This window comes from Sphaerodactylus townsendi, linkage group LG02, assembly GCF_021028975.2.
Source record: "Sphaerodactylus townsendi isolate TG3544 linkage group LG02, MPM_Stown_v2.3, whole genome shotgun sequence".
NCBI lineage: Eukaryota > Metazoa > Chordata > Lepidosauria > Squamata > Sphaerodactylidae > Sphaerodactylus > Sphaerodactylus townsendi.
In genome coordinates, this window is record NC_059426.1 from 174,876,618 (window position 1) to 175,015,926 (window position 139,309).

At 60.4% G+C, this 139,309-nt stretch overlaps 2 protein-coding genes across 2 annotated transcripts; one reads left to right on the plus strand and one right to left on the minus strand.

The window, feature by feature from the left end:
* Window positions 1-2,337: 2,337 nt before the first annotated feature.
* Window positions 2,338-30,399, plus strand: ATG14 (autophagy related 14). Its single transcript, XM_048486319.1, has 10 exons — window positions 2,338-2,547; window positions 14,613-14,675; window positions 15,598-15,643; window positions 17,738-17,819; window positions 19,255-19,492; window positions 20,581-20,810; window positions 22,963-23,080; window positions 25,357-25,447; window positions 25,549-25,634; window positions 26,918-30,399. The coding sequence occupies exons 1-10, from the start codon at window positions 2,384-2,386 to the stop codon at window positions 27,222-27,224; spliced, it is 1,425 nt and encodes a 474-aa protein (XP_048342276.1). The 5' UTR covers window positions 2,338-2,383; the 3' UTR covers window positions 27,225-30,399.
* Window positions 30,400-37,566: 7,167 nt separating this feature from the next.
* Window positions 37,567-75,720, minus strand: FBXO34 (F-box protein 34). The gene is given in 6 exon segments (XM_048486529.1): window positions 37,567-40,281; window positions 42,071-42,287; window positions 71,565-71,643; window positions 72,801-72,811; window positions 74,728-74,731; window positions 75,709-75,720. Coding segments are annotated over 2 exon segments (2,160 nt in total). The 5' UTR covers window positions 42,154-42,287; window positions 71,565-71,643; window positions 72,801-72,811; window positions 74,728-74,731; window positions 75,709-75,720; the 3' UTR covers window positions 37,567-38,204.
* Between the last annotated feature and the right edge of the window lie 63,589 nt (window positions 75,721-139,309).

Below are 139,309 nucleotides of genomic sequence, written 5' to 3' on the forward strand. Positions count from 1 at the left end.
AACCAGTTGGGTGAACCATCTTCACATGCTTCAAACCCCTAGGTCAGTGTTCACTGTTGCCCTTTCACTCATGAGCAAGTATCTGCTGGTTCTTGCAAAATAGCAAACGCAGCGGTTCCAGTAGCACCCAGACACTGATTTCCTGAGAGCAACCACAAAATGTATTTTTAACTATGAATATATCTCAACTGTGATCTTGCAACAAGCATATCTTTATAATTTTTATATCACCTTGATCCAGCCTCTTCCCCGCCGAGAGAGGCTGGGCTGGGAGACCCGGGCTCAACCCCCCGCAACTCTCTCAGCAAGGTCTGGATTGGGGAGGTTGGACCTACCTCGCAAGGTTGTTGTGGGGATGGGAAAAGCTCCCAATCTTGATCCTCCTTGATCTGAGATTGCAAATGCCTTAGCAAACCAGGTGCTCGGGAGCAGCAGCAGCAGAAGGCCATTGCTTTCACATCCTGCAGGTGAGCTCCCAAAGGCACCTGGTGGGCCACTGCGAGTAGCAGAGAGCTGGACTAGATGGACTCTGGTCTGATCCAGCAGACTCGATGTTCTTATGTTCACACAATAGTTCCACTAGCAGCAATAGCCAGTAGCCATCACTAGCAATATGTGTTTGCACGTTTTGTTTTTATTTTTGGCCGTCTCAGTTGCTGTTAAAAAAAATACATGCATGGATAATATTACAGATTGTTTTTCTTAAATGATTGTATAAAAGGCTGACAGCACAATCTGCACGCAACGATAAAAACGTGCGCAAAGGTTGTTGCGGTCTTGTGGCTCTCGGACAGCTGAGGTATGTTCTGTGTGGCTCTTATTTTAGCAAGTTTAGTAACCCCAATATATACATTATTATTAGATATAGTATTGTTACCGCGATTTGCCAGGTAACAATAAGTGATTTCAGCTCAGCAACTTAATGAGGTGCAGGAAGCTGATGTTCTTCAAGCAGGGAGGTTCTTTATTGGCAAGTGATTTCCTGGCACAGCTCAGCAAAAAGGACCCCCACATGGCTGTGCATCAGCCCCTTTTATACATTTCCCCAGTAACCCAGAAAGGGGGTGTAGGGCAGTCCCACCCCCATAGTGCAAAAACCAGGAAGGGGGTGGTCTCCTTCCATCTAATACAGAGAAAATATCCTAGAACACCAAAGGGAGAAAACAATCCCTTTGTACATGCTGATGAGATCAAATCCCAGAAGAAAAGCTTGCACCTTCTTGCCTGAAGTGGTTCCTTGGGAGTGTTAGACAGAGACAAGTTTAAATGCTCCAATGAATTCTTGGATCCTGAAAGTAAGGATGTGAACAGTCCAATGAGCTTCTGGATCCTGAGAGTAAAACTTAAAACAGTCCAATAGCAAAACAGGGTGACATCCTTTGTTAGTCAAAAGGCCCTTTTGTTGGTGAAGATGGGATTACCTGGGTGTTGGTCCAAATTGAATTCCAGGACTAACTTCCTTGTCCCTTAATATCAGACCTTTCTGGCCACTGCTTTGGCCATCAGACACAAATTTAAAAAATAACATTTCTAAACTTAAACGTTAGGGAAACCTTAAAGGATAAACACATGTACTTATACTTATGGGCAAGACTTTACAGATACATATTGGCACGGCTTTCTTAAATCTAACAATAACAAATCCTTAAACTAACTGAAGAACCTAACTAAACTAACATCCTAAACTGCAGGATTCAACTTAAAAGGGGGCATTTATTACATCCTAGAAAGGCATAAACAAGAGGGAAACCGTATAGCATTGGCACAAACATACATATGTGTTCTCTGTGAACCTTATGGGGACTTCTGAACTACACAAGTCTCCACATCCGGACAGGGAGCCAGTGTAGCCAGGCAACCTGACTTCAGGAAAATATTTCTTTATTTTCCTGTGGCGGTAACAGTATTACTATATACAGTAATGGGGAATTTGCTTGATTGTGGTCACTTTTCATTAGATACCCCACTTTTTATTAGATGCATCTTATTGTAAACAAGGTTATGTCATTAAATAATCTTATTTACAATCTCATTTATTTTAAAAATATTATTTATTTCATGAAATAATCTAATTTAAAACAAATAAATACGCGACTTTAAAAAAATCTGGGGAATGAATTGGAATATCCAGTCCGCGCCTGGAAGTTGGCTACCACCCGCCTTCAGGCGCGTCACTCAGTCAGCCCTCAAAGAGGCCCTTCCTGACTAGACTCTCGCCTGGGCGTGGCCTGTGACGCACCGCGCCACGGCCCCGCCCCTCCTCTGCGGCTGAAGCCCCGCCCCCCTCCCTGCCTCTGTTTTTAGCTGCCGCCGTTTCCCGTCATGCCCCGGCTTGAAAACAAAGTCCCACGTGACCGCCGGCCGCCGCGAGCCCGTCGGCAACATGGCGGCTCCCAGGGGCGGCGGCGCTGGCGAGGCCGGCGCGGAGGGCCTGTACGTGGCCGTGGAGCGCTGCCCGCTCTGCAACACCGCCCGCCGCCGCCTCACCTGCGCCAAGTGCGTCCGCCAGGGGGACTTCGTCTTCTTCGACGGCCGCGACTCCGAGCGGTAGGTGGCTGGCCGGGGGGGGCTTCCCCCGCCCGAGCACTCTGCGTATGCTCAGAGGCGCTCTGCTGAGACGTTCCTTCCCTGCCCCCAAGACCAGCTTTTGAAGCAGCCCCTTCCCCGCCGAGAGAGGCTGGGCTGGGAGACCCGGGCTCAAGCCCCCGCAACTCTCTCAGCAAGGTCTGGATCGGGGAGATTGGACCTACCTCGCAAGGTTGTTGTGGGGATGGGAAAAGCCCATATGCTTCTTCTCAGCTGAGCCGAAGAAAGGGGTATTAGGTGCTAAGGACTCCTTCGCTGAGATGGTGTTCCCAGATTCTTAGAGATGACAAACAGCTATGAGTTCTTTTCCTCAGATTCACTCTGGAGTGGGAATTTGGGCTTCTTCTGTGCCTACATCACACGGTTGTTGTGGGGAAAGGACGAACCTGTGTGCTTCTGTTCAGCTGAGTCAAAGAAAAGGGTATTAGGTATTAAGGACTGCTTCGCTAGGACACTGTTCCCAGATTCCTAGAGAGGGGAAACAACTATGATTGAGAGATCATCTTTTCCTCAGATTCACTTCAGAGGGGGAGCTCAGGCTTCCTGTTTGCCCCCGTCTACCTCACAGGGCTGTTGTAGGGAAAGGGAAAACCTATATGCTTTTTCTCATCTGAGTCAAAGAATAGTGTATTAGGAGGAGGAAGAAGAAGAGGAGGAGGAAGAGTTTGGATTTATATCCCCCCTTTCTCCTGTAAAGAGACTCAAAGGGGCTCACAATTTCCTTTCCCTCCCCCCTAACAAACACCCTGTGAGGTAGATGGGGCTGAGAGAGCTCCGAAGAACTGTGACTAGCTCAAGGTCACCCAGTAGGAGTGTGGAAACACATCTGTTTCACCAGATAAGCCTCTGCCACTCAAGTGGAGGAGTGGGGAATCAAACCCAGTTCTCCAGATTAGAATCCACCTGCTCTTAACCACTACACCCTGCTGGCTCTCTTACAATTCAAAACATAGCCATACAAAAATGAAGCTATTGAAAAGTTACTTAACATGAGTGGAATAAGCATGTTATACAACAGAAGGAGACTATAATTAGCTGATATGATAAAAAAACCCCTTAAAGTTTGTATAAAAAGGTGTGTTTTAGCCAGGTGCCTAAAAGAAAGTAGGTGCCAGGCAGGCTTCAGAAGGGAGCGTGTTCCAGGTGCCATTGCAGAAGATGTGCCGTCTCTGGTTGCCACCTGCTCACCTCTGAAGTTCAGGGCACAGAGAACAGGGCTTGAGAGGTTGATCCTAGCTGGATGGTGTGAGAAGACGGTCCTTCAGGTATCCTGACTTCAAGTGAATTTAGGACATTTGAGGTAAGAATCAGTGCTTTGAATTGTTCCCTGGAATAGATGGGTAATAGTGGCTTTTCTTGTAGCAGTATGGGGATTTGAACCGGGGTGTTCCAGATCCTAGTAACACTCTGGTTCCTAAACTGACATATGACAGGCTACAGGTTCTGAACACAAGTTTTAGGCTTAAGAGAAAGAAAGATTGGCAGGGTTATTTGGTATATTGTCAAAGACTTTCACAGCCGGTGTCAACTAGCTGTATTGGGTTTTCTGGGCTGTGCAGTTGTGGGCTGGTACTTTTTGCTCCTAAAGTTTTGCCCTCATCTGTGGCTGGCATGTCATGATAACAAGTCTTTGTTATAAGTATAATATGTGTCCAAATCCATAAACAATACAAGAGTACCACAAGGTATCTGAAATACAGACCCTAGTAATGATGATAAAAATCCGGTGCGGTGCAAAGCAAAGATCCTGTGTCATACAATGAAAGTCCACTAAGCTAAGATGTGTACCGGTCTCGTATAAGCTTCAGGGCTGGTGGAACATACATTCCGTATGTCTGCACTCCCACAGGACATTTTGCAGCAACCAGAGTTTTGAGAGACTGCAGTCCTTGACAGTTTCAAATTGCACTCCAGTTGGAGGGGGGTTTTTTGTCAGCGTTAACACTAAGATTTTTACACCAGCAGCTAACGTTCTGAAGTAGCCCTCCAACTGGGGGCTTCACACCACAGGAACCAGTTGCCACGCTGGTCAAGCGTAGGTAGGGGAGCAAGAAAGAACTGGACGATGGCTGCCTTCAAATGAAACCCCAACACAGAATGGAAGCCTCTTCTGTCAATCTAGGACAGTGGTGGCACTCAGAGCCCTCTCTGTGGGCACGTGCAAACAGAGTGCCCTTCCCCCCCCCCCCCCCATCTAGGCTGGCCTGGGCCGCTGGGCTCCATTATTACCATTATTACCATTAAGTCCAAGTTTTGGGGAAGCAGTGTAGGTAACCTGTTAAGCGCTGTTAAACCCCACTGATTTTCATGCAAAGAACAAAAGCGCAATCCTTTACCTGGGAGTAAGCTCAGTTGCTGGCAATGGGGCTTGCTTCTGAGTAAACCCTCCTAGGGTCGTGATTCACCCGTTGGAAGAGATGCACGGTTGCTTCAAAGCAAAGCCACCGACTACCACCAAGCTTACTCCTGAGTAACTCACACCTTGGAGCCAACCGTTTGTTCTAAACTAAAACCTCAGCATTCAGGTTAAATTGCCATGTTGGCACTTTGCAATAAATAAGTGGGTTTTGGGTTGCAGTTTGGGCACTCGGTGTCAAAAAGGTTTGCCATCACTGATCTAGGAAGACGGCACACGCCCAGTCAGTTCTTTACCCTGATCTGCGACGTTCCCGCTCCCACTGAGAAACAGATATCCAAAGCAGCTGCTTTGCCTTACGCAAGGAAACGAATCTTTGCTGTAGTTTGATAAACAAGCCTCCCCTCCCCAGCTGCAAAAAAATAATAATTAAAGTACTAAAGAACCGCTACAGACCTAGGATAAACCCTTCAGCAGCATTGTCCACCTCTGGTGCACCAGATGTTCATGGACTACGATTCCCATCAGCCCCTGCCAACATGGCCAGTCCATGAACATCAGGGGCACCAGAGGTGGACCCCCCTGACCTAGAGCATCCACTTAAATGAAGCTTGGCATTCTCAACAGCTGACTTCAATTTTTCCAATAGGAAAAAGGGGAAGATCCTCAAACAACATGTGTAATATTACATGTTTATATAAGGAGCAGCAGTTGCGTAGTGGGTAAGAGCAGTGGGTAAGAGCAGGTGCACTCTGATCTGGAGGAACCGGGTTTGATTCCCAGCTCTGCCGCTTGAGTTGTGGAGGCTTATCTGGGGGAATTCAGATTAGCCTGTGCACTCCCACATACGCCAGCTGGGTGACCTTGGGCTAGTCACAGCTTCTCGGAACTCTCTCAGCCCCACCCACCTCACAGGGTGGCTCAATGGTAGAGCATCCACTTGGCAGACGGAAAGTACCAGGTTCAATCCCCATCATCTCCAGTTAGAAAGGCGTAGTAGGTGACGTGAAAGACCCTTTTCTACCTTAGGCGCTGGAGAGCAGCTGCCGATTTGAGTAGACAGTATTGACCTTTAAGGACTGATGGCCTGATTTGTCTAGGGCAGCTTCATGTGCTTTCTGGATATTCCTCTGGATAGGGGCCGTGGCTCAGTGGTAGAACCATCTGCTTGGCATTCAGAAGTTCCCAGGTTCGATCCCTGGCATGTCCAGGTGAAAGGACCAGGTAGTAGAATAATGCACTTTCAATCCATTTTCAATGCACTTTGCAGCTGGATTTTACTGTGCGGAATAGCAAAACCCACTTGCAAACAACTGTGCAAGTGGATTGAAAGTGCATTATTCTGCATGTGCGGAAGGGGCCTCTGCCTGAGATCCTGGTGAGCGGCTGCCAGCCTGAGTAGGCAATACTGACCCCGAGGAACTGATGATCTGATTCAGCGTAAGGTGGCTTCACCTGTGATGTGGTCTTGTGCCACTTAGTAAGTAGCATAACATAAATGAAACAATCGCACATGCCTTAGTTCTTCATTCACAGAACTCCGCAGCACTGTGACTAGCCCAAGGTCACCCAGCCGGCACGTTTTGGAGTGCACAAGCTAATCTGTTTCACCAGATAAGCCTCCACAGCTCGAGTGGCAGAGCGAGGAATCAAACCCAGTTCTCCAGATTAGAGTGCACCTGCTCTTAACCACTACACCACGCTGGCTCTCTCCACTTGCTCCTAACCACTACACCACACTAACTCCTAAGAATATGGAAGTTCCCTTTACTCACCATGGCTAGTAACTACTAATGGACTTGTCTGTGATTATGTACCTTCTGAAAGCTATCTATGCTCCTAGCTGTCACTGCCTGCACTGACAGAGAATTCCACAATTAACATACTCATCAAGTAAAAAAGTATTTCCTTCTTCCTGTCTTGGAACATCCTTGCATTGAGCAAGACCCATCGGGTTCATTCCGGTGTTTTTCCACACTCCTCCAGTGACTGATAGTGACACTGCAAGACCTTGGAAGACCAAGGGTTGCTGCTCGGCCGGCTGCCTGAGATCCTTGTAACCGGAGCTGTTTACTTAAGAAGCGAGAGTGTTGTTCCCTTTAATGGAGCTTGCTGCCAAGTTGTTGTGCGTGGAGAAGAAGAGTTGGATTTCTCTCCCGTAAGGAGACTCAGGGTGGCCGACAAACTCCTTTCCCTTCCTCTCCCCACAACAGACACCTTGTGAGGTCGGTGGGGCTGAGAGAGTTCTGTGAGAACTGTGTCTAGCCCAAGGTCACCCAGCAGGAGTGTGGAAACACATCTGGTTCACCAGATAAGCCTCTGCCACTCAGGTGGAGGAGTGGGGACTCAAACCCGGTTCTCCAGATTAGAATCCACCTGCTCTTAACCGCTGCACCACGCTGGATTGCAGCCGTAATATTTTCATATGTTTACAGTTTATAGCAGAGAGCCAATGTGGTTTCGTGGTTAAGGTGTTGGATTAGGATCTGGGAAACCCAGGTTTGAATCTCCACAGTGCTAAGGCAGTGGCAAACCACCTCTGAACACTTATTGCCTTGGAAACCCTGCGGGTTACCATATATCAACTGTGACTTGACAGGAGACTAACCTTTCAGGATTCTTTATCCTGGAGGGCCCAAATAAGGGGAAAATTTTCCAGCGCAGCTCGTCTGTCCAGTGGGCTACTCAGATTTTTCTTTGGTAAAGGAGGCCTACTGATTCCTCCAATTCTCAAAGCGTTTCAGAGTAAAGTGCTGGCACAAGTACTGTACGGAGCAGAAATTTGGGGTTGGGACACCGCCACAGTAGGAAAACTGGAAACGGCCCAAAATATCTTTCTGAGAAAGATTTTGGCCCTGCCACCCTCCACCCCGCCCCGTGGCTCCGAATGGAAGTAGGGCTACCACCCATCAGGACAAGAATCCATGTAAGAATACTTTTGTACTATAAAACCCTGGCAACTCTAAAGCCCAACCAATTAGTAAATCTGAGTTACAGACACATGATGAGAACAAATAGGTGGGAGGATCAAATTTCTCCCATACTAGCTCTTTGCGAAATTCCCGACCTGGAAACTATTCATATATGGGACGTTAGCAAAATTAGTGACTGGCTCTATAGTAAAGATGCTCTACAAGACAGCCAACTCACTGCCATCCAGAAATACTCCCCATGGTTCTCTCGAGTTAAAAAGAACAAATGTTATGCACAATATCTTACAAATCTCAAGGAAGCAAACCTAAGAAAACCATTCACTTCCCTGAGATATCAGACGTTTAAATCAGAACATTTACTGGGGAGATTTGCTAAAATACCAAGAGAGCTACAAGTGTGCAGATGTAGCTTAAATCAGAGTGAGAACATAATACGCTACACACTTCATTGCCCATTTTATTCTGCTATCCGTAACAAATATATCAATGATATCCTGTCAGGCCTGACAGGCAGCGAGGAGGAGGAAGTCTGCTTTCTGATGGCTGATGTGTATGCTGAGGTTACATCCAAAGTAGCGATATGTATGTTTCTAGCAGCAAAAATCAGAGAAAGTTCAACTGATGTTCAAACCACAAAAGCTAAGTTGTAATAAAGTGGTTAAAAATTAATAAAATTACAATCCTGTTATAACTAAATTTATGATCTTCCGCTTAACGTTCTATAACTGCATTGCTTCTGTACTCTAATGCTTGAAAAACTCTCACAACATGTTTTATACTTTTTGTAAACTGTGGGGAGGAGTTTTGTGTGTCTGGCCTAAGGCTAATAAACACTGATTGATTTGATTTGACTTGACAGGAAAAAAAGTTTAAAGTAGCTAGACACCCTGTGGCTGACCAAAGTCACCAAACGAGGCCATCTACAGATGGGCAGAGAGACAAATGTGATTATGGGAAATTAGCGAGAGAGGGAGAGTTGGCATCATGGGTGAAGTGGTGGTCTAGGATATGGGACAATTGAGGTCAGATGCAATCTCTTCCAGGGAAGCTCGCTGGACAACCTCGGCTGCATCCCAATCTCTCAGCCTAGCCTACCTCACTAAATTGTTGTGAGGAGAAGAAGAGTTGGGTTTATATCCCCCTTTCTCTCCTGTAAGGAGACTCAGCTGGCGTGTGTTGGAGTGCACAAGCTAATCTAGTTCCCCAGATAAGCCTCCACAGCTCAAGTGGCAGAGCGGGGAATCAAACCCAGTTCTCCAGATTAGAGTGCACCTGCTCTTAACCACTACACCACGCTGGCTCAGAATAAACGACAAAGTGAAGAGGAGAAGAATGGGATAAGCTCTGCTGAGTCCCAGTTAGGGAGAAAAGTACAATATAAATTTTAAAAAGAAACCGAAAGAAAAGTCATCCTGATGAGAACTAAATATGCCCTGAAGGTGCAGAATGTTGAGGGAGCTGAGTGTCAGTCAAAGGGAAGCTGGGGGGTTCAGTGGGATTTCTGGTGTCCTCCCCCCGGCTGCAAATCTAGCAGAAGCCTCCGTTGTCGTTGCTGACTCTAAACTTCACAGTTCTTTCGTACTGCTTAATAATAGGATCGAAGGGCGTCATCGTCATTGAATGCCTCCTGAGTCACACATCTGTTTCCTGCTGGATTACTGCCCTCCTTGTGTGTGTTTAAGGAGTTTGAGCTTGGCTAACGTGTAATTAACAGCCACGAATCCAGGCGTGTCAGGAATTCGCACAGGCAGTGCAAACAGGCTCGACCTCGTGCCCTTCATCTGTGGCACGTATTTTGGTATTGCCGGGCAGCCGTGGGAGGAGGGGAGAGGGTTACTGTGGAGGCTTATCTGGTGAACTAGTGAACTAGATTAGCTTGTGTACTCCAACACACACCAGCTAGGTGACCTTGGGCTAGTCACAGCTTCTCGGAGCTCTCTCAGCCCCACCCACCTCACAGGGTGTTTGTTGGGGGGGGAGGGAAAGGAGATGGCAGTGGCCCACCAGGTGCCTTTGGGAGCTCACATGCAGGATGTGAAATCAACGGCCTTCTGCTGCTGCTGCTCCCGAGCACCTGGTCTGCTAAGGCATTTGCAATCTCAGATCAAAGAGGATCAAGATTGGTAGCCAAAGATCGACTTCTCCTCCATAAATCTGTCCAAGCCCCTTTTAAAGCTATCCAGGTTAGTGGCCATCACCACCTCCTGCGGCTGCGTATTCCAAACACCAATCACACGTTGCGTGAAGAAGTGTTTCCTTTTATTAGTCCTTTATTAGTCAGACTTCATATACTGTATACTGTTTCCTCCGGAGGTCCAACAATAAGACAAAGAGCCTGATGTCGCTTCCGGGCCATGAAGAGTCACTTCAGTGCCCAAGGGTAGTAGCCACTGAGAGCCGCTCCATGAATCTAGCCCCCTTTCAAAGCTGTCTGGGCCGGGGGCATCCCTACATCTTCTGTTCGACAGCCAGTTCCACATTCGAATCGTTTGTTGTGGAAAGAAGTATTTCCTTTTGTCTGTCTTGAGCCTCCTGCCGGTCAGCCTCATTTGGTGCTCTTGAATCCTCGGATGTCCTTGAGTTCTCTGTTGTCAACTAATTCTAAGCAATAAATTTGATTTAGTGCTTTCAGATTTAACAGCATTACGTTACGGCGTCCGTCCAGTGAGGTACCGAAAATAGCCAACCTTTAAAAATCCTTTATAACATCAGTCAACCTAGGACCTAGATACCTTTATCAGGATCCCAGTTCTCATATGCGTGACCTATCTTTAAACAATATTGGGTTGATTTCCCTGTCTTTTATATGAAAAGGAACAAAACGTCAATCATTTTCTTTGTTCCGTGCATAATACCTGATCCAGTATACACAAGTAGAACCAGTTATTTGGGTTTGAGAAATGTTGCTGTATTTCTGAGCAACATCCCAGAGTTATTTTAATTATCAGTAGTTTGCTGGAACTTAGTGGTAAGCAAGGTTTAGAATGACAGGCTAGTATCTGGGACATCCAAGTTTAAATCCCCACTTTACAATAGAAGCTCCCTGGGTGATCTTAGTCCAGTCCTATGCTTTCAGCCCAGCCTACCTCAAAGCGTTGCATATGCTGCATTGAAGGAGGAGGAGTTCGGATTTATATCTCTCCTGTAAGGAGACTCAAAGGGGCTTACAATCGCCTTTCCCTTCCTGTCCCCGTCCCCCCACAACAAACACTCTGAGAGAACTCTGGAGAACTGTGACTAGCCCAAGGTCACCCAGCTGGCATGTGTTGGCATTCTGGAGCACAAGGAAAAAGGGAGCCAATCCCCCCCAAAAAAAATACTTGCCAAATTGACAAGGAAGAACACAATGTGATCTTAAATTTCTGTTATATTAGTACTTAACCAGAGTAATACAATAATACATTTATAAACAATCATTAATTCTGTCATACAAAATGCGTACTTTGCATCAGATTCATTCATAAGTAACCGGAACCTTTCATGAATGATTTCAGTTAAACGCCACAAAGGGCTAAGGAAAACACAGTTCGTCTGGGACAAAATATGGGATTTATGCGTCTTAGTTGATAGTTCCATGGGAATGTCAACTCAATGCATGGCAGCTGTGAAAAAGGCAAACTCTATGCTGGGGATCATTAGAAAAGGAATTGAGAATAAAACTGCAAAGATTGTCATGCCCTTATATAAAGCAGTGGTGCGACCGCACTTGGAGTACTGTGTCCAGTTCTGGTCGCCGCATCTCAAACAGGATATTGAGGAGATAGAAAAAGTGCAGAGAAGGGCAACAAGGATGATTGAGGGACTGGAGCACCTTCCTTATGAGGAGAGGCTGCAGCGTTTGGGACTCTTTAGTTTGGAGAGGAGACGTCTGAGGGGGGATATGATTGAAGTCTACAAAATTATGCATGGGGCAGAAAATGTTGACAGAGAGAAATGTTTCTCTCTTTCTCACCATACTAGAACCAGGGGGCATTCATTGAAAATGCTGGGGGGAAGAATTGGGACTAATAAAAGGAAACACTTCTTCACGCAACGTGTGATTGGTGTTTGGAATATGCTGCCACAGGAGGTGGTGATGGCCACTAACCTGGATAGCTTTAAAAGGGGCTTGGACAGAATTATGGAGGAGAAGTCGATTTATGGCTACCAATCTTGATCCTCCTTGATCTGAGATTGCAAATGCCTTAGCAGACCAGGTGCTCAGGAGCAGCAGCAGCAGCAGAAGGCCATTGCTTTCACCCCCTTCATGTGAGCTCCCAAAGGCACCTGGTGGGCCACTGCGAGTAGCAGAGAGCTGGACTAGATGGACTCTGGTCTGATCCAGCTGGCTTGTTCTTGTGTTCTTATGAATGGCAGCTTATGTCCTCCGGTGTGTTAATATTTCTTAAGCGGACCGACACATAGTTCTTAGCCCTCACATCCAAGTCATTAAGCAAATTGTTCGTTAGATGCTACTTGGTGTCGTGATCCCAATGTAACACCTAGTACGGAGATGTCACGCCCACAGGAAAATTTCGCAACAATTGCCGAAATGCTTAAGTATATAGTTCCAGCTGTTACATTCGTGTAAACTTGTGCAAAGTAACGCATACAAACAGTAATATGCACTGTGTTTTACAAGAGCTCATTTAATGCTCTTGTTTTTGGTGTCCAACCCAATTCTTCTAAAACACGCAGTCTTCAGCAATATACAGCAATCTTCAATGATATGCAAAACGCTATGCGCTACGAGCGTTTTCGGTTCTTCGTCAGTGCTAAAGTGCTCACATGCAATAATTTAACGCAAGTGCATTAGATGTAACCCTTTTTGGATTTATGCAATATCAAGAATCCTGAGAGGCTCTCAGGATTCTTGATATTGCATAATCCAAAAAGGGTTACATCTAATGAAAGTTTCCTGTTATAGAGAGTGATCAAAAAATGCACTTGCGTTAAACTGAAATCATTCATGAAAGGTTCCGGTTACTTATGAATGAATCTGATGCAAAGTACGCATTTTGTACGTATTATTGTATTACTCTGGTTAAGTACTAATATAACAGAAATTTAAGATCACATGTGTTCTTCCTTGTCAATTTGGCAAGTATTTTTTGGGGGGGGGATTGGCTCCCTTTTCCCTTGTGCTCCAGATTGTATTTTTTACTTGCCTTCAATTGTTATGTGTTGGCATTCACAAGCTAATCTGATTCCCCAGAGAAGCCTCCACAGCTCAAGTGGCAGGGCAGGGAATCAAACCCGGTTCCTCCAGATTAGACTGCACCTGCTCTTAACCACCACACCAGGCTGGCTGTTCATTGAGGAGAAAAGGGGGTTGAGATTAATTTTATTATTTATTTATTATATTTATATTCCGCCCTCCCCGAAGGCTCAGTGGTTTTTATTGTTATCTTTAAATTGAGAGCCAGCGTGGTGTAGTGGTTAAAAATGGTAGACTCTAATCTGGAGAACCAGGTTTTCCACCTGAGCGGTAGACTCTTGCCTGGTGAACTGGATTTGTTTCCCCACTCCTCCACTTGCAGCCTGCTGGGTGACCTTGGGCCAGCCCCTGTTCTCTCAGAACTCTCTGACCCCCACCGACCTCACAAGGTGTCTGTTGTGGAGAGAAGAAGGGAAAAGGAGTTTGTAAGTTGCCTTGAGCCTCCTTAGCAAGAGAAAAAGGTGCGGTATAAATCCGAACTCTTCCTCTTCTCTTGTTAATTTTCATCGTTTACTTACGATGTTTTATTATTTTGACCCGTGTAAGCCTCCTAGAGACTTTGGCATATTTAAATATTTTTGGCATATTTAAATATATTTGGCATATTTAAATATTCTGGCATGTGGCAAATTTAAATATTTTTAAATAAAATAAACTCTTTCCACCCTGTGCACAATTTTTATAAACCTGTTTTATGAAGACCTACCTTTGATCCCCTTAGTAACCTTCTTCATGTTTGGAGCAGCAGTGGTGTAGGAGGTTAAGAGCTCGTGTATCTAATCTGGAGGAACCGGGTTTGATTCCCCGCTCTGCCGCCTGAGCTGCAGAGGCTTATCTGGGGGATTCAGGTTAGCCTGTGCACTCCCACACACGCCAGCTGGGTGACCTTGGGCTAGTCACAGCTTCCCGGAGCTCTCTCAGCCCCACCCACCTCACAGGGTGTTTGTTGTGAAGGGGGAAGGGCGAGGAGATTGTCAGCCCCTTTGAGTCTCCTACAGGAGAGGAAGGGGGGATATAAATCCAAACTCCTCCTCCTCCTCCTCCTCCTCCTCCTCCTCCTTCTTCTTCTTCTTAATAGCTTCTCTGCGTCAGAGCAGGGGTTTGACCTTTCATGGACCGCTTTTTAAAAAAATTAGAACGCACAACTTCAGAGTGTGGTGGAGTCTCCTTCTTTGGAGGATTTTAAGGAGAGGCTGGATGTCCATCTGTCAGGAGTGCTTTGAGTGTGTGTTCCTGCATTGCAGGGGGTTGGACTTGATGGCCCTTCTTGGGGTCTCTTCCAGCTCTATGATTCTAGAAACCCCTCCCTGCTGCTGGTCAAGATCCAGTCCAGAACACTTTGCAGACCTCCTGGCAACGGGCGGCTTGCTTCAAGATCCACTGGACTGCAGCCAGCGAGCCGTAATCTACTTCCTTCTGTTCACCTTCATAGCAGGTTTCCTGAAACGACAGCCAATTTCTTTACAAGATCCAGCACTAGTGGATGAAATCAATCTTGTTTCTGGCATTTTTTTTTAACCTACAGCTTATTCTCTTCCAGGTTCTCTGAGAAAAAAGAGAGACTAAAGCACCTTAGGAACAAGCAGAGCGAATTCCAAGCCCAGTAAGTCTCTTTGTGAACATTTTTAAAAAAATCTTTTACACATATAAACATATACAGAAAAAAGAAAAGAAAAGAACCCAGGTCTAATTTCCGTTCCCCCACTATAATAATAACGATTAAAAATCTGTATTTTAAAATGGTTACGGAAATTGAGCGCTGTATTTTAAATTAGAGACCAGTACTTGTACGGTATTTTATTTATCCACTTGTTTGTTGCTATTGTTGTGAACTGCCCTGAGCCCTCCGGGGGAGGGCGGTATATAAGTGGAATAATAAATAAACAAACAAACAAACAAACAAATTTCAAGATGTCACTACATACATATATGGGGACTTCCAGCTACCTCATTATAGATCCAAACTCAAATCTAGTTTTGTGCTTATAGTTGGTATCTGCATTTCCTCTGCTTTTAGCCCTCCTTGTAGAACTATTTTAGTCCAATCCGCTGTTTTCATTTAAATCTCGAATCCTGCCATTATTTCACTCTAGGTCCTTCTTAACTTTTAAATTAATTTCAACACATGTAGACCCATAATTATTTTAACACTTGACATTTGTTAGATGCACCAAGTTGGGTTTTGTAGATCTGTTCTTCCAACAGGCACAAAGTTGGCTCTGTTCTTCCAACAGCGGCCCTTTTCCCAGGCGCTAGAGGCTATCTCTGTCAGGTGGTATTTTGGTGCCAGGGGAAAGGTCCACAGGCCCAACTCATCATTCTTGTTGACCATCTAAACCACAGGTGTCAAACTCTCGGCTCTCCAGATGTTATGAACTACAGTTCCCATCATCCCCTGCCAGCGCCATGCGAATTGTATGTCCATAGCATCTGGGGATGATGCGAATCGTAGTCCATAGCATCTGGAGGGCCGAGAGTTTGACATCTATAACTAAACTTTTGTTACTTGTTTTCATTGTCCGCAGGTTGCTAAAAGCCATGGAAAGGAAATGGATAACCAGCGATCAGTTGGTGAGTTATTTTCTGGACTTCCTTGAGTCGATTCCGGTTCAGTCCCAGCTCGTGTGCGGACCTTTTGTCTGGGAATGCGAAGCTGCTTCGCTTGCGTGGTTGAAAGCCACGTGGTGGAATTCATCCAAGCAATTCATTTGTCTGACATGTTCCAGCGGTAGCATGAGAATACATGTGAAGAAGCTGCAGATAAGCATCCATGTTCCACGTGCTTATTGATCACTAGGGGTTGTTGGGTTTTTTTTGCATTATCAACTGTTATCAAAAGCTGTTGACTTATATTGTCAGAACTGAGTACATGAAAACAAGCAAACAGAGATGGAGCGAGGGGAAACTCCCCCCGCCCTAGAACGCCCTGGCCATGTCCCCTCTGCGGCCTGGTCACTCCCAGGGCATCACGCCCCACCCCGCCCTGTTGGCGCTATGCCACTGCAGGCAAACCGTTATATCCCCCAGCACAGATACTTCAGGCTCCCAACCCCCCCGTCCCTGAAGCAGAAAGGTACTGTTTCACACACACACGCGCACACACATGTTACTGCAGGGTAACAGGTTCAAAATATTTAAGCCAAAAAGCTCAAGCCGACAAAGAATAAAATCAAAGAAATATTTTATTCAGGCCAACAGACGGGCAAGCTAGAATTAGAGGAGCCTCACTAAAATGGCCGCTGTCTCTTATTTTTATAGGTTACATCAGAATAGCAGTAAAAAGAATACACCCCAAAGTTCATCATCCTCAGTCAATCATTTGCAAGGGTGGAGATCACCCCGTTACTCAAAACATTTAGGACAAACTAGTGCCCTTATTGGAAGATGTCAGTACTCTGCCTTTGACGTCTTGTGAACGTAGGCCCAACCTCCCCTTATCAGTTATTGTTTTCTACTGTCCTACTTTTCCAGACAAAGAGCCTAAACATTTAGCCATGTTCTTGCTTTGTATCAGGAAAGGGCAGACTCATGGTGCCTGTTAGGGACAAGAAGACCTCGAAAACAACTTAGTTCATAATCTCATACATTCCCATGTAGAATTGAGAACAAAGGGTATTTCATCCAGGCTTTTTGCTGATCTGGCTAGTAACAGAAGCCAGAGAGCAGACGGCCTACTTTGGTTCATTTTAATTGATCATAATTAAAGCAGAAAATCATAAAAGCAATGCAATGAGAGAATATGTCTGCATAGAAACTTAGAAGGTTTTCAAAACTTGTTCTGCGCCTACACGTTCCTCAGACAGTGAGAACTGGGATGAAAACACTGCAGCTTGCCCACACACACATGCAGCTGCAGAGATAAGGGCAGATGGGTACCAGGAAGCATTTCCAGGTCTGCTTAGAGCAGTAAGCATTCAGTAGACAGAAATATGGCAGGACCCAGGCTAAGACACTAGAGGGTCACGACACTGTCTAGAGCAGAAGTCCTCAACCTTTTTTGGACCTGTGCCATTCCGACACCACAAAATAACTGCTGCAGGAGGCAGACCCAAATGCAAAATGGCCTGCATAGGTTACCTTCGGCCACACAGTAAAGATCTTTGTGCTGTGATGACAGCTGCTGCCGAAGCAACTTTTTTTAAAAGTGTGTGCAGCCAGTCAAATCACCAGCGGCCAATCAGAAGCCTTGTGAGGCAATGGTTAAAATATCGCAATGGGCATCTGAACACCTGGGCTCAGGTCTGCCACTAGCTTGTTTCTTGGAGCCCCGGGGTAGATCAGGTGTTCTTTTTTTAAAAACAACAAAAATGGCCCATAAGACACCAGTGAGCCTCAGGCAGTGTAGTAATTGGTGGGCCAATTACTACACTGTCTCAGATTCAAGGAAATCAGATCCAAGTATGTGAATCTTACTCCTTTACATTTACCCGATCTCCCCGATTTAATTAGATTACACTACTTGTTGGACAACCCTGATCCTTCTCTCTGTATGATAGTGGCAGACTTTCTCCTGGAAATTACTAAATGCCAGTAGTTTTCCTTCCACTGAACATTTATTTCCTGTATTGTATATGCTTTTTAATCCGTTTTTATTATTGTTGTACTGTGGTCTATGCCAATAAAGGCTTGCTATCGAGTCTCAGGCAGTTTTGCTGTTCCTTTCAGAGATGGAAAATCATGTCTTGCAAGATGAGAATCGAGCAGCTGAAACAAACCATTTGCAAAGAGAACGAAGAAACGGCCAGACGTAAGTAATGTCCTAAGACTTTTCTTGCAAGCCACCTTGAGTCTTCCAGGAAAAGGCAGGGTATAAATGTAACATCATACATACATACATACATACATACATACATACATACATACATACATACATACATACATACATACATACATACATACATACATACATACATACATACAAACATACAAACAATGATAATTTTCAAATCCTTATAATGTAACGTACATACGGAAATGCTTCTCTGATCGTTCACCAAAATAAACCGTTCGGACTTACAAGTAATTGCAATGTTTGCAAAGGAATCTTAACAACTTACACATTTGTCAGTCATCCGTCATCAACCATATTTTGACTTGGGCAGTCTTTTTTTTTATTGTTTAAATAATAAAACTTAACGACGAGCACATTTTGTTACCCGGTCACACTTGGGGCCCCCACGCTTGGGCACCTCGATCCCGCTAGTGTTCGGGTTGTGTTCTGTAGAACCCTGAGGTCCCCGGAAGCAGATCGCTCCATGCTCTGACAGTTTGTGGAGGCAGGTGAGATACCTGAAGAGTAGCGTCTCCTGCTTTATCATTGTACTGTCCCATGCATTGTGGGTGAGCATGTTTCAGTGCACAGGTGTCAAACTGGTGGTGCTCCAGATGTTATGGACTACAGTTCCCATCAGGGATGATGGGAACTGTAGTCCATAACATCTGGAGCACCTCCAGTTTGACACCTATGTTTTAGTGTGTACATTTGCTTTGCAAAGGGTGGTAGGACCAGCAGACTTTTCGGGCTCACGCCATGCAGTGGGTATACCCTACAATGTGTCCCAGAATCCTTTGCAGCTCAGAGTTCTGAAGCCAGTCCATACAAGTCCCTTGGCCGACAAAGGAAAGGGATCTAAGACGGCCAGGGGGGTGGGGGTGGTCCTATTCCCACTCCACCCTGATCCATTTCAGCTGATTTGAGTCCCACCCCTCTCCTCCCAACAGCCCTCTTGGGTTCTCTCAGCCCTGCTGTGGGCCTCTTTTCTTCTTCTCTTCCTGTGGGGGAATCTGTCCGGCAGCCTCCTCAGGCCTCACTTCCTTAGGCGTGCCTCCCAGCAGCCCTGCTTTCACCGCTAGCTCCAGTGTCTCCCAGGATTGCAAGCTGTAGTGGGGACGTCTGGTGGGGGTGGCAGGATCCTCCGCTGCTTCGACTTTGCAGCTCCCCCCCACATTTACCCACATAAGCCAATTAAGAAGTTGCTTATGTTAGAAGCAGGTACCCTATTTACCTAAAAGGAATGCTAGCCACCCCCCGCCCCCCCATATGTGCTGTCAAGGAAGAGGGAGCCATCTTATATTCACATGCAGGTTATAGTCGTATACCCCAAAAATGTTGCTGGTCTCATAAGATGCTTGCGGGCTTGAATCTAGCTTCTCCCCCTCACCTCACTTTTGCCCCCCTGTAGATGCCGAGTGCCTCCTTAGAGTCAAGGACGAGAACCAGAAGCTTTACCGGCGGGCCCAGCGTCACCAGGAGAAGAAGGAGAAGATCCAGCGGCACAACCGCAAGCTGGGCGACCTGGTGGAGAAGAGGATCTGCGACTTGAGAAACCAGCACGAGCACCTGGCTTGCCTGCGGCGGTCGCACGTCCTCGAGCTCACCTCCGTCATCTTCCCGATCGAGGAGGTGAAGATCGGCGCCAGGTAGGGAACGACATAAGAACATAAGAACTAGCCTGCTGGATCAGACCAGAGTCCATCTAGTCCAGCACTCTGCTACTTGCAGTGGCCCACCAGGTGCCTTTGGGAGCTCACGTGCAGGATGTGAAAGCAAGGGCCTGCTGCTGCTGCTGCTCCTGAGCACCTGGTCTGCTAAGGCATTTGCAATCTCAGATCAAGGAGGATCAAGATTGGTAGCCAGAGATCAACTTCTCCTCCATAAATCTGTCAAAGCCCTTTTTAAAGCTATCCAGGTTAGTGGCCATCACCACCTCCTGTGGCAGCATATTCCAAACACCAATCACACGTTGCGTGAAGAAGTGTTTCCTTTTATTAGTCCTAATCCTTCCCCCCAGCAAAGCCTGTTTCTCTTTTTCCCTGGTTAGTCCTTGGATGGGAGACTGCTGAGGAAGTCGAGGGTTGTGGCAAATCACCTCTGTTCATCTCTTGCTTTAACCTGGCAGCCCAGGCTAGCCCAATCCCATCAGATCTTAGAAGCTAAGCAGGGTGGGACCTGGTTAGTACTTGGATGGGAGACCACCAAGGAAATCCAGGGGTTAAAATCAGGCCAGGTGGCCGTACACTATTAACTGAACTCGCAGTCTGAATCCTAAACCCTCTCCCATCAAGAGTAGGGGATTAGCACCCCCTTAGACCTCTTAAAAGCCAGCGTGGTGTAGTGGTTAAGAGCAGGTGTGGTGGATAAGAGCAGGCGGATTCTAATCTGGAGAACTAGGTTTGATTCCCCACTCCTCCACCTGAGTGGCAGAGGCTTATCCAGTGAACCAGATGTGTTTCTGCACTCCTACATTCCTGCTGGGCGACCTTGGGCTAGTCACAGGTCTCCCAGAACTCTCCCAGCCCATCTACCTCTGGATTGGGAAATTGTCTGTTGTGGGGAGAGGAAAGGAAAGGAGCTTGTGAGCCGCCTTGAGTCTCCTTACAGGCGAGAAAAGTAGGGTACGAATCCAAACTCTTCTTGTTCTTCTTGTACGACTCAGTGCTCACTTGGGATTGGGCTGGCCTTCCAGAGCTGTGCTTCCCTTTGCGAGAACCTCTTGCCTTTCCCTCAGGGATCCGGCGGACGTCTCCTCCGAGAGCGACGGCGCCATGACCTCTAGCACTGTCAGCAAGCTGGCAGAAGCCCGGAGAACGACCTACCTGTCTGGGCGTTGGGTCTGCGACGATCACAACGGGGACACCAGCATCGGCATCACAGGACCTTGGATGACCCTGCCCAGCAACGGCGACTATTCCGCTTACTACAACTGGGTGGAAGAGAAGAAAACCACACAGGGGCCAGGTACAATGCCAGACGCAGCTCCAAAAAGAGTAGGTAGCTGGCCAGCCTCTAGAGCAGTGGTGGCGAACCTATGGCACGGGTGCCAGAGGTGGCACTCAGAGCCCTCTCTGTGGACAAGCGTGCACAGAGTTCGTCATTATTGTTATTTTTTAATTATTATTTATTAAATTTAGTATACCGCCCTATCCCCGAAGGGCTCAGGGTGGTGTACAGATAAAACATCAGCCAAAAACATACCTATAATTAAAACAACACTCGTATCTTAGAACATCGCCCGCGCCCTTACGAAACCCTCCTAATGCGAAATAATGGGTCCTGATGGTATTAGGGCCCATGGGGGTAAAGAGGAGGGGGCAGGGGGACCCTCAGTGGCCGGTCTCTCCAAAGGCCCGGTGGAACAACTCAGTCTTACAGGCCCTGCGGAAATCCCCAAGGTCCCGCAGGGCCCGGACAGCTGGAGGGAGAGTGTTCCACCAGGCCGGCGCCAGAGCCGCGAAGGCCCTGGCTCGAGTGGAGGCCAGCCGCATCATTGAGGGGCCGGGGACCTCCAGTAAATTGCTGAGCGCAGAGGTCGAGTTGGGACATATGGGGTGTGATAATAGTGCAATTTTTAGCTGATGTTTTATCTGTACATCGCCCTGAGCCCTTCGGGGATAGGGCGGTATACTAAATTAATAATAATAATAATTATTATTATTATTTCAGGGAGATTATTAGCACTAAACCTAAGACCTAGTTTTGGGGAAGCAGTGTAGGTAACCCTGTTAAGCGCTGTTAAACCCTACTGATATTCACGGAAAGAACTAAAGCGTGACCCTTTACCTGGGAGTAAGCTCGGTTGCTGGCAATGGGGCTTGCTTCTGAGTAAACCCTCCTAGGGTCGTGATTCACCTGTTCAAAGCATCGCACAGTTGCTTCAAAGCAAAGCCACCAACTACCACCAAACTTACTCCTGAGTATTGCGTGCCTTGGAGCCAACCGTTTTTTCTAAACTAAAACCTCAGTATTCAGGTCAAATTGCCATGTTGGCACTTTGCGATAAATCAGTGGGTTTTGGGTTGCAGTTTGGGCACTCGGTCTCGAAAAGGTCCGCCATCACCGGTCTAGAGGGAGGGCATTCCACTGTAGAGAAGGACCACCCCCTAAATTGGCTGTGATTTTACCCACAAATTTGGGGTTTTTTTCCCCCTTTAACGAGCATTTCACTCTCTGGCTACAATTAAGAAACGATTAATTGAGGTTCTCGTGGGTGGTGATCTTGCCCAGTTTTGCATACTTTCCCTCTAGCCCCCGTCTCACGTCTGTGAAACGGGAATGACCAAATTGTCTTTGGTGTGGTGTTGTGGGGTTTCTGGGCTGTATGGCCGTGTGTAGTAGCATTTTCTCCCGACGTTTCGCCTGCATCTGTGGCTGGTAGAGGATCTGGTGGTAGTAAAGCAAGTGGAGTATATATACCTGTGGAATGTCCAGGGTGGGAGAAAGAACCATTTGCACTGGTTCGCAAGTGGAAAGGTTGCAGTTAACAAGTGTGATGTGCATATGTTGAGTGGAATCCACCCATTTTAGCATACGTAACAATGAAGTTGCATAATCAACCGGTGATTCCGGCCATGAAAGCCTTCGACCATAGAATTGTCTGTCAGTGGGAAAGACCTCCAGGATCCGGCCCTTGGGTGGGCTGCACCCAGCGGTGGGATCCAAAAATTTTAGTAACAGGTTCCCATGGTGGTGGGATTCAAACTGTGGTGTAGCACCAATGGGGCTGGGCGGGGCACCCATTACAGGGCGCGCGGTTGGCCATTCTGGGCGGGGCATTCCTGGCTGGGTTGGTGGCAAGGGCGCAGCCACTCGGGGCGCCTGCCCATCAAGGGAAACTAATGCATCGCAGGGCATCAGGCTGCCATGCATCGCCGGTGCACCTCCTGCTAGACTGCTTCAAGTTCTCAAGGCGCGGCTACTGCTGAGAGGAGGGGCGTGAATCTAAGGCCAAAATCACGCGGCAAAATTCACCTAAATGAGTAACCCCCTCTCGGCACACACAAATAATTAGTCACCTACTCTCGGGAACCTGTGAGAACCTGCTGGATCCCACCTCTGGCTGCACCCCTTCCCTTCTTTTGAGCTCTCTTGTTTTCCCTTCTTCCCGTTCCAGACATGGAGCATAACAATCCCGCTTACACCATCAGTGCTGCTTTGTGCTACGCCACTCAGCTGGTCAACATTCTGTCCCATTTACTTGACGTGAACCTTCCCAAGAAGCTGTACAACAGGCAAGTAGATCGGGCACCCCAGGGTAACCCGGGCCAGCGCCGGACGGTTCAGAGCTTGGGTTTCCAGATGCACAGACGCAGGTTGTAAAAAGCGTGCCACTTCCTGCCCATCCAAGAGTTTCAGAGTGTGAGGAGATGTAAACGTGGAAATGTAAATGATGAAAGGAGGCATAGGATTGCTAGCTCTGGATTGGGAAACGCCTGGTGTGACAGTTTTAAAGTTAGATTGAAATGATAGTAGGTTTGTGTGTCTTTAAAGTGAGTGCCGGATAGGAGAGAGACAGAGGGAATGGTCATAAAAGGCAGGAGAGCTTTGATTGGATTTGGTGAGGAGTGGGTTAAAGAATATAAAAAGGGGTGGAGACAGAATGTGTGAAGGGAGGAACTCTGTTTGAGAGATTGAGAGTCTGAGCTGAACACACAGAGGCTCATTCCACACAATGCACTTTCAAACTGCTTTCAGTGCTCTTTGAACCTGTGCGGAATAGCAAAATCCACTTGCAGTTGTGAAAGCGGTTTGAAAAGGCATTATTTTGCGTGTGCGGAAGGGGCCAGAGAGAGCTCTGTGGGGAAAAGAGTTCTGTGGGGAGAAAGCTTTGTGTGAAAGCACGAGATCTCACATATTTGTGTGAGGGGAATTTTGGCTGTGGTTTTTACAGGGAACTCAGAGTTAGAGTGTCAAATCTCTCTCTGAGGGAAAATCTTGTCAGGAAAAGACACGCTGAGGGTGACATAGTTCCGTTGTAAGAATGAAAAGGGTCAGAATGACTTTATGCTGACTGGAAGTTAGATGAAGTACCGTATATACTTGAGTATAAGCCGACTTTTTCAGCACATTTTTAATGCTGAAAAAGCCTCCCTCTGCTTATACTCAAGTATATATGGTAATTCCAAGATGGTGGCCGGAGCTGGGGCTGCTGTGGGGATCTGGTAAGCATGTTGCTGCTTTTTTTCTAACTCACCAGAGAGCTGTAAAAACAAGCTGTAAGGACAGCCTTCATAGCATTACAACTAGGTTGTGTGTGTGTGTGTGTGTGTGTGTGTGTGTGTGTGTGTGTGTTAAAAGAAACCTAGGCATTTCTCTCCTAAGGGTTATGGTGTGTTGCATTTTAGATGAATACAATTCTTCATACAGTAGTTTACTGCCAAAGACTGATGTTGCTGAAGACAAAGTCTTTCTTTGGAGCAAAGTTTAGGCTGGCATGGCTATGAATCCCAGATTTATTCTACGTTTGGAGGAAAACAGTGGTTCATTTGTGTTCCTAGAGTGCTGGAAAGCCGCTCATCCCTAATGCAAACTCAGTTAAGCAACTCTATCTCATCTTGCTCCCAAATCTTCTGTTTTTAGCTGCTACTGAGTCAAGTTCGAAGGCTTATACTCGAGTCAATAAGTTTCCCAGTTTTTTGTGGTAAAATTAGGTGCCTCGGCTTACATTTGGGTCGGCTTATACGCAAGTATATACAGTAGCTGGTGCCTCAGTTATATTTCATTTTAACTTTTGAAAATAACTTGTTTGGAACCTTGAAGTTACCTGCCAGTTATAAATAAAATCTTATTTTGGTTCAATGAAATATTGGTTTTCCTTAGTTCCGTGGATGCCCTCCATTTGCCTGACCTCTCGTACACACTTCCAAGAAAAGAATAGAATAAAAGGGTTTGTGGAATTTTATTCCTGGTGGCAGCATACCAAAGAAAGAGAGAGAGAAGATGGTGAAATATAGTAGGGGTAACAGCACATTTGGCAGCCTACAAAATTAAAGATACAGAGAAAGAGAAGGAGAGAAAGAGGGGGCACATCCCCCTGGATATTTGAGGGGGGGGCTTGGGGGGGGGTCCTCTGGGGCTCACAGACTCTCCTTTCCCCCTTTGCGTGACCAAGTGGAGTCCAGTTTGCTTTCTCAAAGAGAAATGTAGCAGTCGCTGTAACCTCGAGGCTAATAGCTAAACCAGTGAAGTGTCTGGAGAATGGGTGTAATCAGCATTACCTGCCTGGATCCCAGTAGGAACCAAGCAGAAGCATTCTGTACCAATTGGAATTTCCAAGCTGAGTTCAAGGGTGGGCCCATGTAGAGGGCACTACAGCAGTCTAGACTCAAGTCACCCTGCCCTGGAAATGCTGGAACCCGTATGATCAGTGAGACCACCTGGAGATGGCCCCGTTGCTTTGCTGAGGTAGTTTAATGAAACGTGCAACTTTCTTGGCCTCGTTTTCCTGTTCTTCCTCCTCCTCCTCCTCCTCCTCCTCCATCATCCTGCGTCTCAATCTGTCTTGCAGTGAGTTCTGCGGGGAGAACCTCAGCAGGCGGAAGTTCACATGGGCGGTGAAGAAGCTGAATGCCAACATTCTTTACCTTTGCTTTTCTCAGGTAGGCCATTGGCCCGTTGCTTTGGGGGGGGGGGGTTCAGAGCTGTGTGCCCCCACGCCTTGCCTGACACGCACTCTTTGTTCTTCTCCCTGCTGCGTTAGCATGTCAACTTGGACCTGCTGCACCCTCTGCACACGCTCAGGAACCTGATGTATCTGGTCAGCCCTGAGACAGAGAACTTGGGAAGGTAAGGACAGCTGGTTTCCCCTGCCCCGATCTTCTGCCCTTCCTCTGCACAGCAATGTCAGCACCATCTGCCATTCATTCTGCTTCCCTTTCCTCTTGCAAAGCCTGTTTATCTTTTTCCCTGGTTAGTCCTTGGATGGGAGACTGCCGAGGAAGTCGAGGGTTGTGACAAACCACCTCTGTTCATCTCTTGCTTTAACCTGGCAGCCCAGGCTAGCCCAAACCTATCAGATAAGAACATAAGAAGTAGCCTGCTGAATTAGACCAGAGTCCATCTAGTCCAGCTCTCTGCTACTCGCAGTGGCCCACCAGGTGCCATTGGGAGCTCACGTGCAGGATGTGAAAGCAAGGGCCTGCTGCTGCTGCTGCTTCCGAGCACCTGGTCTGCTAAGGCATTTGCAATCTCAGATCAAAGAGGATCAAGATTGGTAGCCATAAATCGACTTCTCCTCCATCAATCTGTCCAAGCCCTTTTTAAAGCTATCCAGGTTAGTGGTCATCACCACCTCCTGTGGCAGCACATTCCAAACACCAATCACACGTTGCGTGAAGAAGTGTTTCCTTTTATTAGTCCTAATTCTTCCCCCCAGCAAAGCCTGTTTCTCTTTTTCCCTGGTTAGTCCTTGGATGGGAGACTGCCGAGGAAGTCGAGGGTTGTGACAAACCACCTCTGTTCATCTCTTGCTTTAACCTGGCAGCCCAGGCTAGCCCAAGCCCATCAGATCTTAGAAGCTAAGCAGGGTGGGACCTGGTTAGTACTTGGATGGGAGACCACCCAGGAAATCCAGGGTTGCTATGCAGAGGCAGGCAATGGCAAACCACCTCCATTTGTCTCTGCCTCGAAAACCCTATGAAGCAACCATGAGTCAGCTGCAACGGGAAGGCCTCTCCTGCCACCAATGAGCTCACGTACCTGCTAGTTTTGGCCACAAAGTGCTCTGACTAACTACCCTGACTTAACTATCGGAGCAGCAGTGGCGTAGGAGGTTAAGAGCTCGTGTATCTAATCTGGAGGAACCGGGTTTGATTCCCCACTCTGCCACCTGAGCTGTGGAGGCTTATCTGGGGAATTCAGATTAGCCTGTACACTCCTACACACGCCAGCTGGGTGACCTTGGGCTAGTCACAGCTTCTTGGAGCTCTCTCAGCCCCACCTACCTCACAGGGTGTTTGTTGTGAGGAGGGAAGGGCAAGGAGATTGTAAGCCCCTTTGAGTCTCCTGCAGGAGAGAAAGGGGGGATATAAATCCATACACTTCTTCTTCTACCCTCTTTCCATTCATAGATCTGGGCCGTTTGAGATCAGTGCCGACCTGGAGGACTCCATGGAGTTTGTCGACCCCAGTGGTGCCGGCGAGACGGACGAGAGCGGCGACGAACACATCAGTGACGAAGAGACGGACCTGGGAACAGACTGGGAGAACCTGCCCAGCCCCCGCTTCTGCGACATCCCCTCCCAGACCGTGGAGATGCTGCAGAGCCAGAGCACGCAGGCCTCGCAGCCCGTCTCCAGCAGCAGCGCTGGTGGTATGATTTCCTCGGCAGCAGCCTCCGTGACCTCTTGGTTCAAGGCGTACACCGGTCACCGCTAGGAAAGGGTTAGTACCTTACGGGGGAGGGGACGCTCCCCACTGTGATCTGCCACCACTGTAGTAAAACATGGCCTGTCGATTTAAGTAGTGCCTGCAACGAAAAGGGTCAGACTTTTCAATTGTGTCAGCCCAAGAGACGCTTGTTACTTGCCCAAGCCAACTGTGATGGAGACACTTTTTACGTGCCCGCGGCGAACGTGACCGTTTTGTAAGCCTCTCTTGACATTTCGCGTCAAAAGGAGAACTCAGAGCCTCGGAATCCTCGTCCGTCTTGCCGGGGAGATTCCTGTCTGTGATTTTAATTTTTTTAGACGGTGCTTTCTAAAGAAAGAAGCGGACTCGGGGAGCGCGCGTGACCTGGCGATCGTCCGAACCTGGGCGGCGAGAGAACCACTTGCAAATGCGGTTGGACGGTCCTGCTCGCCCGTTCCCATTTGATCAGTTTCTAACAGGGTTGTTTGGATTACTTTGGGTTTTTTTAACGTCTGTCTGTCTTTCCGTGCACACAAGTTTTACAGCACAAACGCACATTTTCGGCAGCGGCGGAGTGGGCGAGAGGTGTGCATGTTTCCTATCTTTGGTTTCTAATCTGCATTGCCATAATTTTTAATACAGAAAATAATCATGGTTCATGAGAAACTTGATAGATGTTTTTTTCTCTTTTAGGAGAAAAAAAGGATCAGTAACTGCTAGCCTTTTGTTTGGGGGGGGGGGGGTTGCTGTAGTTAGTAGTTAACCATCTTTAGCGTTTAGCTACCTGGAGTTTCAAACACCTCCCTGACACCAAAGAGTCTGCACGTCGTAGGAACAGATCCCGAGCAGTCCTGTCGTTCGTGGCACGGGATTTTGCATGGAAAGGAGCTGCGATTCTTTGGCGGTTCTCCATCTGTGTGGAGCGGCCGTCGTGGGACTCGTTTTCCTCCTCCGACACCGTCCCAGTGAAGCCCGACACCTTGAAACGCGGTCAGGCAGCTTCCTAGGTGTTGTGCGCCCCGTCTCTGTCTCCGTGCGCCCCTGCTCGTTTTTGAAACGAGTGGTGCAGCGTGGGGTTTCAGCCGGGGGTCCCCTCTCGGTCCGCTCCGTTTCAGAAGATTCAAGCTTTGGCTTGCGCACGAGTCAAACGGTTTAGTTCCAGGGCTTCCCGATTCCACGACGGCTGAGAAAGGCACTTCCGGTTCCCCCCATCACGACGTGTTCAGCGCCGGCACTGCCTGTTGAAATCCACACGCCTGGCACGTGGAAAAGCGAGGCAGAGAGGAACAGTTCATGCAGTTCAGACCCAGGCACACGAGCACGAGTGGATAGATTGCACCCTGACTTAGTTTGGAACGGGGGCGGGGGGGATTGGGGAGGAAAGGGCAGGTTCCGGCCGTGTCACCAGCTGCTGATGGTGCAAGCCATTCAGGAGTCCCCACTGGGTTGCAGCCGAGTGGAAAGACCCCCCCCCCCCTGAATCTTGAAGAGCAACAACATTCCATTCTGTTCCCAGGAAGAGGAGCAACTACGTGGATCCTCCTGTCTTACGTCTGATGATTTTCCCCCTGGCGGAAGCCAGTCGCTGCACATCTGTGGCTGGCAGGCTGAGTATCTATGCTGCTCTCTCTCCCCTCCTGCTTGGGACTGCCCACAAGGGGGCGCTGTGCCTTTCAGTCTCAGCTGATTCAGGGCAGGGGCCCTCTCGTGGCCTGGGCGAAAAATCTCACTTAAGCTCTGTGTCCGCTCACAGGCCCTTTTTGCCATCGGGGGTCACGGGCAAGAAGGCGTGTGCTTCCCCGAGAGGACTGTACCACATGCTATTGCTAAACATTCGGATGGGGGCTTTCTTGGCTGAGCAGGCCTGGATTGCATTATTTTCAAATCTCCCCCTCCCTCCCCTTTGACAAACTTTCCCCAGCTAGGTACGTAGACGGAAGGGCTTACAAGAAGATGGAAGTCATTTGTGTCACTTCTGCAGATGAAGATCGGGGCCAGGGGTCCACGCCGATCATTTCTGCTGCTTAAACCAAAGATCTTTCTCACTCCGTGTTTTGATTTAAAACCTATTTGGTGAGATTTCTCTGTCCACGAAGACTCGTTCACAGCGGTTAAATCCGGCCTGGTCTGGGGTGGGCACCTGTTGACATCTCGTCAAGTTAGCAACAAAAAGCTGGGGGAAACCGGAATGGGGCATAACTGGGGCTTTGTCCCAAAGTACAGAGCTCTCCTGCAGGTCTCTCCTAGGGGGCCCCCAGATATAACGTGGGAAACATTTTCTTCGGGAAAAGCACTTTATGAGTTGCGGCTGAGATGGGTAATTTGAACCCAGGAATCAGTAGCTGCGGGGGAAGTTTGGGGGTGGTGGTGTTTCGTTCTCACCAAATTTTTGAACTCCCCATCAAGACCCTTGTAAATATTCTTGTGTGTCCCACCTTTAACTCCTCCTCTTTGTGTTTTACTTTGTCACTGTGCTTATTTATGACGCTTGTTTCTTAAAGCCCACCCCTCCACACACACGAGACACCCTTACCCGATTCACCCCGATGGGTTGAGGCGATCCTTGGTTAAGCCATTTGTACCTTATCACTGTTGGAATTTCCGGATTTTTTTTTTTCTCCGAACGACACCTCTGCAATACTGTAGCATCTGTTCAAAGTCTACAGAGACACCTCGAGAGTTGTTATAATTTGGGGTGATGCGCCCTTTTCACGGGTTTGGGGTTTTTTTGGGAGCAGTGTTTTTGCTTATTTGTTTTTTAAGAAAAGGTTTTTATGTGTGTGTGTATATGTGTACATATATATATATGGAAAAAATCTGGGAGCATGTGTCCAAAACTTCAGTGCAATTGACATGAGTGTGTCTGTTCAGTGGGGAAGAAGAGGCGGGGACCCTTCTTGCTGGTGGAGATTGTGGTCGAGCGTCTCCACGAGATCTCATTGTGAAGCTGCAAAGGCCGAACTGTGCATTTGAGGGCCAAGGTTCTCGAAGATGCCCAGCGGCGTGTCTGAAACGCGGAGTCTTGCCCTCTGAAAAGAGGGATTTCTCTTCGTGTGAACTCCAAACCCCTACCCCTTTTCAAAGGTTTTGGCCACCGCGTGCCACTGTTCAGCTTGTAGGGTCGTAACACGGACGTGTGTGTGTGTTTTCTAAAAAAAATTATTGTATTGCCGCAATAAATCTTTAACAGGAGTTTTTCTAAGGTTTGGCTGGTTGGCTTTTTTCTTCCTTTTAGGAGGGTTACGTAGAGGTCAGCGCTCCGAAGATCCTTCCTCTTGTTTTTAAATTTGATTAGGGAAATAACAAACATATAGCGTTTTCCTAACTTGAAGAAGAAGAGGAGGAGTTTGGATTTATATTCCCCCTTTCTCTCCTGCAGGAGACTCAAAGGGGCTTACAATCTCCTTGCCCTTCCCCCCTCACAACAAACACCCTGTGAGGTAGGTGGGGCTAAGAGAGCTCCGAGAAGCTGTGACTAGCCCAAGGTCACCCAGCTGGCGTGTGTGGGAGTGCACAGGCTAATCTGAATTCCCCAGATAAGCCTCCACAGCTCAGGCGGCAGAGCGGGGAATCAAACCCGGTTCCTCCAGATTAGATACACGAGCTCTTCACCTCCTACGCCACTGCTGCTCCTTGGATGTTTTCCAGGCTTGCCGGGGCATCTTGTGATCTCAAAAGGTCAACAGGGTTGTCCAGTGACTCAAGCGGTGCTTTGCAGAGGCAATCGATGGCAAACCATCTTTGGACATCTCTTCCCTTGAAAACCCCACGGGGCTGCTGTTAAATCAGCTGTGACTTGACGGCACTTCCTACCATCCGCATGGTGAGCGTTTTACCATTGTCCTGGACATCCCTGAGACGAACCTGGGGTTTATTTCTTTCCAAGCTACTGTTTTTTCCTGTATAAAGTCCCGGATTCATCCTTTGATAACCTATTTCTTGTAGTTGCCTGCAACTGTGGTTTCAAATGTTATCTACCAGCCCATTAACACTACTGCAATGGGAGACCATACCTGTCAATACACAGAGTCTTTCTCATAGCTGCTCTGCGTCGCGCTGAACTCACAGCTGCCTCACTCCCCAACTAGGAGCCCTGATTCCTTTTGTTAAAAGCCAGCTGTGTAAAGTCGAAGAGGGGAAGAAGAGCTTGGATTTAGATCCCCCCTTTCTCTCCTGTAAGGAGACTTAAAGGGGCTTACAATCTCCTTTCCCTACCCCCCCCCCCACAACAAACACGCTGTGAGGTGGGTGGGGCTGAGAGAGCTCCAAAGAACTGACTAGCCCCGTGGTGGCGAACCTTTGGCACTCCAGATGTTGTGGACTACAATTCCTATCAGCCCCTGCCAGCATGGCCAATTGGCTATGCTGGCAGGGGCTGATAGGAATTGTAGTCCACAACATCTGGAGTGCCAAAGGTTCGCCACCACTGGCACTAGCCCAAGGTCCCCCAATTGGCATGTGTTGGAGTGCACAAACTAATCCGGTTCCCCAGGTAAGCCTCCACATCACAAGTGGCTGAGCGGGCAACCAAACCCGGTTCTCCAGCTCGTCCTGTACATTTTAAATTTGGGTGAAGTTCATTAATCCAATGTAAAAATATCCGAAAATCAAAATTATTTCCAAAAATGAAAAACAGATCATCTATATAGGAGCAGCAGTGGCGTAGGAGGTTAAGAGCTCATGTATCTAATCTGGAGGAACTGGTTTTGATTCCCAGCTCTGCCGCCTGAGCTGTGGAGGCTTCTCTGGGGAATTCAGATTAGCCTGTACACTCCCACACATGCCAGCTGGGTGACCTTGGGCTAGTCACAGCTTCTCGGAGCTCTCTCAGCCCCACCCACCTCACAGGGTGTTTGTTATGAGGGGGGAAGGGCAAGGAGATTTGAGTCTCCTGCAGGAGAGAAATGGGGGATATAAATCCAAACTCCTCCTCCTCCTCTTCTTCTATATACCTTTTATAAAATAGAAGTGATTGTTGAAAAGGATTGCTGTCATTGAGGATGAAGCTATTCTCAAATTTCTCCATATATAAATTGGCTGCTGAGGGAGCAAAACTCTGTACACAAGAGAGTCCCATCCTCTCCAGCCTGGTTCAGCAAGGAATCTGTACTGAAGAAAATATTTCCGTGTGATACACCATTGCAAAGGAAAAGGAAGATGAAATTTCAGACACCCGGCATACTGGATCTTGCCTCTTCCTGGCAGATGCCAGGAAAATGGAGCCCAGGGCAAAATATGAGTGTGTTCCCACCCCCGTATGGGCAGCCGCCCTCCCCTACTATGGCCAATGACTTTTTTTGCACCAGGTCTTGAAAGTCAGTGCATGGACCTGGGGGGTGGGGGGAAGGAGGAGGGGTGTGGGTGGCGATTTTCCACCCCCCACATGATTAAATGGCCGCAGCCCAGGAACATTTGACCCCATGTGTCCCCCTGTGCGGTACGCTCCTGCCTCCTGGTCACCAAACGATCGAAAAAACTTGAATGGCTTGCCTGTTCCTCAAGCTCAACACTGCCCCCCTGTGGCTTGTTCAGGTCATACACACAAAAAGGCCTTTTCTTATCTGCCTCTTGATAACCTTAAGAACATAAGAACAAGCCAGCTGGATCAGACCAGAGTCCATCTAGTCCAGCTCTCTGCTACTCGCAGTGGCCCACCAGGTGCCTTTGGGAGCTCGCGTGCAGGAGGTGAAAGCAATGGCCTTCTGCTGCTGCTGCTGCTCCAGAGCACCTGGTCTGCTAAGGCATTTGCAATCAGAGATCAAGGAGGATCAAGATTGGTAGCCATAGACCGACTTCTCCTCCATAATTCTGTCCAAGCCCTTTTTAAAGCTATCCAGGTTAGTGGCCATCACCACCTCCTGTGGCAGCATATTCCAAACACCGATCACACGTTGCATGAAGAAGTGTTTCCTTTTATTAGTCCTAACTCTTCCCCCCAGCATTTTCAATGAATGCCCCCTGGTTCTAGTATTGTGAGAAAGAGAAATTTCTCTCTGTCAGCATTTTCTACCCCATGCATAATTTTACAGACTTCAATCATATCCCCCCTCAGACGTCTCCTCTCCAAACTAAAGAGTCCCAAATGCTGCAGCCTCTCCTCATAAGGAAGGTGCTCCAGTCCCTCAATCATCCTCGTTGCCCTTCTCTGCACTTTTTCTATCTCTTCGATATCCTTTTTGAGATGTGGCGACCAGAACTGAACACAGGACTCCAAGTGCGGCCGCACCACTGCTTTATATAAGGGCATGACAATCTTTGCAGTTTTATTATCAATTCCTTTTCTAATGATCCCCAGCATAGAGTTTGCCTTTTTCACAGCTGCCATGCATTGAGTTGACATTCCCATGGAACTATCAACTAAGACGCCCAAATCCCTTTCCTGGTCTGTGACTGATAGCACTGACCCCTGTAGCATGTATGTGAAGTTTGGATTTTTTGCCCCTGTGTGCATCACTTTGCATTTTGCTACATTGAACTGCCTTTGCCATTTCTGAGCCCACTCACCTAATTTTTCAAGGTCCGCTTGGAGCTCTTCGCAATCCTTTGCGGTTCTCACCACCCTACATAATTTGGTATCGTCTGCAAACTTGGCCACCATGCTACAAACTTGAGATGCCAACAGGTGTGCGCAAAGCGGATGTTCTCCCCCGCCAAGCTGCAGCCCAGAAGCACAGATCAACTTCAGTTGAGATATAAATGCCCTGCAGATGTTTCACTAGATGCAAAACACTGCCTGAACCGGAGGGGCTATCATTGTAGACCGAATGCAAGCTGGAGGAAGATATGTCAACAGATTGGATACCTGTTAGCGAGATCTATTCCCTGGCCCTTCAGTTTCATTTTGCAGAACAAACAGAGGGGGTGGAGGTGTTTACAGAGTAAAAAGGGAGCTGCGAGAAATCGAGGTGTGGTTGTTCGAGGAACTCTGAGCAGGGTGACTTTGAAGAAGAGTAGACGAGTTCGGATGTATATCCTGCTTTTCTCAATTTACAGAGCCTGCAGGCAGCTTACAAGCTCCTTTTCCTTCCTCTCCCCACAACAGATGCCTTGTGAGGTAGGTGAGGCTGAGAGAGCTCCAAAGAACTGTGACTAGCCCAAGGTCACCCAGCAGGTTCCATGTGAAGGGAGTGTGGAATCGAACCTGGTTCACCAGATCGGAGTCCACCGCTAATAAAGTGGAGTGGGGAATTGAACCCAGTTCTCCAGATTAGAATCCACCGCTGTGCACCAGTAGATTACACTGACTCAAAATATCCTCTCACAATGCTTCTCCCTACAGGAGAGAAAGGCAGGGTATAAATTCGGACTTCCCTTGGCCTTGCCTTTCCCCCCAGCAGCCTGGCTGTACCTGAAAGATCCCCTCTGAGGGAGCAGCAGTGGCGTAGGAGGTTAAGAGCTCGTGTATTTAATCTGGAGGAACCGGGTTTGATTCCCCGCTCTGCCGCCTGAGCTGTGGAGGCTTATCTGGGGAATTCAGATCAGCCTGTGCACTCCCACACATGCCAGCTGGGTGACCTTGGGCTAGTCACAGCTTCTCAGAGCTCTCTCAGTCCCACCTACCTCACAGGGTGTTTGTTGTGAGGGGGGAAGGGCAAGGAGATTGTCAGCCCCTTTGAGTCTCCTGTAGGAGAGAAAGGGGGGATATAAATCCAAACTCCCTTAGGGCAAGGTTGGCTAGGTTCAGTCCGGAAGGGCTAGATTCCTTTTCACCCTTCCTTCGATTCACCACACCCACAAAGATCTTTCCTGGGCTACGACTCTGGCAGCAAATGGCCCGTGACTTGGGAAATGGGAGTTCACCCCTGGGGACAGCGTGGTGTAGTGGTTCGGAGCAGATGCACTCTAATCTGGAGAACTGGGTCTACATTTCTCAAAGTTAGGTAGGAAACCTGGGTCCAGAGTGAAACGCGGGGGCCCAAATCCAATAGAACGTTCTTGGGCAGCGGCCGCATGCTAACTTTGGGAGTCTGTTTTAGGATTTCTTTAGTAAATTGCCAGGACCTGGCAGCAACTTCCCACATGGTATAATCATTAGGGGGAAAAAAGTCCGGCTTGTGCTGGGTACCAAGTACATCTTCAGAGCCAACCGTGCGTAGATGTTAGACTGCTGGACTTGCTGTTCTACCCTGTTTCCCCGAATATAAGACATCCCCGGAAAATAAGACGTAGTAGAGGTTTTGCTGAAGTGCGAAATATAAGGCATCCCCCGAAAGTAAGACGTAGCAAAGTTTTTGTTTGGAAGCATGCCTGACGAACAGAACACAGAAATATAAGACATCCCCTGAAAATAAGACATAGTTCATCTTTGGGAGCAAAAATTAATATAAGACACTGTCTTATTTTCGGGGAAACACGGTATTAAAGCTCATTGGATGACTCTGGGCCAATCAAGAGGGAGGAGGAGGAGTTTGAATTTATATCCCCCCTTTCTCTCCTGTAAGGAGACTCAAGGGCATCTTACAAACTCCTTCCCTTCCTGTCCCCACAACAGGTGCCTCGTGAGGTCGGTGGGACTGAGAGAGTTCGGAGAGAACTGTGACTGGCCCAAGGTCACCCAGCAGGCTTCATGTGGTGGAATCGGGAATCAAACCTGGTTCTCCGGATTAGAGTCCACTGGCTCTTCACCACTGTGCTGTCGGACATTCTCAGCTGAGCCTACCTCCTAGGATTGTTGTGAAGATAAAACGGAGGAGGGCAGAGCAACGGAAGCCGCCTTGATTCCTCACTGGGGAGAAAGGCAGGATAAACTAAATAAAAAGGCTTAACACAAGGTGCTTCTCAGACCCAAAAGGTGGTGGCGGACAGCTCCTTTGTCTTTTAACCTGTGCAAACCTACCTGTGCTCTGAAACGGCCTCAGTTCTCCTTCCCAAAGGTTCTCCTTCCTCGAGAGTCCGGCTCTTGCTGTGCTCTGGGGAGGCCACCTCAGTCTCTGACTCTCCAACGCCTGATTTTGCAGGAAAGCCGACGGACTTCCCTTGGCCTTGCCTTTCCCCCCAGCAGACTGGCTGTACCTGAAAGAGTCCCACTGAGGACTAGGGACCCCCGAAAGCACAAGACAGAGAATCCATTGTGAGGCATCGGATAATTGCATCCACAGCCGAGGAAGTGCTTGTGCCCGATTCTTCTTTATCGCGGCACATGCACACAAGCCCAAATGGTGTCTACGATGGGGTCACAACCTTCAGGGAAGATTTTCCAGGACCAAGGGTGGGCTTCTGGAAAAAATCTTTGTTGTGCGATTTTCCACCAGTTCCAATATTTTTGTTTACTTTATTTAGAGAAGAAGTTTGAATTTATACCCCACCTTTCTCTCCTGTAAGAAGAACTCAAGGTGGCTTACAAGCTCCTTTCCTTTTCTCTCCCCACAACAGACACTTTGTGAGGCAGGTGGGGGCTGAGAGAGTTCAGAGAGAACTGGGACTAGCCCCAGGTCACCCAGCAGGAGTGCAGAAACACACCTGGTTCACCAGATAAGCCTCTGCCACTCAGGTGGAGGAGGGGGGAATCCAACCCGGTTCTCCAGATTTACAACCCATCTCTCTCTCCAGTGGGGATCCAAAACCATGAACATCATTTGCCTCCCCTCCGTTTTATGGTCACGACGACCTCATGAAGTAGGTTTCGACGGACAATGTTTGCCTGGCCTGAGGTCACACAGTGAGTTTCCACGGCAGAGTGAGCATTTGAACCCGGACCTCTCAGATCTCACCGGTAACACCCTACTAGTTCTCTGCATTCGAGTCTGGAACACTGCTACCCTAACTATTTCCGACTCCAGTTGGGAACGATTCTGCACACAAGTAAAATAGGTTCGACCCAGTTCCCTGAGAAGGGTACTAACCTAGGTTGAAGCCATTGTTGTTCCCCACTGCAACCAGCTTGATCCCAGCTCGGAGGGCGGAATCATCCTGTGCCTCTTCGCCACTCCGTTCCGATTGGCTACTGTTCTACGACCATGTTCCGTCTATCCCCACACACGTTATTAAAAAAAACTGCCACAGGAATGGAGGGACAAAGGTGGCGTTTTTTGATTGGCCAGCTGTACGCATGCCCGAAACACTCAGCTGTGATTGGCTGAATGGGGGACTCCTGGCACCAGAGTTTCCGCACTTTACTGGAATCGAGCTGAGTTCGAGTGTGGTTCCCTGGAAAAGTAGTATTTCCCAACTGGAGTCGGAAATTTGACCGTTACATGGGGCGAAGCTGGTACAAAACCACGTCGACCCCAGTGGCTGTGCGGAGCACTAAGGTCAAACGCAGCTCGAACTTAGGTCGATAACGCAAGTGCGGAATCGACCTATATTTCCGCAACCCAAAATTCTACTTCGCTGAAACTGGGGACAGGCACGACACCGAGAGTAACGAAAGTCCGTTTTAGAATGCACAATTTATTTAAGTAAAAAAAAAAGAGGAAAACCAGATAAAGTGGGCGATCGACTAGAACTTTCCCCGATATCCTTTCTAAACGATCACATTCGTCTTTCCTCCGACGCCCCCCCGAAGATACAGCAAATATTTGTCCTAGTCTAGTTTTAAGGCTGTCCAGTTTAAACCATCTCTTTGTAAGATTCACCTTTACCTATTTAGAGTTTCTCTTCAGAAACATTTTAATATATATATATATATATTTTATATATAATATGTATATATTATACAGGATATACAGATTTCCGAGAACGAGACCGTTTTAAAAGGTGGGGACTGGAGCTGCAACGCTCTGGAGCCGCTGCGTTGTAGCAAATTTCGGGTCGGTTAACCAGCTGCGGAGAAGACACTTGCACAGACAAAAGGGATTTGGGAGCATTATTTACACAGGTGGGCGGGGGGGGGGGGCTATCTTTCCTCTAAAAGGCTCTTGTGATTTAAAAGTATGTGCAGTTTCAAAGCCCAGTGGAAGGCAGACAGAAGGGAGGGGGGGGAAACCACCCACAAACTATGTACAATGTAAACAGCACAAGGCGTGAGAATCCTCCTCCCGTGATAGAAGCGGAGACTCCCGGACGAGGCTAACACTCCTCTTCCGTTTCCCGGGGCTTCTTTTGAATCGCGCGGTTAAAGCTGTGGCACGCGGGGACCCAGTGATTGTCGTGGAGGCCCAGTTTGCACCCGGGGACGTTTTTCTGGGCACGGTGGCAGCACATCCAGTACCCGGGCCCGTACGGCAAAGCTTGGCAATAGGGCTTCGGGTGCCACCGGCAGAGCGAGACGTCCCCCTTCACGTACTTCTTCTTGCATTGCTTGCACGGGTCCTCCCGGTAGCGGGGGTCGCGCACCCAGCGGGAGTCCGCCGGCCAGATGTTGTAGTACTCGATGACGAACTTGAAATACCCGCAAGTGCATTTGAGGGCCACCAGGCTCCGGGTGGGCAGCAGGCCGAAGATCTTGACGAGGACGTGGTGAGGCAGGAAGACCAGGTACTGCTGGGGCTCCAGCAGCTGCTGTATTTTGAACCGGGTCTCCAAAAAGTCATGAGACCGCTGCCTTTTTAAGTGGCAAGAGTCCGGCGCCTGCGGGGTGCCTTCCAGGGGGGAGCGTGGGGGATCCCCGGAGATGCTCGTAACGGGAGAGTCCTCTTTCCCACGATCGTCGGCTTGATACTCTTCGGCGGGAACGTCCTCCGCCCGGAGGTGCTTGCGGTGGGTTTCGCGTTCAGACAACAGTAGGAATAGTCTCCCCGGAAGAGAATCTTCCCCGAAGCTGGAGTCGGAAAGGTGCGCTTTTCTACATGCTTTATGCGTCTTCGTGACTGAGATGCTTATAGTTAAGGACTCTTTTGTCCTTGTGCTTGAATTTGGATTAGGAGCAGCGCCTGACTCTTTCGGGGCACTACCGACGGCTGTGTTTTCTCCAGGTAAAGAATGTGGATGTGCCCGAGCAGGTTCTGGATATGCCGAGGGGAGTGGCGGCAGGTTCCTGGATGATGCCGAAGCTCCCAAATCGGGTTCGGAAATGGAGTTCTCCACAAACGATGACAACCGGCCGGCTGGCGGAACTTCCCAGAAACCATCTCCCACCGGCGAGCCCTGCTTCGATCGCCACCCATCACCATCCCTGCCCCGTTCTTCCCGATCTACAACTCCAGAAAGCTCCCTACTGGTCTCGTTCTCGGCCGGCGTTCCGCTCACCAGTAGCACCCGCCCAACGTTCCGCCGGAAGCTGTTGTTTCTTGAGAGGCTTCCCGCCTCCCGTTCACTCTGCCGCCTGAGACACTCCGACTCGAGCTTTGCCACCATGTCCAGCACGCGCACGGGCTCGGCCTGCTGCTCCGCTTCGCCGCCACCCCCGCCGGTTGTTTTCTCGGTGTAAACCTCCAAGCCCTCTAAGTTGGAAAAGGAGCCGGAGCTGGCGAGTGTGACTTTGGCCTGCCCGGGAAATCTGGTCATGGCCGGGGCGCTGGGGCAGTTTTTGGCGCAGTCGGCTAGCAAAATGCTGGCTCGTTGCTCGAGGAAAGCGACCATTTCGATGACGGAGAGGGGCCTCCCCGGGAAGCCCCCCTCCCCGCCGTCGTTCACATTGTGGACCGAGCAGTGTTCGATGCCGCAGGCGAATGGCTCAGACTGGTAGCACCTCCCGTTGACGTCTCGCGGCCTTTCCAGGTGGGTCTTGGCCTTCCTGAGGTCCAGGGATTTTTTCCGGCGCTTGGTTGCCCTCCCGTCAATGTCCCAGGTGCTCTTGTTTTTCATGGAGGATATCCGGCTGTCGCTGCACTGCTGGGCGGCAAAGAAGGCGATCTTCTCCTTGGTGTTCCCCGGTTTCACGACCGCCCAAATGTCCAGCAACGCCTCTCCATCCTCCCCTTGGTGGATGGTGGCCGGCAAGACGCTCCTCTTCTCCTTCCCGCTCAGCCCTTCGGCATGAGCTCGGGTGCGCTCACGCCGCCAGAGAGAAGTTTTCGGAAAAGTTCCCCAGCAGCTTTGGGAGGTGTATGACTAATGAAACTTGAGCATGGGGCCGCAGCAGTTTTTCTCGTTTTCCAGCCTCTGTTGGCTCATGGGTGGGCTTCGCGGGGGGCCGGGGCTGATTTCGGGAGGCCGCTCTTTCTTCTGCAGCTTGAGATATGGCTTTAAGTGCATGCCAGATATTCTGGGAAAGGGAAGGAGAGGCAGAGATGTTAACTCACAGAACACGCGAGGTCGAATTCAAAAGCCTGCACAGTCGAGTAAACTTTGTGATCGGGCTTCTGGACAAATCAAAACTTTGGAGCGCTGCTTACTCGAATGCGGGATCTTCTCCAGCATTAGGAATGTGTGGACGACAGCCCTTTTGTGCGATAACGGGGAGCTGTCATAAGAACAAGCCAGCTGGATCAGACCAGAGTCCATCTAGTCTAGCACTCTGCTACTCGCAGTGGCCCACCAGGTGCCTTTGGGAGCTCACAGGCAGGATGTGAAAGCAATGGCCTTAAGGACATCAGAAAGAGCCTGCTGGATCAGACCAGAGTCCATCTAGTCCAGCTCTCTGCCACTCACAGTGGCCCACCAGGTGCCTTTGGGAATTCCTGAGGCAGGAGGTGAAAAAGCAATGTGGCGCTACTGCTGCTGCTGCTGCTAACTCCTGTTTTCCTATTGGTCTGCTAAGGCATTTGCAATCTCAGATCAAAGAGGATCAAGATTGGTAGCCATAAATCGACTTCTCCTCCATAAATCTGTCCAAGCCCCTTTTCAAGCTACCCAGGTGAGTGGCCATCACCACCTCCTGTGGCAGCATATTCCAAACACCAATCACACGTTGCGTGAAGAAGTGTTTCCTTTGATTAGTCCTAATTCTTCCCTCCAGCATTTTCAATGTATGCCCCCTGGTTCTAGTATTGTGACACCAGATAAGGTTAAGAAACTCTGGGCAGGCACGGATTTAGGAGTTACATTGCCTGTAGCTGAATTTTTCCCTCACGCAATCAAGTTCAATGGTGGTTGGCTCCTTAAATTATCTACTTATATTCTTATTATTATTGTACCTGGTGTGATACTGCTCAAGACCTGGAGGCGAAGAAGAAGAAGTTTGGATTTATACTCCACCTTTCTCTTCTGTAAAGAGACTCAAAGTGGCTTACAAGCTCCTTTCCCTTCCTCTCCCCGCAACAGATACCTTGTGAGGTAGGTGGGGCCGAGAGAGTTCTGAAGAACTGTGACTAGCCCAAGGTCACCCAGCAGGAATGTAGGAGTGCGGAAACACATCTGGTTCACCAGATAAGCTTCTGCCACTCAGGTGGAGGAGTAGGGAATCAAACCTGGTTCACCAGATTAGAATCCACCTGCCCTTAACCACTACACCACGCTGGCTCTCATTTAGAGCCAGCATGATGTAGCGACTAAGAAAGGGTGGACTCTGATCTGGAGAACTGGGCTGAATTCCCCACTCCTCTACATGAAGCCTGTAAGGAGACTCAAGCTCCTTTCCCTCCTCTCCCCACAACAGACACCTTGTGAGGTAGCTGCGGCTGAGAGTTCAGAGAGCTGTGGCTGGCCCAAGGTCACCAGCAGGCTTCATGTGTAGGAACAGGGAAAGAAATCCAGTTACCTGGAAAAGAGCCCGCCGCTCATGTGGAGAAGCAGGAAATCAAACCCAGTTGTCCAGGTTAGAGTCCACTGCTGTTTACCACTACACCACACTAGATCAGAGAGAACTGTGGCTGGCCCAAGGTCACCAGCAGGCTTCATGTGTAGGAACAGGGAAGGAAATCCAGTTACCTGGAAAAGAGCCCACCGCTCATGTGGAGAAGCAGGAAATCAAACCCAGTTATCCGGATTACAGTCTACTGCTGTTTACCACTACACCACACTAGATCTTCAGCAGCGGCTGGAGAACTGAGGCACACACAGAGCCCCCGCAGGCCGCCTTGATGCACAGCGCCGCCACTGGGCATCTCACGTACCGTTTGACCTGTTGGAATGTGGAGGACGTGGAATTCAGCAGTTCCCTGTGGAGGCCAGCTCTGCAGGAACTCTTCATCATCATTCGGCCCCTCGCCCCTCCAGGTGCGGCAGGTGGCCCCGTCACAGCCAATCCATCTCCGCCTGCAGAACAGGACCCCGCCTCAGCTCGCCTCGCCCCCTGCAGCGTCCGACTGTGTCTTTGGCACCTAAAAACCGCTGTGGGGAGGGGAAGACAAAAAAAGTGATGTGATTAGTTAGGCCCAATCAGGGCAGAACGCATGTTGTATTACCTGTGGCCACACAGCATGTAGAAGAAGAATAGTTTGTATTTATTGTCATGCCCTTATATAAAGCAGTGGTGCGACCGCACTTAGAGTACCGTGTCCAGTTCTGGTCGCCGCATCTCAAAAAGGATATCGAAGAGATAGAAAAAGTGCAGAGAAGGGCAACGAGGGTGATTGAGGGACTGGAGCACCTTCCTTATGAGGAGAGGCTGCAGCGTTTGGGACTCTTTAGTTTGGAGAGGAGACGTCTGAGGGGGGATATGATTGAAGTCTATAAAATTATGCATGGGATAGAAAATGTTGACAGAGAGAAATTTTTCTCTCTTTCTCACAATACTAGAACCAGGGGGCATGCATTGAAAATGCAGGGGGGGAGAAGTAGGACTAATAACAGGAAACACTTCTTCAGGCAACGTGTGATTGGTGTTTGGAATATGCTGCCACAGGAGGTGGTGATGGCCACTAACCTGGATAGCTTTAAAAGGGGCTTGGACAGATTTATGGAGAAGTCGATTTATGGCTACCAATCTTGATCCTCTTTGATCTGAGATTGCAAATGCCTTAACAGACCAGGTGCTTGGGAGCAACAGCCGCAGAAGGCCATTGCTTTCACATCCTGCACGTGAGCTCCCAAAGGCACCTGGTGGGCCACTGCGAGTAGCAGAGAGCTGGACTAGATGGACTCTGGTCTGATCCAGCTGGCTTGTTCTTATGTTCTTACCTTTCTCTCCTGTAAGGAGACTCAAAGGGACTTACAATCTCCTTTCCCTTCTCCCCCTGCCACCCCACAACAAACACCCTGTGAGGTGGGTAGAGCTGAGAGAGCTCCAAAGAATTGTGACTAGTCCAAGGTCACCCAGCAGGAATGTGTTGGAGTGCACAAGCCAATTTGGTTCACCCGATAAGCCTCCACCGCTCAACTGGCCGAGCGGGGACTCAAACCCAGTTCTCCAGATTAGAGTGCACCTGCTGTTAACCACTACACCACGAAGGCAAGATTCTCAAGGCTTTTCCGGAAACAAAACAGACCGAACACCAGAATTGCAGGTAATCGTCAAGATGTAGCATAGTCAACAGTGGGCAGCTTCCCTGAGCGAATCCTTACTGTACAGTTGAAATAACCCTGTCGTCGAGCACTTGGATGGTATCTCAGTTAGACACAGCTGTTTCTGTCCTGATGACACCCGTTGAAATTTCCTACTGCATGGGCCAAGCCAATTAAGAGTCAGTATAGATGTGTGAAAACTGGAATGGGACGTTACCTATGACTGCGTTCCTTCTTTGACCGGGCCCGTTTCCCGGCAACAGCAGAGCCTGGTGAAACCAGGAGTGTTAGTCCAGTTTCCTGTGTAAACGACGGACATAAACGCCACCTGCCCAGCAGGAAAATTCCTTGCCTCTTTTGAATGCATCACCAGAAATGGGTGATGCCGTGCCAGTATTCATAAAACTCAACTCGGCCGAAAGCTAGTCAATATTTTGCTAGCCACGACACAATTTGTCGCTGACGGGGAAGGCTAATAAAAGGTGACTTTCCCGGTAGAAAAAGGCGCAGCAGCCACGTTCTCATGCCAAGGAGCGATGCGGGGAAGACGAACGACTCTTTTCCTGACACAGAAATACACTGATTCACCTGCTCGCACTTTTCCTTTTCTTCCATTTTTAACCTGGACTTTTTCCAACTAGGGTCGGGTTCAGGGTGGCTAGCATCAGAAATGTACATGTTCATTAAACGATACTTCAAGCAAAACCACTGAAAACCGAGCTTAATAAATGGCCCCATTTTCTCTGTAAATGGCATGTTTTTTCCTTTATACAATCTCCTCCAAACAACCTATCTCCCAACCCTCCTCCCAATTCACTGCGATCCCTGACCCCTCTCCATGACCTTCTGCGAAACAGCCAGACCCACCTCCTTCCCCCCGTGTACTGTTGGCTCCCACCCGTTAGTAAGGGTGTAGAAAGGATGGAGCACATGTGCTGCTTTTGGCTTCAAAGTATTTATCTCTAGGGGAAGAAAACGGCTGATAAGGGAGGAGCGCAGGCGACAAGACGGGGCTGTTTTATAAAAATTCAAATTCAAACCATAGGTGTGTGTTTCCGCTCCGAGAAACTGCACACGGTCTCCCATCTGCTCCGCAAAGATAACGCGTACAAATCCGCGGCTTATCTGTTTCCCTCCAATGTACAAGTATTTTCCACCGATACGGTTGTTGGGTTTTATCCTCCTGCTCTACTCCACTAACAGAGACATGTTTCTCTTAGTGGGCAGGGCGCAACTCACAAATAATAGAAACCACAGTGCTGTCGGTAATCTGCAAACGTTATTATGAGGCCCGTTGGGAATGGCCCTATTTATTAATTTGAATGATGTATAGACCACCTTCCCATTCATAAAAGCACCCTGAAGGTAAAGGTTACGACTCACTTGAAAATAAAATCCATACACAATTTCAACTTGCCCCTGCCTTGCGGAATGGACCGAGGAGGTCAGGAAGGCTCCCCTATCTGTGTCATCCAGAAAACCATCTCCAACAGAACTGTTCAGGAGGACATTTCTAGAATGTTAATTCGGCTATTGTAATAAAGCGGTTCAGGAAGGCTCTTTGATAAAGGCAACAAGACTGGACAGGACTAACGTGTATAGCTGCGAATAGGGTTGAGCAATACCGAAAATATTCGGTAAAATTCAGATTCGGCTTTATTTGGGTCTAAAGTTATCTATATACCCGAATACTCAGGTATAAGGGCAACCCGAATATTCAGTATGCCTGAATATATTCGGACATCCGTCCTATTTTTTTTTGTATTTTTAGGTATGTTTTTAGATTTTTGGCCTGTAGGGGGAGCATTTTTAGGCTAGTGGCACCAAAATTGCAGGGTATCTTCAGGATACTCTCCTGATGATACCACCCAAGTTTGGTGAAGTGTGGTTCGGGGGGGGGGGGCAATTTTATCCTAAATCGCCAAGCCTAGTTGCAAATTATTCATTGGTTATATGTATCATCCTACAGTGCATTGACTTCTACTTACACATCATTAAACATGTCTAATATGTATGCTTCATGTCAGATGCTTGTAATCCTAATCCTATTATATTACTTATTAGGGGCTTCATCCTATTTACTGCATTGAATTATGCTGTGTAATCTACCTTGAGTGTCAGCGAGAAGGGATGACTATTTTTTTAAAAATCTCATTAGACCAGCAACCAGCCCAAATTTCCCAAGTCACGGAAATACGACCACTAAAATGCCACGAGTTAAAATGGCCACTTGTTTAAAGACCTCGGACCGAGACTTCGCAGAGCGGCTGCCGGTCTGAGCAGACAAGACTGATCTAGGATCCGATCCAACATAATGCAGCTTTGTGTACTTGATGAATATTACCTTGGGAGGAGAGAGGCAGCGGAAAAGCTTTGCAGGAAAAAGGTTCTAGGTTCGATCCTCGTCACCTCCAGTTAAAAGCACCTTGTTCTAACTCGGTGACATGACTCAGAGGGGGTCACGGCTCAGTGGTGGAGCCTCTGCCAGATAAGAGTCTGCTGCTCGTGGGGAGGAGTGGGGAATCAAACCCAGTTCTCCAGATTAGAGTCCACGTGCTCTTAACCACTACACCACGCTGGCCTTGGAGAGGACCCGTGACTCAACGGTAGAGCATTTGCTTGGAGAGAGAAGGTCCCAGGCTCAACCTCTGGCTTCTCCCGCTGAAAGGAAGAGGCAGGTTCGTTAAGGGAGGGGGCCTGGTTGAGTGGTAAAACATCTGCTTGACGTGCAGAAGGTCTCCGGTTCAATCCCCGGCATCTCCAGTGGACGGCTTGGGACCCTGGGAGCTGCTGACTGTCTGAGTTTGTACTGAGTTCATGCAGAGTCAGGATTGCAACCCGGGACTGCTGATGTTCTCTTAGCCCAGGGGTCTGCAACCTACGTCTCTCCAGATGTTCACAGACTACAATTCCCATCAGCCCCTGCCACCATGGCCACTTGGCCATGTTGGCAGGGGCTGATGGGAATTGTAGTCCGTGTCGGCAGGGGCTGATGGGAATTGTAGTCCATGGCGGCAGGGGATGATGGGAATTGTAGTCCATGAACATCTGGAGAGCCGCAGGTTGCAGACCCCTGTCTTACCCCTTCCGCTTTCATTATGCCTGGTAGTCTCTGCATTGAGGCTTTCCAGAGTCCATGTGGTCAAGCCGGTTGTGCCTCCTCCCTTTCCCAAAGGCCCCACCTACCACCACTTTTCTCCGCTTTTTTGTCGTGGCTGCTCGATGTCCAGACCCCTTCCCCCGAATCCTTCCTCCTATGCTACACATGCAACTGTGGCTCCTAGGAACCTTCGACAGTCATCTTCTTTCCGATACCCCCTATCTTGCTTTTTGGTGTCGTGATTAAGATCAGGTGGATTCTAATCTGGAGAACGGGGTTTGATTGTCTGGGAACCAGGTGTATTTCTGCACTCCTGCATTCCTACTGGGTGACCTCAGGCTAGACACAGTTCTTTGGAACTCTCTCAGCCCCAAAGACCTCAGAAGGTGTCTGTTGTGGGGAAAGGAAGGGAAAGCAGCTTGTCAGCCACCTTGAGTTTCCTTACAGGAGAGAAAGGTAGGATATAAATCCAAACTCCTCCTCTTCTTATGCCCAGCCAGAGCTTACCGCCACTCGGTTTCATCGGGATCGTGCTGACACAGAGGTGTGGCCTCATGCCCCTTCTCAGTTGTGGTTGGCTAATCAAAATTGCCGCTATAGACTCTTTCACTCTTAATGCCAGAGTTCTGGCTTCTGTCGCCGTCTGATTCTGGGCGTTCACTTTCCCCTGACTCCTGTCCCTCTCACCCAAAATGGAAAAGATTGCCTGGTTCTCCTCCTAAAGGCAAAGGAACTGGCTCGCCGAACTAGCTGTGCCATGAGCACAGGAGGAAATGAAAGCAAACCCTGATCGCCACTGCCAAGAATTATCACGGGGTTGGGGAAAGAACAGAGAGAAGAGGCGTGAGTCACGGCGTGGCTTCACTCTCCCTGTGATGTTGGGTATGTCTCCTGTTGAGGAATTTACGACCGAATTATAAGGCATGGCCTTGGAACGCGTGGAAAAAAGGTGGCTCCTTCCGGAAAGATACAGAAGACCTCCAGCTGCATTGGCTCCAGCGCTGTGTAGTGGTTAAGAGCAGGTGGATTCTAATCTGGAGAACCGGGTTTGAGTCTACACTCCTCCACCTGAGGGGCAGAGGCTTATCTGGTGAACTGGATCATCAGATCTCAGAAGCTTAGTGGGGCCGGCCCAGGAAGTCCACCCAGGAAGAAGAGAGTTTGGATGTATACCCCCCCTTTCTCTCCTGTAAGGAGACTCAAATGGGCTGACCATCTCCTTTCTCTTCCCCACTCACAACAAACACCCTGTGAGGTGGGTGGGGCTGAGAGAGCTCCGAAGAGCTGTGACTAGCCCAAGGTCACCCAGCTGACGTGTGTTGGGGTGCACAAGCTAATCTGGTTCACCAGATAAGCCTCCACAGCTCAAGTGGCAGAGCGGGGAATCAAACCCAGTTCCCCAGATTAGAGTGCACCTGCTCTTCACCACTACACCACGCTGGCTCTCAAAGGAGGACAACACTTTGGACCATTCCCCCAGAACACTTGAATCTCCCATGGATCTGTTCAGGAGGTACCAGTGAATGGGCCTACATCCTGGGTACTTATTCCAAAGGCATCCTTGCCCTTGATTTTTAAAAGGGGGGGGGTGGGAGGTATGAGAAAGAAAGAGCGGGTTTGGCTTTTATTGCTCTATCGCACTTTAGTGTGCCCCTCCCCCCAGATGCTCGAGGCAAGATCCGCGGTTGTCATTTCCTCCGCTTTATCACCAGAACAATTAGGAAGAGCGCGAGAGTCAACATATTGCAATTAGAGATGTTGAACGCGCGCACAGCCAGCACAAACTGCTGTTTATTTGCTTGCCGGTTGCTTTGTTTCACCCTTTACTGGCACAATGTTTAATTCTCTTCCGGACATGGACGTGATGCCAGCAAAAACTAATTAAAGAAACCGTTTTGGAGGAAACAGAGGCTCGGAAAAACCTGCTGCTACCTTGCAATATTAACCGCAGGCCCCTGGACTTTGCTGAACGTTGACGCCAACTCATTCATCGGCTAAATGCTTTTTCTGCATAAAACTGTGAAGGAACGAGTGTGCAAACGGAGAGCCCCGCGCAGTCAGTGTACCTTCTGAATTTTATTTTATATACTGGCCAACAAACAAAACAATAGTAGAAGGATACCTAGAGTGTTTGGGCACATTTTGTTCTCTTCCGACCAAGCGGACAGTACCTTCCGGTCAGATTCTCAATGGCTCAGTTCCTCCCCTTCCCCCTTCAGATCTCACCGCGCTGTAGATCAGAGAAGCCCCGCAGGTTCCAGGAGCGGGGAAAATATACCTTCCTTGCCTGCAGAGGGAAAGCGGAGCACCCCAGCGTGTGCTGTGCGCTGCTCGGCTTTTCTGCTCTGACACCCCTTCCCCTGCCCATGCAGGAGAAGCACCCCTGTAGGGACGCCTATCAAAATGTGAGTTTTCCTGTCCCCACCCCCGGCTCCATTTTCCCCGGATAACAGGCAAGGGGGAGAGAGATTGGGCCGTCTGCCAATCTCATGAAGGAACGCCAGATTGGTTATTGCGCCCAGGTCTACTGCCAGAGCCAACGACGGCACCCAGGTCTACCGCCCAAAGCCAGTGATGGCGCCCAGGTCTACTGCCCGAAGCCAGTGATGGCGCCCAGGACTATCGCCCAAAGCTGGTGAGCGCGACCTAGGCCCGGCACCCCCCCCATGTGATTAGAGGGCGTGCACCCGGGGACATGTGACACCCCATGTCCCCGTGGGCGGTACGCCCCTGCCCAGAACTTCCTGGGTAGTCTCCCATTCAAGTAGCTTTCAAGATTTGAACAGAACAGATCAGGGCAAGAATAGACATGCAGACAATCACAGCCTACTTAAGCCCACAGGGGTTTCATGGCAAGATGCAACCAAAGGTGGTTTGCCATTGCCTGCCTCCCACTTAGCAACCTTGAGCTTCCATATTAACCAGAGCCAACACTGTTGATGTAGTAATTAACAGTGGCAGACTCTGACCTGGTTTGATTCCCACTCTTCTGCATGAAGCCTCCTGGGTGACCATGGGCCAGTCACAGTTCTCTGAACTCTCTTAGCCCACGGAGGAGGAGGAGGAGGGGGGTGGATTTATACCACCTTTCCTCTCCTGTAAGGAGACTCAAGGTGGCTGACAAGCTCCTTTCCCTTCCTCTCTCCACAACAGACACCTTGTGAGGTAGGTGGGGCTGACAGAGTTCGGAGAGAACTGTGACTAGCCCAAGGTCGCCCAGCTGGCATGTGTTGGAGTGCGGAAACACATCCGGTTCACCAGAGAAGCTTCTGCCACTCAGGTGGCGGAGTGAGGAATCAAACCCGGTTCTCCACATTAGAACCCGCCTCCAAATATCTCTTGCCTCGAAAGCCCTACAGGTGCGGCCTGACAGCTACATGGACATTCTACACAACCCAGCTTAGCTACCAAGGCCAGATGGGGCCAGCCCATATTTTAAGAGAATTTAAGACAGTACTTTCCAACTTTTCTTCTCCAAGGATATGGCAGAGAGCCCCTCCCGCCCCATTCCAAATCACCCTGGCCCTGTGCCTAGCTGTGCTCCACGGTCACTGACTAATTTCTATCTGGGGTTATTGCTGTTTTATCGCCGCTACCAAAAACAGACCCTCCCAAACTCGCACTGACAAGAATCCGAGAAGTCACTGGAGCCGTATCCCACCCTTGGAAAAGCCCTCGGAGGAACAAAAGAATGCACACGGCACCGTCGGCCAGCCCAGTCTGGTGAGAAAAATCCCTTCTCCAACAACGCAAGCCAGTCTGCAAGAGCTGCACAGAGTTTATTCAATTTAAATGTTCTTAAGGACAGTAAGACTAGTTTCCTTTTTTCATTGTCACGTTCGGAGGAAATGGGTGTGCAATAGGAAATCAAGATCAGGTAATTCAAATGCACACACATATACACACACAACTGCACCGCAAACTGTTTAATAAAACTGTGAGTGCGCCGAGGACATCTGGGGGAGAACAAAACACAGCATTAGAGAGCCAGCGTGGTGCGGTAGCTAAGAGGAGGGGCACTCTAATCGGGGGAACCGGGTTCGATTCCCTACACACGAGCAGTGGACTCTAATCTGGAGAAATGGATTTCTTGCTCCTGCACATGAAGCTGGCTGGGTGACCTTGGGCCAGTCACAGTTCTCTCAGAACACTCTCAGCCCCACCTACCTCACCAGGTGTCCGTTGTGGGGAGAGGAAGGAAAAACAAGTCTGTAAGCTGCGAGGGTCTCCTTACAGGAGAGAAAGGTGGGGAAAATCAAACTCCTCTTCTTCCTCGTCTTCATTTAAAGCAGTGGTTCTCAACCTTCCTAATGCCGCGACCCTTTAATACAGTTCCTTGTGTTGTGGTGACCCCCAGCCCTAACATGTATCCATTTCACAGATGGAGAACACTGATGCAGAGAGTCTTAGGCGACCCCTGTGAAAGGGTCGTTCGACCCCCTCCCCCAAGGGGTCCCGACCCCCAGGTTGAGAACCACTGATTTAAAGGTTCTGAAATGGTCTTAACCCTTTCTCAGAATTAGGCTGCACCCCAGCATTTCCCCGCGTTTCCCCTTCCCAGAACAGCCTCTTCCACTTCCTAGAGGGGCCCGTTAGGTTTGGACAACCGCCCTTAACAAGGTAACAAGACAGGAGAATAAGGCTAAAACCCTCCCAAATCTACTCTCGCGTGTACTTTGATGGTGATACAAAGCAGAGATCCTAATTGTGTGCCCATTTATATTACTATATTTCTTTGAGATTTTTTCTTCTTTAGGGGTTTCATTTTGTGAGGAAAGTGGGAGTGGCTAAGTGGCTTCCAATTGGCTGCGTAGATTTTAGAAAACACCGCTTAGACACCAACTCCTAGCACAGGAAGGGGAGTTGCAGTAGCAACAGGGCGGCTCGCTTCACCTCCTGCGGCAGCCATTGGGTGGCTGGCTCCACCTTCGGGGGCAGCCATTGCGTGACGGCCGTTTTGTGGTGGTGCCCACCAAACCATTTCCTGAATTCCAAAAGAAGGAAGAGGAGTAGTTTAGATTTATATTGCAATTTTCTCTCCTGTAAGGAGACTCAAGGTGGCTGACAACTCCTTCCCTTCCTCTCCCCACAACAGACACCTGGTGAGGTAGGTTGGGCTGAGAGAGTACAGAGAGAACTGGGACTGGCCCAAGGTCACCCAGCAGGCTTCATGTGGAGGAGCGGGGAAACAAACCTGGTACACCACATTAGGTACACTACCGCCAGTCAAGTGGAAGAGCAGGGAATGAAATCTGGTTCTTCAGATTAGCGTCCACCTGCTGTTAAGAACTACACCGCACTGGCTTTCTTAATGGGCCTGAACGGGCCCATCTCAGCACAACTGCGAAGCGCTTGTGGCGACATTGAAAGCTCAAAGGGACCAGCGCGCCTGAGGGGCTGCCTCCACCCTTACATATTTACTCACACCTCCACCTTACACCTTCTGCTGCTTCGGCGAAACGGAAGCAAGCGACATGAATACGTGGCTTTATTCCCAGACTCGGGAACATTTCTGAGATTGTGGATCTGATTCACTCTCCATCCTCTCCTCTCCCTCCCCCCCCCCCCCGCTTCAGCAGTGGAGTAGGAGGTTAAGAGCTTGTGTATCTAATCTGGAGGAACCAGGTTTGATTCCCAGCTCTGCCGCCTGAGCTGTGGAGGCTTCTCTGGGGAATTCAGATTAGCCTGGGCACTCCAACACACGCCAGCTGGGTGACCGTGGGCTAGTCACAGTTCTTCTGAGCTCTCTCAGCCCCACCTACCTCACAGGGTGTTTGTTGTGGGGTGGGGGAGGGAAGGGAAAGGAGATTGTCAGCCCCTTTGAGTCTCCTGCAGGAGAGAAAGGGGGGATATAAATCCAAACTCTTCTTCTTCATCTTTGGATAAGAAGGAGCCAGGAAAAAGAAGTGAACGGAAGAGATCCAGTTTTCAAATCCCTACTCAATCTATAAGGTGGCCTTGGGTTAACTGCACTACCTCACAGGGTTGTTGTGAGAATAAACAGAGGAAGACCCCCCACACGCATTCCTCCCAAGCTCCTTGGATTAAAAATGTTGACAAGGCAGCTGTTGGGTTAAATCAGGGTCGGCAAACCAATGGTGCTCCAAGATGTTCATGGACATGCTCCAAGATGTTCCAGAGGCTTGAATTGAAAATGCTGGGGGGGAGAATTAGGACTAATAAAAGGAAACACTTCTTCACACAATGTGTGATTGGTGTTTGGAATATGCTGCCACAGGACGTGGTGATGGCCACTCACCTGGATAGCTTTAAAAGGGGCTTGGACAGATTTATGGAGGAGAAGTCGATTTATGGCTACCAATACTAGAGTACTGTGTTCAGTTCTGGTCGCCACATCTCAAAAAGGATATCGAAGAGATAGAAAAAGGGCAGAGAAGGGCAACGAGGATGATTGAAGGATTGGAGTACCTTCCTTATGAGGAGAGGCTGCAGCGTTTGGGACTCTTTAGTTTGGAGAGGAGACGTCTGAGGGGGGATATGATTGAAGTCGCTAAAATTATGCATGGGATAGAAAATGTTGACAGAGAGACATTTTTCTCTCTTTCTCACAATACTAGAACCAGGGGGCATTCATTGAAAATGCTGTGGGGAAGAATTAGGACTAATAAAAGGAAACACTTCTTCACACAATGTGTGACTGGTGTTTGGAATATGCTGCCACAGGAGGGGGTGATGGCCTCTAACCTGGATAGCTTTACAAAGGGCTTGGACAGATTTATGGAGGAGAAGTCGATCTATGGCTCCCAATCTTGATCCGCCTTGAACTCAGATTGCAAATGCCTTAGCAGACCAGGTGCTCAGGAGCAGCAGCAGCACCAGCAGAAGGCCCTTGCTTTCAGCTCCTGCACGTGAGCTCCCAAAGGCACCTGGTGGGCCACTGCGAGTAGCAGAGTGCTGGACTAGATGGACTCTGGTCTGATCCAGCAGGATCTTCCTTATGTTCTTATGACTACAATCCCCATCAGCCCCTGCCAGCATGGCCAATTGGCCGCCCTTAGGTTAAATAATCTGCTACCAAAGGCACTTGCCTTTGCTGAATTAAATCTCTCTGACGCCTGCAACGTGACGGATAAATTTGTTGTTGATGCTGCTTCTGTTTTAATTAATATCTGAGGCAGCCAAAGGTCATTTTCAGCAGCCTGTTTTTTTTTTCCATTGGCTGCCTTATGGACAACTCCTTATTTGCCACATGCCACCGGGCGCTATTTATTTAGTCGAAAGGCGGGGTGGCGTGCCTCACGAATGAATAATTGCAGATCACCAGTCTGTGCTGCACTTTATGAGAGCTCATAAGCAAAAAAATTGTGCTGAACACGCGCCCCGAACACATGGCGCTCGGAATGCGAAACTGTCAAGAGGCGAAAAGACCACAAGAAAGGGCGGTGGAAAGGGATGAGGGTAAACAAATGTGCACGCTTAAGCAAACATGGGAGCAGAAAGGAAGAGAATTCTCTCCCTATGTAACACAAGTCCTTTTTAAAGCCGACTTAGGGTGTAGGTTCGTTATTACGGGAATCGGTGGAGCCCTGAAATGCTACCGTGTTTCCCCGAATATAAGACAGTGTCTTATATTAATTTTTGCTCCCAAAGATGCGCTATGTCTTATTTTCAGGGGATGTCTTATTTTTCCTGTGTTCTGTTCGTCGGGCATGCTTCCAAACAAAAACTTTGCTATGTCATACTTTCGGGGGATGCCTTACATTTCGCACTTCAGCAAAACCTCTACGATGTCTTATTTTTCGGGGATGTCTTATATTCGGGGAAACAGGGTAGGAGCCCAACCACCGGAGGGATTAAATCAGTGATGGCGAACCTTTTCGAGACCGAGTGCTCAAATTGCAACCCCAAACCCACTTATTTATCGCAAAGTGCCAACACAGCAATTTAACCTGAATACTGAGGTTTTAGTTTAGGAAAAAACGGTTGGCTCTGAGGCGTACGTTACTCGGGAGTAAGCTTGGTGGTAGTCAGTGGCTTTGTTTTGAAGCAACCGTGCAACACTTCCAACGGGTGAATCACGACCCTAGGAGGGTTTACTCAGAAGCAAGCCCCATTGCCAGCAACCGAGCTTAATCCCAGGTATAGGATTGTGCTTTAGTTCTTCGCATGAAAATCAGTGGGGTTTAACAGCGCTTAACAGGGTTACCTACACTGGCTCCCCAAAACTAGGCCTTAGGGTAAATGGTAATAATCGAGCCCAGTGGCCCAGGCCCCAGGGGGGCAACTCTATTTGCACGTGCCCACAGAGAGGGCTCTGAGTGCCACCTCTGGCACCCGTGCCAAGGGTTCGCCACCACTGGATTAAATTAATGAAACCAAACCAGGAAGCCGCCTCTTCCACAAAGCAGAGATGAGGAGCGCTTGCAACGGAAAGAGGGGAAAAAATTTTTTACGGCCTTAGTAATCTTAACAGGTGAGGGCCGGCGAGCAACCTGATCTCGCTTTTCCCGTCATTACAGCTTTGGTTGGCGATAATAACGCAGCCCAGAGCTCAGCCTTTTAATCGACATTTAGATTCCGGAGGGCAGGAGAAGGGGGACCCTTTCATTCAAGGGATCAGGGAAACCAAGGGTGGGCCGTTGTGGGTTTTCTGAGCTGCGTGGCCGTGGTCTGGTAGGGCTTCTTCCAAACAGACTAGCCCCCTGGTTTGGGGCCTGCTTCGCAAAAAACATTAAATCCACTTCCTCAAGGTAGGCTGCTAGAGCTCGCCCACAGTATCTGGGGATCGTTATTCTCTTGCCTATAATTCATAATACATTCATTTTTACAGAGTGTGTCCCGTCAACGCGAGTCTAAGAATCTGATTGCTTGTCATAAGAACATAAGAACAAGCCAGCTGGATCAGACCAGAGTCCATCTAGTCCAGCTCTCTGCTACTCGCAGTGGCCCACCAGGTGCCTTTGGGAGCTCACCTGCAGGAAGTGAAAGCAATGGCCTTCTGCGGCTGTTGCTCCCGATCACCTGGTCTGTTAAGGCATTTGCATTTGTCCACTTGAATTTCATTATTGGATGCTCAAGCTGCACTATATATATTTAAGAGGGCCTATTCTTCCTCTATGATTCTTTTGGGTTTGCACGGGATACGTAGAATCATAGAGTTGGAAGAGACCCCAAGGTCCATCAAGTCCAACCCCCTGCAATGAAGAAACACACAATCCAAGCACTTCCGACATATGTTCATTCAGCCTCTGTTTAACACCCCCCCCACCCACAAAAAAAGAAAGAAAAAGAAAACGGAGACTCCACCACTCTCCGAGGCAGTGAATTCCACTGATGAACAGCCCTGACAGTCAGGAAGTCTTTCCTAATGTTTAGGTGGAATCTCTTTTCCTGCACCTTGAATCCATTACTCTGTGTCCTAGTCTCTGAGGCAGCAGAAATTTTTGTACAGCATGCTTGTACTATATCAGTGGTGGCAAACCTATGGCACGGGTGCCAGAGGTGGCACTCAGAGCCCTCTCTGTGGGCACGCATGCACAGAGTTCATCATGGGGGGGTGTTTGGAAAATCACCCCACACACATCTAGGCTAACCTGGGCCGCTGGGCACGACATCTAGGTAACACTGTTAAGTGCTGTTAAACCCCACTGGTTTTCATGGGAAGCACTAAAGCACAATCCTTTACCTGGGAGTAAGCTCAGTTGCTGGCAATGGGGCTTGCTTTTAAACCCTCCTAGGGTCGTGATTCACCCATTTGAAGCGTTGCACGGTTGCTTCAAAGCAAAGCCACCGACTATCACCAAGCTTACTCCTGAGTAATGCGCACCTTGGAGCCAACTATTTTTTCTAAACTAAAGCCTCAGTATTCAGGTTAAATTGCCGTGTTGGCACTTTGCGATAAATAAGTGGGTTTTAGGTTGCAGTTTGGGCACTCGGTCTTGAAAAGGTTTGCCATCATGGTACTATATGTAGATATTAAATGCACATGATTCTCACTATATAAATATTGGTGACTATTGTTGCATTTTTGTAGCCTCAAGCATAGCCCGGGGGGCGGGGTGGGGAGGTCTATTTCTGGTCTTGTTCGACTTACACAACACCTATTTTTTATTTCACCCTCCCAAGCAGCCATTTTCTACAAGATCTCTGTGATCTGGCGATCAGCTGTGATTTCGAGAAACCCCCCAACCCCCTTTGGGAAGCTGAGCAGAGGCACCTAGCGAAGAAACCATTCAGCAACTCTGCCTCGACTCTACCTGCTCACCGGTTTAATCCGACGGGGTTTGTTTTCCCTCCAGAGGGAAAAAGGCTGTCTGCTTGGCCGAGAACACCCCTCTCAGGTCAACGGAAAAGCTCCCGGGATGAACTTTGAAAACATGCGAATGCAGATCGGGGCAACTTCCCCCGAGCGTACCGAATAGATAACAAACCAGCCCCTGAGACTAGGGGGGAAACAAGCCGGGGTTTCGACCCACCGAGCGTTGGCAGGACACAGCCAAAGATGAGACTAGTGAAAAATAAAGAAACCCCCGGTGGGAAGTTGTAATGGAAAGAGAAGGGGGGGGGGGGAGAAGAAACGGTCCATTGGTACTTACCCTGAAGGGGCCTTCTCCTGGATGGCGATGAGGGCATCCTGGATGGGGTGATTTCCAACCTATGCTCAGGGAGGCAGAACTAAATGATGTCACTTCCTGTGGTGGGTTGGACTCTCTCTCTCCTTGATCCCCAGAATCCGAATGGCTTAGCAGTAAAGTAGTACGGAGATCTCGGAAGAAACAGGAATAGTGACAGTAACATAGAAATAAAACATAGAACATAGGACCAACATGCCTATAACGGACTCCAAGAGGAATTGAACTCAACTATAACTCTAAGATAACCTGATGCTGTTCTCGATGGAGACTAAGACTCAGGGAAAGTTAGGATGTTCTCATCACCATCCAGGAGAAGGCCCTTCAGGGTAAGTACCAATGGACCGCTCTCCTGGAGGCTTATCTCGGTCCTGGATAACTCCCGAGCAGTGTCCCTTAACTGCGGGTGTCTAGTCTCCTAATATATGTTCTAGCACCCTGGTGCCAGCACATCCCATTAGCTGACATGGTGTGTAATCCAGTCTAATGAAAGATGTGACAGAGACCCTCAATGGCTGCCCCCCACATATGTCTTCTAGGGGAACAGATCGCCTGGAAGGCATTGGCTGTCATGACCTTGTAGAGTACTGCAATGCCGGGGAACCGGACAAGTTGGAGGCCTTGTATGCTCGCGATGCAGGCTTTGGGCAGGTGTAGCTGAGGGACGCTTGGGACATTCTGGCCCCAGCTAGGTGCTGACGCTGATGAAGGTTTACTCGGTTTTTTCTGATAGGCTCGGCGCGGATAATGAATGCTTTGAGTCCTCTGACATCAAGGTGATGCCAGAGTCTCTTCCTTGGGATGGGAAGGAGAAGGACAAAATGTCGAATACGAGCCCTGGGTTTGAGGTGGGAATGTGGAGGCCACCTTGGAAGAAAGGCCGGATCTAGGCTATTGCACTACCTGTCTACCTGGCCACTGGCACCATCTGACCCTGACTGGCTGACACTGACCCACCACACCTGACTGACATACCTGCCAAGAGTAGAACCTGGAGGCCCTTTTCAAAACCACGCTTGCAGGAAATGAGAGTATGTCTGGGATGGAAGGTGAGAGAGGATCCACCTACTGTTTTCGGCCCAGGAGACAAATTCCTTCCAAGAGGAGTTGTATACGCAGGGTGGAAGTTAGCCTTCTAGCCGGGGCTGGCGATGGTGGCTATCACTGTGTTGAGCAGCCCTTGGTTCGCTAGAGATTAAGCGCTCAAGCCGCCCAGGCGGCCGTGATTGAGAACCACCCTGGTTTGGGGTGGACGAGACATGGGGCCTTGAGACAACATGTCTATGGGCTGGGTAATCGGGCGGTGGAGACGCCGCCAACCGTAGTATTGAGGAGAACTACTGCCACACCACGGGTGCTACCAGTATGACTTCTGCTTCTAGCCATATTTTCTGAGGAGTCGTGAGTAGCAAGGGGACCGGAGGGAATGTACATAGCAGTTCCTTCCGCCAGGGGAGGTTAGGCATCCGCTCTGGGTCTCCGGATGGAAATATCTGGTGAAGAAGCGCAGGCAGTTGGGCATTGAGCGGTGGACGCGAATAAAGTCCAGAGTGGGGGCTCCCTAGTTCTAGAGTCAGATTGTGGAATATCTCGGGTGTAGTTGCCACTCTGCTTCGACTACTGACCGGACGGGCTGAGCCAGTCTGCCCAAGTGCAGGTTGAGGGTTCCCTGTATGTGTTCCGCTGACAACGATAGAGATGAGTCTCTTCGCTCCAGGACAGGATGGTATCAGAGCCTCTCGATGAAGTCGACGGGATCTGGACCCGCCCTGATTGTTGATATGGGCCTTGGCGGCAATGTTGTCCGTCCTGACCAGAAGATGACGGTCCTGGAGAGTTGGCTGGAAGTGTTGAAGACTCAGCAGAATGGCTTTCATCTCCAGGACGTTGATTGGTAGTTTGGCTTGGCTCGCTGTCCAAACACCCTGGGCGAAGTCTTGTTGTAGTGATGCTCCCCAGCCGCTGAGGCTAAGGCCGGGTGAAAATCTGGATTGTGTGGGTAGAGGTACACTTTCCCTCGAAAGGTTCTGGGTGACGGGCTCCACCAATCGGGCTGCTCGAGCCTCTATGGAGATCTGTAGAGGGCGCATCCCTCTTGTGCATGATGAGGTATTGAAGCGGCGAAAAAGTTGTACGTCCGCATGGAACTCCGCACCCCATTGCAGCATGTCTGTTACTGAGATGAACAATCCCATGAGTTTTGCCAGTTGTAGGAGGGAAGCTCTGTTGGCAGGAAGGAGGCTGGTCACGAGCTTCTGGATCTTGGAGATCTTGTCTGGAGGAATGAATAGGCGATTGAGGGAAGTGTCTATTATGGCCCCTAAGTGCTCCATCCGCTTGGATGGGTGTAGGGAGCTCTTCTGGAGGTTCACCAGGAAGCCGGTTAAGAGGTGTTCATGACTCAATCTCTAGATCCTGTAGCTTGTTGTGCGGGAGTTGAGCCGCACTCAGGATGTCGCCGAGGTAACGGGTGAATGGACTCCCCGCCTCGGCGGCCGCGATGGGCGCTAGAGCACCTTTTGAGAAAACTCGGGGCAGGCTGTACCCAAACGGAAGAGAGATCTGTGTATTGGAAGTGATCTGGTCCCACCGCGAACCGAGAAAGCCGCCTTTTTCCGTGTAGTGGGATTGGATAGGACGCGGGAGGTAGGCCTCGCGGAGGTCCAGTGAAGTTAGGTAGTCGCCTGGGCGAGGGCCTCCAATGATGGATCGCAGGGTCTCCATTTTGAATCGAAGCGGGATGAAGCGTTCCACATATCGGGTTTAGAATGTATAGCCAGTCTCCCTGGCTCCGGGCTTTGGGAACGGTGAAGAAATGTGAATAGACACCGCAGGAACGTTCCGAGATGGGTACCGGCTCGATGGCCCGAATCTTGAGTAGGTGTTGAACGGCTTCTCGTGTTCTTTTTAATTTGTCCGGATTGCATTGGGAAGGGTAGATTCGAAATCGGGACCTTGGGAAGCTGGAGAATTCGAGGAGGTAGCCTGAGGTGACGACCTCCTTGGTCCACTGGTCGACGCACGCCTGTCCACAGGTGGTGAAATGCTGTAGGGCGTCACCGACTGGGATCTGAATGTAGCCAGGATCTGGAGGTCCTTGCTGTGGTTGAAATTGTTTGGCTCCTCTGCCCTGTTGACGGGTTGTAGGGGACGAAAGGAATTGGAGAAGGTGCCACGCCTTCGGAATTGTTGCTGAGGCTATTGTTGTTGCTGTGGGAACCAGCTGTCATCCCCTTGAAGCGCCGTGGGTGAGGGGTGCTTCTGTGAACTAAAGGTGGTGGGTGGTTTAAAGGAAGATGTTTGGTCAGATCTGACATATCTGGCATGGTTTTCTTGTTCCCTTTGGTTTCTACAAGAACAGCATCTAGGTCCTGTCAAGAGTCTGGAACCGCGGATAATCGTGAGGTGGAAACCACTTGTTTGAGTGGGAAGTCGGCAGACCAGGCTCTAAGCCAGCCTGTCTGGCGGATCACAGTGCCTAGTGCCAGAGCACGAGATACTCAGTGAGTGCATCATGTGGGAGTCTGCCCACAGCAAACTGGCGGCAAGGGATCCTTTCTACCCTTCACAGGCCTTGGGCCTCTGGAGGGAGCATGAGAAGGAGGACACGAGCCACACGATGGTGGCTCTGGCCATGGTGGATGATGGGGCTAGGGCTCTGATGGTTAAGGCTAATCTATCGTGAATTCTTCTGTGGAAGACCTCCGCCTATGGGTCCATCAACTCCTTCAGGAGTCCCTTTCTCCATCCTTAGTGACAAGGCCGCTTCACTATACGACAATGCAATCGAGCATCCACCAGGGGGGTCTTAATGATGCTGTGGATGTGCTCTGAAGTACATAGAAGTTTTAAGGAAGAGGGCAGCTCTTACTGGCGCCTAAGCAATAATTCTCTTTAACCTTCTCTCAAGACTCGGGAGAGGAAAGGTCATTGATGTCTCCTCTGACTGAGGGAACATGCCCTTTGCTCCCTTGGGACACCTTTTAACCGCCTTTTGGAAGTTGAGGGGCCCCTCAGGGTCCCGCCAAGGCTCAAGCCGGGTCCTGCAATTCAAGTGCGGAGATAGCCTTTGCCATGAGAGGGGGGAGGTCCTCTTTCTTGAAAAATCTCACGCATTGCTCTTTATTCTCCTCCTGAGGTTCCTCTGGATCAGAGAAATGGTCAGAAATTTCATCAAGTTCTCCCTCGCTGGCACCCTCCTCTTCAGGGAGGTTGAGGGGGTCCCTATAACTAGTGTGGGGGGGGCTAAGTGACCTGTGGGAGGAACTAGAAGGGAGGCTATGTCTGTGTGCTCTTTTAGAGTGAGAGAGGCGTTTTTGTTTGCGTTTGGCTTTTTTGTTTTTGTCATGTTGAACTATCTCTTGCCTCATGGTTTTCCTAAATAACCCCATAAGGGCCTCTGGGGAGGTGTTTGCCCAGGAAAAAGGCTCAGGGAAATTGGTATTAGATGCAGACAGAGAGGCGCCCTCCCTCTCCTTATCCCTCTGATCTTGCCTTGCATTGAGGGTGGGGGAGGAGTCGCTGGAGCCTGGAGCCTGTGCGCTGCCCTCCGCCGCGCGATCCTGGTGCCCCCGCCTCTGGAGTCCTCTTCCCGCTCTGAGTTATACAGAAATGGTCTGGAAGGGAGCGTCCTGGTTAAGTGGGCTGGGAGCTCCACCAGCCTGCCTCCCAGAGTGGGACGCTGGTGCTCCGCTGCTGTGGCCGCTGCTGCGCTGGGCTCCCCGGGCTTTGTCGGCCGGGCCTTCGCTACTTTTGTTTCCCCCAGTTTTCACAAGAGTCAAGCTTGGGAGGGAGCCCGGGCTTTGGGCGTCTGGTGGAGGGTCTCTGCAGACCCCGACGTGGGTTGTTTTCGCTCTGGTGTTTCCTCCGCCACGCTTGACTTCCCATAGGAGTCGGGTGGGGGAGAGAAGGAGCGGGCGTAGCCACGCTGATCAGCCATGGATCCCTCCTAGGAGGCTTGGCTGCAGGCAGAAAAGGGCTCTAAAAGCCTCAGTATTGTCAAGGCACAGGGAAGACAAAACGTAGACAAAACTCAATGTAAGGACACAGAGAGTAGCGTAGCAGGGATCCAGGGGCTTGAGTCCCACCGGGCACTGCTCTCCCTGCTGAGGCAGAAACAATTCTGGGGATCAAGGAGAGAGAGAGTCCAACCCACCACAGGAAGTGACATCATTTAGTTCTGCCTCCCTGAGCATAGGTTGGAAATCACCCCATCCAGGATGCCCGAGATCGCCTCCAGGAGAAAGACTATTATCTTTACTGCCTCGGGGCTGCACCCTTTTCATGCGCGGCCACCTCCGCAAGCCAGCAATGCGCGGAGGGCCTTCATGTCGTGCCAAAGCACATATCCACAGGGTTTTCAGAACAATCGGCACGGCTTCCCTGGGAGCAAAAGGTCACGTCCAAATTAAACAGGGTGGGGACCCTGTTTGACAATCTTGGAATCTGCTAATGGGATGTAGGAAAATGTGACCGTAATGCGCAGGGTAGGACACCGTTCCCTTGCCTAGCGAATGAAGGGGGGTGGGGGGTGGGTGGAAGAGACGTTTTGGAGGAAGCACGAGGCAGAATTAAACGCTGGAAAGTTCGACGGGAGCCAGCAAAAACGTTCGCCTCGCTGGAAAAGGATTAGTTCCCCCGCCGCGAGAACAAAACCGTTCTGGAAAGAGATACCCGCGACGGATTAGCCGGCCCTGCGAGGAAGCTCACCAGGCAGCAAGCAGCCGATCTCCGAACATTTTGCGGGTCACGAGCCATGTTTTCGCTCGGCGCGGGACGCGTCTCTCCCGAGCTCGTGTCCGTCCGTAGGAGTTCGAGACCGGGGAAAGCCCTTCGGCTCCATCATCCGAGACGCAGGACCTCTCTGCTTCTCCCGAGGCACTGGAACCGCGTCCTTGAGACGGTGACATCAGCCCGTTTCCATGGGAATGATGGGGGCTATTCAAAATCCAGAACGACGGGAAGGGAGGCAGGGTCGAGCGGCACGGTGATTGCGCGAGCTCCGTGCAAATTGGTCCGGAATCCGTTTGTGACAGCTGGGAGCCAGCCACGCGTTTGGAGGAGCCTGTCCCAGAGAGCCCGTTGTGGCAGTCAACGACCTCCTTCGCAAGAGATTTGTCACAATCTTGCTCACTGGGAGAGGCCGGAAGCGCCAGCATGGACCGTCTGGGGGTCCTGAATGAAAGCTCGCCTGGAAAAATCCTGTTCCAAACAACTAAAGAACACCAATCCATATAGGGGTTGGGCCACCACACCGGAGCTCTGGGGTGGGGGTGGGGGTGTTTGAGCATCCGCGCATCTCCTTCAAATAAGCATCCACGTTCCAGGCCCCTCCCACCACTTTGCTCTGAGCCTTACCAGACTTGTATTGTTGAAGGCTTTCACAGCCGGAATCACTAGGGCAGGGGTGTCCAACTCTGGGGCTTCAGATGTTCATGGACTACAATTCCCATCAGCCCCTGCTGGCACGCCCAACTGGCCATGCCAGCAGGGGCTGATGGGAATTGTAGTCCATGAACATCTGAAGCCCCAGAGTTGGACTCCCCTGCACTAGGGTGTTTTCTAGGTTGTATGCCCGTGTTCCAGTAGTACTTTCTCCTGACGTCTCACCTGCAGGTAGGTATGCCTGGCCTCCCCTCAATCTTTAAGAGACAGTTGAAGATGGTTTCATTTAGAAGAAGAGTTTTTGGATTTATATCCCCCCTTTCTCTCCTGCAGGAGACTCAAAGGGGCTTACAATCTCCTCGCCCTTCCCCCCTCACAACAAACACCCTGTGAGGTGGGTGGGGCTGAGAGAGCTCCGAGAAGCTGTGACTAGCCCAAGGTCACCCAGCTGGCGTGTGTGGGAGTGTACAGGCTAATCTGAATTCCCCAGATGAGCCTCCACAGCTCAGGCGGCAGAGCTGGGAATCAAACCCGGTTCCTCCAGATTAGATACACGAGCTCTTAACCTCCTACACCGCTGCTGCTCCTTTAGGACCTGATTTAAGTTACTAGCAGCCCCACACTATGGTTTGTATTTTATTTCATGTATTTTATCTATATTGCAGGCTGCCTTGAGCTCTTAAGGAGGAAAGGTGGTGAACAAAAGATCCAAATGGATAACTAAATCCAGTCTGAACATAAGAACATAAGAACTAGCCTGCTGGATCAGACCAGAGTCCATCTAGTCCAGCACTCTGCTACTCGCAGTGGCCCACCAGGTGCCTTTGGGAGCTCACCTGCAGTATGTGAAAGCAATGGCCTTCTGCTGCTGTCTGAATATCTGTTGTTAGGGCTTTTGTGCTGCAAATCAACCAATCAAACACAGACCAAACCCAGTGGCTGTATACCAGTGGTGGCGAACCTTTGGCACTCCAGATGTTATGGACTACAATTCCCATCAGCCCCTGCCAGCCAATTGGGCTGATGGGAATTGTAGTCCATAACATCTGGAGTGCCAAAGGTTCGCCACCATGGCTGTATACAGTCCAGGCACAAACATGATGAGCCCCCCTCCCCAATTGACATGCAAAACTCAGTCCTGCCTTCCCGTTGGGGGCGGGCCCAACCCTGGTATTCCGCCCCGCCCCCCCGCCTGCCTCATCCCTACTCACAAGGAAGCCGGGTCAGGAAGCAGCCTCCAGCACCCTTTCCATTCCCGCACAGGCCCTCTCCCGACCCCTCAACACCAAGTTAGCTGCCGGGGCAGCACACCCACAAGCAAGGCAGCGTGGTGTAGTGGTTAACAGCAGGTGCGCTCTGATCTGGAGAACCGGATTTGACTCCCCGCTCTGCCACTTGAGCTGTGGAGGCGTATCTGTCTTGCAAGCTCCTTTCCCTTCCTCCCCCCACAACAGACACCTTGTGAGGTAGGCGGGGCTGAGAGAGTTCCGAGAGAACTGTGACGAGCCCAAGGCCACCCAGCAGGAATGCGGGACTGCGGAAACACATCTGGTTCACCAGATAAGCCTCTGCCACTCAGGTGGAGGAGTGGGGAGTCAAACCCAGTTTTCCAGGTTTCGATTCAAGGATTCAAAAAATCAAACCCAGTTTTTCAGGTTTCAATTCAAGGATTCAAGGAATCAAACCCAGTTTTCTGCTCAAGTCTGGCAGGAAGAAAGCCGCGGCCTCCTTGACGGAGCCAATCCATCTCACGGGTCTTCCTCGGCTCCAGCGGCTTTCAGCGTTTCCCGGCATTATTATTATCTTTTCAGACTTACAGTGCGCAACCTGCTTTGCGTCTCAGCGCGAACGACAAGCTATAAATAATGTAGGGCCAGATGAAACCCTAATCACACGCTGGCCTCCTCGAAAGCCTGGTGTAACGCTTTCCTCGGCTTTGTAGGGCGGGTTCTGGACTCTCCCCTCGGGGCCAGGAGGAAAACATTTGGTCCGCGTGCAGCGTCCACATGACCACGTGGATCCCAGGAGACCGACGCTGCCCAGGAATCCAGTCTTGGCCCGCAAGGCTCACTTGCATCCAGCTGGGAGAGTGACACGTATGAAGTGCGGCAGTTCCAGGGCGACAGAAAGGATTCCAAGAGCCAGCCAGTCCCACGCGGACAAAACCAAACACCACACAGAGTCTAGCCTCCAGAATGAGCTACCAGCCGCGTGTCATTACTTGGATTTGCTGGCAAAAGCGCCACAGTCGCTGTTAATAAAGGTTAAAGGTCTGGAGTCCATGCCCTACAAACAGAGACTTAGGGAGCTGTGGATGTCTAATCTGGAGAAGTGAAGGTTAAGGGGAGACATGATAGCCATGTTTACATATTTGAAGGGATGCCATGTTGAAGAGAACATAAGAACATAAGTACTAGCCTGCTGGATCAGACCAGAGTCCATCTAGTCCAGCTCTCTGCTACTCATAGTGGCCTACCAGGTGCCTTTGGGAGCTCACGTGCAGGATGTGAAAGCAACGGCCTTCTGCTGCTGCTGCTCCTGAGCACCTGGTCTGCTAAGGCATTTGCATTCTGAGTTCAAGGAGAATCAAGATTGGTAGCCAGAGATCGACTTCTCCTCCATAAATCTACCCAAGCCCCTTTTAAAGCTATCCAGGTTAGTGGCCATCACCACCTCCTGTGGCAGCATATTCCAAACACCAATCACACGTTGCGTGAAGAAGTGTTTCCTGTTATTAGTCCTAATTCTCCCCCCCAGCATTTTCAGTGAATGCCCCCTGGTTCTAATATTGTGAGAAAGAGAGAAAAATTTCTCTCTGTCAAAATTTTCTACTCCAGGCATAATTGTATAGACTTCAATCATATCCCCCCTCAGACGTCTCCTCTCCAAACGAAAGAGTCCCAAACGCTGCAGCCTCTCCTCATAAGGAAGGTGCTCCAATCCTTCAATCATCCTCGTTGCCCTTCTCTGCACTTTTTCTATCTCTTCGATATCCTTTTTGAGATGTGGCGACCAGAACTGAACACAGGACTCCAAGTGCGGTCGCACCACAGCTTTATATAAGGGCATGACAATCTTTGAAGTTTTATTATCAACTCCTTTCCTAATTATCCCCAGCATAGAGGGAGCAAGCTTGTTTTCTGCTGCTCCGGAGACTAGGACATGGAGTGATGGGTTCAAGGTGAAGGAAAAGAGATTCCACCTAAACATTAGGAAGAACTTCCTGACAGTCAGGGCTGTTCGACAGTGGGATTCACTGCCTCGGAGAGCGGTGGAGTCTTTTTCTTTGGGGGTTTTTAAACAGAGGCTGGATGAACGTATTTCAGGAGTGCTTTGGTTGTGTGTTCTTGCATAGCTGGAGCTTGGACTTCATGGCCCTGGGGGTCTCCTCCAACTCTATGATTCTAACAGCACACAAGCCTACTCCATGTTAACTGGCTTCTCCAGCCTGTTCTCTACTATTTGAAAAATCTGCAAAGCCAATCAAATCTCCGACAGCCAATCAGAAGCCTCGCTGGGCAAAAGTCTCACTTGGTCCCACCTGCTTTCTAAAAACACTTGGCAGGTCCCAGGAAAGCTGCAGGGCAGGGGCCCGGGGGCACCATGTTGGGGATTCCTGGGCAATGTGGTTTTTCTCCATCTGTGCTTCCTCGTTTCACTTGCAGGAGGCCAGATAGCGGAGCAACAAGCTGAGGCACGCAGTGAAGAGGCCCCCACGACCGACAACTTGGCTAACGCAGCATTAGTCATCTCGAGAATTTCAGCTCTCGTTTTTACAAGGTTGCTAAACCCGCGTGGCCGAATTCAAAACAAAGGAAGCGCCTGGACAGATCGCAGGGGTTGGGCAAGAAGTTGGCTGTTCTCTGACACTGCATGCTTCGAAGACAACGAAGAAGAAGAAGAAGAAGAAGAAGAAGAAGAAGAAGAAGAGGAAGAAGAGGAAGAAGAGGAAGAAGAGGAAGGAGGAGGAGGAGAAGCAGAATGAGGAGGAGAAGGAGGAGGAGAAGAAGGAGGAGGAGGAGGAGGAGAAGAAGAAGCAGAAGAAGCATAACAAGAAGAAGCAGCAGAAGAAGAAGAAGCTGAAGCAGAAAAAGCAGAAGCAGAAGAAGAAGGAGAAGCAGAAGAAGAAGAAGCATAAAAAGAAGGAGAAGAAGCAGCAGCAGCAGAAGAAGAAGCTGAAGAAGCTGAAGCAGAAAAAGCAGAAGGAGGAGAAGCAGAAGAAGAGGAAGAAGAAGCAGAAGAAGCAGCATAAAAAGGAGAAGCAGCAGCAGCAGAAGAAGAAGAAGCAGAAGAAGAAGCTGAAGCAGAAAAAGCAGGAGAAGGAGGAGGAGGAGAAGAAGCAGAAGAAGAAGAAGCATAAAAAGAAGGAGAAGAAGCAGCAGCAGAAGAAGAAGAAGCAGAAGAAGAAAAAGAAGAGGAGGAAGAAGAAGAAGCAGAAGAAGCATAAAAAGGAGAAGAAGCAGCAGAAGAAGAAGCTGAAGCAGAAAAAGCAGAAGAAGGAGAAGGAGAAGAAGCAGAAGAAGAAGAAGGAGAAGAAGACGCAGAGGAAGCAGAAGAAGAAACAGAAGAAGAAGCAGAAGAAGCAGCAGAAGAAGAAGCAGCAGCAGAAGAAGGAGAAGGAGAAGAAGCAGAAGAAGAAGAGTAGGAGGAGTTTGGATTTATACCCCCCTTTCTCTTCTGTAAGGAGACTCAAAGGGGCTTACAAACTCCTTTCCCTCCCCCCCCCCCAAAACAAACACCCTGTGAGGTAGGTGGGGCTGAGAGAGCTCCAAAGAACTGTGACTAGCCGGAGGTCACCCAGCTGGCATGTGTTGGAGTGCACAAGCTAATCTGGTTTACCAAATAAGCCTGCACAGCTCAAGTGGCAGAGCGGGAACACAAACCCAGTTCCTCCAGATTAGAGTGCACCTCCTCTTAACCACTATGCCGCTGCTGCTCTCTGAGCATTACCTTCTCCGTGGCTTTGGATGGAACTCTTCCAGCTCTACTCAGTAATTTGAGTCTCCAAAGCACAGCCCGGAACTAGACAACCTCCTGACTCTGGGCCGTGCTCCGATGCAAACTCACTTCCTCAGGACCGCTGGGAAAAAAGATGGAGGGAGGCCAAATGGCTCCAGACGCGCCAAACTGGAGAAATCCACGTGCAAAGAAGACTGCAAAACTGATTCAAGGCTTTCTTTGGGCCGAATGCCAGGGACACGTCAATGTTATAATTGACGAAGCTATTTTCAAGGATTCCCCCCTCTCGGAAACCCACTGCCGGACTCTGCCTCACCAAAACGTCTTGGGAGATTTTTGAATTCATCCACCACCACTTCCTGGACCCCCTTCCTCGTAGAATGCTTCCGCTAGGTCTTAGTGCCCCCCCATCCCCGACCCAAACACAAAGCCAGGCCAGCCAGATAGCAGGGGCAAGTCGCCACTCTCCACCACACTCCGAGGCAGTGAATTCCACTGTCGAACAGCCCTGACTGCCAGGGAGTTTTTCCTGATGTTTAGGTGGAATCTCTTTTCCTGCACCTTGAACCCATGACTCCTGGTCCTGGTCTCTGGAGCAGCAGAAAACAAGCTTGCTCCCTCACCAACATGACATCCCTTCAGATGTAGCTTTAAAAAGGGCTTGGACAGATTTATGGAGGAGAAGTCGATCTATGGCTCCCAATCTTGATCCTCCTTGATCTGACATTGCAAATGCCTTAACAGACCAGGTGCTCGGGAGCAGCAGCAGCAGAAGGCCATGGCTTTCACATCCTGCATGTGAGCTCCCAAAGGCACCTGGTGGGCCACTGCGAGTAGCAGAGTGCTGGACTAGATGGACTCTGGTCTGATCCAGCAGGCTCGTTCTTATGTTCTTAGATATCTAAACAGGGCTATCATGTCACCTCTTCACCTTCTCTGCCCCAAACTAAACATCCCCAGCTCCCTAAGTCTCTCTTCGTAGGGCATGGACTCCAGACCTTTGACCATTTTGGTCGCCCTCCTCTGGCCCCGTTCCAACTTGTCAACATCCTTCTTGAATTGCGGTGCCCAGAATTGTACACAGTATCCCAGGTGAGGTCCAGGTGCTTTCTGTCCCACCCATCCTCCCCAATGCTTCCAGAGCCCTTCTTTGGGCTCTGTTCCTCCAAAGTTAGACTTCTAAAATAAGCACACAGCGGCCAATGCAATTTTTCCCCCCTGAATTAAAAATGGGCACATGCAGTTGCCTGGCAGAAGGACAGAAGCCCAGAACAGCAACTCAAACAGAGAGGTAACAGACAACCTCATCAGAAAGTGGACAAATTCTGCTGCCTCTTTTCCTTGGGAGCACCTGAGTCATCCGACTACATCCAATGCACCAGAGAGGTGGGAAAGTTATCCACCCCCATCAAACAGGGAAAAGGCAAGTACAGTGTAGTACTTGTAGTAGCCAGCGTGGTGTAGTGGTTAAGAGCAGGTGCACTCTAATCTGGAGAAACGGGTTTGATTCCCTGCTCTACCACTTGAGCTGTGGAGGCTTATCTGGTGAACTAGATTGGCTTGTGCACTCCAGCCCATGCCAGCTGGATGACCGTGGGCAAGTCACAGTTCTTTGGAGTTCTCTCAGCCCCACCCACCTCATGGTGTTTGTTGTGGGGGGGGGGGGGATAAAAGGAGATTGTAAGCCCCTTTGAGTCTCCTTACAGGAGAGAAAGGGGGGATATAAATCCAACTCTTCTTCTTCTAATCATGCAGAGATACATAAGAACTAGATGTCCGCTTTGAGCTCACAGGTTTAATTTCATTAAGTGTATTTTGCATAGCACCCTTACAGTAAATGCATGCTTTCCCGAACTCAAACTAGGGAATCATTAGTGCAGGGGCATTTGAAAAGTGAAAGGCCAGCCAAAAGAAATACAGAAAAAGGATCAATTGTAGAACTGAAAATTGCTAGGGAAAAATGAAACGCAGTCCTCGCCCGTTATGCAAACACCCTCCCACATAAGAACATAAGAACTAGCCTGCTGGATCAGACCAGAGTCCATCTAGTCCAGCATTCTGCTACTCGCAACAGCCCACCAGGTGCCTTTGGGAGCTCACATGCAGGATGTGAAAGCAATGGCCTTCTGCGGCTGCTGCTCCTGAGCACCTGGTCTGCTAAGGCATTTGCAATCTCAGATCAAGGAGGATCAAGATTGATAGCTATAGATCGACTTCTCCTCCATAAATCTGTCCAAGCCCCTTTTAAAGCTATCCAGGTTAGTGGCCATCACCACCTCCTGTGGCAGCATATTCCAAACACCAATCACACGTTGTGTGAAGAAGTGTTTCCTTTTATTAGTCCTAATTCTTCCCCCCAGCATTTTCAATGGATGTTCCCTGGTTCTAGTATTGTGAGAAAGAGAGAAAAAATTATCTCTGTCAACATTTTCTACCCCATGCATAATTTTATAGACTTCAATTAAAACCCCCCTCAGACGTCTCCTCTCCAAACGAAAGAGTCCCAAACGCTGCAGCCTCTCCTCATAAGGAAGGTGCTCCAATCCTTCAATCATCCTCGTTGCCCTTCTCTGCACTTTTTCTATCTCTTCGATATCCTTTTTGAGATGTGGCGACCAGAACTGGACACAGGACTCCAAGTGCGGTCGCACCACGGCTTTATATAAGGGCATGACAATCTTTGCAGTTTTATTATCAATTCCTTTCCTAATGATCCCCAGCATAGAGTTTGCCTTTTTCACAGCTGCCATGCATTGAGTTGACATTCCCATGGAACTATCAACTAAGACTCCCAAATCCCTTTCCTGGTCTGTGACTGATAGCACTGACCCTTGTAGCATGTATGTGAAGTTTGGATTTTTTGCCCCTATGTGCATCACTTTACATTTTGCTACATTGAACTGCATTTGCCATTTCTTAGCCCACTCACCTAATTTATCAAGGTCCGCTTGGACCTCTTCGCTCTGTGCTTAACGAAAAAGTCAGCATGACTGCATACAGACTGAGATAAATCCTCTACGCCCCTCCTGCTTCCACGCAGATCCGATCAGACATTAGGTGAATGGCAGGCAGACATAAACTTTTTCCAGTATATTGTGTCCGTGTGTCCGTAAAATTTTTTAAAAGTACCTTCAGAGAGCAGCCCCGCCACACAGTTTCAGACATTACAGCTTCCTCGGTGTTTTGCGCAACTCTTTGAAGGACATTTCTGAAGAACAGGAAGGGGAGGGAGGAGAGAGAGAGAGAAAGTCATGAGACGACAGCAGGAAATTAGGACGTGAACGTTTTATCTTTATTACCTGGTTGTATCATAAAACCACCAAGGGAACAAGATCGAGCGAGAGGCACCACCCAAGACCATCAGGGTCCTTCAGTCTGGAGGACATCGGGGACGCCGCTGTAAACAGACGTCACGAATCCTCCAACGCCGCGACGGAAGCGGCGACGTGACCTTGAGCTTGGGGACAGATAATGTTCAGGGGACAGACGTGACCCTGAACATTGCTCACCTGGTCCGATTCGAGAGAACAAACAATGCCAGACCGGAAGGCCCAGGTTCGAATCCTGGCTCTCTCACGGAAGCTCGCTGCGGGACCTTAGGAGCAGCAGTGGCGTAGGAGGTTAAGAGCTCATGTATCTAATCTGGAGGAACCGGGTTTGATTCCCAGCTCTGCCGCCTGAGCTGTGGAGGCTTATCTGGGGAATTCAGATTGGCCTGTACACTCCCACACACGCCAGCTGGGTGACCTTGGGCTAGTCACAGCTTCTCGGAGCTCTCTCAGCCCCACCTACCTCACAGGGTGTTTGTGGTGAGGGGGGAAGGGCAAGGAGATTGTAAGCCCCTTTGAGTCTCCTGCAGGAGAGAAAGGGGGGATAGAAATCCAAACTCTTCCTCTTCTTCGGCCTGTCACTCTCTCTCTCAGCCTACCTCACAGTGCTGTTGTGAAGATAAACATGGAGGAAGGGAGGAGGAGGGGAGCCACTTTGAGTCAGCGGTTGGGAGAAAACCCGGGTATGAATGAAGTAAATAAAGTGAGGTTCCAGTGAGGACGCACACAGAAAACGTGGGATTCGTCCCACTGTCACCCACCTTCCCATCAGCTTAGTCTACACCGGGGTGGCCAACCTATGGTGCTCCAGATGTTCACGGACTACGAATCCCATCTCCATGCTGTAGTCCACGAACATCTTGGATAGCTTTAAAAGGGGCTTGGACAGATTTATGGAGGAGAAGTCGATTTATGGCTACCAATCTTGATCCTCCTTGATCTGAGATTGCAAATGCCTTAACAGACCAGGTGATCGGGAGCAACAGCCGCAGAAGGCCATTGCGTTCACATCCTACATGTGAGCTCCCAAAGGCACCTGGTGGGCCACTGCGAGTAGCAGAGAGCTGGACTAGATGGACTTTGGTCTGATCCAGCTGGCTTGTTCTTATGTTCTTATCTGGAGAGCCGCCGGTGGCAGACCCCTGGCTGTGGGGTAAACCCATTAACTGTCCCCAAGCTCTGAACAGCCAAAGAAGAAGAAGAAGAAGAGTTTGGATTTATATCCCCCCTTTCTCTCCTGCAGGAGACTCAAATGGGCTGACAATCTCCTTGTCCTTCCACCCTCACAACAAACACCCTGTGAGGTGGGTGGGGTTGAGAGAGCTCCGAGAAGCTGTGACTAGCCCAAGGTCACCCAGCTGGCCTGTGTGGGAGTGTACAGGCTAATCTGAATTCCCCAGATAAGCCTCCACAGCTCAGGCGGCAGAGCTGGGAATCAAACCCAGTTCCTCCAGATTAGATACATGAGCTCTTAACCTCCTACGCCACTGGAAGGAACCGCAAGGGTCATCGATACCAATTCTATGCACAACGTAGGAAATTTACAACTACCTCCCCCACCAACACACCCAGCGACCCCTGCTCTAAGCACAGAAGATGGGGAAAAAACTTCCGGGATCCCTGGCCAATCTGGCCCGGAGGAAAATTCCTTCCTGACCCTACGTGGCGATAGGCATTACTCTGAGCATGCAAGAAAGAAGAAGATGAATTGGATTTATATCCCCTTTTCTCTCCTGTAAGGAGACTCAAAGGGGCTTACAATCTCCTTTCCCTTCCCCCCCCCACAACAAACACCCTGTGAGGTGGGTGGGGCTGAGAGAGCGCCGAAAAACTGTGACTAGCCCAAGGTCACCCAGCTGGCACGTGTCGGAGTGCACAAGCTAATCTGGTTCCACAGATAAGCCTCCACAGCTCAAGTGGCAGAGCGGGGAACCAAACCCGTTTCTCCAGATTAGCGTGCACCTGCTCTTAACCACGCTGGCCACGAGAACAAAGCAAGGGCTCATCCCTTCTTGCCATCTCTCTCGCAATCTGCCTAAACTTACAGAATCAGCATGGCTGTCAGATGGCCGTCTTAGCATCTGCTTCAAAACCTCCACAAAGGAAAGCCCGCCTCCCAAGGAAGCCTGGAGGAATCACTCCATCAGCAAGTTCTTACATTTAGCCGAAAACTCTTCTAATTTCAACCTGGTGGTTCCAATCCGGCCTCTTGGGGCCAGCAGAAAATAACTTTGCTCCATCCTCTATACCATAGCAAGCCTTTATTGGCATAGACAGCAGTACAACAATAATAAAAACGGATTTAAAAGCATATACAATACAGGATATACATGTTAGGACGAAGGAAATCTACTGCCGTTTAGTAATTTCCAGGAGAAAGTCTGCCACTATCATACAGAGAGAAGGATCAGGGTTGTCCAACAAGTAGTGTAATCTAAATAGATTGGGGAGATGGGGTAAATGTAAAGGAGCAGATTCACATACTTGGATCATCTTGATTTCCTTGAATCTGGAGACAGTGGAAGTACTCAGGGCTGGTGAGATTCAACTGAGTCAAGCCGCCATGGGCACACCCTTTTAGCCCTTTCTTTGTTGATTAAATCTGCCATGTAACAAGGCAGAAGGCATAACATTAAACCTGGCGAGCATTATGGCTCTCCTTTGATCCTCTATACCAGTGATTTTCAACTAGGTCTGGGTGGGTAATTGGGTACCATGAGCACGTCCCTGTGGGTACTATGACAATAAAGCAATACTAAGCCTGCCGGCCCCCCCCCCCCCCCCCGGGAATCAAATGGATTTTGAAAGGGGGGGTTGGAAGCTTCATGGGCTCCCTTTAAACAACACTGAAAAACAGCATTGTTTTGTTTGCCTAAATTCGGTGTGGATTGGGGGGGTAGATTTAAACGGAGCTCTCCCTTTAAATCCCCCCAATCCATGTCGAATTTAGGCAAACAAGCAACGCGGCTGTCAACGCAGCTTTTCCTCCCCTCCCCCTCCTTGCCACTCCCCCCACCTACAGGCCAAAAACGGAAAAAACCTAAAAAATGCAAAAAAAAAATATCAAATGAATCTCAGGGGTACCCTGAGATATGAAGAGCAAGGTCAAGGGTACCACGATGTCGAAAAGGTTGGGAAACACTGCTCTATACAGCAGCCTTTAAAATAATTGAAGGTGACTATCAGATCACAACCCAGCCATATCCTCTCCAGGGTAAACATACCCAGCTCCTTCGACCTTTCCTGATCTAGACTGACCGCCCGGCTCATCATGTGAGCTTCGTAGGATTAAATCAGGAAGTCCGGCGGCATCGTAAAGAGGAAGCCAAATTAATTCCCGTGTAAAGCTTTACAGGTAGAGCTCCTTTCATCTGCTTGATGGATGCACACGTTGTGCATCTGACTCAGGAAAGTTTACGCTGGAATAAATCATAGACTCATAGATTAGAAGAGACCCCAAAGACCATCAAGTTCAACCCCCTGCAATGCAGGGTCACATAATTAAAGCATTCCTTTAACCATTTTGGTCGCCCTCCTCTGGACCCGTTCCAGCTTGTCAATATCCTTCTTGAATTGCATTGCCCAGAACTGTACACAGTATTCCAAGCGAGGTCTGACCAGTGCAGGATAGAGAGGTACAGTTACATCCCTCGATCTAGATGCTACACTCCTATTGAAACAGCCCAGAATCGCATTGGCTTTCTTGGCCGCCGCATCACACTGCTGACTCATGTTCAGTTTGTGGTCTGCTAAGACTCCCAGATCCCTTTTGCAAATGTTGTTAGTTTTGAAGAAGCCTCCGATTGCCCATTTTATTTTCTGCGGCCACAGACTAGAAGAAGAGTTTGGATTTGTACCCCTTTTTTCTCAACCATAAGGAGTCTCAAAGCGGCTTACAAGCTCCTTTCCCTTCCTCTCCCCACAACAGACACCTTGTGAGATACGGGGGCTGAGAGAGGTCTGAGAGAACTGTGAAGGCTTCACATGGAGAAATGGGGACTCGAATCTGGTTCTCCAGATTAGAGTCTACCACTCATGAGGAGGAGCAGGAAACTACCCAGTTTTCCAGATCAGAGTCCGTCATTCATGCAGACGACTGGGGAATCAAACCTCGTTCTCCAGAGTAGAGTTCACCGCTCTTAACCACTACGCCACGCTGGCACTGACACAGATCCCCTCTGGAGTTATCGTAGGGTTAGGCCCAGAAGTGGGATCGAGCCGGTTCTCACAGGTTCCCGAGAGTAGGTTACTAATTATTTGTGTGTGCCGAGAGGGGGTTACTAAGTGGTGATTTTGCCACGTGATTTTTGCCTTAGTTACGCCCCTCCCCTCAGCAGTAGCGCGCAGAACTTGAAGCAGTCTAGCAGGAGGTGCACCGGCGTGCGTGGCAGCCTGCGCCTGCATGCATCTGCCTCCTACCCAAGGACTCCAAGAGGCTGTCACAAGGCCCCTGCCACAGCCCCGCCCAGGAATGCCCCGCCCCCGGAATGCCCGGCCACGCCCCCATCATGCCCCACCCCGCCCCATTGGCGCTACGCCACAGTTTGAATCCCACCACCATGGGAACCTGTTCCTAAAATTTTTGGATCCCACCACTGGTTAGGCTGCATTTTAGATTCAGACTGGAGCTATCAAGATAGGTCTAGACGCCTGAATCGGTTGCATGACCATCGTTTTGCAGACTGATACCTGGAAAGGAAGAAATTTCCTAATCCGATTTAATGCCTCAAATGGTTTGGACTGTTCTTTTGCTCCCGACAATGAAACTGCGCTCCTGATCCCAGCTCAGACACTCCGGAGCCTGCTGCAGACAAACACAACATTCACCACACACAGTTGCTAAGTTTATACCTGCTGCTTATGAATAGACCAACTTGCAGAAGAAGGCAGGAGAGACAACAAAGACCGCTTCCGCCACCCAGGTGGCAAAACCTAGGAAACTGGGCCACCTGCGTGCAACGCATGCTCAGGATGTCATATCCTGCACCTTGCTCACACATCGTGCCCTTCAACCTGGGCTACTAGCACATTTCCTTTCTTTAAAAATCCTGGGATTACAGAGTCAGACTAGAACAGGGGTCTGCAACCTGCGGCTCTCCAGATGTTCATGGACTACAATTCCCATCAGCCCCTGGCCATGGCCAATTGGTTGCAGACCCCTGGACTAGAACCTGGATTTGAATCCAGTAAGATATGGTAGCCAAGAAAGTCAATGCAATTCTGGGTTGCAACAATAAAAGTATAGTGTCTAGATCGAGGAAAGTAATTGTACCTCTCTATTCTGCATTGATCAGGCCTCACCTAGGGCACTGTGTACAGTTCTGGGCACCGCAATTCAAGAAGGATATTGACAAGCTGGAACGGGTCCAGAGGAGGGCAACCAAAATGGTCAAAGGTCTGGAATCCATGCCCTACAAGGAGAGACTTAGGGAGCTGGGGATGTTTAGTTTGGTGAAGAGAAGGTGAAGAGGTGACATGATAGCCCTGTTTAGATATTTGAAGGGATGTCATGTTGGTGAGGGAGCAAGCTTGTTTTCTGCGGCTCCAGAAACCAGGACCAGGAGTAATGGGTTCAAAGTGAAGGAAAAGTGATTCCACCTAAACATCAGGAGCAACATCCTGACAGTCAGGGCTGTTCAACAGTGGAATGCACTCCCTCGCAGGGTGGTGCAGTTTCCTTCTTTGGAGGTTTTTAAGGAGAGGCTGGATGGCCATATGTCCTGGCCTGGAGAAGGAAGGCCTGGAGAAGGAATCTCAGGAAAGGGGTCCTAGAAAAGCCCCGTCTCTGTTTGAGACTCGCAGTGCTACCGTCAGCCAGAAGAGACGATCCAGAACAAGACGGATCACTGGTCGGAATCGCTGCAAGACAACTTCCAATGTGAATAAACGGACTATAAAAATAAGGCCTCAATGGGCCATAACTTAGAGCAGACCTGGGCATTATACAGCCCGCGGGCCACATCCGGCCCGCTGGATGACCCTGACTGGCCCCCCTGCCGTGCTGGGGAGCGAGGCGCTTTTGAAAGCCCTGCAGAAGCCGGTTGCCTTGACTGCCGGCTTCTGCGGAGCTTTCAAAAGCGCCTCGCCCCCCTGCCTTTTGGCCCAGCCCGCCACAATATTTTCTGTTTCTTATGCGGCCCCATGGAAAAAATAATTGCCCACTCCTGACTTAGAGGTTGCCGATTCCTTAATGTTCAGAAGGGCACGCATCCCACAATTTCATCCAAGCACAGTATTCAGAGGCATACCAACAGGAAATGGCGCCTGGGAAAAGACCTGAAATTGCGCCCTTCTAACTTGCGCCCCCCGCACCTGGCGCCGAATCATTTGAGCGGGTGAGCCAGTTTCAGAGGCAAACACGGGGGGGAGGGGGAGCCAGCAAAGATTGACTGGAGAGCCGTGGAGCAGACCGCCACGGAGCAGGATCGACAACAGGCCCAGCTGGGAGGCCAGCAGTGTGGGGGGCGATTTTGTCCCCCCCCCCGGTGATTAAGTTGGTGGCGCCCGGGGACATGTGACACCACATGTCCCTCTGGCAGATACACCACTGTGGCATGTGCATACCTTGACCTGGATAGTCCAGGTTAGCCTCAGCAGATCTTGGAAGCTAAGCAGGGTTGGGCCTGGTTACTATTTGGATGGGAGACAACCTAGGAAGTCCAGGGTCGCTATGCAGAGGCAGGCAATGGCAACACCACCTACTGTTCATCTCTTGTCTTAAAAACCCTATGGCAGTGGTGGCGAACCTTTGGCACTCCAGATGTTATGGACTACAATTCCCATCAGCCCCTGCCAACATGTTGGCAGGGGCTGATGGGAATTGTAGTCCATAACATCTGGAGTGCCAAAGGTTCGCCACCACTGCCATAGGGTTTTTAAGACAAGAGATGAACAGTTGGCAGGGGCTGATGGGAATTGTAGTCCATAACATCTGGAGTGCCAAAGGTTCGCCACCACAGCCCTATGGGGTCATCTTTAGGGTGCCTGCCATGGGACTTTCCACCACTTCACAGATTACTGAAAATAAAACCCGCAGCAAAGTAGCGAGCAGCCCAACCAGTGCAGGTGCACACGGGCGGATTTGCCCTCCCCGGGCACTAGAAAGCCAGAGTGGTGTAGTGGTTAAGAGCAGGTGCATACTAATCTGGAGAACCGGGGTTTGATTCCCCACTCCTCCACCTGAGTGGCTGAGGCTTATCTGGGGAACCAGAGGTGTTCCCGCACTTCTCCTTGATGGTAGCAGGCCATCTGGTTGGGTTGTTCGCTGCCCCCGCAGCGAGGAGGCAGGAAAAGGCTCTTCGGTGACTTCCTGTCAGGTGCTCGTGGTGGTGCTGCCCCAGTATCTTCCTGCCTCAGTCAGAGTAGGCAGCGCTATCGACAGGCTCCCGGCCGGATTTCAGCAAAATCTCCTCTACTTTCTTCCCTCGTGTGTTCTTGGACTCCCGGCGTGGCGTGTGAGCGTTTCGTTTGTCCCTCCCTGTTTTCGTCGTGTCTTTGACGGCACTCTTGCTGGGTGACCTTGGGCCAGTCACAGTTCTCTCAGAACTCTCTCAGCTACCTTACTGGGTGTGGGGGAGGGAAAGGAGCTTGTAAGCCCCTTTGGTCTCCTTACAGGAGAGAAAGGGGGGATATAAATCCAAACTCCTCCTCCTCCTCTTCTTCCCACAGCAATACAGCGAGCAGTCTGGCGATCAATAGCTGCGGCCCTCCTGTGCTGTCAACAACCACGTCAACACAGCCAGGGCAAGCGTGGGGTGTTCCCGGGGTGGAGCTGACATTAGCTGTCTTCCACCCTAGCTTTGCGGGCGATTACACCATGGCTTAGACTTATGGGTGGGTGCTTTCTGGCGATGGGAGTGGGTGTTTTTTGTTTGTCTGCCTCCCCGCGCTGCCAGACAGCCCTCTGGGAGGGGCCGGGCGGTACGGCAACAGCAGCGCCGTCCCCAACCACCTGGGCCTGTGGACTGAGCTGTAGGTCTGGTGGCTTCAAAGATCATCCTGAAAAGGGGGGTGTGCTGAGCAGTGAGTGTAGGGAGGTTGGGTGAGCCTCGTGGTATCTTAATCTGGAGGGAATGGGTTTGGCCTCAGTTCTGCCACACCTGAGCTGTGGAGGCTTATCTGGGGAAGTCAGATTAGCTTCCACTCCCTAATACGCTACAGTTGGGTGACCTTTAATAGTCATTAGTTTTCTCGGAGTTTCCTCTCCAGTTCAAGCTAGCCATTATTAGGTAAGTTTGTTGTGGGGGGGGGGGGAAGGGCAAGGAGATTGTCAGCCCCTTTGAGTCTCCTGCAGGAGAGAAAGGGGGGATATAAATCTAAACTCTTCTTCTTCTTCTTCAAAGCCAGGGGAAGCCAGAAGCCCAAGAAAGACGGGCAAAAATATCCAGGGGGTTGAAAAGGGAGCTTCCAAGCTGCACGTCAGTCTTTGCCTCCCCAATGCGACAGCAACAAAGGCAGAATAAATTATGCTAAGTAAGTAAGATGTCACATTTACATAATTTGCCCAGATCACAGAATTCCGCTTTTACGCCGCAGAACAGAGGAGGAGTTAATGCACAGAAAGGATGCGTGCCCCCGCTATGCAATGTTCCAACACAAATATCGCCCATGCGCATGCATGGGACGCATCAGCTGTCCCGGATGGAGCTCCCTCTTCCCGGAGCCTTTAGCTTTGCCCGCAATTGCCGTTCAGGGGTTTATTTTTGACACTGAATTATTCCCTTTTGGAAGAAGACAAGATGAGTTTGGATTTATATCCCCCTCTTTCTCTCCTGTAAGGAGGCTCACAGGGGCTTACAATCTCCTTTCCCTTCCCTCCCCCACCCCACAACAAACACCCTGTGAGGCAGGTGGGGCTGAGAGAGCTCCGAAGAACCGTGACTACCCCGAGGTCACCCCCGTTGGAGTGTGCTGGAGTGCACAAGCTAATCTGGTTCCCCAGTTAAGCCTCCGCAGCTCAAGTGGCAGAGCAGGGAATCAAACCAGATTAGCATGCACCTGCTCTTAACCACTATACCATGCTGGAGAGGGTTGGGGAGGGGAGGGGAAGGAGAGGGGAAGGGGGCCTATCATCTGGTCGTGGCCCACCCACCCTGGGAGGAAGGGGAGGATGGGGGAAGGGGAGGGCCCATCATCTTGTCATGGGGGGGGGCAGAGAGAGGGGAGTTTAAATCTTATTGTAATTAGTTGTTGCAGGTTTTCCAGGCTGTGTAGCTGTACTCCAGTAAGTTTAGCTCATGACGCTTGACTCACATTCATAGTTGGCATCTTCAGAGGCACGTCGCAGTAAAATGTGTTAGAAGCGTATCTTACTGTGTCTCTGAAGATGCCAGTCATAGATGAGGGCGAAACAGTAGAGGAGCTAAAACTACCAGACCACAACCACGCAGCCCAGAAATCACACAACAGCCAGATGATTCCAGATGCAACTGAATTGTTTAACTGTGCTTAATTGTTTAAATGATTTTTACGTGCCGCGTGAACGTGCCTCGCATCATGCTGGCAGGGGATGATGGGAACTCCATAACATCTGGAGGGCTGCGAGTTTGACACCTATGCTTTAAATAATAAACAAATCAGTTTATTATGTCAACGGGCTGGCTTGAGCGGTGCCGCAGAATTCAGTCACTTCAAGCCCCTTTTTGGGGGGCCAGGGAAGCAAAATGTAAAAGTGGGGGGGGGGACACAAATAAAAAATATTGTGTATCTCTTCCCCAATGTCTCCAGATCACTGAAATCCAAATTCGTCACCTCTGCAAGGTTCAACGGCAGTTCAGAGGGTATCAAGTCAATGGTTCTAAGTAATTGGAATTAACCGCTTTAGTTCTCCCAGACAGAGAGAGCTGGCTAGAGCAGGGGGCTGCCACCTGCGGCTCTCCAGATGCTCATGGACTATTGGCCATGCTGGTAGGGGCTGATGGGAATTGTAGTTTCTGAACATCTGGAGAGCCGCAGGTTCCCTACCCCTGGGCTAGAGAGAACCCCCGCCCCTCAATCCGGCGTAGAAGTCCTCTGTTTGCTGGTTAGCCGAGAACTTCAGATAGCTATTTCTAGCATAATGTGTGGGCTGGAAGAAGCCGATGCAGGAAAGCAGGAAGGAATAAATGCATAGTTTACATCATTCCAGCTGCTGCAATTAGGAGCAAAATCGATTCCGGGAGGAAGCAAGTGGCGGATCAGCCCTGTTTGTCTCGGCTCTGCCCCCACTCCGCCCGTCTCCTGATATTTGCCCAAACTTGAAGGGACTGTAAACGCCACTTGACAGTTGTGGGTGGAGACAGTTCCACACTTTCCAGGGCTATCCAAGGCTGCATTCTGTTTCCTTAAAGCAGTGATGGCAAACCTTTTCGAGACCGAGTGCCCAAATTGCAACCCAAAACCCACTTATTTATCGCAGTGCCAATAAGGCAATTTAACATGAATACTGAGGTTTTAATTTAGAAAAAACAGTTGGCTCCGAGGCACGTGTTACTCGGGAGTAAGCTTGGTGAAGCAACCGTGCAACACTTCGAATTGATGAATCACTACCCTAGGAGGGTTTACTCAGAAGCAAGCCCCATTGCCAGCAACCGAGCTTACTCCAAGGTAAAGGATCGTGCCCAGGCCAGCCTAGATGTGTGTGTGTGGGGGGTGATTTTCCACCCCCCCTTACATGACGTACTCTGTGCACGCGTGCCCACAGAAAGGGCTCTGAGTGCCACCTCTGGCACCCGTGCCATAGGTTCACCACCGCTGCCTTAAAGGCTGAAGGGAGCCACGGGAGTTGCAGTCAAAACAAAGACATACAAACGTGCGTCTCCCCATGAGAGCATGTTTGATTCCCCGCTCTGCCACTTGAGCTGTGGAGGCTTATCTGAGCTGTGGAGGCTTATCGCTTGTGCACTCCAACACACGCCAGCTGGGTGACCTTGACCTCATCACACTTCTTTGGAGTTCTCTCAGCCTCTCCTACCTCACAGGGTGTTTGTCGGAAGGGGGGGGAAGGGAAAGGAGTTTGTGAGCCCCTTTGAATCTCCTTACAGGAGAGAAAGGGGGAGGGATATAAATCCAACTCACCTTCTTCTTCTCCCCGGGGTGGGTGGGCCAAAATAATCCAACACAAACACATGAACAAACACCACCAGAAGTAAGGTGGAAACCTGATAACTGTGTTTGCCGTACGCCAAACAAAAACAAAAATGTCTTTATCATCCAGCGGAAGATAGCGATCGAGGGAGACTGAGCAGAGAGTACCAAAGTTTTGGTGCCACGACCAAAAAGGCCCTTTCTCGGGCCTAGCCTCAAATGACCAGGGCAACACCCATAAAGACGACCTACACCAAGTCCCCCCACCCCCCAAAAAAACCCCATGAGACCGAAATCATGAGAACATAAGAACAAGCCAGCTGGATCAGACCAGAGTCCATCTAGTCCAGCTCTCTGCTACTCGCAGTGGCCCACCAGGTGCCTTTGGGAGCTCACGTGCAGGATGTGAAAGCAACGGCCTTCTGCTGCTGCTGCTGCTGCTGCTGCTGCTGCCGAGCACCTGGTCTGCTCAGGCATTTGCAATCTCAGATCAAAGAGGATCAAGATTGGTAGCGATAAATCGACTTCTCCTCCATAAATCTGTCCAAGCCCTTTTTAAAACTATCCAGGTTAGACTCGTTCTAGTATTGTGAGAAAGAGAGAAAAATTTCTCTCTGTCAACATTTTCTACCCCATGCATAATTTTATAGACTTCAATCATATCCCCCCTCAGTCGTCTCCTCTCCAAACTAAAGAGTCCCGAACGCTGCAGCCTCTCCTCATCAGGAAGGTGCTCCAGTCCCTCAATCATCCTTGTTGCCCTTCTCTGCACTTTTTCTATCTCTTCGATATCCTTTTTGAGATGTGGCGACCAGAACTGGACACAGGACTCCAAGTGTGGTCGCACCACTGCTTTATATAAGGGCATGACAATCTTTGCAGTTTTATTATCAATTCCTTTTCTAATGATCCCCAGCATAGAGTTTGCAACTGTAAACATCACCCCCTGTAAACAACTGTAAACAACTGCCCACGACCTTTGAAAATAAACTCACAGGCTCCAAAAGGGCAGGAGAGCGGAGATGCTGCCTTCAGGTTTTCAGGCAAACTGTCCCATGGAGCTGGAGCCGCTACTAAGAAGGCCCCGTGGATGGGGGGCAGCGGCTGTCCCCACAATCCTGCAGGGAACGGGGAAACGCCGAAGGCTGTTTCCGCAGCAGATCTCGTGGCAAAGAAGAAACAGCACGGAAACGTGGCTCAAAGCAGCTTCAAAACGCCACGCCTACTACTTCTGAGATTGGAAAAATAATCCATCTTCTGTGCACAGGAATGCCCGCAGAACAAAAAGGCTACGCCAGAGCGGGTGCCCGGTTTATTGCCCTCTACCAAGGGTGGCAGCTTCTTTTATCCACAGAGGAAGCAAATCCCCGTCCTATTAAAGAACTCAATTAACCCCTCTGCGGAGACTCGGGCACACGGCTTTTGAATTTCCAGGAGTTTCGGGACGAAGCGGCCCAAACTCGGCGCGCCTGAGCCGATCGGGCTCAGAAAGCTTTCAGATCCTTTCAGATCCGAACCTCGGCCGTGTGGGAGAGCTCTTGTTCGGCCGCCCGGAACAGGAAAGGAGAGCCAGCCCCGAAGGGACACGTGGCTCCCAAGGTGAGATTGTTGTGACCGTGCCTACCTCCCTCGGGTTACAGACGCAAGCAGAATGCCAACGGAGGGAAGCCAGCGCGGTGTTTCGTGCAAGTCTGAGCTGGCACTGGAATTTATCCCTCCGGTCTGTTCGACAGGTTTTTCTATTCTTCGCCTCGGCTGCTGCGTTTGTCTGTGTCACGCAAGCGGCGAAGGGCCTGAAAGAACAGTGTTTTCAAATGAGGCGGCTGGCCGCGGAGGCGTTTCTGGCAGGGAACGGGTTTTCAAAGAAAAGAGACGTCTCCCGTATCTCTTACACAAGGAATGAAGGAAATAAAGAAGAAGAGTTGGATTTATATCCCCTCCCCTTCTCTCCTGTAGGAGACTCAACAGGGCTTACAATCTCCTTTCCCTTCCCTCCACACAACAGACACCTTGTGAGGTGGGTGGAGCTGAGAGAGCTGTGACTAGCCCAAGGTCACCCAGCTGACATGTGTTGGAGGGCACAAGCTAATGTGGTTCACCAAAAAAGCCTCCACAGCTCAAGTGGCAGACCTGGTTATCCAGATTAGAGTCCACCTGCTCTTAATCACTACACCACGCTGGTATAAAGAAGGCTGCCTCCGTTTTCGCATCCACAGAACCATCCCCTGTCCCACCTTGGCTTAATGGCAATCAAACAGTGAAAGATGGGTTCTGCGTTCCAATGGGATGGTTCCCACCAAGCTTCCCTTAAAGGGAAAGGAGGTTTTTTTCCCCTCCAGTCGACCCCACAGATTATTTATTCATTTATCACATTTATACTGTGTCATATCTCGACTCAGGGCGGCTTACAATGAAAACCATGTAGAATGTAGATTCCTACATTCTATTTATTACTTCTAAGTCACTGACTTGGAAACGTCGTTTTTAAAAACAAGAGGGGGTGTGTGTCTCAGGTATGCCACGAGAATACGGTACCATGATTAGAGGTGCGCCAAGGTTGCAAGGATTTCCAATGAATAAATAAACGGCAGAACCGAGGAGAAAAATCAAACTGAGGAGGGAAAATTGGGAACCGCAAACAGGTGCAAGCCCTTGGTTTTAGAGATTTCTCCAGGCCAAACGCGATGGAACAACAGAAGAGCCGTGAATGGCTGTCCTAAGAATTCTACACTCCCATCCTGAGATGCAGGCGAAACATTTAAGGAACCAAAACTACCAAATTGTCATGCCCTTATATAAAGCTGTGGTGCGACCGCACTTGGAGCACTGTGTCCAGTTCTGGTCGCCACATCTCAAAAAGGATATTGAAGAGATAGAAAAAGTGCAGAGAAGGGCAACAAGGATGATTGAGGGACTGGAGCACCTTCCCTATGAGGAGAGGCTGCAGCGTTTGGGACTCTTTAGTTTGGAGAGGAGACGTCTGAGGGGGGATATGATTGAAGTCTATAAAATTATGCATGGGGTAGAAAATGTTGACAGAGAGAAATTTTTCTCTCTTTCTCTCAATACTAGAACCAGGGGGAATAATTGAAAATGCTGGGGGGAAGAATTAGGACTAATAAAAGGAAACGTGTGATTGGTGTTTGGAATATGCTGCCACAGGAGGTGGTGATGGCCACTCACCTGGATAGCTTTAAAAGAAGCTTGGCCAAATTTATGGAGGAGAAGTTGATCTATGGCTACCAATCTTGGTCCTCCTTGATCTCAGATTGCAAATGCCTTAACAGTCCAGGTGCTCGGGAGCAACAGCCACAGAAGGCCATTGCTTTCACATCCTGCCTGTGAGCTCCCAAAGCCACCTGGTGGGCCACTGCGAGTAGCAGAGTGCTGGACTAGATGGACTCTGGTCTGATCCAGCTGGTTTGTTCTTATGTTCTTATGACCACAGTCACACAGCCCAGAAAACCCACAACAGCCGGTTGATTCCGGCTGCGGAAAGCCTTCCACAATATAATTTAAAGCATACACAACAAAATCACACTCCGGTGGTGGTAGAAAGTCTCAGCTGATTTATGGCAGCCGCGTAGGGTTTTCGAGGCAGGGGACGAACAGAGGCTGTTTGTCATTCCCTGTCTCTGGTCCGTTCCACACATGCAGACTAAGGCACTTTCAATCCACTTATTTGCAAGTGGGTTTTGCTATTCCGCACAGTAAGAACATAAGAACAAGCCTGCTGGATCAGACCAGAGTCCATCTAGTCCAGCTCTCTGCTACTCGCAGTGGCCCACCAGGTGCCTTTGGGAGCTCACCTGCAGGAGGTGAAAGCAATGGCCTTCTGCTGCTGCTGCTGCTCCCAAGCACCTGGACTGTTAAGGCATTTGCAACCTCAGATCAAGGAGGATCAAGATTGGGAGCCATAGATCGACTTCTCTTCCATAAATCTGTCCAAGCCCTTTTTAAAGCTATCCAGGTGAGTGGCCATCACCACCTCCTGTGGCAGCATATTCCAAACACCAATCACACGTTGTGTGAAGAAGTGTTTCCTTTCATTAGTCCTAATTCTTCCCCCCAGCATTTTCAATGAATGCCCCCTGGTTCTAGTAAAATCCAGCTCCAAAGTGCACTGAAAGTGGATTGAAAGCGCATTATTTTGCATGTGCGGAAGGGGCCTCTGCGTGTCTGGTGGTCTCCCATCTGACCCTGCTTAGCTTCCGAGACCTGACGAAACCATCACCCTTTAAAACCGCCAAGGTCAACCCCTTCCTTTCCTGCACACCTCATTAAAACAAAAACAAAGCATCAAAATACACAGAAAACATTAAAACAGCAATCAAAACACTGGTTAGGAAGGAAGGCTCATTGAGGGAATGCCGAAGACGAACCTTTTCGAGATCGAGTGCCCAAATTGCAACCCCAAACCCACTTATTTCTCGCAAAGTGCCAACACGGCAATGTAACCCGATTACTGAGGTTTTGCTTTAGAAAAAACAGTTGGCTCTGAGGCGCACGTTACTCGGGAGTAAGCTTGGTGGCAGTTGGTGGCTTTGCTTTGAAGCAACCGTGCAATTCTTCCAATGGGTGAATCACGACCCTAGGAGGGTTTACTCAGAAGCAAACCCCATTGCCAGCAACCGAGCTTACTTCCAGGTAAAGGATTGCACTTTAGTTCTTCGTATGAAAATCAGTGGGGTTTAACAGCGCTTAACAGGGTTACCTACACTGCTTCCCCAAAACTAGGTCTTAGGTTTAATCCTAATAATCGAGCCCAGCGACTCAGGCCAGCCTAGATGTGTGGGGGGGACTCTATTTGCACGTGCCCACAGAGAGGGCTCTGAGTGCCACCTCTGGCACCCGTGCCATAGGTTCGCCATCACTGATCTAGGAACAGCCTGACCGATTGACCATTCACAGGCCAGCATGCCTAGAGAGTCTCGTGGTGGGCCAAGGACTGGGGACAGAGCAGAAACAGGTGGGGCAGCCGAGCAGAATCTCAGCAACAAATCACCGGGGTGGCAGGAGGGAGAAAACGCTTTGTTGTTTTGTTTGGCTGAAGCGAAGAGGCTGGCTCCAAACCAGTCCAAAACAAAACCTAGCCCCGTACCCAGTGACCTGCATTCCCAGCCAGAATAGAGGCATTTCGCCCGCTCAGATTCCTGTACAAACAATGATTAAACAACCCGGCCGCGCACAGAAAATATTTCCCCGCTGGACGGTCTCCAAAGAGGGCAGGCGGGTCGAGAGGACGGCCCCGTGGGGTTGAAGTGGCTCTAAGTAAGAGGTGGGATGCGTTTGTCCCCCATCCCCCCCAAAAAAATACTGTTTCTCTTTTTGTCTGGTTTACACTCCCCCGACTTGGTTGGCAGACATTGTTTACACACCCTCCGACGCAATGAAAATAAGGCCAGCCAATAAAACAGGGAAGTTTGGGGCGAAGTCTGAAAACGTTTCCCTGTGTTTCTAGCGCCCACGCCTCCCTCTCGATGCAGAGATACGGCAAACCGGGGAACTCGCTTTCTTAGGAAGTGGATTGCGAAACGGGCGTCTGAGCATAGGAGGGCTGTTTATTCTAACCCTCGGGAGGAACAACAAAACCGGGCAAAGGTAACCACCTTGTGCTGGGAGCCACCTGCGAGGACTTACGGCGAGGGCGGGGCCCGGTGGAATGATAAACGGCGAACTCGGCTTTGAAGTTTGCTCAGACGCACAGAGTGCAATTAGATGTTGCTCTGAGCCAGGCCTGGCTGGTGGATAACCAGATCTGGCCTGGTTGCGTGGTGGAAACAAAACCACCTGCCTGTGGTCACCATTACAGGGATGGTTGTTATAGAAGGAGGATGGGGATTGCTTGGGAAGGGGGTGGGGTTCCAAGCCCCCCAGCAACTGGCGTTTATCCTACTGTTGACGTCGAAGCAATGCATAGGCCAATCGACAATGGACACTTGGGATTTAGGGAAGTCCTAAGCAATGTTTACGTTCAGAGGCACCTCAACCTCTGAATCCCAGGGCCAGGAGACAACATCAGGGAAGGCTTTGGCCTTTATGACTCTAGGTGGCCCTCCAGAGGAACTGGTTGGCCGCTGCGTGAGACAGGATGTTGGACTGCATGGACCCTCACTGGTCTGATCCAGCAGGGCTCTTCTGGATGTTCTTATGAAGGCCTTGATTCTACACCCTGTTGTTGGACCTCCAGAGGAATTGGTTGGCCACTGTGTGAGACAGGATGCTGGACTAGATGTCTCATCTAGTCTCATCTAGTCCAGATGTCTCATCTGGAGTACAGGTCTCATCCAGTAGGACTCTTCCGATGCTCTTAGGAAGGTCTCTGCCTCTATGCCCTGTAGCTGGACCTCCAGAGGAACTCCTTGACCACTGTGAGAGACAGGATGCTGGACTAGATGGACCGTTGGTCTGATCCAACAGGGTTCTTCCAATATCCCCAAGAAGGCCTCAGCCTCGCAGCCATTGGCTCTCCAGAGGAACCGGTTGGCCACTGTGTGAGACGGGATGTGTAACTAAATGGATCACTGCTCTGATCCAGGAGGCTCTTCAGATGTTCTTTCCATTAATGGTTAAGGAAGTGGGGGTGCTGTTTAACCCCTCAAAACAGCAGAGCCAACAGGTTGCTCCTCTGGACACAAACACAGTAATGAAAAGCATCTGGCAAAAAAATATGCAATTGACAGAAAAGCAGGATTTTCTCAGATTTCACCATCCAAAGATTCCTGCTCTGCCTCCCGCTCAAAAGACACAGAGCCACAGCACCGGCCAAGTACAAAACACCCCCTAAGTTTAACTGGGAGCCAATGGGGGCCCCACTCCCAGTATTCAAGTCTAACCACTTTGTTCACACCCACTGGATTCCTTCCCCACTGAACTGTGCCCACAGCGGCAAGCACCGGCTGATTCATGCACGGCCTCTCCCCCTTGTTAGCATCAGGGATCTCCTCCCCACATCTGCCGAGGCTGCAGAATGTCAACCGTTGACAGCTTCATCCTCAAGGAACCACCCAAGCCATTAAACAGAATAGCCAGGAGGCAAAAGGCTGACCATCGAGCCTCGGCTAACGTGTGGGTGAACTTGCCGCCGGAGGAGGAAAACATACAGAGAAGCTTCGGAGGTCAGGTGACATATTCAGTCAATGATCTATTGATCGATCTATCGATTGATCTATCCATCCATCCGTCCATCCATCGCTGAAGACCAATAATTAGAACATACATAAAACGAATACATTATATTTTTGGATGCCTGACCACAAAATTATATCTAACACACCAAATTTGAAGAAGAAGAAGAAGAAGAAGAAGAAGAAGAAGAAGAAGAAGAAGAAGAAGAAGAAGAAGAAGAAGAAGAAGAAGAAGAAGAAGAAGAACAACAACAACAACAACAACAACAACAACAAGAACAACAAGAAGAAGAAGAAGAAGAAGAAGAACAAGAAGAAGAAGAGGAAGAAGAAGAGGAAGAGGAAGAAGAACAAGCGATCCCCAAAAGCAAGTTAGCAAACATTGCCAGACGCCAACAAGGAAGAAGAAGAGTTTGGATTTATACCCCCACCTTTCTCTCTTGTAAGGAGATTCAAGGTGGCTTACAAGCTCCTTTCCCTTCCTCTCCCTTGTGAGGTAGGTGGGGCTGAGAGAGTTCTGAGAGAACTGTAACTAGCCCAAGGTCACCCAGCGGGAATACAGGAGTGCAGAAACACACTTGGTTCACCAAATAAGACTCTGCCACTAAGATGAAGGAGAATCAAACCCAGTTCTCCAGATTCGAATCCACCTGCTCTTAACCACTACACCACGCTGATATATGTCTAATTTAATCTTTTAATTTTTTGGAGTTCTGTTCCATTAAATTATCGCAAAATTTATAAACTATCACCCAGGACTTAGCCACCAACTTAAGAATTTGTGGTAATTCATCCATTAAAAGTTTATAAACTCTCGCTGATTTAGGCCGATTATGCACCAGGAGTTTGCGGCACAATGGGGGCCAGTGTCCGTCGTGGCAAGGTTTCTAGTACGGGTGTATTTCCTTGAGCCTCACTTTCACTTTCCATTCTCTCCGCAGCAAGGGAGACCACTGTCAGCACAACTTTTAATTTGCTTCGCCACCAGAGCAGGCAGATTCTCCAGTGAGCACAGCTTTGCCCCAGGTATTTTTCCTCCGCCTAGCTCCTAGCTCCCCCCTTCCCAGTCACTCACATCACCATCCATCCCTTCCGCCTCACCCCCCCCTTCCATGTTGTTCGCTCTTTCCTGCTTCTCTAAATCCTCATATCGACGTATCGATATCTTGACATAATAATAACAGAGAAGGTTTTTCCAAGGAACAGTACAAACAGAGTCTGGCTTCATCCCAGCTCCCTCTACTTCTGGCCTCCCTGATGACCGAGTTTTTAAAAACTTTATTTCAAGGTCTGGAATTTATGCCCTACGAGGAGAGACTTAGGGAGCTGGGGATGTTTAGATTGATGAAGAGAAGGTTAAGAGGTGACATGATAGCCATGTTGAGGTATTTGAAGGAACGTCATGTTGGTGAAGGAGCAAGCTTGTTTTCTGCTGCTCTAGAGGCGTGGTGGCGAACCTTTGGCACTCCAGATGTTATGGACTACAATTCCACCAATTGGCCATGCTGGCAGGAGCTGATGGGAATTGTAGTCCGAAACATCTGGAGTGCCAAAGGTTCACCAGCACGACTCTAGAGACTACCTGCGGCTCTCCAGATGTTCATGGATCACAAATCCCATCCGCCCAATTGGCCATGCTGGCAGGGGCTGATGGGATTTGTAGTTCATGAACATCTGGAGAGCTGCAGGTTGCAGACCCCTGGACTAGGACCGGGAGGAATGAGTTCAAGGTGAAGGAAAAGAGATTCCATCTCAACATCCGGAAAAAACTTCCTGACAGTCAACTTCCAGACCTTCATGGCTTCCCTTCCCAGTCTGACTCTCCCAGCACTCTACGAACGAGAGCGAGCCCAGATTGCGAGATGACGAAGTCTTGCCGTGGCGGGGTAAAGGAGCCCGACGCCATTTCTCGCTCGGTGGGCGGGAACTTCGCTTTCCCGCGCTTTCTCGCCTCACGGCTGAATTCAATCTAGTCGTCGGATTTGTGAGGGATTTTTTAGTCCCTCTTCGTTCCCCTATCTGTTGTTTCTAAGGGGCCGGTACCAGACGCACCAAAATCACACACACACAATTGAGAGCGCGAGAGCCTCTTAAAAACACAGCCTCCCTGCCAGGCAGGAAAAAAATACTGATCTAAAATGGCCTCGAGGTCAAGGAAGGGAAGTGACGCGTCAAAAGTTGAAACTACCTCCTGCCTCCTTGCTAATTGGTGGAGAAGACACCCATCTAAGATGTCCCCCACCTACAGTAGAAAGAAGTGTGTTACACAGTGTGTAACAGAGGGAAGTCTGGACAAAGTGTGTAGCAGACTTCCCTCTGTGATACACCTCTGATTGCCCCGAGCAGCATCCAGAAATGCAGGCTCCGTCCCCTGGGATTCCTGGGCGCCGAAGGGATCTGCTCGAAATCTTTATCCTTAAGGTTAGATCCACTTTGAGAAAACTGGGGCAGAGGAACCGTTTTAGAAAGCGGCCGATCGTGCCTGGGAGAGGACGACGACTATAACACCCACACGCCCAAAGAAACGGAAGAGCCTTCCATATCTGTTCTCCAGCAGACACGCTTAACAAGATTATGGGATGGAGGAAGAGCGTTTGAAACCCCGCTTAGATTTAAGTAGTGCAAGACACACTTTTGACCAGGAACTCTCTGAATGACCTGGGATGTTTATACTCCTAAGCGGCTTACTACCAGAGGTAAAGAAAGGCCTTCCTTGGCTAACAGGCAGTAGCTCCATCTTGGTTTCGGACGTTTCGCTCTTTGTGTCACTGTGAATGTTCCAAAAGGATAGTGGTGAACGATAAAGAAACCGGGGCTGTAAGAACCCACACAAAGACCCTGTGGGTTCTAACATATATCTAAAACATCAGGGGTCGACGCTGCTTTGGGTGGCCTCATGTCCCCCTCCCCCACGTCCTTCTTGGGGGGCGGGACCACATGGAGGACCCCACCTTGGGTTGCAGCCCCCCCCCCCAGCAGCCCCACTGAGCTCCAGGGGCTTTCCCAGCGGATGGCAGCCTGGCTGAGTCCAGGTGAGAAAGACGATGTCAGGTTTTAAAGGAGTTATTACCTGCAGCCCTGCAAGGTTGCACTCGTCGGGGCTGTTTGATGGGGAGGCGGGGGTGGGTAGGAATTGTTTGCTTCTGCATTGCCAAGGAGGGCAGGAGCGCATGGGGAAAGCCTTGCACGTGGATCTTGGAAGGTTTACTTCAGAGTAAGCCAGTGGAGGGTAAGTTTGTAGATCGTGGAAGGGAGGAAGGCCGGGATCATCCTCAGCCATGGTTGTCGCAGGTTGCCAACTCACGACGGGCAAATCCCAGGACATTTGGGGGTAGATTCTCAGAAGCTGTGGCTTTTGGGACCAGGGCGGGGGCCATGCTCAGCGAGGAATATGGCTGTTGAGTCCACCCTCCATGGCAGACATTTTCTCGGGGGCGGGGGGGAGTTCAGTCCCACCCCCCACCCCCCGCTGGAAGTTGACAACCCCATTAAAGGCACCAATTTTGATCCACCACCCCAGTGGAATTTGAGGGAGTTCTTTTTTGGCGGGGGGGCATAATCAGTGTCTTTCAACACAAGAAAAGAGAAATGTGTGAAACGGGGGTTCTACTGCTGGTCATTTGAATCATGTACAAAACAACAGGCTTTTTACCCCCTCCCCCTTTGCTTTGATGGGTAAAAATGGGCCCCAAAGAAGAGAACTTCTCCCTGCATGAGAATATATACAGTGTTATCTTCATTTTAGATGTCAAAAAGTATTTGCGGCTCCCAGTGTTTTCTTTTCCGTGGAAAACGGATCCAAATGGCTCTTTGGGTGTTAAAGGTTGCCGACCCCGGACTAGGACAAGGTGTAATGGATTCAAGGTACAGGAAAAGCGATTCCACCTAAACATTAGGAAGAACTTCCAGACAGTCAGGGCTGTTTGACAGTGGAATACGCTGCCTCAGGGGGTGGTGGAGTCTCCTTCTTTGGAGGTTTCTAAACAAAGACTGGTTTTAAAACCAAGTACCATCTGCCAAGGGGACTTTGTGTGTTCCTGCATGGCAGGGGAATTGGACTTGATGGCCCTTGTGGCCTCTTCCAACTCTATGATTCTATGACTAGCGGCATTCTCCAGGATGTCAGGTAGAGGTCTTTTACATCACCTATTTCCTTGGCCCCTTTTTGTACCGGAGAAGCTGGGAATCGAACCTGGTATTTCTGCATGCCAAGTGGATGCTCTACCGATGAGCCGTGTCCCCTCCCAAAAGTCATATTCAGAAAGCACATCAAGTTGCTTTATCCTGAATCACACCATCGGCCTATCAAGGTCAGCCTTGCCTACTCAGTTCAAAGAACAGTTACAGGAAGTTCCCATTTCTCAGCTTTTCAAACACGCCCCTCCTGTGGAACGGAACTGCTGTCCAAATGAAGCGCTGAACACTTGAGGACAATCTGGGTCAGGAGAGCACCATGCATATTATTATTATTATTATTATTATTATTATTATTATTATTATTATTATTATTATTATTATTATTATTATTATTATTAACTCCGCCTCGGAGGGCTCAGGGCAGTGAACAAGCAGAAAAGATAGAGCAATAACAAATAAAAATCCATAATATCAAATTCTTAAATAGTCATTAAATAGTGGCTCTATATGTTAAAACCAACCTCATTAAAATGCAGCGTCCTAATATCAGATATACCGATGGCGTCCTACTAATGAATCCCCTGAGAAGAAGGGGAGGGGGGGACGGCAGGGTTCACAGATGTTATAAAAGGGGGGAGGGGGCATCAGCAGGGAGGGGGGGGCATTAGTCTGGCTATCCTTTGTCATCGGTCCCCAGGGTCTGAGCTAGAAGAAATCTCGGTGCTGTGGACAACTAAGATTTTACACACTAGCAGCCAATGTTCTGAAACAGTCCTTCACCCATTACCACAACAGCGGGCTGTGGTTAGCGCTGAAAATAACGATAATGACAATAATTGTGTCATCAAGTCACAGCTGATGTACAAAACCCTCCTCATGTGGTTTGCATGGCAAGAAATTAACAAAGGTGGTTTGCCACAGGCGGCCTCTGCGTAGCAATTCTGGACCTCCTTAGTGGTCCCCCATCCAAGTACTAACCATGGCCAACTCTGCTTAGCTTCTGAGTCCTGACGTGCTCAAGTGAACACGGACTAGTCAGACTATTCTATTCTGCATTGGTTAGACCTCACCTCTGGGCACCACAATTCAAGGAGCAGATTGACAAGCTGGAAGGGGTCCAGAGGAGGACAACCAAAATGGTCAAAGGTCTGGAGTCCATGCCCTACGAGGAGAGACTTAGGGAGCTGGGGAGGTTTAGTTTAGTGAAGAGAAGGTGAAGAGGTGACACGATAGCCATGTTGACGTATCTGAAGTTGTGATAAAGCCATGCTGGTGAGGGAGCAAGCTTGTTTTCTGCTGCTCCGGAGACTGGGACCAGGAGTCATGGGTTCAAATAGAAATAGGACCAGGAGTCATGGGTTCAAGGTGAAGGAAAAGAGATTCCACCTAAACATCCGGAAAAACTCCTTGGCAGTCAGGACTGTTCGACAGTGGAATGCACTCCCTTGGAGTGTGGTGGAGTCTCCTTCTTTGGAGGTTTTGAAAGATAGTCTGGATGGCCATCTGTCGGGAGTGCTTTGATTGTGTGTTCCTGCATTGCAGGGGGTTGGACTTGATGGCCCCTTAGGGTCTCTTCCAACTCTTATGATTCTATAATACAGGTAATTCCTGTGAAAAAGGGGAAAGTGGGTGAAATTACTCTTTTTATGCTACTAAAGCACTAGAAGTGTTGCCGATGTCAAAGGTGGAAATATGGGACTCCTCCTCCTCCTCCCTCTTTGTTTCTGATCCTGCCATGTGACTGTGACCAACCAGGCAGAATGCAGATCACTCACTTTTTAAGTGCTTGAAAACTTCATTTGAAGACCCAGGAAGTAAACAACAACTGAGTGGGGGACTGCATTCCACTCAGTGGGTCACAGATAACACAGGCCGAATAACACAACAGAGGTCATTTTGGGAATACACAGAGCAACCCTAAACTAGCCTAACACAACTAAGGTAAAGAAGAATCCAACTAGTGCAGGGGTCTGCAACCTGCGTCTCTCCAGATGTTCCTGGACTACAAATTCCATCAGCCCCTGCCAGCATGGCCATGCTGGCAGGGGGTGGTGGGGGGGGGGGGGGGGGGGGGGGGGGGGAGGGGGGGGGGGGGGGGGGGGGGGGGGGGGAAGGGGGGGGCAAGGGGTGGAGGGGTGGGGCGGGGGGGGGATGGGGGGGGGGGGGGGTGGGGGGGGGGGGGGGGGGGGGGGGGGGGGGGGGGGGGTGGGGGTGGGGGGGGGGGGGAAAGGGGGGGGGGGGGGGTGGGGGGGGGGGGGGGTGGGGGGGGGGGGGGGCGGGGGGGGGGGGGGGTGGGGGGGGGGGGGGGTGGGGGGGGGGGGGGGTGGGGGGGGGGGGGGGTGGGGGGGGGGGGGGGTGGGGGGGGGGGGGGGTGGGGGGGGGGGGGGGTGGGGGGGGGGGGGGGTGGGGGGGGGGGGGGGTGGGGGGGGGGGGGGGTGGGGGGGGGGGGGGGTGGGGGGGGGGGGGGGTGGGGGGGGGGGGGGGTGGGGGGGGGGGGGGGTGGGGGGGGGGGGGGGTGGGGGGGGGGGGGGGTGGGGGGGGGGGGGGGTGGGGGGGGGGGGGGGTGGGGGGGGGGGGGGGTGGGGGGGGGGGGGGGTGGGGGGGGGGGGGGGTGGGGGGGGGGGGGGGTGGGGGGGGGGGGGGGTGGGGGGGGGGGGGGGTGGGGGGGGGGGGGGGTGGGGGGGGGGGGGGGTGGGGGGGGGGGGGGGTGGGGGGGGGGGGGGGTGGGGGGGGGGGGGGGTGGGGGGGGGGGGGGGTGGGGGGGGGGGGGGGTGGGGGGGGGGGGGGGTGGGGGGGGGGGGGGGTGGGGGGGGGGGGGGGTGGGGGGGGGGGGGGGTGGGGGGGGGGGGGGGTGGGGGGGGGGGGGGGTGGGGGGGGGGGGGGGTGGGGGGGGGGGGGGGTGGGGGGGGGGGGGGGTGGGGGGGGGGGGGGGTGGGGGGGGGGGGGGGTGGGGGGGGGGGGGGGTGGGGGGGGGGGGGGGTGGGGGGGGGGGGGGGTGGGGGGGGGGGGGGGTGGGGGGGGGGGGGGGTGGGGGGGGGGGGGGGTGGGGGGGGGGGGGGGTGGGGGGGGGGGGGGGTGGGGGGGGGGGGGGGTGGGGGGGGGGGGGGGTGGGGGGGGGGGGGGGTGGGGGGGGGGGGGGGTGGGGGGGGGGGGGGGTGGGGGGGGGGGGGGGTGGGGGGGGGGGGGGGTGGGGGGGGGGGGGGGTGGGGGGGGGGGGGGGTGGGGGGGGGGGGGGGTGGGGGGGGGGGGGGGTGGGGGGGGGGGGGGGTGGGGGGGGGGGGGGGTGGGGGGGGGGGGGGGTGGGGGGGGGGGGGGGTGGGGGGGGGGGGGGGTGGGGGGGGGGGGGGGTGGGGGGGGGGGGGGGTGGGGGGGGGGGGGGGTGGGGGGGGGGGGGGGTGGGGGGGGGGGGGGGTGGGGGGGGGGGGGGGTGGGGGGGGGGGGGGGTGGGGGGGGGGGGGGGTGGGGGGGGGGGGGGGTGGGGGGGGGGGGGGGTGGGGGGGGGGGGGGGTGGGGGGGGGGGGGGGTGGGGGGGGGGGGGGGTGGGGGGGGGGGGGGGTGGGGGGGGGGGGGGGTGGGGGGGGGGGGGGGTGGGGGGGGGGGGGGGTGGGGGGGGGGGGGGGTGGGGGGGGGGGGGGGTGGGGGGGGGGGGGGGTGGGGGGGGGGGGGGGTGGGGGGGGGGGGGGGTGGGGGGGGGGGGGGGTGGGGGGGGGGGGGGGTGGGGGGGGGGGGGGGTGGGGGGGGGGGGGGGTGGGGGGGGGGGGGGGTGGGGGGGGGGGGGGGTGGGGGGGGGGGGGGGTGGGGGGGGGGGGGGGTGGGGGGGGGGGGGGGTGGGGGGGGGGGGGGGTGGGGGGGGGGGGGGGTGGGGGGGGGGGGGGGTGGGGGGGGGGGGGGGTGGGGGGGGGGGGGGGTGGGGGGGGGGGGGGGTGGGGGGGGGGGGGGGTGGGGGGGGGGGGGGGTGGGGGGGGGGGGGGGTGGGGGGGGGGGGGGGTGGGGGGGGGGGGGGGTGGGGGGGGGGGGGGGTGGGGGGGGGGGGGGGTGGGGGGGGGGGGGGGTGGGGGGGGGGGGGGGTGGGGGGGGGGGGGGGTGGGGGGGGGGGGGGGTGGGGGGGGGGGGGGGTGGGGGGGGGGGGGGGTGGGGGGGGGGGGGGGTGGGGGGGGGGGGGGGTGGGGGGGGGGGGGGGTGGGGGGGGGGGGGGGTGGGGGGGGGGGGGGGTGGGGGGGGGGGGGGGTGGGGGGGGGGGGGGGTGGGGGGGGGGGGGGGTGGGGGGGGGGGGGGGTGGGGGGGGGGGGGGGTGGGGGGGGGGGGGGGTGGGGGGGGGGGGGGGTGGGGGGGGGGGGGGGTGGGGGGGGGGGGGGGTGGGGGGGGGGGGGGGTGGGGGGGGGGGGGGGTGGGGGGGGGGGGGGGTGGGGGGGGGGGGGGGTGGGGGGGGGGGGGGGTGGGGGGGGGGGGGGGTGGGGGGGGGGGGGGGTGGGGGGGGGGGGGGGTGGGGGGGGGGGGGGGTGGGGGGGGGGGGGGGTGGGGGGGGGGGGGGGTGGGGGGGGGGGGGGGTGGGGGGGGGGGGGGGTGGGGGGGGGGGGGGGTGGGGGGGGGGGGGGGTGGGGGGGGGGGGGGGTGGGGGGGGGGGGGGGTGGGGGGGGGGGGGGGTGGGGGGGGGGGGGGGTGGGGGGGGGGGGGGGTGGGGGGGGGGGGGGGTGGGGGGGGGGGGGGGTGGGGGGGGGGGGGGGTGGGGGGGGGGGGGGGTGGGGGGGGGGGGGGGTGGGGGGGGGGGGGGGTGGGGGGGGGGGGGGGTGGGGGGGGGGGGGGGTGGGGGGGGGGGGGGGTGGGGGGGGGGGGGGGTGGGGGGGGGGGGGGGTGGGGGGGGGGGGGGGTGGGGGGGGGGGGGGGTGGGGGGGGGGGGGGGTGGGGGGGGGGGGGGGTGGGGGGGGGGGGGGGTGGGGGGGGGGGGGGGTGGGGGGGGGGGGGGGTGGGGGGGGGGGGGGGTGGGGGGGGGGGGGGGTGGGGGGGGGGGGGGGTGGGGGGGGGGGGGGGTGGGGGGGGGGGGGGGTGGGGGGGGGGGGGGGTGGGGGGGGGGGGGGGTGGGGGGGGGGGGGGGTGGGGGGGGGGGGGGGTGGGGGGGGGGGGGGGTGGGGGGGGGGGGGGGTGGGGGGGGGGGGGGGTGGGGGGGGGGGGGGGTGGGGGGGGGGGGGGGTGGGGGGGGGGGGGGGTGGGGGGGGGGGGGGGTGGGGGGGGGGGGGGGTGGGGGGGGGGGGGGGTGGGGGGGGGGGGGGGTGGGGGGGGGGGGGGGTGGGGGGGGGGGGGGGTGGGGGGGGGGGGGGGTGGGGGGGGGGGGGGGTGGGGGGGGGGGGGGGTGGGGGGGGGGGGGGGTGGGGGGGGGGGGGGGTGGGGGGGGGGGGGGGTGGGGGGGGGGGGGGGTGGGGGGGGGGGGGGGTGGGGGGGGGGGGGGGTGGGGGGGGGGGGGGGTGGGGGGGGGGGGGGGTGGGGGGGGGGGGGGGTGGGGGGGGGGGGGGGTGGGGGGGGGGGGGGGTGGGGGGGGGGGGGGGTGGGGGGGGGGGGGGGTGGGGGGGGGGGGGGGTGGGGGGGGGGGGGGGTGGGGGGGGGGGGGGGTGGGGGGGGGGGGGGGTGGGGGGGGGGGGGGGTGGGGGGGGGGGGGGGTGGGGGGGGGGGGGGGTGGGGGGGGGGGGGGGTGGGGGGGGGGGGGGGTGGGGGGGGGGGGGGGTGGGGGGGGGGGGGGGTGGGGGGGGGGGGGGGTGGGGGGGGGGGGGGGTGGGGGGGGGGGGGGGTGGGGGGGGGGGGGGGTGGGGGGGGGGGGGGGTGGGGGGGGGGGGGGGTGGGGGGGGGGGGGGGTGGGGGGGGGGGGGGGTGGGGGGGGGGGGGGGTGGGGGGGGGGGGGGGTGGGGGGGGGGGGGGGTGGGGGGGGGGGGGGGTGGGGGGGGGGGGGGGTGGGGGGGGGGGGGGGTGGGGGGGGGGGGGGGTGGGGGGGGGGGGGGGTGGGGGGGGGGGGGGGTGGGGGGGGGGGGGGGTGGGGGGGGGGGGGGGTGGGGGGGGGGGGGGGTGGGGGGGGGGGGGGGTGGGGGGGGGGGGGGGTGGGGGGGGGGGGGGGTGGGGGGGGGGGGGGGTGGGGGGGGGGGGGGGTGGGGGGGGGGGGGGGTGGGGGGGGGGGGGGGTGGGGGGGGGGGGGGGTGGGGGGGGGGGGGGGTGGGGGGGGGGGGGGGTGGGGGGGGGGGGGGGTGGGGGGGGGGGGGGGTGGGGGGGGGGGGGGGTGGGGGGGGGGGGGGGTGGGGGGGGGGGGGGGTGGGGGGGGGGGGGGGTGGGGGGGGGGGGGGGTGGGGGGGGGGGGGGGTGGGGGGGGGGGGGGGTGGGGGGGGGGGGGGGTGGGGGGGGGGGGGGGTGGGGGGGGGGGGGGGTGGGGGGGGGGGGGGGTGGGGGGGGGGGGGGGTGGGGGGGGGGGGGGGTGGGGGGGGGGGGGGGTGGGGGGGGGGGGGGGTGGGGGGGGGGGGGGGTGGGGGGGGGGGGGGGTGGGGGGGGGGGGGGGTGGGGGGGGGGGGGGGTGGGGGGGGGGGGGGGTGGGGGGGGGGGGGGGTGGGGGGGGGGGGGGGTGGGGGGGGGGGGGGGTGGGGGGGGGGGGGGGTGGGGGGGGGGGGGGGTGGGGGGGGGGGGGGGTGGGGGGGGGGGGGGGTGGGGGGGGGGGGGGGTGGGGGGGGGGGGGGGTGGGGGGGGGGGGGGGTGGGGGGGGGGGGGGGTGGGGGGGGGGGGGGGTGGGGGGGGGGGGGGGTGGGGGGGGGGGGGGGTGGGGGGGGGGGGGGGTGGGGGGGGGGGGGGGTGGGGGGGGGGGGGGGTGGGGGGGGGGGGGGGTGGGGGGGGGGGGGGGTGGGGGGGGGGGGGGGTGGGGGGGGGGGGGGGTGGGGGGGGGGGGGGGTGGGGGGGGGGGGGGGTGGGGGGGGGGGGGGGTGGGGGGGGGGGGGGGTGGGGGGGGGGGGGGGTGGGGGGGGGGGGGGGTGGGGGGGGGGGGGGGTGGGGGGGGGGGGGGGTGGGGGGGGGGGGGGGTGGGGGGGGGGGGGGGTGGGGGGGGGGGGGGGTGGGGGGGGGGGGGGGTGGGGGGGGGGGGGGGTGGGGGGGGGGGGGGGTGGGGGGGGGGGGGGGTGGGGGGGGGGGGGGGTGGGGGGGGGGGGGGGTGGGGGGGGGGGGGGGTGGGGGGGGGGGGGGGTGGGGGGGGGGGGGGGTGGGGGGGGGGGGGGGTGGGGGGGGGGGGGGGTGGGGGGGGGGGGGGGTGGGGGGGGGGGGGGGTGGGGGGGGGGGGGGGTGGGGGGGGGGGGGGGTGGGGGGGGGGGGGGGTGGGGGGGGGGGGGGGTGGGGGGGGGGGGGGGTGGGGGGGGGGGGGGGTGGGGGGGGGGGGGGGTGGGGGGGGGGGGGGGTGGGGGGGGGGGGGGGTGGGGGGGGGGGGGGGTGGGGGGGGGGGGGGGTGGGGGGGGGGGGGGGTGGGGGGGGGGGGGGGTGGGGGGGGGGGGGGGTGGGGGGGGGGGGGGGTGGGGGGGGGGGGGGGTGGGGGGGGGGGGGGGTGGGGGGGGGGGGGGGTGGGGGGGGGGGGGGGTGGGGGGGGGGGGGGGTGGGGGGGGGGGGGGGTGGGGGGGGGGGGGGGTGGGGGGGGGGGGGGGTGGGGGGGGGGGGGGGTGGGGGGGGGGGGGGGTGGGGGGGGGGGGGGGTGGGGGGGGGGGGGGGTGGGGGGGGGGGGGGGTGGGGGGGGGGGGGGGTGGGGGGGGGGGGGGGTGGGGGGGGGGGGGGGTGGGGGGGGGGGGGGGTGGGGGGGGGGGGGGGTGGGGGGGGGGGGGGGTGGGGGGGGGGGGGGGTGGGGGGGGGGGGGGGTGGGGGGGGGGGGGGGTGGGGGGGGGGGGGGGTGGGGGGGGGGGGGGGTGGGGGGGGGGGGGGGTGGGGGGGGGGGGGGGTGGGGGGGGGGGGGGGTGGGGGGGGGGGGGGGTGGGGGGGGGGGGGGGTGGGGGGGGGGGGGGGTGGGGGGGGGGGGGGGTGGGGGGGGGGGGGGGTGGGGGGGGGGGGGGGTGGGGGGGGGGGGGGGTGGGGGGGGGGGGGGGTGGGGGGGGGGGGGGGTGGGGGGGGGGGGGGGTGGGGGGGGGGGGGGGTGGGGGGGGGGGGGGGTGGGGGGGGGGGGGGGTGGGGGGGGGGGGGGGTGGGGGGGGGGGGGGGTGGGGGGGGGGGGGGGTGGGGGGGGGGGGGGGTGGGGGGGGGGGGGGGTGGGGGGGGGGGGGGGTGGGGGGGGGGGGGGGTGGGGGGGGGGGGGGGTGGGGGGGGGGGGGGGTGGGGGGGGGGGGGGGTGGGGGGGGGGGGGGGTGGGGGGGGGGGGGGGTGGGGGGGGGGGGGGGTGGGGGGGGGGGGGGGTGGGGGGGGGGGGGGGTGGGGGGGGGGGGGGGTGGGGGGGGGGGGGGGTGGGGGGGGGGGGGGGTGGGGGGGGGGGGGGGTGGGGGGGGGGGGGGGTGGGGGGGGGGGGGGGTGGGGGGGGGGGGGGGTGGGGGGGGGGGGGGGTGGGGGGGGGGGGGGGTGGGGGGGGGGGGGGGTGGGGGGGGGGGGGGGTGGGGGGGGGGGGGGGTGGGGGGGGGGGGGGGTGGGGGGGGGGGGGGGTGGGGGGGGGGGGGGGTGGGGGGGGGGGGGGGTGGGGGGGGGGGGGGGTGGGGGGGGGGGGGGGTGGGGGGGGGGGGGGGTGGGGGGGGGGGGGGGTGGGGGGGGGGGGGGGTGGGGGGGGGGGGGGGTGGGGGGGGGGGGGGGTGGGGGGGGGGGGGGGTGGGGGGGGGGGGGGGTGGGGGGGGGGGGGGGTGGGGGGGGGGGGGGGTGGGGGGGGGGGGGGGTGGGGGGGGGGGGGGGTGGGGGGGGGGGGGGGTGGGGGGGGGGGGGGGTGGGGGGGGGGGGGGGTGGGGGGGGGGGGGGGTGGGGGGGGGGGGGGGTGGGGGGGGGGGGGGGTGGGGGGGGGGGGGGGTGGGGGGGGGGGGGGGTGGGGGGGGGGGGGGGTGGGGGGGGGGGGGGGTGGGGGGGGGGGGGGGTGGGGGGGGGGGGGGGTGGGGGGGGGGGGGGGTGGGGGGGGGGGGGGGTGGGGGGGGGGGGGGGTGGGGGGGGGGGGGGGTGGGGGGGGGGGGGGGTGGGGGGGGGGGGGGGTGGGGGGGGGGGGGGGTGGGGGGGGGGGGGGGTGGGGGGGGGGGGGGGTGGGGGGGGGGGGGGGTGGGGGGGGGGGGGGGTGGGGGGGGGGGGGGGTGGGGGGGGGGGGGGGTGGGGGGGGGGGGGGGTGGGGGGGGGGGGGGGTGGGGGGGGGGGGGGGTGGGGGGGGGGGGGGGTGGGGGGGGGGGGGGGTGGGGGGGGGGGGGGGTGGGGGGGGGGGGGGGTGGGGGGGGGGGGGGGTGGGGGGGGGGGGGGGTGGGGGGGGGGGGGGGTGGGGGGGGGGGGGGGTGGGGGGGGGGGGGGGTGGGGGGGGGGGGGGGTGGGGGGGGGGGGGGGTGGGGGGGGGGGGGGGTGGGGGGGGGGGGGGGTGGGGGGGGGGGGGGGTGGGGGGGGGGGGGGGTGGGGGGGGGGGGGGGTGGGGGGGGGGGGGGGTGGGGGGGGGGGGGGGTGGGGGGGGGGGGGGGTGGGGGGGGGGGGGGGTGGGGGGGGGGGGGGGTGGGGGGGGGGGGGGGTGGGGGGGGGGGGGGGTGGGGGGGGGGGGGGGTGGGGGGGGGGGGGGGTGGGGGGGGGGGGGGGTGGGGGGGGGGGGGGGTGGGGGGGGGGGGGGGTGGGGGGGGGGGGGGGTGGGGGGGGGGGGGGGTGGGGGGGGGGGGGGGTGGGGGGGGGGGGGGGTGGGGGGGGGGGGGGGTGGGGGGGGGGGGGGGTGGGGGGGGGGGGGGGTGGGGGGGGGGGGGGGTGGGGGGGGGGGGGGGTGGGGGGGGGGGGGGGTGGGGGGGGGGGGGGGTGGGGGGGGGGGGGGGTGGGGGGGGGGGGGGGTGGGGGGGGGGGGGGGTGGGGGGGGGGGGGGGTGGGGGGGGGGGGGGGTGGGGGGGGGGGGGGGTGGGGGGGGGGGGGGGTGGGGGGGGGGGGGGGTGGGGGGGGGGGGGGGTGGGGGGGGGGGGGGGTGGGGGGGGGGGGGGGTGGGGGGGGGGGGGGGTGGGGGGGGGGGGGGGTGGGGGGGGGGGGGGGTGGGGGGGGGGGGGGGTGGGGGGGGGGGGGGGTGGGGGGGGGGGGGGGTGGGGGGGGGGGGGGGTGGGGGGGGGGGGGGGTGGGGGGGGGGGGGGGTGGGGGGGGGGGGGGGTGGGGGGGGGGGGGGGTGGGGGGGGGGGGGGGTGGGGGGGGGGGGGGGTGGGGGGGGGGGGGGGTGGGGGGGGGGGGGGGTGGGGGGGGGGGGGGGTGGGGGGGGGGGGGGGTGGGGGGGGGGGGGGGTGGGGGGGGGGGGGGGTGGGGGGGGGGGGGGGTGGGGGGGGGGGGGGGTGGGGGGGGGGGGGGGTGGGGGGGGGGGGGGGTGGGGGGGGGGGGGGGTGGGGGGGGGGGGGGGTGGGGGGGGGGGGGGGTGGGGGGGGGGGGGGGTGGGGGGGGGGGGGGGTGGGGGGGGGGGGGGGTGGGGGGGGGGGGGGGTGGGGGGGGGGGGGGGTGGGGGGGGGGGGGGGTGGGGGGGGGGGGGGGTGGGGGGGGGGGGGGGTGGGGGGGGGGGGGGGTGGGGGGGGGGGGGGGTGGGGGGGGGGGGGGGTGGGGGGGGGGGGGGGTGGGGGGGGGGGGGGGTGGGGGGGGGGGGGGGTGGGGGGGGGGGGGGGTGGGGGGGGGGGGGGGTGGGGGGGGGGGGGGGTGGGGGGGGGGGGGGGTGGGGGGGGGGGGGGGTGGGGGGGGGGGGGGGTGGGGGGGGGGGGGGGTGGGGGGGGGGGGGGGTGGGGGGGGGGGGGGGTGGGGGGGGGGGGGGGTGGGGGGGGGGGGGGGTGGGGGGGGGGGGGGGTGGGGGGGGGGGGGGGTGGGGGGGGGGGGGGGTGGGGGGGGGGGGGGGTGGGGGGGGGGGGGGGTGGGGGGGGGGGGGGGTGGGGGGGGGGGGGGGTGGGGGGGGGGGGGGGTGGGGGGGGGGGGGGGTGGGGGGGGGGGGGGGTGGGGGGGGGGGGGGGTGGGGGGGGGGGGGGGTGGGGGGGGGGGGGGGTGGGGGGGGGGGGGGGTGGGGGGGGGGGGGGGTGGGGGGGGGGGGGGGTGGGGGGGGGGGGGGGTGGGGGGGGGGGGGGGTGGGGGGGGGGGGGGGTGGGGGGGGGGGGGGGTGGGGGGGGGGGGGGGTGGGGGGGGGGGGGGGTGGGGGGGGGGGGGGGTGGGGGGGGGGGGGGGTGGGGGGGGGGGGGGGTGGGGGGGGGGGGGGGTGGGGGGGGGGGGGGGTGGGGGGGGGGGGGGGTGGGGGGGGGGGGGGGTGGGGGGGGGGGGGGGTGGGGGGGGGGGGGGGTGGGGGGGGGGGGGGGTGGGGGGGGGGGGGGGTGGGGGGGGGGGGGGGTGGGGGGGGGGGGGGGTGGGGGGGGGGGGGGGTGGGGGGGGGGGGGGGTGGGGGGGGGGGGGGGTGGGGGGGGGGGGGGGTGGGGGGGGGGGGGGGTGGGGGGGGGGGGGGGTGGGGGGGGGGGGGGGTGGGGGGGGGGGGGGGTGGGGGGGGGGGGGGGTGGGGGGGGGGGGGGGTGGGGGGGGGGGGGGGTGGGGGGGGGGGGGGGTGGGGGGGGGGGGGGGTGGGGGGGGGGGGGGGTGGGGGGGGGGGGGGGTGGGGGGGGGGGGGGGTGGGGGGGGGGGGGGGTGGGGGGGGGGGGGGGTGGGGGGGGGGGGGGGTGGGGGGGGGGGGGGGTGGGGGGGGGGGGGGGTGGGGGGGGGGGGGGGTGGGGGGGGGGGGGGGTGGGGGGGGGGGGGGGTGGGGGGGGGGGGGGGTGGGGGGGGGGGGGGGTGGGGGGGGGGGGGGGTGGGGGGGGGGGGGGGTGGGGGGGGGGGGGGGTGGGGGGGGGGGGGGGTGGGGGGGGGGGGGGGTGGGGGGGGGGGGGGGTGGGGGGGGGGGGGGGTGGGGGGGGGGGGGGGTGGGGGGGGGGGGGGGTGGGGGGGGGGGGGGGTGGGGGGGGGGGGGGGTGGGGGGGGGGGGGGGTGGGGGGGGGGGGGGGTGGGGGGGGGGGGGGGTGGGGGGGGGGGGGGGTGGGGGGGGGGGGGGGTGGGGGGGGGGGGGGGTGGGGGGGGGGGGGGGTGGGGGGGGGGGGGGGTGGGGGGGGGGGGGGGTGGGGGGGGGGGGGGGTGGGGGGGGGGGGGGGTGGGGGGGGGGGGGGGTGGGGGGGGGGGGGGGTGGGGGGGGGGGGGGGTGGGGGGGGGGGGGGGTGGGGGGGGGGGGGGGTGGGGGGGGGGGGGGGTGGGGGGGGGGGGGGGTGGGGGGGGGGGGGGGTGGGGGGGGGGGGGGGTGGGGGGGGGGGGGGGTGGGGGGGGGGGGGGGTGGGGGGGGGGGGGGGTGGGGGGGGGGGGGGGTGGGGGGGGGGGGGGGTGGGGGGGGGGGGGGGTGGGGGGGGGGGGGGGTGGGGGGGGGGGGGGGTGGGGGGGGGGGGGGGTGGGGGGGGGGGGGGGTGGGGGGGGGGGGGGGTGGGGGGGGGGGGGGGTGGGGGGGGGGGGGGGTGGGGGGGGGGGGGGGTGGGGGGGGGGGGGGGTGGGGGGGGGGGGGGGTGGGGGGGGGGGGGGGTGGGGGGGGGGGGGGGTGGGGGGGGGGGGGGGTGGGGGGGGGGGGGGGTGGGGGGGGGGGGGGGTGGGGGGGGGGGGGGGTGGGGGGGGGGGGGGGTGGGGGGGGGGGGGGGTGGGGGGGGGGGGGGGTGGGGGGGGGGGGGGGTGGGGGGGGGGGGGGGTGGGGGGGGGGGGGGGTGGGGGGGGGGGGGGGTGGGGGGGGGGGGGGGTGGGGGGGGGGGGGGGTGGGGGGGGGGGGGGGTGGGGGGGGGGGGGGGTGGGGGGGGGGGGGGGTGGGGGGGGGGGGGGGTGGGGGGGGGGGGGGGTGGGGGGGGGGGGGGGTGGGGGGGGGGGGGGGTGGGGGGGGGGGGGGGTGGGGGGGGGGGGGGGTGGGGGGGGGGGGGGGTGGGGGGGGGGGGGGGTGGGGGGGGGGGGGGGTGGGGGGGGGGGGGGGTGGGGGGGGGGGGGGGTGGGGGGGGGGGGGGGTGGGGGGGGGGGGGGGTGGGGGGGGGGGGGGGTGGGGGGGGGGGGGGGTGGGGGGGGGGGGGGGTGGGGGGGGGGGGGGGTGGGGGGGGGGGGGGGTGGGGGGGGGGGGGGGTGGGGGGGGGGGGGGGTGGGGGGGGGGGGGGGTGGGGGGGGGGGGGGGTGGGGGGGGGGGGGGGTGGGGGGGGGGGGGGGTGGGGGGGGGGGGGGGTGGGGGGGGGGGGGGGTGGGGGGGGGGGGGGGTGGGGGGGGGGGGGGGTGGGGGGGGGGGGGGGTGGGGGGGGGGGGGGGTGGGGGGGGGGGGGGGTGGGGGGGGGGGGGGGTGGGGGGGGGGGGGGGTGGGGGGGGGGGGGGGTGGGGGGGGGGGGGGGTGGGGGGGGGGGGGGGTGGGGGGGGGGGGGGGTGGGGGGGGGGGGGGGTGGGGGGGGGGGGGGGTGGGGGGGGGGGGGGGTGGGGGGGGGGGGGGGTGGGGGGGGGGGGGGGTGGGGGGGGGGGGGGGTGGGGGGGGGGGGGGGTGGGGGGGGGGGGGGGTGGGGGGGGGGGGGGGTGGGGGGGGGGGGGGGTGGGGGGGGGGGGGGGTGGGGGGGGGGGGGGGTGGGGGGGGGGGGGGGTGGGGGGGGGGGGGGGTGGGGGGGGGGGGGGGTGGGGGGGGGGGGGGGTGGGGGGGGGGGGGGGTGGGGGGGGGGGGGGGTGGGGGGGGGGGGGGGTGGGGGGGGGGGGGGGTGGGGGGGGGGGGGGGTGGGGGGGGGGGGGGGTGGGGGGGGGGGGGGGTGGGGGGGGGGGGGGGTGGGGGGGGGGGGGGGTGGGGGGGGGGGGGGGTGGGGGGGGGGGGGGGTGGGGGGGGGGGGGGGTGGGGGGGGGGGGGGGTGGGGGGGGGGGGGGGTGGGGGGGGGGGGGGGTGGGGGGGGGGGGGGGTGGGGGGGGGGGGGGGTGGGGGGGGGGGGGGGTGGGGGGGGGGGGGGGTGGGGGGGGGGGGGGGTGGGGGGGGGGGGGGGTGGGGGGGGGGGGGGGTGGGGGGGGGGGGGGGTGGGGGGGGGGGGGGGTGGGGGGGGGGGGGGGTGGGGGGGGGGGGGGGTGGGGGGGGGGGGGGGTGGGGGGGGGGGGGGGTGGGGGGGGGGGGGGGTGGGGGGGGGGGGGGGTGGGGGGGGGGGGGGGTGGGGGGGGGGGGGGGTGGGGGGGGGGGGGGGTGGGGGGGGGGGGGGGTGGGGGGGGGGGGGGGTGGGGGGGGGGGGGGGTGGGGGGGGGGGGGGGTGGGGGGGGGGGGGGGTGGGGGGGGGGGGGGGTGGGGGGGGGGGGGGGTGGGGGGGGGGGGGGGTGGGGGGGGGGGGGGGTGGGGGGGGGGGGGGGTGGGGGGGGGGGGGGGTGGGGGGGGGGGGGGGTGGGGGGGGGGGGGGGTGGGGGGGGGGGGGGGTGGGGGGGGGGGGGGGTGGGGGGGGGGGGGGGTGGGGGGGGGGGGGGGTGGGGGGGGGGGGGGGTGGGGGGGGGGGGGGGTGGGGGGGGGGGGGGGTGGGGGGGGGGGGGGGTGGGGGGGGGGGGGGGTGGGGGGGGGGGGGGGTGGGGGGGGGGGGGGGTGGGGGGGGGGGGGGGTGGGGGGGGGGGGGGGTGGGGGGGGGGGGGGGTGGGGGGGGGGGGGGGTGGGGGGGGGGGGGGGTGGGGGGGGGGGGGGGTGGGGGGGGGGGGGGGTGGGGGGGGGGGGGGGTGGGGGGGGGGGGGGGTGGGGGGGGGGGGGGGTGGGGGGGGGGGGGGGTGGGGGGGGGGGGGGGTGGGGGGGGGGGGGGGTGGGGGGGGGGGGGGGTGGGGGGGGGGGGGGGTGGGGGGGGGGGGGGGTGGGGGGGGGGGGGGGTGGGGGGGGGGGGGGGTGGGGGGGGGGGGGGGTGGGGGGGGGGGGGGGTGGGGGGGGGGGGGGGTGGGGGGGGGGGGGGGTGGGGGGGGGGGGGGGTGGGGGGGGGGGGGGGTGGGGGGGGGGGGGGGTGGGGGGGGGGGGGGGTGGGGGGGGGGGGGGGTGGGGGGGGGGGGGGGTGGGGGGGGGGGGGGGTGGGGGGGGGGGGGGGTGGGGGGGGGGGGGGGTGGGGGGGGGGGGGGGTGGGGGGGGGGGGGGGTGGGGGGGGGGGGGGGTGGGGGGGGGGGGGGGTGGGGGGGGGGGGGGGTGGGGGGGGGGGGGGGTGGGGGGGGGGGGGGGTGGGGGGGGGGGGGGGTGGGGGGGGGGGGGGGTGGGGGGGGGGGGGGGTGGGGGGGGGGGGGGGTGGGGGGGGGGGGGGGTGGGGGGGGGGGGGGGTGGGGGGGGGGGGGGGTGGGGGGGGGGGGGGGTGGGGGGGGGGGGGGGTGGGGGGGGGGGGGGGTGGGGGGGGGGGGGGGTGGGGGGGGGGGGGGGTGGGGGGGGGGGGGGGTGGGGGGGGGGGGGGGTGGGGGGGGGGGGGGGTGGGGGGGGGGGGGGGTGGGGGGGGGGGGGGGTGGGGGGGGGGGGGGGTGGGGGGGGGGGGGGGTGGGGGGGGGGGGGGGTGGGGGGGGGGGGGGGTGGGGGGGGGGGGGGGTGGGGGGGGGGGGGGGTGGGGGGGGGGGGGGGTGGGGGGGGGGGGGGGTGGGGGGGGGGGGGGGTGGGGGGGGGGGGGGGTGGGGGGGGGGGGGGGTGGGGGGGGGGGGGGGTGGGGGGGGGGGGGGGTGGGGGGGGGGGGGGGTGGGGGGGGGGGGGGGTGGGGGGGGGGGGGGGTGGGGGGGGGGGGGGGTGGGGGGGGGGGGGGGTGGGGGGGGGGGGGGGTGGGGGGGGGGGGGGGTGGGGGGGGGGGGGGGTGGGGGGGGGGGGGGGTGGGGGGGGGGGGGGGTGGGGGGGGGGGGGGGTGGGGGGGGGGGGGGGTGGGGGGGGGGGGGGGTGGGGGGGGGGGGGGGTGGGGGGGGGGGGGGGTGGGGGGGGGGGGGGGTGGGGGGGGGGGGGGGTGGGGGGGGGGGGGGGTGGGGGGGGGGGGGGGTGGGGGGGGGGGGGGGTGGGGGGGGGGGGGGGTGGGGGGGGGGGGGGGTGGGGGGGGGGGGGGGTGGGGGGGGGGGGGGGTGGGGGGGGGGGGGGGTGGGGGGGGGGGGGGGTGGGGGGGGGGGGGGGTGGGGGGGGGGGGGGGTGGGGGGGGGGGGGGGTGGGGGGGGGGGGGGGTGGGGGGGGGGGGGGGTGGGGGGGGGGGGGGGTGGGGGGGGGGGGGGGTGGGGGGGGGGGGGGGTGGGGGGGGGGGGGGGTGGGGGGGGGGGGGGGTGGGGGGGGGGGGGGGTGGGGGGGGGGGGGGGTGGGGGGGGGGGGGGGTGGGGGGGGGGGGGGGTGGGGGGGGGGGGGGGTGGGGGGGGGGGGGGGTGGGGGGGGGGGGGGGTGGGGGGGGGGGGGGGTGGGGGGGGGGGGGGGTGGGGGGGGGGGGGGGTGGGGGGGGGGGGGGGTGGGGGGGGGGGGGGGTGGGGGGGGGGGGGGGTGGGGGGGGGGGGGGGTGGGGGGGGGGGGGGGTGGGGGGGGGGGGGGGTGGGGGGGGGGGGGGGTGGGGGGGGGGGGGGGTGGGGGGGGGGGGGGGTGGGGGGGGGGGGGGGTGGGGGGGGGGGGGGGTGGGGGGGGGGGGGGGTGGGGGGGGGGGGGGGTGGGGGGGGGGGGGGGTGGGGGGGGGGGGGGGTGGGGGGGGGGGGGGGTGGGGGGGGGGGGGGGTGGGGGGGGGGGGGGGTGGGGGGGGGGGGGGGTGGGGGGGGGGGGGGGTGGGGGGGGGGGGGGGTGGGGGGGGGGGGGGGTGGGGGGGGGGGGGGGTGGGGGGGGGGGGGGGTGGGGGGGGGGGGGGGTGGGGGGGGGGGGGGGTGGGGGGGGGGGGGGGTGGGGGGGGGGGGGGGTGGGGGGGGGGGGGGGTGGGGGGGGGGGGGGGTGGGGGGGGGGGGGGGTGGGGGGGGGGGGGGGTGGGGGGGGGGGGGGGTGGGGGGGGGGGGGGGTGGGGGGGGGGGGGGGTGGGGGGGGGGGGGGGTGGGGGGGGGGGGGGGTGGGGGGGGGGGGGGGTGGGGGGGGGGGGGGGTGGGGGGGGGGGGGGGTGGGGGGGGGGGGGGGTGGGGGGGGGGGGGGGTGGGGGGGGGGGGGGGTGGGGGGGGGGGGGGGTGGGGGGGGGGGGGGGTGGGGGGGGGGGGGGGTGGGGGGGGGGGGGGGTGGGGGGGGGGGGGGGTGGGGGGGGGGGGGGGTGGGGGGGGGGGGGGGTGGGGGGGGGGGGGGGTGGGGGGGGGGGGGGGTGGGGGGGGGGGGGGGTGGGGGGGGGGGGGGGTGGGGGGGGGGGGGGGTGGGGGGGGGGGGGGGTGGGGGGGGGGGGGGGTGGGGGGGGGGGGGGGTGGGGGGGGGGGGGGGTGGGGGGGGGGGGGGGTGGGGGGGGGGGGGGGTGGGGGGGGGGGGGGGTGGGGGGGGGGGGGGGTGGGGGGGGGGGGGGGTGGGGGGGGGGGGGGGTGGGGGGGGGGGGGGGTGGGGGGGGGGGGGGGTGGGGGGGGGGGGGGGTGGGGGGGGGGGGGGGTGGGGGGGGGGGGGGGTGGGGGGGGGGGGGGGTGGGGGGGGGGGGGGGTGGGGGGGGGGGGGGGTGGGGGGGGGGGGGGGTGGGGGGGGGGGGGGGTGGGGGGGGGGGGGGGTGGGGGGGGGGGGGGGTGGGGGGGGGGGGGGGTGGGGGGGGGGGGGGGTGGGGGGGGGGGGGGGTGGGGGGGGGGGGGGGTGGGGGGGGGGGGGGGTGGGGGGGGGGGGGGGTGGGGGGGGGGGGGGGTGGGGGGGGGGGGGGGTGGGGGGGGGGGGGGGTGGGGGGGGGGGGGGGTGGGGGGGGGGGGGGGTGGGGGGGGGGGGGGGTGGGGGGGGGGGGGGGTGGGGGGGGGGGGGGGTGGGGGGGGGGGGGGGTGGGGGGGGGGGGGGGTGGGGGGGGGGGGGGGTGGGGGGGGGGGGGGGTGGGGGGGGGGGGGGGTGGGGGGGGGGGGGGGTGGGGGGGGGGGGGGGTGGGGGGGGGGGGGGGTGGGGGGGGGGGGGGGTGGGGGGGGGGGGGGGTGGGGGGGGGGGGGGGTGGGGGGGGGGGGGGGTGGGGGGGGGGGGGGGTGGGGGGGGGGGGGGGTGGGGGGGGGGGGGGGTGGGGGGGGGGGGGGGTGGGGGGGGGGGGGGGTGGGGGGGGGGGGGGGTGGGGGGGGGGGGGGGTGGGGGGGGGGGGGGGTGGGGGGGGGGGGGGGTGGGGGGGGGGGGGGGTGGGGGGGGGGGGGGGTGGGGGGGGGGGGGGGTGGGGGGGGGGGGGGGTGGGGGGGGGGGGGGGTGGGGGGGGGGGGGGGTGGGGGGGGGGGGGGGTGGGGGGGGGGGGGGGTGGGGGGGGGGGGGGGTGGGGGGGGGGGGGGGTGGGGGGGGGGGGGGGTGGGGGGGGGGGGGGGTGGGGGGGGGGGGGGGTGGGGGGGGGGGGGGGTGGGGGGGGGGGGGGGTGGGGGGGGGGGGGGGTGGGGGGGGGGGGGGGTGGGGGGGGGGGGGGGTGGGGGGGGGGGGGGGTGGGGGGGGGGGGGGGTGGGGGGGGGGGGGGGTGGGGGGGGGGGGGGGTGGGGGGGGGGGGGGGTGGGGGGGGGGGGGGGTGGGGGGGGGGGGGGGTGGGGGGGGGGGGGGGTGGGGGGGGGGGGGGGTGGGGGGGGGGGGGGGTGGGGGGGGGGGGGGGTGGGGGGGGGGGGGGGTGGGGGGGGGGGGGGGTGGGGGGGGGGGGGGGTGGGGGGGGGGGGGGGTGGGGGGGGGGGGGGGTGGGGGGGGGGGGGGGTGGGGGGGGGGGGGGGTGGGGGGGGGGGGGGGTGGGGGGGGGGGGGGGTGGGGGGGGGGGGGGGTGGGGGGGGGGGGGGGTGGGGGGGGGGGGGGGTGGGGGGGGGGGGGGGTGGGGGGGGGGGGGGGTGGGGGGGGGGGGGGGTGGGGGGGGGGGGGGGTGGGGGGGGGGGGGGGTGGGGGGGGGGGGGGGTGGGGGGGGGGGGGGGTGGGGGGGGGGGGGGGTGGGGGGGGGGGGGGGTGGGGGGGGGGGGGGGTGGGGGGGGGGGGGGGTGGGGGGGGGGGGGGGTGGGGGGGGGGGGGGGTGGGGGGGGGGGGGGGTGGGGGGGGGGGGGGGTGGGGGGGGGGGGGGGTGGGGGGGGGGGGGGGTGGGGGGGGGGGGGGGTGGGGGGGGGGGGGGGTGGGGGGGGGGGGGGGTGGGGGGGGGGGGGGGTGGGGGGGGGGGGGGGTGGGGGGGGGGGGGGGTGGGGGGGGGGGGGGGTGGGGGGGGGGGGGGGTGGGGGGGGGGGGGGGTGGGGGGGGGGGGGGGTGGGGGGGGGGGGGGGTGGGGGGGGGGGGGGGTGGGGGGGGGGGGGGGTGGGGGGGGGGGGGGGTGGGGGGGGGGGGGGGTGGGGGGGGGGGGGGGTGGGGGGGGGGGGGGGTGGGGGGGGGGGGGGGTGGGGGGGGGGGGGGGTGGGGGGGGGGGGGGGTGGGGGGGGGGGGGGGTGGGGGGGGGGGGGGGTGGGGGGGGGGGGGGGTGGGGGGGGGGGGGGGTGGGGGGGGGGGGGGGTGGGGGGGGGGGGGGGTGGGGGGGGGGGGGGGTGGGGGGGGGGGGGGGTGGGGGGGGGGGGGGGTGGGGGGGGGGGGGGGTGGGGGGGGGGGGGGGTGGGGGGGGGGGGGGGTGGGGGGGGGGGGGGGTGGGGGGGGGGGGGGGTGGGGGGGGGGGGGGGTGGGGGGGGGGGGGGGTGGGGGGGGGGGGGGGTGGGGGGGGGGGGGGGTGGGGGGGGGGGGGGGTGGGGGGGGGGGGGGGTGGGGGGGGGGGGGGGTGGGGGGGGGGGGGGGTGGGGGGGGGGGGGGGTGGGGGGGGGGGGGGGTGGGGGGGGGGGGGGGTGGGGGGGGGGGGGGGTGGGGGGGGGGGGGGGTGGGGGGGGGGGGGGGTGGGGGGGGGGGGGGGTGGGGGGGGGGGGGGGTGGGGGGGGGGGGGGGTGGGGGGGGGGGGGGGTGGGGGGGGGGGGGGGTGGGGGGGGGGGGGGGTGGGGGGGGGGGGGGGTGGGGGGGGGGGGGGGTGGGGGGGGGGGGGGGTGGGGGGGGGGGGGGGTGGGGGGGGGGGGGGGTGGGGGGGGGGGGGGGTGGGGGGGGGGGGGGGTGGGGGGGGGGGGGGGTGGGGGGGGGGGGGGGTGGGGGGGGGGGGGGGTGGGGGGGGGGGGGGGTGGGGGGGGGGGGGGGTGGGGGGGGGGGGGGGTGGGGGGGGGGGGGGGTGGGGGGGGGGGGGGGTGGGGGGGGGGGGGGGTGGGGGGGGGGGGGGGTGGGGGGGGGGGGGGGTGGGGGGGGGGGGGGGTGGGGGGGGGGGGGGGTGGGGGGGGGGGGGGGTGGGGGGGGGGGGGGGTGGGGGGGGGGGGGGGTGGGGGGGGGGGGGGGTGGGGGGGGGGGGGGGTGGGGGGGGGGGGGGGTGGGGGGGGGGGGGGGTGGGGGGGGGGGGGGGTGGGGGGGGGGGGGGGTGGGGGGGGGGGGGGGTGGGGGGGGGGGGGGGTGGGGGGGGGGGGGGGTGGGGGGGGGGGGGGGTGGGGGGGGGGGGGGGTGGGGGGGGGGGGGGGTGGGGGGGGGGGGGGGTGGGGGGGGGGGGGGGTGGGGGGGGGGGGGGGTGGGGGGGGGGGGGGGTGGGGGGGGGGGGGGGTGGGGGGGGGGGGGGGTGGGGGGGGGGGGGGGTGGGGGGGGGGGGGGGTGGGGGGGGGGGGGGGTGGGGGGGGGGGGGGGTGGGGGGGGGGGGGGGTGGGGGGGGGGGGGGGTGGGGGGGGGGGGGGGTGGGGGGGGGGGGGGGTGGGGGGGGGGGGGGGTGGGGGGGGGGGGGGGTGGGGGGGGGGGGGGGTGGGGGGGGGGGGGGGTGGGGGGGGGGGGGGGTGGGGGGGGGGGGGGGTGGGGGGGGGGGGGGGTGGGGGGGGGGGGGGGTGGGGGGGGGGGGGGGTGGGGGGGGGGGGGGGTGGGGGGGGGGGGGGGTGGGGGGGGGGGGGGGTGGGGGGGGGGGGGGGTGGGGGGGGGGGGGGGTGGGGGGGGGGGGGGGTGGGGGGGGGGGGGGGTGGGGGGGGGGGGGGGTGGGGGGGGGGGGGGGTGGGGGGGGGGGGGGGTGGGGGGGGGGGGGGGTGGGGGGGGGGGGGGGTGGGGGGGGGGGGGGGTGGGGGGGGGGGGGGGTGGGGGGGGGGGGGGGTGGGGGGGGGGGGGGGTGGGGGGGGGGGGGGGTGGGGGGGGGGGGGGGTGGGGGGGGGGGGGGGTGGGGGGGGGGGGGGGTGGGGGGGGGGGGGGGTGGGGGGGGGGGGGGGTGGGGGGGGGGGGGGGTGGGGGGGGGGGGGGGTGGGGGGGGGGGGGGGTGGGGGGGGGGGGGGGTGGGGGGGGGGGGGGGTGGGGGGGGGGGGGGGTGGGGGGGGGGGGGGGTGGGGGGGGGGGGGGGTGGGGGGGGGGGGGGGTGGGGGGGGGGGGGGGTGGGGGGGGGGGGGGGTGGGGGGGGGGGGGGGTGGGGGGGGGGGGGGGTGGGGGGGGGGGGGGGTGGGGGGGGGGGGGGGTGGGGGGGGGGGGGGGTGGGGGGGGGGGGGGGTGGGGGGGGGGGGGGGTGGGGGGGGGGGGGGGTGGGGGGGGGGGGGGGTGGGGGGGGGGGGGGGTGGGGGGGGGGGGGGGTGGGGGGGGGGGGGGGTGGGGGGGGGGGGGGGTGGGGGGGGGGGGGGGTGGGGGGGGGGGGGGGTGGGGGGGGGGGGGGGTGGGGGGGGGGGGGGGTGGGGGGGGGGGGGGGTGGGGGGGGGGGGGGGTGGGGGGGGGGGGGGGTGGGGGGGGGGGGGGGTGGGGGGGGGGGGGGGTGGGGGGGGGGGGGGGTGGGGGGGGGGGGGGGTGGGGGGGGGGGGGGGTGGGGGGGGGGGGGGGTGGGGGGGGGGGGGGGTGGGGGGGGGGGGGGGTGGGGGGGGGGGGGGGTGGGGGGGGGGGGGGGTGGGGGGGGGGGGGGGTGGGGGGGGGGGGGGGTGGGGGGGGGGGGGGGTGGGGGGGGGGGGGGGTGGGGGGGGGGGGGGGTGGGGGGGGGGGGGGGTGGGGGGGGGGGGGGGTGGGGGGGGGGGGGGGTGGGGGGGGGGGGGGGTGGGGGGGGGGGGGGGTGGGGGGGGGGGGGGGTGGGGGGGGGGGGGGGTGGGGGGGGGGGGGGGTGGGGGGGGGGGGGGGTGGGGGGGGGGGGGGGTGGGGGGGGGGGGGGGTGGGGGGGGGGGGGGGTGGGGGGGGGGGGGGGTGGGGGGGGGGGGGGGTGGGGGGGGGGGGGGGTGGGGGGGGGGGGGGGTGGGGGGGGGGGGGGGTGGGGGGGGGGGGGGGTGGGGGGGGGGGGGGGTGGGGGGGGGGGGGGGTGGGGGGGGGGGGGGGTGGGGGGGGGGGGGGGTGGGGGGGGGGGGGGGTGGGGGGGGGGGGGGGTGGGGGGGGGGGGGGGTGGGGGGGGGGGGGGGTGGGGGGGGGGGGGGGTGGGGGGGGGGGGGGGTGGGGGGGGGGGGGGGTGGGGGGGGGGGGGGGTGGGGGGGGGGGGGGGTGGGGGGGGGGGGGGGTGGGGGGGGGGGGGGGTGGGGGGGGGGGGGGGTGGGGGGGGGGGGGGGTGGGGGGGGGGGGGGGTGGGGGGGGGGGGGGGTGGGGGGGGGGGGGGGTGGGGGGGGGGGGGGGTGGGGGGGGGGGGGGGTGGGGGGGGGGGGGGGTGGGGGGGGGGGGGGGTGGGGGGGGGGGGGGGTGGGGGGGGGGGGGGGTGGGGGGGGGGGGGGGTGGGGGGGGGGGGGGGTGGGGGGGGGGGGGGGTGGGGGGGGGGGGGGGTGGGGGGGGGGGGGGGTGGGGGGGGGGGGGGGTGGGGGGGGGGGGGGGTGGGGGGGGGGGGGGGTGGGGGGGGGGGGGGGTGGGGGGGGGGGGGGGTGGGGGGGGGGGGGGGTGGGGGGGGGGGGGGGTGGGGGGGGGGGGGGGTGGGGGGGGGGGGGGGTGGGGGGGGGGGGGGGTGGGGGGGGGGGGGGGTGGGGGGGGGGGGGGGTGGGGGGGGGGGGGGGTGGGGGGGGGGGGGGGTGGGGGGGGGGGGGGGTGGGGGGGGGGGGGGGTGGGGGGGGGGGGGGGTGGGGGGGGGGGGGGGTGGGGGGGGGGGGGGGTGGGGGGGGGGGGGGGTGGGGGGGGGGGGGGGTGGGGGGGGGGGGGGGTGGGGGGGGGGGGGGGTGGGGGGGGGGGGGGGTGGGGGGGGGGGGGGGTGGGGGGGGGGGGGGGTGGGGGGGGGGGGGGGTGGGGGGGGGGGGGGGTGGGGGGGGGGGGGGGTGGGGGGGGGGGGGGGTGGGGGGGGGGGGGGGTGGGGGGGGGGGGGGGTGGGGGGGGGGGGGGGTGGGGGGGGGGGGGGGTGGGGGGGGGGGGGGGTGGGGGGGGGGGGGGGTGGGGGGGGGGGGGGGTGGGGGGGGGGGGGGGTGGGGGGGGGGGGGGGTGGGGGGGGGGGGGGGTGGGGGGGGGGGGGGGTGGGGGGGGGGGGGGGTGGGGGGGGGGGGGGGTGGGGGGGGGGGGGGGTGGGGGGGGGGGGGGGTGGGGGGGGGGGGGGGTGGGGGGGGGGGGGGGTGGGGGGGGGGGGGGGTGGGGGGGGGGGGGGGTGGGGGGGGGGGGGGGTGGGGGGGGGGGGGGGTGGGGGGGGGGGGGGGTGGGGGGGGGGGGGGGTGGGGGGGGGGGGGGGTGGGGGGGGGGGGGGGTGGGGGGGGGGGGGGGTGGGGGGGGGGGGGGGTGGGGGGGGGGGGGGGTGGGGGGGGGGGGGGGTGGGGGGGGGGGGGGGTGGGGGGGGGGGGGGGTGGGGGGGGGGGGGGGTGGGGGGGGGGGGGGGTGGGGGGGGGGGGGGGTGGGGGGGGGGGGGGGTGGGGGGGGGGGGGGGTGGGGGGGGGGGGGGGTGGGGGGGGGGGGGGGTGGGGGGGGGGGGGGGTGGGGGGGGGGGGGGGTGGGGGGGGGGGGGGGTGGGGGGGGGGGGGGGTGGGGGGGGGGGGGGGTGGGGGGGGGGGGGGGTGGGGGGGGGGGGGGGTGGGGGGGGGGGGGGGTGGGGGGGGGGGGGGGTGGGGGGGGGGGGGGGTGGGGGGGGGGGGGGGTGGGGGGGGGGGGGGGTGGGGGGGGGGGGGGGTGGGGGGGGGGGGGGGTGGGGGGGGGGGGGGGTGGGGGGGGGGGGGGGTGGGGGGGGGGGGGGGTGGGGGGGGGGGGGGGTGGGGGGGGGGGGGGGTGGGGGGGGGGGGGGGTGGGGGGGGGGGGGGGTGGGGGGGGGGGGGGGTGGGGGGGGGGGGGGGTGGGGGGGGGGGGGGGTGGGGGGGGGGGGGGGTGGGGGGGGGGGGGGGTGGGGGGGGGGGGGGGTGGGGGGGGGGGGGGGTGGGGGGGGGGGGGGGTGGGGGGGGGGGGGGGTGGGGGGGGGGGGGGGTGGGGGGGGGGGGGGGTGGGGGGGGGGGGGGGTGGGGGGGGGGGGGGGTGGGGGGGGGGGGGGGTGGGGGGGGGGGGGGGTGGGGGGGGGGGGGGGTGGGGGGGGGGGGGGGTGGGGGGGGGGGGGGGTGGGGGGGGGGGGGGGTGGGGGGGGGGGGGGGTGGGGGGGGGGGGGGGTGGGGGGGGGGGGGGGTGGGGGGGGGGGGGGGTGGGGGGGGGGGGGGGTGGGGGGGGGGGGGGGTGGGGGGGGGGGGGGGTGGGGGGGGGGGGGGGTGGGGGGGGGGGGGGGTGGGGGGGGGGGGGGGTGGGGGGGGGGGGGGGTGGGGGGGGGGGGGGGTGGGGGGGGGGGGGGGTGGGGGGGGGGGGGGGTGGGGGGGGGGGGGGGTGGGGGGGGGGGGGGGTGGGGGGGGGGGGGGGTGGGGGGGGGGGGGGGTGGGGGGGGGGGGGGGTGGGGGGGGGGGGGGGTGGGGGGGGGGGGGGGTGGGGGGGGGGGGGGGTGGGGGGGGGGGGGGGTGGGGGGGGGGGGGGGTGGGGGGGGGGGGGGGTGGGGGGGGGGGGGGGTGGGGGGGGGGGGGGGTGGGGGGGGGGGGGGGTGGGGGGGGGGGGGGGTGGGGGGGGGGGGGGGTGGGGGGGGGGGGGGGTGGGGGGGGGGGGGGGTGGGGGGGGGGGGGGGTGGGGGGGGGGGGGGGTGGGGGGGGGGGGGGGTGGGGGGGGGGGGGGGTGGGGGGGGGGGGGGGTGGGGGGGGGGGGGGGTGGGGGGGGGGGGGGGTGGGGGGGGGGGGGGGTGGGGGGGGGGGGGGGTGGGGGGGGGGGGGGGTGGGGGGGGGGGGGGGTGGGGGGGGGGGGGGGTGGGGGGGGGGGGGGGTGGGGGGGGGGGGGGGTGGGGGGGGGGGGGGGTGGGGGGGGGGGGGGGTGGGGGGGGGGGGGGGTGGGGGGGGGGGGGGGTGGGGGGGGGGGGGGGTGGGGGGGGGGGGGGGTGGGGGGGGGGGGGGGTGGGGGGGGGGGGGGGTGGGGGGGGGGGGGGGTGGGGGGGGGGGGGGGTGGGGGGGGGGGGGGGTGGGGGGGGGGGGGGGTGGGGGGGGGGGGGGGTGGGGGGGGGGGGGGGTGGGGGGGGGGGGGGGTGGGGGGGGGGGGGGGTGGGGGGGGGGGGGGGTGGGGGGGGGGGGGGGTGGGGGGGGGGGGGGGTGGGGGGGGGGGGGGGTGGGGGGGGGGGGGGGTGGGGGGGGGGGGGGGTGGGGGGGGGGGGGGGTGGGGGGGGGGGGGGGTGGGGGGGGGGGGGGGTGGGGGGGGGGGGGGGTGGGGGGGGGGGGGGGTGGGGGGGGGGGGGGGTGGGGGGGGGGGGGGGTGGGGGGGGGGGGGGGTGGGGGGGGGGGGGGGTGGGGGGGGGGGGGGGTGGGGGGGGGGGGGGGTGGGGGGGGGGGGGGGTGGGGGGGGGGGGGGGTGGGGGGGGGGGGGGGTGGGGGGGGGGGGGGGTGGGGGGGGGGGGGGGTGGGGGGGGGGGGGGGTGGGGGGGGGGGGGGGTGGGGGGGGGGGGGGGTGGGGGGGGGGGGGGGTGGGGGGGGGGGGGGGTGGGGGGGGGGGGGGGTGGGGGGGGGGGGGGGTGGGGGGGGGGGGGGGTGGGGGGGGGGGGGGGTGGGGGGGGGGGGGGGTGGGGGGGGGGGGGGGTGGGGGGGGGGGGGGGTGGGGGGGGGGGGGGGTGGGGGGGGGGGGGGGTGGGGGGGGGGGGGGGTGGGGGGGGGGGGGGGTGGGGGGGGGGGGGGGTGGGGGGGGGGGGGGGTGGGGGGGGGGGGGGGTGGGGGGGGGGGGGGGTGGGGGGGGGGGGGGGTGGGGGGGGGGGGGGGTGGGGGGGGGGGGGGGTGGGGGGGGGGGGGGGTGGGGGGGGGGGGGGGTGGGGGGGGGGGGGGGTGGGGGGGGGGGGGGGTGGGGGGGGGGGGGGGTGGGGGGGGGGGGGGGTGGGGGGGGGGGGGGGTGGGGGGGGGGGGGGGTGGGGGGGGGGGGGGGTGGGGGGGGGGGGGGGTGGGGGGGGGGGGGGGTGGGGGGGGGGGGGGGTGGGGGGGGGGGGGGGTGGGGGGGGGGGGGGGTGGGGGGGGGGGGGGGTGGGGGGGGGGGGGGGTGGGGGGGGGGGGGGGTGGGGGGGGGGGGGGGTGGGGGGGGGGGGGGGTGGGGGGGGGGGGGGGTGGGGGGGGGGGGGGGTGGGGGGGGGGGGGGGTGGGGGGGGGGGGGGGTGGGGGGGGGGGGGGGTGGGGGGGGGGGGGGGTGGGGGGGGGGGGGGGTGGGGGGGGGGGGGGGTGGGGGGGGGGGGGGGTGGGGGGGGGGGGGGGTGGGGGGGGGGGGGGGTGGGGGGGGGGGGGGGTGGGGGGGGGGGGGGGTGGGGGGGGGGGGGGGTGGGGGGGGGGGGGGGTGGGGGGGGGGGGGGGTGGGGGGGGGGGGGGGTGGGGGGGGGGGGGGGTGGGGGGGGGGGGGGGTGGGGGGGGGGGGGGGTGGGGGGGGGGGGGGGTGGGGGGGGGGGGGGGTGGGGGGGGGGGGGGGTGGGGGGGGGGGGGGGTGGGGGGGGGGGGGGGTGGGGGGGGGGGGGGGTGGGGGGGGGGGGGGGTGGGGGGGGGGGGGGGTGGGGGGGGGGGGGGGTGGGGGGGGGGGGGGGTGGGGGGGGGGGGGGGTGGGGGGGGGGGGGGGTGGGGGGGGGGGGGGGTGGGGGGGGGGGGGGGTGGGGGGGGGGGGGGGTGGGGGGGGGGGGGGGTGGGGGGGGGGGGGGGTGGGGGGGGGGGGGGGTGGGGGGGGGGGGGGGTGGGGGGGGGGGGGGGTGGGGGGGGGGGGGGGTGGGGGGGGGGGGGGGTGGGGGGGGGGGGGGGTGGGGGGGGGGGGGGGTGGGGGGGGGGGGGGGTGGGGGGGGGGGGGGGTGGGGGGGGGGGGGGGTGGGGGGGGGGGGGGGTGGGGGGGGGGGGGGGTGGGGGGGGGGGGGGGTGGGGGGGGGGGGGGGTGGGGGGGGGGGGGGGTGGGGGGGGGGGGGGGTGGGGGGGGGGGGGGGTGGGGGGGGGGGGGGGTGGGGGGGGGGGGGGGTGGGGGGGGGGGGGGGTGGGGGGGGGGGGGGGTGGGGGGGGGGGGGGGTGGGGGGGGGGGGGGGTGGGGGGGGGGGGGGGTGGGGGGGGGGGGGGGTGGGGGGGGGGGGGGGTGGGGGGGGGGGGGGGTGGGGGGGGGGGGGGGTGGGGGGGGGGGGGGGTGGGGGGGGGGGGGGGTGGGGGGGGGGGGGGGTGGGGGGGGGGGGGGGTGGGGGGGGGGGGGGGTGGGGGGGGGGGGGGGTGGGGGGGGGGGGGGGTGGGGGGGGGGGGGGGTGGGGGGGGGGGGGGGTGGGGGGGGGGGGGGGTGGGGGGGGGGGGGGGTGGGGGGGGGGGGGGGTGGGGGGGGGGGGGGGTGGGGGGGGGGGGGGGTGGGGGGGGGGGGGGGTGGGGGGGGGGGGGGGTGGGGGGGGGGGGGGGTGGGGGGGGGGGGGGGTGGGGGGGGGGGGGGGTGGGGGGGGGGGGGGGTGGGGGGGGGGGGGGGTGGGGGGGGGGGGGGGTGGGGGGGGGGGGGGGTGGGGGGGGGGGGGGGTGGGGGGGGGGGGGGGTGGGGGGGGGGGGGGGTGGGGGGGGGGGGGGGTGGGGGGGGGGGGGGGTGGGGGGGGGGGGGGGTGGGGGGGGGGGGGGGTGGGGGGGGGGGGGGGTGGGGGGGGGGGGGGGTGGGGGGGGGGGGGGGTGGGGGGGGGGGGGGGTGGGGGGGGGGGGGGGTGGGGGGGGGGGGGGGTGGGGGGGGGGGGGGGTGGGGGGGGGGGGGGGTGGGGGGGGGGGGGGGTGGGGGGGGGGGGGGGTGGGGGGGGGGGGGGGTGGGGGGGGGGGGGGGTGGGGGGGGGGGGGGGTGGGGGGGGGGGGGGGTGGGGGGGGGGGGGGGTGGGGGGGGGGGGGGGTGGGGGGGGGGGGGGGTGGGGGGGGGGGGGGGTGGGGGGGGGGGGGGGTGGGGGGGGGGGGGGGTGGGGGGGGGGGGGGGTGGGGGGGGGGGGGGGTGGGGGGGGGGGGGGGTGGGGGGGGGGGGGGGTGGGGGGGGGGGGGGGTGGGGGGGGGGGGGGGTGGGGGGGGGGGGGGGTGGGGGGGGGGGGGGGTGGGGGGGGGGGGGGGTGGGGGGGGGGGGGGGTGGGGGGGGGGGGGGGTGGGGGGGGGGGGGGGTGGGGGGGGGGGGGGGTGGGGGGGGGGGGGGGTGGGGGGGGGGGGGGGTGGGGGGGGGGGGGGGTGGGGGGGGGGGGGGGTGGGGGGGGGGGGGGGTGGGGGGGGGGGGGGGTGGGGGGGGGGGGGGGTGGGGGGGGGGGGGGGTGGGGGGGGGGGGGGGTGGGGGGGGGGGGGGGTGGGGGGGGGGGGGGGTGGGGGGGGGGGGGGGTGGGGGGGGGGGGGGGTGGGGGGGGGGGGGGGTGGGGGGGGGGGGGGGTGGGGGGGGGGGGGGGTGGGGGGGGGGGGGGGTGGGGGGGGGGGGGGGTGGGGGGGGGGGGGGGTGGGGGGGGGGGGGGGTGGGGGGGGGGGGGGGTGGGGGGGGGGGGGGGTGGGGGGGGGGGGGGGTGGGGGGGGGGGGGGGTGGGGGGGGGGGGGGGTGGGGGGGGGGGGGGGTGGGGGGGGGGGGGGGTGGGGGGGGGGGGGGGTGGGGGGGGGGGGGGGTGGGGGGGGGGGGGGGTGGGGGGGGGGGGGGGTGGGGGGGGGGGGGGGTGGGGGGGGGGGGGGGTGGGGGGGGGGGGGGGTGGGGGGGGGGGGGGGTGGGGGGGGGGGGGGGTGGGGGGGGGGGGGGGTGGGGGGGGGGGGGGGTGGGGGGGGGGGGGGGTGGGGGGGGGGGGGGGTGGGGGGGGGGGGGGGTGGGGGGGGGGGGGGGTGGGGGGGGGGGGGGGTGGGGGGGGGGGGGGGTGGGGGGGGGGGGGGGTGGGGGGGGGGGGGGGTGGGGGGGGGGGGGGGTGGGGGGGGGGGGGGGTGGGGGGGGGGGGGGGTGGGGGGGGGGGGGGGTGGGGGGGGGGGGGGGTGGGGGGGGGGGGGGGTGGGGGGGGGGGGGGGTGGGGGGGGGGGGGGGTGGGGGGGGGGGGGGGTGGGGGGGGGGGGGGGTGGGGGGGGGGGGGGGTGGGGGGGGGGGGGGGTGGGGGGGGGGGGGGGTGGGGGGGGGGGGGGGTGGGGGGGGGGGGGGGTGGGGGGGGGGGGGGGTGGGGGGGGGGGGGGGTGGGGGGGGGGGGGGGTGGGGGGGGGGGGGGGTGGGGGGGGGGGGGGGTGGGGGGGGGGGGGGGTGGGGGGGGGGGGGGGTGGGGGGGGGGGGGGGTGGGGGGGGGGGGGGGTGGGGGGGGGGGGGGGTGGGGGGGGGGGGGGGTGGGGGGGGGGGGGGGTGGGGGGGGGGGGGGGTGGGGGGGGGGGGGGGTGGGGGGGGGGGGGGGTGGGGGGGGGGGGGGGTGGGGGGGGGGGGGGGTGGGGGGGGGGGGGGGTGGGGGGGGGGGGGGGTGGGGGGGGGGGGGGGTGGGGGGGGGGGGGGGTGGGGGGGGGGGGGGGTGGGGGGGGGGGGGGGTGGGGGGGGGGGGGGGTGGGGGGGGGGGGGGGTGGGGGGGGGGGGGGGTGGGGGGGGGGGGGGGTGGGGGGGGGGGGGGGTGGGGGGGGGGGGGGGTGGGGGGGGGGGGGGGTGGGGGGGGGGGGGGGTGGGGGGGGGGGGGGGTGGGGGGGGGGGGGGGTGGGGGGGGGGGGGGGTGGGGGGGGGGGGGGGTGGGGGGGGGGGGGGGTGGGGGGGGGGGGGGGTGGGGGGGGGGGGGGGTGGGGGGGGGGGGGGGTGGGGGGGGGGGGGGGTGGGGGGGGGGGGGGGTGGGGGGGGGGGGGGGTGGGGGGGGGGGGGGGTGGGGGGGGGGGGGGGTGGGGGGGGGGGGGGGTGGGGGGGGGGGGGGGTGGGGGGGGGGGGGGGTGGGGGGGGGGGGGGGTGGGGGGGGGGGGGGGTGGGGGGGGGGGGGGGTGGGGGGGGGGGGGGGTGGGGGGGGGGGGGGGTGGGGGGGGGGGGGGGTGGGGGGGGGGGGGGGTGGGGGGGGGGGGGGGTGGGGGGGGGGGGGGGTGGGGGGGGGGGGGGGTGGGGGGGGGGGGGGGTGGGGGGGGGGGGGGGTGGGGGGGGGGGGGGGTGGGGGGGGGGGGGGGTGGGGGGGGGGGGGGGTGGGGGGGGGGGGGGGTGGGGGGGGGGGGGGGTGGGGGGGGGGGGGGGTGGGGGGGGGGGGGGGTGGGGGGGGGGGGGGGTGGGGGGGGGGGGGGGTGGGGGGGGGGGGGGGTGGGGGGGGGGGGGGGTGGGGGGGGGGGGGGGTGGGGGGGGGGGGGGGTGGGGGGGGGGGGGGGTGGGGGGGGGGGGGGGTGGGGGGGGGGGGGGGTGGGGGGGGGGGGGGGTGGGGGGGGGGGGGGGTGGGGGGGGGGGGGGGTGGGGGGGGGGGGGGGTGGGGGGGGGGGGGGGTGGGGGGGGGGGGGGGTGGGGGGGGGGGGGGGTGGGGGGGGGGGGGGGTGGGGGGGGGGGGGGGTGGGGGGGGGGGGGGGTGGGGGGGGGGGGGGGTGGGGGGGGGGGGGGGTGGGGGGGGGGGGGGGTGGGGGGGGGGGGGGGTGGGGGGGGGGGGGGGTGGGGGGGGGGGGGGGTGGGGGGGGGGGGGGGTGGGGGGGGGGGGGGGTGGGGGGGGGGGGGGGTGGGGGGGGGGGGGGGTGGGGGGGGGGGGGGGTGGGGGGGGGGGGGGGTGGGGGGGGGGGGGGGTGGGGGGGGGGGGGGGTGGGGGGGGGGGGGGGTGGGGGGGGGGGGGGGTGGGGGGGGGGGGGGGTGGGGGGGGGGGGGGGTGGGGGGGGGGGGGGGTGGGGGGGGGGGGGGGTGGGGGGGGGGGGGGGTGGGGGGGGGGGGGGGTGGGGGGGGGGGGGGGTGGGGGGGGGGGGGGGTGGGGGGGGGGGGGGGTGGGGGGGGGGGGGGGTGGGGGGGGGGGGGGGTGGGGGGGGGGGGGGGTGGGGGGGGGGGGGGGTGGGGGGGGGGGGGGGTGGGGGGGGGGGGGGGTGGGGGGGGGGGGGGGTGGGGGGGGGGGGGGGTGGGGGGGGGGGGGGGTGGGGGGGGGGGGGGGTGGGGGGGGGGGGGGGTGGGGGGGGGGGGGGGTGGGGGGGGGGGGGGGTGGGGGGGGGGGGGGGTGGGGGGGGGGGGGGGTGGGGGGGGGGGGGGGTGGGGGGGGGGGGGGGTGGGGGGGGGGGGGGGTGGGGGGGGGGGGGGGTGGGGGGGGGGGGGGGTGGGGGGGGGGGGGGGTGGGGGGGGGGGGGGGTGGGGGGGGGGGGGGGTGGGGGGGGGGGGGGGTGGGGGGGGGGGGGGGTGGGGGGGGGGGGGGGTGGGGGGGGGGGGGGGTGGGGGGGGGGGGGGGTGGGGGGGGGGGGGGGTGGGGGGGGGGGGGGGTGGGGGGGGGGGGGGGTGGGGGGGGGGGGGGGTGGGGGGGGGGGGGGGTGGGGGGGGGGGGGGGTGGGGGGGGGGGGGGGTGGGGGGGGGGGGGGGTGGGGGGGGGGGGGGGTGGGGGGGGGGGGGGGTGGGGGGGGGGGGGGGTGGGGGGGGGGGGGGGTGGGGGGGGGGGGGGGTGGGGGGGGGGGGGGGTGGGGGGGGGGGGGGGTGGGGGGGGGGGGGGGTGGGGGGGGGGGGGGGTGGGGGGGGGGGGGGGTGGGGGGGGGGGGGGGTGGGGGGGGGGGGGGGTGGGGGGGGGGGGGGGTGGGGGGGGGGGGGGGTGGGGGGGGGGGGGGGTGGGGGGGGGGGGGGGTGGGGGGGGGGGGGGGTGGGGGGGGGGGGGGGTGGGGGGGGGGGGGGGTGGGGGGGGGGGGGGGTGGGGGGGGGGGGGGGTGGGGGGGGGGGGGGGTGGGGGGGGGGGGGGGTGGGGGGGGGGGGGGGTGGGGGGGGGGGGGGGTGGGGGGGGGGGGGGGTGGGGGGGGGGGGGGGTGGGGGGGGGGGGGGGTGGGGGGGGGGGGGGGTGGGGGGGGGGGGGGGTGGGGGGGGGGGGGGGTGGGGGGGGGGGGGGGTGGGGGGGGGGGGGGGTGGGGGGGGGGGGGGGTGGGGGGGGGGGGGGGTGGGGGGGGGGGGGGGTGGGGGGGGGGGGGGGTGGGGGGGGGGGGGGGTGGGGGGGGGGGGGGGTGGGGGGGGGGGGGGGTGGGGGGGGGGGGGGGTGGGGGGGGGGGGGGGTGGGGGGGGGGGGGGGTGGGGGGGGGGGGGGGTGGGGGGGGGGGGGGGTGGGGGGGGGGGGGGGTGGGGGGGGGGGGGGGTGGGGGGGGGGGGGGGTGGGGGGGGGGGGGGGTGGGGGGGGGGGGGGGTGGGGGGGGGGGGGGGTGGGGGGGGGGGGGGGTGGGGGGGGGGGGGGGTGGGGGGGGGGGGGGGTGGGGGGGGGGGGGGGTGGGGGGGGGGGGGGGTGGGGGGGGGGGGGGGTGGGGGGGGGGGGGGGTGGGGGGGGGGGGGGGTGGGGGGGGGGGGGGGTGGGGGGGGGGGGGGGTGGGGGGGGGGGGGGGTGGGGGGGGGGGGGGGTGGGGGGGGGGGGGGGTGGGGGGGGGGGGGGGTGGGGGGGGGGGGGGGTGGGGGGGGGGGGGGGTGGGGGGGGGGGGGGGTGGGGGGGGGGGGGGGTGGGGGGGGGGGGGGGTGGGGGGGGGGGGGGGTGGGGGGGGGGGGGGGTGGGGGGGGGGGGGGGTGGGGGGGGGGGGGGGTGGGGGGGGGGGGGGGTGGGGGGGGGGGGGGGTGGGGGGGGGGGGGGGTGGGGGGGGGGGGGGGTGGGGGGGGGGGGGGGTGGGGGGGGGGGGGGGTGGGGGGGGGGGGGGGTGGGGGGGGGGGGGGGTGGGGGGGGGGGGGGGTGGGGGGGGGGGGGGGTGGGGGGGGGGGGGGGTGGGGGGGGGGGGGGGTGGGGGGGGGGGGGGGTGGGGGGGGGGGGGGGTGGGGGGGGGGGGGGGTGGGGGGGGGGGGGGGTGGGGGGGGGGGGGGGTGGGGGGGGGGGGGGGTGGGGGGGGGGGGGGGTGGGGGGGGGGGGGGGTGGGGGGGGGGGGGGGTGGGGGGGGGGGGGGGTGGGGGGGGGGGGGGGTGGGGGGGGGGGGGGGTGGGGGGGGGGGGGGGTGGGGGGGGGGGGGGGTGGGGGGGGGGGGGGGTGGGGGGGGGGGGGGGTGGGGGGGGGGGGGGGTGGGGGGGGGGGGGGGTGGGGGGGGGGGGGGGTGGGGGGGGGGGGGGGTGGGGGGGGGGGGGGGTGGGGGGGGGGGGGGGTGGGGGGGGGGGGGGGTGGGGGGGGGGGGGGGTGGGGGGGGGGGGGGGTGGGGGGGGGGGGGGGTGGGGGGGGGGGGGGGTGGGGGGGGGGGGGGGTGGGGGGGGGGGGGGGTGGGGGGGGGGGGGGGTGGGGGGGGGGGGGGGTGGGGGGGGGGGGGGGTGGGGGGGGGGGGGGGTGGGGGGGGGGGGGGGTGGGGGGGGGGGGGGGTGGGGGGGGGGGGGGGTGGGGGGGGGGGGGGGTGGGGGGGGGGGGGGGTGGGGGGGGGGGGGGGTGGGGGGGGGGGGGGGTGGGGGGGGGGGGGGGTGGGGGGGGGGGGGGGTGGGGGGGGGGGGGGGTGGGGGGGGGGGGGGGTGGGGGGGGGGGGGGGTGGGGGGGGGGGGGGGTGGGGGGGGGGGGGGGTGGGGGGGGGGGGGGGTGGGGGGGGGGGGGGGTGGGGGGGGGGGGGGGTGGGGGGGGGGGGGGGTGGGGGGGGGGGGGGGTGGGGGGGGGGGGGGGTGGGGGGGGGGGGGGGTGGGGGGGGGGGGGGGTGGGGGGGGGGGGGGGTGGGGGGGGGGGGGGGTGGGGGGGGGGGGGGGTGGGGGGGGGGGGGGGTGGGGGGGGGGGGGGGTGGGGGGGGGGGGGGGTGGGGGGGGGGGGGGGTGGGGGGGGGGGGGGGTGGGGGGGGGGGGGGGTGGGGGGGGGGGGGGGTGGGGGGGGGGGGGGGTGGGGGGGGGGGGGGGTGGGGGGGGGGGGGGGTGGGGGGGGGGGGGGGTGGGGGGGGGGGGGGGTGGGGGGGGGGGGGGGTGGGGGGGGGGGGGGGTGGGGGGGGGGGGGGGTGGGGGGGGGGGGGGGTGGGGGGGGGGGGGGGTGGGGGGGGGGGGGGGTGGGGGGGGGGGGGGGTGGGGGGGGGGGGGGGTGGGGGGGGGGGGGGGTGGGGGGGGGGGGGGGTGGGGGGGGGGGGGGGTGGGGGGGGGGGGGGGTGGGGGGGGGGGGGGGTGGGGGGGGGGGGGGGTGGGGGGGGGGGGGGGTGGGGGGGGGGGGGGGTGGGGGGGGGGGGGGGTGGGGGGGGGGGGGGGTGGGGGGGGGGGGGGGTGGGGGGGGGGGGGGGTGGGGGGGGGGGGGGGTGGGGGGGGGGGGGGGTGGGGGGGGGGGGGGGTGGGGGGGGGGGGGGGTGGGGGGGGGGGGGGGTGGGGGGGGGGGGGGGTGGGGGGGGGGGGGGGTGGGGGGGGGGGGGGGTGGGGGGGGGGGGGGGTGGGGGGGGGGGGGGGTGGGGGGGGGGGGGGGTGGGGGGGGGGGGGGGTGGGGGGGGGGGGGGGTGGGGGGGGGGGGGGGTGGGGGGGGGGGGGGGTGGGGGGGGGGGGGGGTGGGGGGGGGGGGGGGTGGGGGGGGGGGGGGGTGGGGGGGGGGGGGGGTGGGGGGGGGGGGGGGTGGGGGGGGGGGGGGGTGGGGGGGGGGGGGGGTGGGGGGGGGGGGGGGTGGGGGGGGGGGGGGGTGGGGGGGGGGGGGGGTGGGGGGGGGGGGGGGTGGGGGGGGGGGGGGGTGGGGGGGGGGGGGGGTGGGGGGGGGGGGGGGTGGGGGGGGGGGGGGGTGGGGGGGGGGGGGGGTGGGGGGGGGGGGGGGTGGGGGGGGGGGGGGGTGGGGGGGGGGGGGGGTGGGGGGGGGGGGGGGTGGGGGGGGGGGGGGGTGGGGGGGGGGGGGGGTGGGGGGGGGGGGGGGTGGGGGGGGGGGGGGGTGGGGGGGGGGGGGGGTGGGGGGGGGGGGGGGTGGGGGGGGGGGGGGGTGGGGGGGGGGGGGGGTGGGGGGGGGGGGGGGTGGGGGGGGGGGGGGGTGGGGGGGGGGGGGGGTGGGGGGGGGGGGGGGTGGGGGGGGGGGGGGGTGGGGGGGGGGGGGGGTGGGGGGGGGGGGGGGTGGGGGGGGGGGGGGGTGGGGGGGGGGGGGGGTGGGGGGGGGGGGGGGTGGGGGGGGGGGGGGGTGGGGGGGGGGGGGGGTGGGGGGGGGGGGGGGTGGGGGGGGGGGGGGGTGGGGGGGGGGGGGGGTGGGGGGGGGGGGGGGTGGGGGGGGGGGGGGGTGGGGGGGGGGGGGGGTGGGGGGGGGGGGGGGTGGGGGGGGGGGGGGGTGGGGGGGGGGGGGGGTGGGGGGGGGGGGGGGTGGGGGGGGGGGGGGGTGGGGGGGGGGGGGGGTGGGGGGGGGGGGGGGTGGGGGGGGGGGGGGGTGGGGGGGGGGGGGGGTGGGGGGGGGGGGGGGTGGGGGGGGGGGGGGGTGGGGGGGGGGGGGGGTGGGGGGGGGGGGGGGTGGGGGGGGGGGGGGGTGGGGGGGGGGGGGGGTGGGGGGGGGGGGGGGTGGGGGGGGGGGGGGGTGGGGGGGGGGGGGGGTGGGGGGGGGGGGGGGTGGGGGGGGGGGGGGGTGGGGGGGGGGGGGGGTGGGGGGGGGGGGGGGTGGGGGGGGGGGGGGGTGGGGGGGGGGGGGGGTGGGGGGGGGGGGGGGTGGGGGGGGGGGGGGGTGGGGGGGGGGGGGGGTGGGGGGGGGGGGGGGTGGGGGGGGGGGGGGGTGGGGGGGGGGGGGGGTGGGGGGGGGGGGGGGTGGGGGGGGGGGGGGGTGGGGGGGGGGGGGGGTGGGGGGGGGGGGGGGTGGGGGGGGGGGGGGGTGGGGGGGGGGGGGGGTGGGGGGGGGGGGGGGTGGGGGGGGGGGGGGGTGGGGGGGGGGGGGGGTGGGGGGGGGGGGGGGTGGGGGGGGGGGGGGGTGGGGGGGGGGGGGGGTGGGGGGGGGGGGGGGTGGGGGGGGGGGGGGGTGGGGGGGGGGGGGGGTGGGGGGGGGGGGGGGTGGGGGGGGGGGGGGGTGGGGGGGGGGGGGGGTGGGGGGGGGGGGGGGTGGGGGGGGGGGGGGGTGGGGGGGGGGGGGGGTGGGGGGGGGGGGGGGTGGGGGGGGGGGGGGGTGGGGGGGGGGGGGGGTGGGGGGGGGGGGGGGTGGGGGGGGGGGGGGGTGGGGGGGGGGGGGGGTGGGGGGGGGGGGGGGTGGGGGGGGGGGGGGGTGGGGGGGGGGGGGGGTGGGGGGGGGGGGGGGTGGGGGGGGGGGGGGGTGGGGGGGGGGGGGGGTGGGGGGGGGGGGGGGTGGGGGGGGGGGGGGGTGGGGGGGGGGGGGGGGGGGGGGGGGGGGGGGTGGGAGTGGGGGGGGGTGGGGGAGGGGGGGGGGTGGTGGGGGGGGGGGGGGGGGGGGGGGAGTGGGGGGGGGGGTGGGTGGGAGTGGGGGGGGGGGGGGGGGGGGGGGGGGGGGGGGGGGGGGGGGGGAGGAAGGGGGGGGGGGGGGGGGGGGGGGGTGGGAATGCCAAAATAATGCCCCGAAAATGAATGCCCAGTAACACGCCCAAAATATGCCAAAATAATGCCCAAAAAGTAATGCCAAAATAATGCCCAAAAAAAATTCAAATTTATTTAACATTCCTTGTTCTGGGAGGCTTTTTCTGCACATGGTACAAAAATGTGATATTTCTTTTAAGGTCCGTTGTGCAGGAGGAGGGCTTTTCTGTGCATTGCAAACATTTATTTAACGTATGTTCTTCTGGAGGGCTTTACCTGCACACTGTGCAAGAATTTGAAATTCCTTTTAAAATGCACTGTGCAGGAGGTATTTTCTGTGCACTGTACAAAAACATAAATCTAGTTAACGTACATTGTGCAGGAGGGCTTTTCTGTGCACTGAACAGAAATTTTAAATTTATTTTAAATACATCGTGCAGGAGGTATTTTCTGTGCACCGTACAAAAAAAATTAAATGTAGTTAATGTACATTGTGCAGGAGGGCTTTTCTGTGCACTACAGAAATTTGACATTTATTTAACATACATTCTTCTGGAGGGCTTTCCTGCACACTGTACAAGAATTTGAAATTCCATTTGAAATACATTGTTCAGGAGGTATTTTCTGTGCACTGTACAAAAAAAATTAAATTTAGCTAATGTACATTGTGTACATTTTGTGTACATTGTGTACATAATGTACACTTCTCACAATACTAGAACCAGGGGGCATTCATTGAAAATGCCGGGGGGGGGGGGGGGGAATTGGGACTAATAAAAGGGAACACTTCTTCAGGCAACGTGCGATTGGTGTTTGGAATCTGCTGCCACAGGAGGTGGTGATGGCCACTCACCTGGATAGCTTTAAAAGGGGCTTGGACAGATTAATGGAGGAGAAGTCGATTTATGGCTACCAATCTTGATCCTCTTTGATCTGAGATTGCAAATGCCTTAACAGACCAGGTGATGGGGAGCAACAGCCGCAGAAGGCCCTTGCTTTCACATCCTGCACGTGAGCACCGAAAGGCACCTGGTGGGCCACTGCGAGTAGCAGAGAGCTGGACTAGATGGACTCTGGTCTGATCCAGCAGGCTAGTTCTTATGTTCTTATTGTGCAGGAGGGCTTTTCTGTGCACTACAGAAATTTGACATTTATTTAACATATGTTCTTCTGGAGGGGTTTCCTGCACACTGTATAAGAATTTGAAATTCCTTTTAAAATGCATTGTGCAGGAGGTATTTTCTGTGCACCATACGAAAAAAATTAAATTTAGTTAATGTACATTGTGCAGAAGGGCTTTTTTGTACACTACAGAAATGTGACATTTATTTAACGTATGTTGTTCTGGAGGGCTTTGCTGCACACTGTACAAGAATTTGAAATTCCTTTTAAAATACATTGTTCAGGAGGTATTTTCTGTGCACCATACAAAAACATAAATCTAGTTAATGTACATTGTGCAGGAGGGCTTTTCTGTGCACTGGACAGAAATTTAAAATTAATTTTAAATACATTGTCCAGGAGGGCTTCTCTGTGCAGGGAATAGGGTAGCGCTGTACAAAATGTTTCACAAAGCTTATCAAAGGCTTTCAAAGCCAGAATCAACTGGGTGTGTTTTTCAGGTTGTGTAATTGGGGGCTCCTAACGTTTTGCCCATGCGTGACTTTTCAGAGGCAAGCCATAGACACAGATGAAATGTTAGGCTCAAACGTGACCAGACCACAGCCACACAGCCCGAAAAACCCACAACAGCCACTTCACAAAGCTACTTGGGTAAATTATTAGGGACTGTGATCTATACTGCTGCATATAGTTTGCTCTAATTTGGATCTGCTGCGGAATTTTGCGTTATTTAATGTGTCGTTTTAACACTTATTCTTTGCTTTTGTTCTCTTTTGTAGAGTTCTGGTGGGTTCTAAGACCCAAATATTTCTGCTGGTTTCTGAGATCCAAATCCTACTGCATCTTTATTGAATGGCCCATTCTACATTTTATTGTGATTTGGAGTCTGCAGTAGAATTTTGCATTGTTTAATATGCCGTGTTAAAGCTTAAGTTTTGCTTCAGATCTCTTTTGTAGAGTTCTGGTTGGTTCTACAACCCAAATCCTACTGCATAGTTTATCAAAAGTTCGATACTATCTGTTGTATTGACTCACTCTATGTAATGTTGATAGGCACAAGGGCAAAGACCCTGTCCACAGAGCAAAAGCTCTGACCGGTTACAAAAATAACCATCCAAAAGCTTCTTCAGTGTTCAGAGATTTATTGTTTTCTTTCAATTCTGCGCAGAAGAGGGAACTCTCCTCTGTTAGCAACAGGGAGGAGGTTCGGAGTGCTGCCGTCTGTGTAACATAATTTATACCCTCTTACAAACATCCCTCCTTGTTTTCTGACCATTGGTTTGAGTCAAGAAGACGTACAGACCTGGTCATCTCATCCCACCTTTTACCACGCCTTGCCCATTCCCATATTTGGTGAAACTTAAGCCCAAAACACCTTGCGTAAAAGGTTTCTATAACAACTACTGGTTTCTATTTTACCTTTATCTGTATTTGTGAGCTTCTGCTAATTCCTTATCTACTGGGTGGGGCCCTGTTTTCCCAACCCCCCTGAAAAACTCAGTGTCAGGCTGCCCCATGAGTTTCGTTTCTTCCAACTAAAATAAGCTTCTGAAGTGCTTGGTGCCCAGTGAATTGCTCTCCTATAACTTGTATGATTAAATACAATGGCTTAAAACATCATAAACTATATGTCCATATCAACAGTGGCGTATCTTCCTAGGGACAAGGGGTACCCTAGTCCCTGGGCGCCACTCTACTGGTCACGTGGGGGGCGCAAAATCGGCCCCCCATGTGACCAGGAAGTCCTGCTGTCTCGTCATTTTCGTGCGCCTCGACCCCGTCTGAGGCACGCAAAAATGACGAAAAAGCAGGACTTCCTGTTGCCTCCATGCCCCCTCAACCCCGCCCTGGACTCCTCCCTCCCCCCCCTGCCAGCTGGGTCGAGGGCAGTGTGGGCGGAGCCGAGGTGGGCGGGGCAGGGGCAGAGCCTGGGGGGCGTCCTGGAGACAATTTGTCTCCGGGCGCCATTTTACCCCTGGTACGCCTCTGCATATCAATGTCCATTCAGGCCCAGCAGGGTGTACGACCCATGGGGACATTTGATCACGCGAGGGGCACAAAATCGTGCCCCCCATGTGATCAAGCTACTGGGGGGCACCTCTATTGGAGGCCATGATTTGCAGCCTCCAATGGAGGTGGGGGACCCCGGCCCAGCAGCAGCGAGCCCAGGTGGCCCAGCAGGCCCACAGTAGTCTCCTGGTCTAGCGGTGGTTGCTGCTGCCTCCTCCCGTCGAAGGCCCCGAGACCACCAAGGAAGACTGCTGAAAAAAGCAATGGCAGACCACCTTTGCTTCTCATGTAAGGGGCTGGGGTTGCCACAAGTCACCTGTGGCACTTCAGTCACACGCATGTTTTTATTTTGCCCTCGCTGCATTATATTTCTGCTTACGCAACTCCGTTTCATTCATTGTTTAAGGTGTCATGTTTAATATTTATGCCCTGCTTTCAGATTTCCGCAATCCTAGGCCTATTACATGCTTTATTAGACGTCTCGTCATCCTATTGATTGCACCGGCTTACATTATCTCAGCAAGAAAGGCAGACTATAAATGACATAATTAGCAAGGCGCATCTCGCGGAAAAGAAAGAGCTCTGTGTTAGGGAGCCTCCGAAACCTGTGCAGAATCAAGCTTTTTCCTGTCATGTTCTGAAAGCAGGCTCCTCGCACAGGTAGCCACAGAAGCAAGAGTTGGAAGAGACCCCAAGGGCCATCAAGTCCAGCCCCCTGCAATGCAGGAACACACAATCAAAGCACTCCTTAATCAAAGCCAGCCAGCCTCTCTTTAAAAACCTCCAAAGAAGGAGACTCCACCACATTCCAAGGTAGTGCATTCCACTGTCGAACAGCCCTGACGGTCAGGAAGTTTTTCCTGATGTTTAGGTGGAAATGGAATCTCTTTTCCTTCATTTTGAACCCATGACTCCTGGTCCTAGTCTCTGGAGCAGCAGAAAACAAGCTTGCTCCCTCACCAACATGACATCCCTTCAAATATCTCAACAGGGCTATCATGTCACCTCTTAACCTTCCCTTCTCCAGACTAAACATCCCCAGCTCCCTAAGTCTCTCCTTGTAGGTCATGGATTCCTCACCTTTGACCATTTTTGTTGCCCTCCTCTGAACCCGTTCCAGCTTGTCAGTGTCCTTCTTGAATTGCGGTGCCCAGAACTGTACACAATATTCCAGGTGAGGTCTAACCAATGCAGAATAGAGAGGTACAAACTATTATAATTCCTGGTCTGTGTACCAGAGGTATACAGTGGCACCGGTATGATAGTACATTTTTTTATCAATCATGTAGTAGCATTAGTAAAAGAAAAATCTGTTCGTGGTGGGTTTTCCAGGCTGTGTGACTGTGATCTGCCCGGAAAACCCACAACAGCCAGTTGATCCTCGCCATGGAAACCTTCAATAATGTAAAATTCTGGTAGTTTGAGCCCAATTGACCTCCATGTATCAGAAAGTTCATGGAGAAATTAACATAGTTAGTCTTCAAGGTGCCACCGGAGCGCTCTATTTTGCTCAGATAAGAACATAAGAAAGAGCCTGCTGGATCAGACCAGAGTCCATCTAGCCCAACACTCTGCTACTCGCAGAGGCCCACCAGATGCCTTTGGGAGCTCACGTGCAGGATGTGAAAGCAATGGCCTGCTGCTGCTGCTGCTGCTCCCGAGCACCTGGTCTGCTCAGGCATTTGCAATCTCAGATCAAGGAGGATCAAGATCGGTAGCCAAAGATCCACTTCTCCTCCATAAATCTGTCCAAGCCCCTTTTCAAGCTATCCAGGTTAGTGGCCATCACCACCACCTGTGGCAGCATATTCCAAACACCAATCACGCGTTGCATGAAGAAATTTTTCCTTTTATTAGTCCCAATTCTTCTTTTATCAGTCCCAATTCTGATAGATTAACACAGCCACCCCTTCACAGCCAATTTTTGTGCCATGGCTACGACCATGGTTTTTGGAAAACCAGGTATTGATGCTGCTGGCCAGCTGATACTAGATTTATTAAAAGTCAGCTGCCAAGCTTGGTTTGAGTGCTGCACTAAGATCTAGGAAATCCAGGTTCAAATGCTCATGCCACCGCAAAAGCTTACTGGGTGACCTTGGGCCCGTCCCATTCTCTCAGCCTAGCCTATCTCATAGGGTTGTTGTGAAGACAAAATGGAGAAGGGGAAAATGTTGTAAGTCACTGTGGGAAAAGCACAGAGTATATTTTATTTTATGTATTTTTATTTTAAATTTATATCCCGCCCTAACCCCTCAGAGCGGGTCACAACAGTCAATAAATGCAGTCCATAAAACATTTAAAATAAAGCTACACAAAAATTAATACAATAATACAATACCACCTAATAACAACATACCTTGCAAGGTGACGAAGTGAAATAAAATCTTAGTGCCAACCTGGTCCCCAAACCTGGACTCTGAACCCCAAAGAGGTCCGATCTGATTATTCCAGATCATAATGAGGGACAAAAACCAATGGAAACAACCTAACCAGGTGATCTCAGAGTTTCCCACGTGAGCTGAAGGCCATGTGAAGATTGTAATTCAGCCGTTCGTCTAATGAGAAGACAGACGTGGCACATCTTGGCTGCATAATTGATGACATACGTAAAAACTAGTTAAGCCGAAGAACTGCAAATAGCATGAGCCAAACAGCCGTATGAAGCACGCCTCCGCATGAAGATGGGACGGAGGATTACAAGGGTTCCTTTGAGACAGGGTTGATGTTAGGTCTTAACCTTCGAATCAATAAACAGGCTCTGGACATGTTGATCAGTAGAGTTTATCAGGTGAGAGCAGCAGTGGCGTAGTGGTTAAGAGCAGGTGCAAATTTATATTCTTATGGATTGTATTGCATTATCTTTGCAGGAAGAAGATACGAAGAAGAGAGGAAATATATGGACACCTCTAAAACCTTTTTTTTTTTTTTACAAAAAAGACAGAATTGAATGAGATAAATTCAACACTTAATGTTTCAAAATTAATAGTGTAAAGTCTATATAAGTGAATGCTCTAATTGGTACACTTTCCGTAAACATGATAATGGGACAATATGTTAACAAGGAAGAGAAGCCTTATTTAACTACTTGGCGAATAGATACCCCATTGTGGGAGATTTAAATCAGAGGTTATAAGAAGCATGCCGTTAGATTGTAAAGAGAAAGAATGTCCAACTATACATAGTAAGTTTTTGTTATGTATAATACAAGTGATCTATTGTTGTAATGTATTTTAATTTATCAATAAAAGTGAATTATTTTTTTAAAAAAGAGCAGGTGCATTCTAATCTGGAGGAACCAGGTTTGATTCCCCACTCTGCCGGTTGAGCTGTGAAGGCTTATCTGGGGAATTCAGATTAGCCTGTGCACTCCCACACATGCCAGCTGGGTGACCTTGGGCTAGTCACAGCTTCTTGGAGCTCTCTCAGCCCCACCCACCTCACTGGGTGCTTGTTGTGAGTGGGGAAAGGAAAGGAGATTGTATGCCCCTTTGAGCCTCCTCCAGGAGAGAAAGGGGGGATATAAATCCAAACTCTTCTTCTTCTTTATGGGAAAGGTAATAAAGCACCCAGCTTGCAAGAGGCGAGTTCTGGTCTTTTGCTACCGCCTTTATTCAGAAACAATCCCCTTCCCGTTTTCCCAAAGAATGTAAGAAGCTTCAGAGCCTGCACACCCCAAGGTCAGCAACAGATAGAGATAGAGATAAAGCCGCCTAATCTCCTACCCCCACAGAGCAACGGAAACATCCCAGTTCCCATGAGAGTAGAGAGTGTCAGGGGCAAGCCTAGTTATCTACCAAGCGTGTGAAACCATAAAAGAAAGATCACGGAAAGAATGTCCCATTACAGCGGTGGTAACGTATAGCAGGCTAAGCACACATACTGACACGAATGCATCTCAATCACCCAGATACAAGCACCAATCCATGTATTATGTAGCAACTACATTGAGTTAGGAATGCATCTCAATCAACTAGGTGCCATCCCTGACAGGTGCCAGTCTCCATGCAGGCCCAGGAATTCTCCTGGCATGACTGATCTGCAGACTACAGAAATCAGCTCCCCCAAAGGAAACGTCAGCGTTGAAGGGTGGGCTCTATTGCGTTGCATTCCTGCTGCGTTCCGTCCCCTCCTCTCATTCAGCCATCCCCCGTGACCATCCGTAAATCTCCAGGGATTTCCAAAGCAGAGTTGGCAACTTTATGAAGCACGGGATGGACAGGGAAGGGCGTTTTCTTAAAAGGTTCTGGTCATGTTGAACACCCAAAGGAAAATAACTGGATAATAAAGTGTGACAACTGGGTAAGCGGGAAGCATCACTTGTTCTAAGAATGAGAAGGTCTTCCTCAATTCAGCAGAGAAGCATATGAAAAACTAGAATTTATTCTACCTCCAGCCAAGCCCCTTCCACACATGCAGAATAATGCAGTTTCAATTCACTTTCAACGCACTTTGCAGCTGGATTTTACTGTGCAAAATAGCAAAATCCTCTTGCAAACAATTGTGAAAGTGGATTGAAACTGCATTATTCTGCATGTGCGGAAGGGGTGGCATGCAAGGGGAGGGGAGGGAGGGGTGGCATTCAAGGGAGGGGAGGGGGCCGGCATCTGGACATGGCCCACCCACCCTAGTGGGTGGCATACAAGGGAAGGGGATTGAGGGGTGCCATGCAGGGGAGGGGAAGGAGGGGGAGAGGAGTGTTTTCCCCCCATGTCTCGTTCCCCCTTGCCTGCTGTTTACACTGCCTTATTGTTCAGAGTTCTTCGGCCTTTTGTTTCTTGTTCCTTGAACCTCTTGACTGCTTTTCTTCTTCCTGATTTTCTTATCCTTTAAGGTGTGGTTACATGGTTTCCACATTTTTTTGTATCATATGTTATCTTCTTTTAGAAGAAGAAGAGTTTGGATTTATATCCCCCCTTCCTCTCCTGCAGGAGACTCAAAGGGGCTGACAATCTCCTTGCCCTTCCCCCCTCACAACAAACACCCTGTGAGGTGGGCAGGGATGAGAGAGCTCTGAGAAGCTGTGACTAGCCCCAGGTCACCCAGCTGGCGTGTGTGGGAGTGCAC

Excerpts from the sequence above, each read along its gene's own strand:
- ATG14 (XM_048486319.1), top strand. The coding sequence starts at position 2,384 with ATGGCGGCTCCCAGGGGCGGCGGCGCTGGCGAGGCCGGCGCGGAGGGC. Across the intron at positions 15,644-17,737 it reads GGATAACCAGCGATCAGTTG|AGATGGAAAATCATGTCTTG; the intron begins GTGAGTTATTTT and ends TGTTCCTTTCAG. Across the intron at positions 23,081-25,356 it reads CCCAAGAAGCTGTACAACAG|TGAGTTCTGCGGGGAGAACC; the intron begins GCAAGTAGATCG and ends TCTGTCTTGCAG.